Here is a 144,179-nt window from a genome sequence, read left to right as displayed (position 1 = left end):
TTATAGCTAAAGAATAGTTCCACCGCTTGCTAACGACACTGCTGAAGAACTTTTTGTGAGAGTTCTTTGTTAGGTAACTGAAATTGTGTCTATTTAAATGAAGTTCGTGTCTTTTATTTTTTATCTTTTGTAATTCTATGACATGGTAGTTAATAATGTGAAATACCTAGGACATCTTTCCTATTGGTTGTTAACAATGTGCATTTTTGCATCATGTATAAAAGTTTGTATCTTTTGCAGTCTTTCTCTCCATTTAAATTGATAGAGTTTGTTAAGGTTTGTAATAAAAATATGAACAGATGGACTAATGAAGGAAGAGAAGAAAAAGGTTTCTTAAAAGAAGTTACAAAATCATTAGAGGCGCATTTTTCAAACATTGGATTCTCGTAATCGCTCACACTTTTTTTAATTACAAAAACATAACTCTTAAAAAAAATTAAATGGAAAATAAATATATATAAAGATAATATTAAACATATATAAATTTTTAATAATATTTTTTTTTTTAAAACTTAGTTTTAACTTATGATCAGAAAACTTTCGTTAATAAAACTCAAAAACTAATAAAAATTCTCTTATAATTGATGCTTATTACGTAAACAAACTAAACTTCATATAGGTAAAAAAAACACAATAATTCTTCATAAAATGAAATTAAACCGTAAACGATATCAAAACCAAATATAAAACTAACCTGTTTCAGATATATGTGAATGTGAACGTATCGTGTCAACAAAAGCATAATACAACAAGCTCATACAAATATACAAGAAAACCACAAATTAAACTTCATTAAGGTAAAAACATATAATAACACTCCACAAGATGAAACGAAAACACATACGACAAGAAAACAAAATATTCGACTTGCTCGTTTGAGATAGATGTGAAGCCCAAAATTCAAATCTGATCAAGCCCAAAATTCAAATCTGAAACAACAAAATGTTGGGTCACAATAATTGGTAGACCCATGAGAGTTCATTTGACATCCATTAAACAACATATATGTTTTGCATCACCAAGCAACCCTAACAACTCTATACAAACGTAAATAAAACAAAACTAAATTTTAAGCATAACATACTTTATACATTCATGTAACATTTAATTTTAATGCCTAAAATCATCATACATGGAAAATATATATTCACAATAATTAAAAAAAAAACTAAAAGTAACCCGCTTATATATATTAAAGGTCGCTTCATATATATATATTGAAAGTGTTAGCCAAAAGTTGTGGGGCGTCTGTAACCACCCTCTATGTTGTTCGTTAAACTAAACTTATTAACTTGTTTTGTGTTTTATTTCTAAGTCTGTAACCATTGATGGTGGAAACAATTTTGTGTTTTTATTTTTTTTTCGTTTTTTATTAAATTTTGAATTATGATTTTTTTATTAATTTTTTTAAAGAGTTTTTTTTTATATGGCTAAAAAGTCCTAATTCTCCTCATTTTTATTTCTCAAAATAACTTGAACATATATCCATACACTATTTGTTATTTGAGCATAAATTGGAATAATAATTTATAGGTGGTTCTTTTATTCTTTTTCCCCTTTTACTCAAACTTATTTCCAATTTATTCACTTATGTCCATACTTTATTCGTATTTTGAGCGTAAATTGGAATCGAAATTTGCAAGTGGGTAATCTCCAGGTGGGTCACTTTAATAGCTATGTTCGTTAGGAAATGGGATTATGTATTAAATGATTGGATTATGATGAATTAGATCGCGAACTTAAACACTCGATGAATTAGTTGATTTAGGTTATTTGTAATTGATGAACAATTTTGTTTCATACACAACGAAATTTTGGAATAAATGGTCAGTCATACTTGATTACTCGCATCTGTTATTCCGATTTGTATCACGCCCGATGAGTTAAGTGATTGTAATTGCTTAATTAGAACGTGAATTTATATTCAAGTTATTTACAAATTTTTCACCGTGTGAAATTGAAATGGATGCCTAATACGCTCGTGTCCATTAATATACCATGAATCATTATTGTATAGTAACTCACCTTACATAATTACAATATTATTTAATAAAGCATGAAAATATTCATAAAATATATTTAAAACGACAAATTAAATTTATCTTGGTATTGGTGTTTTTTGGGTGTGTTATTTATAGGAATATTTGACAAATAATAAAAAGTGTGAAAGTATTATATGAACCTATGAATTTTGAGAAGACTTTTTGGTGACTTTTCAAAATTGGGGGATAATTATGAATTTAAAAACAAGTTATTAAATTTTTGGTGACTTTTCAGAGGCAGTAAGATCAAAGGCGGATACGCGGTGGCTGGAGTCTTCCGGAAGGGGTTTGAGCTTGAACCAACACCAGGCTCCATGACATGCACCATGTACCAGGACCAAGTGTTTTGTTGATCGTTGGCGAGTACCATGTTAATTAAATTTATCTTGGTATTGGTGTTTTTTGGGTGTGTTATTTATAGGAATATTTGACAAATAATAAAAAGTGTGAAAGTATTATATGAACCTATGAATTTTGAGAAGACTTTTTGGTGACTTTTCAAAATTGGGGGATAATTATGAATTTAAAAACAAGTTATTTAAGGATTTTCCCTTTTTAAATTCCCTCACTTTTCATAAAGATTATTTTGAATAAATTTACATGATAGATGGAGCATGTTTTGTTTTTACTTTTTAACTTATTCAATATGGTAATTTTATTCAATCTTTTTTAGATGATTCAGTTTTGTTTTGTTCCAAATTTAGAATACTCAACTTAATTTGTTAGATTCAATATACAAGAGATGACGAAGAAGTTGAAGATGGGAAGAAAAGAGATTTGTCTGTTTCATCGTCACTGGATAGCAATCGTTGGAGGTTTGTTACTGGTTATTTATATTAAATACCTATAAATTGATGTTGAATTAGCTTGATTTTGATTTTGAATGTTTGTAATTTGTTTGTTCTATAGCTTTGGGAACATAACATCAAATGGGCAGTGTAAGAACGTGCCCATTTGTTTTCATGAAATTACAATATGTTGCCAACGAATCATATAGCACATGGAATATTTTGCTAAGAACGTGCGGGCGGTGTGGTGCCTTACGTCTATTTTGTGACGTTAGATGCGGTGCACATGAGGTGTTCGATGAAATGTGCCTCTCTCTTCGTTTGGTTTTAAAACAGGCTGTCATGGTTTTCTGAGCGTAGGAACGCTGCACATAAGGTGTTTGACTTGATGCTACAAGACTTCAACCGCCACCGATTAGGCATCCAATAGGTGCTTTCCATGTGCATCTTCCTTTTGAGACATCTGCATATTTTCCACCGCTTTTCTTTCACAAAGAAATTTACAAAAACAGAAAGACGACGACGACGCAATTCAATCCACGAAGCAAGGCCGGCCAGAGACACAACGATTACTGGTATTGAAGAAACACTAAGTGACCCCGGGCAGATTACGGATAATCTGGGGGTTAAATAGATGTTTCCCACGAGGGTTAGGTCCGGCAAGATGGTTATTCTTCTGATGACCAGCAAAACAGACACCGTGAGCTCGTCACTGAGAAGGGGGGGGGGGGCACCTCCTTGTGACCACCCTCCGGCGTGAGAATCAGACTAGATTGCTCTTGAATATAAGTGTATATTAAGAGAAATGACTAGAGCAGATATCAGATGATATATGAAGATATAAGATGTGATAAGATGATCATACCATTCCAAGGTGTTGGAGTATTTATAGCCGAAGGTAGGTTTCCAAGCAGGTACAGCCAGCTGTATAATATTCCTGTTCAACCAACTGTGGGCTACGCACGTGCCATGCTGGTGGTTGGTGGGTAGGCAGCGGCTGATAGTGACATTGCCGGCTGTGTACTATTCCTTTTCCACCAACTGCAGGCTATGTACGTGCGACGACAAGGGTTGGTGAGTAGGCAGCGGCTGATAGTGACATTAAGTACTAGAGCGTGCTGCTCGTCGTACTGTTGTCAGTGAGCTGTCGCAGCTTTGGTCAGATCTTGTCTATTTTGTCCATACCTTGGCAGGTATAGTACAAAAGATCCTCAAGATCCTCCAGAAGCGTACGGACTGGCTCATTTGGGCGGGAGTATTCCCGGCTTGCTCATTCCTTCTTCAGGTGACATTACTGAATTATTGAGAGTTAGTGCCTTGTGCGTGTAGCCTTGCTATTAGTGCGGGTAGCCTTCCCTGATGGCTAGTATCCGCAGCTGCGGGAACAGGCGGGGTACGTCACCATTGGGAGGCTTTTCCTGCGGGAACAGCTAGCGTACTGCGCGTAAGGTCTTCATCTCTCTGAGCGTGGTGGGTCCTGCGGATCCAGTTGGTCTTTGCGCAGACGTCCCTCTTTAAGGTGAGTCTTGCGGGTCCAACTGCGCAGACGTCCCTCTTCGAGGTGAGTCTTGCGGGTCCAACTGGGCTCTGCTGGGACCTACCTCTTCAAGTCCCCCCAGTCCAATGTTCTTCTCATGAATTGTTAATAAGTGAGGTGAACTTTTGGACTTAAGCAAAGGGTTTTGAAAAGGGTTTAGTTTTAAGGTTTTCCGCGGGGATTCTTCCATCGGGTTTCCTAATGTCACGTGCAGAATTTCCCACTTTTCTGCTTGACCTTTGGGTATGATGCGGGTAGGTGTGTAACCTCCTTGCAAGTCAGGAGCGTTGAGTGTCACTTGTATAGATTCTCCACGAGGTTTTGGTAGTTTTAGACATAGTGATCAATTATGTTTAAACAACCAATTCCATCTTGGAGCTTCAAACAATCTAGTTCTCAACGTTCCCGCTATGCGGGGATGTTATATCCCTTTCCACAAGCATGGCCCAGAAGATCCTTCTTGGTTTCAATTCCCTGCAAGTGCTAAGTATGTGAAGGGTTTCGCCTTGACACTGTACCCGCACTCGTCTTATAGTTACTTTACTTCCAAGGTATTCTTGGCTTCAATTCCCTGCATGTGCTAGGTATGTGAAGGGTTTCGCCTTGACACTGTACCCGCACTTGCCTTACGGTTTCTTGGTTACCAAGGTATTCTTGGCTTCAATTCCCTGCAGGTGCTAGGTATGTGAAGGGTTTCGCCTTGACACTGTACCCGCACTCGTCTTACGGTTTCTTGGTTGCCAAGGTAAGGGGGTATGTTCCCTCTTATTTTTGAATCTTTTTGAATCTTTTTGAAATTCGAAGAGTTGGTGAAAGGATAAGAACAGTCCAAATTGTTGAAGGGACGTTAGCGTCGTCCGACGGTTTCTTCTGACAGTTTCAGGATGTGCAGGAAGTTATGGCGACGTGACAGTATATGGTCATTCCCGACGCTTTTTCAGGCGCGTGGGCGCGAGTTTTCGGGCCCGTGGGCGCGAAGTTTACGGCACGCGTCCTGTCAACAGTTGTTGCCAGCTTGCTTTTTCCACGTGTCATAGTTTCATTGCACATGCGCTTTCCTCTCTCCTCCGCATTAAATTCATCGCATTCATTGCGATGAGTATATAAAGGGGGAGATGGTGCATCTTAATCCACACTTTCACTTCTCTCTTCTTCTTCTAAACGATTTCCGGCGAATACTCTAACTTTTCCGTCGAGCATTCTCCTGAAATCGTTCTTTACATCCAAAGCATGTCTTCCATTCATGATCCTGAGGCTACTGCCGAGGAGTCTGACGTGTACCCCGAGAACCCGATGTCCGCGTCTGACAAGGACGATAAGAGTACTGCTGGCGAGTGCCAGTGTGCTCTTTCCGTCGAGGTTTATCAGTACATCGTCAGGAAGTTCATGCTCGAGCCTTTCGAGCCTGAGTTTCCTGAGCCTCACCAGAAGGTGTACGATGCCCCCAAGGGCAAGATAGGGGTGTATGCTGCATTCTTCATCTATGGGAATCTCAGGTTCCCATTGACGAAGTTTGTGTATCGTGTTTTGGAGAGACACGGTGTACACTTAACGGAGGTGCACCCGATGGCGATCGCAAAGGTTCGCCACTTTGAATGGGTGTGCCATATTCTGGGCGTTGATCCCCGCGTCGACCGCCTGATGACCTTCTACTCCTGGAGGTGCATCCAGGGCTGGTATACCTTGTGTTGGTGCATAGATGTCAGTAGTTCATATGTATAAAGTCTGTAATCGAGTCTGTAATATTGTTTATGTAATTGTTTGTGTAACAGCGAAGTTGTTGACAAGTTCGCTTAGGCGAACTTGTTAACCAAGCGAAGTTGTTGACAAGTTCGCCTAGGCGAACTTGTTCAACGAGCGAAGTTATTGACAACTTCGCCTGAGGCGAAGTTGTCGTGTATTTAAGTAACCTACAGGTTACTGTTTAGTGTTCGGTTTTTGAGAGTTGGTTTTAGAGTTCGTGATAGTTGTGATCATTTCACGTGTCAAGTGTCTGTAATAGACGTGGTTCTAGTTATAATATAACGTGGTTTCGTTTGTATCGTGTGTTCGTGTTTTACGTATTCTACGCTCGTATCTACCCACGCAGGGATTCCGCACCTGCGTAGATAGCGATATCCCGTGTACGATCCGTCCAGGAACCTACAATTGGTATCAGAGCATTGGCTCGATTGTGAGGTTCGGGATTTCACGCGGGTGTAGAAAACGTCTCGTTTGACCTATTCGCGGGACACGTTTTCGTTGATATTGTGTTATACTCACCTTATACAGTCATATTCAAGCCGTTACACCGACCGGAAACTGCTAAATCGTCGAAAACAGATCTGAATATTTTCAGTGTTCTTCGGGCGAAGTTGTCGTTCTTCAGGCGAAGTTGCCGTCACTGGAAGTAGGGTTTCGGCGAAGATATAAGGTTAAGCGAAGTTAACCACAACTTCGCCTACCTCATAAGTTCGCCTAAGCGAAGTTATCCTCAACTTCGCTTACCTCCTAAGTTCGCTTACCTTAAGCGAAGTTATTCTCAACTTCGCCAAGTCACGCGAATTTAAGGTTTTTCCAGCGAAGTTAACACTTAAGCGAAGTTATCCTTAACTTCGCCTATAGTACTGTTTGGAAGAATTTTTTGATTTTTCGGGTTTTTCGTGTTTTCGAGAAGATGTCGCCGATTAACATCTCAGAGTTAGTCAAAATGGAAGTCGAAGCGGGGTTGGCTACTAAGGCCCCAAGGTTGATGAAAGGAACAGACTTCGTAGCGTGGAAAGATAGATTCATTCAGTATATTAAATACCAGGATGCAAAGATGTGGGTGTGCATCCAGGATGGATATATCCCACCGACAATGGAGTACGAAGGTCGTGATGTGGTTAAGAAGTACAGCAAGATGGAGGAAGAAGAGAAGAAAATGTATGAGGCCGAGAGCAAGGCCCATGCTGCAATTACTATGGCTCTTCCTCAAGAGGTTCTCCATACATTCCGGAAGTACACTTCTGCACGAGAGCTTTGGGATGCTCTTGAGAATAGATTCGAAGGGAACGTGGGTATTCTTGCCTCGAAGATTAAGCTGTTAAAGACCCAGTTCTCTGTTTTCAAGTATTTGAAGAACGAATCGCTCGATGATATTATCACCCGATATTATCATCTAATGACAGAGCTGAACAACTATTCAATTGCTTACAGAGAGGAGGAAATAGTTGAGAAGCTTCTCGATGCTCTCCCACCGAAGTGGGAAATGTACACTGTTCTAATGAGGGAAGACAAAGACTTTCACAATTATGACTTGGAGACAGCAGTAAACAAGCTCAGAACCTTTGAGCTTAATATGGTTCGAAAAGAGACACCAACGGATCAGGTTCAAGACCCTGGTATGTATGGTGCCAAAGTTAACTCAGGCTCAAGTTCGAAGCCTGACTCTGCTGCTTACTACTCCAAAGGAGAGTCAGGTTCTGACTCTTCTCATGAAGGAAATGTGTCTGTAAACATGAACGGTGATGTTTGCTTCGTTGCAGGAGGATCAAGTGCTTCGAAACCTCAAGCATCCACAAGTAGTTTATCTCCCAGTGCTTTAAGCAATAACTATTCCAAGATGCCAATGAGTGTCAAATCTGCTGAAGAGCAGTTTGCAGTCTATGCATCTTTTATTGCTTCTTACGAGAACTACATACAAGGGAAGATTGTGGACCCTGCTGTTTTGGAAGAAGACTATGACCAGATCGATCCTGATGATCTGGAGGAGATGGATCTGCAGTGGCAGATGGCGATGATAGTCAGAAGAGTGAAGCGTTTCATGAAGAAGACTGGCAGAAAGTTCGTAGGTGGAAAGCCAGGATTTGACAAGTCAAGGGTGAGGTGTTACAATTGCCAACAGAATGGACACTTTGCAAAAGAGTGCACTAATGCACGGGTAGAACGTAGTCAGGGGAGGACTACACAGCAAAGTGGGAATAACAATGGGAATAGAGCCATGATGTCTGATGCTGGTGAATACAACTGGAATATGTTCTCTGGAGAACTCTTTGAGCAAGCTCACATGGCGAAGGTTGCAGCTGAAGAATGTGTGAAAGCTGCTGAAAATGAAAAAAGGCCTTCATGGCTGATGATCAGAACACCGAGGTATGTACTAAACCTATCTGTACTAAGTGTGAGAACTTGTCTGAACAGCTTGCAACAATTACTGATCAGTATGTTAAATTGGATGCCGAATTTAAAACCTTGAAAGAAGATCATCATTTTACAAAGACAAGAGAAAATAATTATAGAATAAAAATTAAAGCTTGTGAAAAAGACGTTAAAAGTTTAAAAACAAAATTAGCTGAGAAAATTGATGTGATCGATCTAAGCTACGAGGTTTTAGAAGAGAAAACCAAGTTAATCGCTGAAAAAGAAAAACAGATTGCTGATCACCAGGTAAAAGTGGTGGAACTAAATAGGAAACTGGAGCAATTCCGGAATTCTTCTGCTATTCTTGATCACCTCGTTAGTGATCAAGGTTCCTCACCTAAGAGGGGAGGAATTGGTTACCATGAGGTTCCACCACCTTATAACCATAATTATACTTTCAATCCTAGTGTTCATGAATCTGTTAATTTTGTAGCTGATCAGACAGGTACTGCTAAGGAAACTGGTAAAGTACCGGAAGTTAGTAAAGGCGAAACAAGTTCGCCTGTCTCAAAAATTAAAATTTCAAGTCCAGTCTCATCTGATTCGGATAAGTCATCCGAGTCGGGTAAGACAAAAGAGAAGGAAGTATTACCCACTAGTGGAGAAAAGGTTAAATCAACTCAAAAGAGTACTCCACTCAACCCATATGTCCCACCTTATGTGAGACGTACGGGTGGTAATACTGCCTCCACATCTAAAACATCTGCTGAAAAGAAAGCTGAATATAGATGTTGTTTTAGATGTAATCAAACAGGGCACCTTGTTGCTGATTGCCCTCTGAAGCAGCGTTTCAGAGAGGTGAGGCCCTCGAAAACTGAGACTAAGGTTTTTAGTAATCGTTTAAATGTTAAAAATGAAAACCATTCAAATTTGAGATATAATACCGGTTTTCAAAGAAACACATCTCGTTTTCACACTACTAATAACCAAACCAAATGCTATAATTCTTTTGATTCTCTCAATGTGCGTCGGTTTGGTTGGCCTCACTATCAGTCTCCAAGGAGGTATCCTGTTAGGACTTGTGGAAATTTTTCAAATGCTAACTTTGGTCAGCCAAGGAGTGTGAGTTCTGTTAAGAAGGTTAGTTGACCCAAGACCAAGAGGTCTTGGGTCCCCAAATTTTAATAATCTTTTTGTTTGTGCAGGAACAGTTGAACAGGGCGTCCAAGAATCTTTGGGTTGTGGACAGCGGCTGTTCCCGACACATGACTGGTAACAAGAATTTGTTACAAGATTTAAAACCTGTTCAGGGAGCAAGAGTCAGTTTTGCCGGTGAGAGTGGTGGCAGAATAACTGGAAGGGGTACAGTAACTAACGGGAAAATGACGTTAGAAAATGTAAATTTTGTTGAAGAACTTAAGCACAATCTGCTGAGTGTGTCGCAGATTTGTGATAAAGATTATACCGTACACTTCACGAAGACTGATGCGATTGTGTTAAAGCCTGGTTTTCAAATACCAGAGGAGTGGATAGTTATGAAGGCTCCACGTGATCGAAATACGTATATGATGGATCTAAGTTCAACTGAAATGCCTTTTATGGTCTGAATTTCTCACTCACTCCTATTTTAATTGATAACACTACTGCCATCTCAGTAATTAACAATCCCGTGAAACATAGTAAAACTAAACATATTGACATTCGTCATCATTTCATACGGGATTGTGCTGAGAAGAAACTGATTAAGGTCGAAAAGGTCGATACGCTAGAAAATTTCGCTGATTTATTTACAAAAGCGTTTGATAAATCCAGATTTCAAAACCTAATTGAGCTGAACGGGATGATCAATCCCGAGTAACCATGTTATTATTGTTAAAAAAAAAAAAAAAAAAAAAACGTCACTATTGCTTAAAATTAGTCGGTTACCTCAGTTTGATGGACATATCCTCGGATATGTTTTGGTCCTCGTTTCTACTTGTAGAGAATGAGGGTCGCCATTAACCAGACGACTGAAAGTGACCGGGGCGGTTATGATGTGTTTTCTTTCTGTCGCTGAAAATTAGTCGGTCATACTTAGTTAGAAGGACACATACTTGTATGTGGTCGGTCCAGTTGATCCAGTGGATCTTCAGGATTGCCGTTTACCTGAAGGCTTTGACGTGATCGGGGCGATTGAAGTCAAAAGTTTTTTAAAGGGAAATGAAATTACTTTTCAAGTCTACTACTTCGTATGAAGTATCTTTGATATGTTAAACGGAAAATTGATCCAACCATGGAAAATGATAGATATACTAACTTTGTGTGCTTAACTAGTGAAGTTATTAGGCTTAAAAGGCTTTAGGACAATCATTGTATGTCATGGTAACTTTTTATGGTGCGTAAAAGTAGATGTGATACAAACTAATTTTACTTGATTTTACGTGGAAACTCCTTAAGAGTTTTGCATGTCTTCATATATATCTTTTCGAATGATAGGCAGAAAAGCGATTACCCAGTCATACACGAGCCCATGTGTGTTCTGATTCCCGTAAAGAAAGCGTTTCAAGACACTGCAGTGATCCAGATTCGGGACTTGCAGTTAATTTCTACTTTGAAGTCTATGTTGTTAAAAAAAAAAAAAAAAAAAAATATTTGGAGTTATTGTAACATATTAGTGATCATAAAATCAAGACTTCTCTATCTTAGAGTAAGAAGAAGAACGGGAACCAGATGGAGAGTACATACAAATTAATCAGACACTATGGGTCGAAGTCAATTCGGGGTGACTTGGGGAAAGCCAAATACGGTTTGAGGATAGATAGGAGGCATCAATATTTCTGAGTTGTTGCCCACTTAAATTTTAAGGATTAATTGAACCTAACTCGTATCACAGAAACGATGAAAACAACTTTAAGTTATACCTGCTTACAACCTGTCTCTATATGTCATAATACAGCTAAACACGGATCTATGTGACAGTCACGTAGCTAGTATGATTCCTGTTCGGATCTTTTCTAAAACGTAGCAGTCCCTATCGAGACTGAAATTTGATCCCTTATACTTTAAAATTTTTAAGTTTTTGTACTTAGATAGTTTTATGATTGTTTATCTGGTTACTTAGAATTGATCATGTCGTTTATTTCTTAAAGGACAACTGTTAAAATCTAAAGGGTTAAATTTGAAATTTTAGGCGATGTTGTTGAATAGGCGAAGTTGTGAATAACTTCGCCTAGGCGAAGTTATCCGTAACTTCGCCTGTATAACTCCGCCTCTATATAAGGATGTTCAAAGGTCACACTGTTCACAGAAAATCAAGCGAACTTAATCCGAAATTTCCGGCGAAGATATATATATTCCGGCGAACTTAATCTATGCCTTGAAATCATAGATGCCTTGAAAGCGTTCTTGGCATCTCAGGGGGAGATGAGCTGTAGAGGTGATGAGTTGAGGACCAAGCGTCGAGAAGACCGAGACGATGATCCCAATGCACCAGAAAGTGCAGGTGGTGAGCTGCCAAGAACCTCTCAAGCTCTTGGGGCTTCCACAGCTGAGGGGGAGTCCACCGAAGCGGCTGGTGGTGATGATATAGTGATGGTGGAGGATGACGTGATCGATGCGCTGAAGGAACTTGATGATGACATGTTCAGCGACGATGTGTTATTTGATGAAGATGTTCTGCCAATCAGTGAGATTGAAAAGATTGGTGCAGAAATTATGGTTGAGAATGTGATAGAGGAAGGAGAGATTGTTGAAGAAAATGTCGAGCATGAGATCCCTGTGGTTGAACAGTCGACTATATGTGAAGCTGCTGAGGTTGACAACACTGAGTGGGAAGATTAGCCTAAATGGAAGGAAGGCTGCGCTCAGTGGTTTGTAAAGACGAAGAAGCCAGCAGTACCGACGATGTTCAAAAGTCGTACAATATAAAGGGATATGCAGAGTCGAAGAAAGGAATCATATGCTGGTTGTACGATGAAGAGTTGAGATTATTTGTGATCAAACGTTACGACGACATTCAGTACTTCAAGAGGATGTTAAGATCCCTGAATACCTTAACGGAGTGTGAGGTGAAAGACTTAGCGAGACTGGGGCTGATAAACAGAAGTAATGATAATATGGCGAGGATGATTGGGAAAATTGTTTGGAAGGAGGCCATCAAAGATAAAAAGTTTGAACTTCTGAAGCCTCAGAAAGGGAAGTTAGTAGAAGATAAAGAAAGAGGGATGAGGGCAGACGGCAAACCATGGATGGTTATGAAGTATAAACCAGTCCGTAATTTAAAAGAAGTGCCGATGAAGGTGATGTCCAAGAACGTCTTGAAAGATTTGAAATGGTGGTACGTGGACTGTGAGACTGCTGAAGCGGTCATGGAGGATGAAGATGAGCAAGAGATTATGAGGGTGTATGATCCTATGCACTTAGTCAATCTGTCTCAAGCTGACTTGCAGGTACTACATGCTAAGAAGATTTTCTACATTCCTGCTTGGAAAGAGGAAGCTAAGAAGTACCAGAAGTTGGTTTCTGTATGTGTCAGACAGGGAGTGCATGCTTGAAGAGGTGAAGAGAGAAGACAGGATTACAAGACAAGAGCTGAAAGATCAAGATATGAAGCTACTGCCAAGGGGGAGTCTGTTGGTGCATAGATGTCAGTAGTTCATATGTATAAAGTCTGTAATCGAGTCTGTAATATTGTTTATGTAATTGTTTGTGTAACAGCGAAGTTGTTGACAAGTTCGCTTAGGCGAACTTGTTAACCAAGCGAAGTTGTTGACAAGTTCGCCTAGGCGAACTTGTTCAACGAGCGAAGTTATTGACAACTTCGCCTGAGGCGAAGTTGTCGTGTATTTAAGTAACCTACAGGTTACTGTTTAGTGTTCGGTTTTTGAGAGTTGGTTTTAGAGTTCGTGATAGTTATGATCATTTCACGTGTCAAGTGTCTGTAATAGACGTGGTTCTAGTTATAATATAACGTGGTTTCGTTTGTATCGTGTGTTCGTGTTTTACGTATTCTACGCTCGTATCTATCCACGCAGGGATTCCGCACCTGCGTAGATAGCGATATCCCGTGTACGATCCGTCCAGGAACCTACACCTTGGTCACTCGGATCAAGGGTTTGAAGATCTGCGCTACCGAGCGCAGTCTTCGGTCTTGGAAGCGGGAGTTTTTCTATATCTCCGCTCGCGTCGTCCCCATTGCGATGACGTTCAAGAACGGGAGGGCGCTCCCTAGCCTTCACGCCTCCAATTACCAAGAGGCGGAATGGTTCGCCAAGATCTCCCAGATCCAGACTCCGGTTTACCGCTTTGCGGAGTCTGGGATGGTGATGCTTGGGATGAGCCGGGTGTGGAAAGATGCTGGGGCAGAGGCGCTACAGATTCCCATCGTCCTCGAATACGGTTTGAACTCTATCCCTTACGGTATGCTTCATATCTTTTTGCTGATTTAGGGTTTTTCTTCTAACTGTTTTTTTGTTTATTTTCAGAGGGGAACAATTTGCAGTCACTTCTGCACCCGCGTGAGAGTGGTGGTCCCGCTCGGCTGGGTACTCGTGCTCTCGACGAGAACGAGTTGCCCATCTTGGAGCAAACGGCGGATCGGTTTGTGGAGGTCTACCCGCCAGGCCACGAAATTCTGAGCGCCAGGCGGCCAGGTAAAGGACTCTTTAACCCTCGCCCTCTCAATGCTCAAACCTCTGCTGGAATTCCTCTAATTTTGTCATCTTCTGATGAGGAATCCGCAGATGGTCCATTCTTCGCGAGGAAGAAAAAGGCTGCTGGCGGGAAGGGCAAGGCGAAGGTTGCCTCCACTGCCGATCAGGGGAACCGGTCTGACTCAGAGACCGAAAGCGAGGAGGTGGCGGGGAACCCTGGTGGTGAGACCACTGTTCCGGAGGTTGAGACAGCTGTCACCTCCGAGCAGCCCCGTACGACGACGGTGACCGGCGTGAAGAGGCCGGCTCCATCGGGTTCGTCTCCGCCTGTCAGAACCTTCAAGCTCAAGAAAACTCGTAAGTGTAAATTAATCTTACCCGCAATTCTTTCCGCCATTGTTTTTAATATCTTGTCTTCATGCAGGCGTGGATGCTACCGCATTCCAGAGTGGAGCGGGGAGGAGCGTTTCTGGACCCATGACGGTAGGTTTGGTCAATCTACCCGAGGCGATGACCCAGGCGGCTGCGCCTGTATGCAGCGTTGGTTCAGTTGCTCATCCCGTTGAGGCAACTGTTCCAACTGTAACTTCCTCTCCGCCGGCTGTCAGTGCCATATTCACTGCATTCTTCACTGAGCCGGCGGTGATTGTTTCTGCGGGCTCCTCCGCAGCGGCGGCCACGGTTGTGAGTTCACCTCCAGTGAGTTCACCTCCGATGGTCTCTACCGCGACGGCTTCAACCGTACCTCCGGCATCGGCGACTACCTCGTCCCCGGCCGGTTCAGCAGGTATGTTCAGGGTTGGGGCTTCTAGCCAATCTCTGCCTCCTTCCCATCTGCCTGACCTCTTGGATGGATATCCCTTAGGTTCGGGTGATGGGTTTGGCGGCTACCGGCCTGTTGTCGACCCTACAGGTGCGTAGGGTTATTTTGGCCTATATTTTTTTTTATCATTTTTCCTAACCACTTTTTGCTTTTGCAGTTTCGGATTCAAATGAGGTGTATGATCCGCGGTGGAACATCCGCCGGGGAACAACCCTTCGAACGGCTCCGGACTGCGTCGATTGGGCACGTCACGCAGCCCCAAGTGGTGCGTTGGGGGAAGCCATGTCTAGCTACCAGGAGGGTAGGCTGACAAACGAGCTTCGGATTCTCCTTGCCCGGATGCAGCCGCGCGTCGAGTTGCTTTGTCGTGAAAACGACAAGTTAAAGCGGCGCGTATCCAGGAAGTGGCTCAGGCGCGGGCTATCCGGGAGGAGAACAGGAGACTTACCGCCATTGCTGCGGAGAAGGAAAAAGCGTTCAAGGCCCTCGAGGTTGAGGTTCAGGCCCGGCTCGAGGCCCGTTCCAAGGCTACCCAAGCTGTTAACGAACAACTTCGGTTGGCTAAGGAAACTGCACGGAACGCAACTGAGAGGGCCACCAAGGCTGAAGCCGTTGCTGAGCCTCTGCGCGCCGAGAATGAGGAGCTTAAACCCAAACTAGATAGGCTCCAGCAGGCTCATGATGCCTTGGCCATGGAAGACGCCAAGAAGCTTCAAGAGATCTTGGACCAGAGGGGTATGCTTGACCATACTGAGCGTAAGCTGAAGGGCGTTGAAGAGGCTGCAGCTAAAGATGTGTTGCTTGCCAACCTTACTAAGAACGAAGCCGAACGCGCCCGTGATGAAGCTCAAGCTGCCCTCCAGGAGGCTCTGGTCACCAAGGAATGGCTTCTTCGAGAAGCGTTGTCACAGGTATGCGCAGCTTCATACTTTCTTTACGCTTTCCCTTACACTTAGGAGAGTTTGATATATTTCTGTTTTGTAGGTTGTGCATCGGATCTTCACGGACACATCTTATGACGATGCCATGAGCACAGCCCTCAACGCTTCTCATGAGGATGGGGAAAAGGCTGGCTTCCTGCTTGGTCTAGGGTTTGTTGAGAAGGGCATCCCGCCTTCCAACTTCCCTCTATATGACGTGGACACTGAAGCTGCTTACGACCAAGCAGTGAACCAGTATGCTGCCTTCCCGCATCCGGTGGTGGAGAAGGTGAACGAAGTTGCTGCCGCTGATGATGGGCTAACTATCCTCAAGACTTTCTTTGAACCGCCACAGCCAACTGATGGTGCGGGTACAGTGGGTTTGGAGGGAGTGGTCCTGAAGTTTGAACCCTGAGATCCCTTCCCACCGTTAGGATAGATTTACATTTCTGTAAGCGGGTATATGCCCAGCAATTCTTGTAATATTTGAATTTTGATGGAATATAAATGTTTGTGCTGTTAGGACCGTCACTTTCACTTAATGACTTGCTTTATAAACGTTATATGACTTGCTCATGCATATTATAGTTTAATTTGGCACTTGTTTTACCTCATAAACAATATATGATTCGCTCATGCATACTTTAGTTTAACTTAGCAATTTTCCAAGTGTTTTGAATAAGTTAACCTTTCGACGCGTGGTTGTCAATAGGTTAGTTGTTCAGTTTTCTCTATCATGATTGTGCGGGTAGGACCGTCACTTTCATTTAGTGGGATAACCAAACTTCGCCTATGACTGACCTGCGTGAAGGTTTTCCTCATCTTTTTAGAAATTTTCCAAGTGTTTTGGATAAGTTAACTTTTCGACGCGTGGTTGTCAATAGGTTAGTTCAGTTTCCTCTATCATGATTGTGCGGGTAGGACCGTCACTTTCATTTAGTGGGATGACCAAACTTCACCTATAACTGACCTGCGTGAAGGTTTTCCTTAGAAATTTTTGTCGTTCCGTGTTTATGCGGGTTTTTCCGCCTTCCACATGCAACGACTTACTTCCCCACTTATTTATGCGGTGAATACCGGCATATCAGTGTTTCAAATAAGTTAACCTTTTGACGCGCGGTTGTCAATAGGCTAATGTTCAGTTTCCTCTATCATGATTGTGCGGGTAGGACCGTCACTTTCATTTAGTGGGATGACCAAACTTCACCTATAACTGACCTGTGTGAAGGTTTTCCTTAAAAATTTTTGTCGTTCTGTGTTTATGCGGGTTTTTCCGCCTTCCACACGCAACGACTTACTTCCCCACTTATTTATGCGGTGGATACCGGCATATCAGTGGTCAGATCATAAGTATAAATGCAAGACCATCAGCGTCAATGTGATAAGGAGAATCATTTCCATTAGAAGTGGCTCTAGGCCTTTCTTTACAAGTTTGGAATTGATCTACATGCAGCCTGTGTAATTGAGCTCCCTTCCATGTTCTTGGGATGGGAGTGTCATCGAGCCTTTCGAGCCGATATGCACCTGGTTCGGAATCTCGTTGTTTACGCAGTATGTAGTCTCCAACATTGAAGCTGTAGTTTCATTCGTGTTTTCCCCAACTGGGGTTCTACACGCATTAGTCTGCTTAGCATTCATTCCGCCACGAGGTGTGCGAGCTTCCCATCTCTGACAAATGCTTCGACGACGTCCTTCAAGTCTATGCATTCCTCCGTGGTGTGGCCTTTTGTCCTGTGGAAGTCACAGGATCTGATCAGCGTTGTGACGCTGTCGGATTATTGGAGCCTTTGGCCATGGGAGCCTCTCGGCGTCAAATATTTCGGTGACACTTTTGGTGAGTGGCGTCCATCTGGAGTTCCGGCTCGACGACTGCATGTTATCCTTTCCGCCCAACCGAGGGTGCGAGCCGGATGAGGAGTCAAAGTTTACCCTTGACTGCCAAATACCTAGCTTCCTCTTTTTGTTTAGTCGGGCGGTAAGGACGTTGTTTTCTCTTGTTTTCTGAGTGTAGAGGTTTGTGCTCTGGGGAAGATCTCTACCCAGTTGCTTTTCTGTTTCCGCGAAACGTTTAGCTGCTGTCATGATGGCATCCCATGTGGATGGCATGCCGTCTTTACCCGTCAATGTGCGGATAAGCTCTGGGTATTCGGCGCCTTGGATGAAAGCTGCGCGAACAAGATCTTCGCTTATGGTGCCCAGACTCAGTTTCTTTGAATTGAAGCGCGTGATGAAGTCTAGTAGAGACTCATCTTCCTCTCGGATGCAGTTGAGGATCGTCCATTGCTCTTCGGTATACTTTCTTTGTTGACTGAAGTGTTGGCTGAACTTTTGCTGGAAGTCAGCCCAATCGTAGATGTGGTGGACCGGTAGACGGTCGAACCACGCTCTGGCTGCCCCAACAAGCGTCATTTGGAACATATAACACCACGTGGGTTCCGTCCAGTTGCTGACGGTTGCCCCCGCTATGAATCTGTTCAAATGATCGTCTGGGTCGGATATACCATCATAAGTGCCGATGTTGGGCATCTGCTTGGCACTCTTCGGGGCGATTGCTTCCGCAATGTCCCTTGCAAACTTGGACGTTCCCGCATTTGCAACAGTTGGTCTAAAGGTTTTGGAGAAGTCACGTGGGTTTCCACCCGCGTTTTTTGGTTTGAAGGTTTTTCCAAAATTCCTTCTCGGTTGGAAGTCCGTTTCCTTACGCTTCCCTTTCGCCCTATGGCGAGGGTTTGCGTCGCTGTCGGATTCCTCCCGATCATCGTCCCAGTATTCGCACTCATTGCTCATGTTGAGCTGTTGTCGAGTGCTTCCGAATTCGTCAGCCTGTTGGAGTGAACGTAAGCGTTCATCCAACTCAGCTTGGAATTCCCTCTGACGTGCTTTCGCCCACGCTTTAACTTGATCAAGTGTTTGGCGGGGGAGCGTCGTCTGTTGTCTCTCCAACTGGGTATCGGTGAATCCCAGTGAAGGATTGTTTACTGCACTTGCCCCGGCTCGGGTAACCGGGGTAGTGTTCGTAAAATTTGTGTACTCGCCGGTGTTCCCCCCAGTAGCTGGGGTTGTGGTTACCGGGGTTTCTTGGTCACTCGCTGGCCTTGGCACCGGAGTAACCTTAACCATCTTTCCAGAAGTTTTGAAAAAACTGAAAAAGAATTAGTTCTAGCTTTTATGCACGAAGGGCGCCAATGAAGAAACACTAAGTGACCCCGGGCAGATTACGGATAATCTGGGGGTTAAATAGATGTTTCCCACGAGGGTTAGGTCCGGCAAGATGGTTATTCTTCTGATGACCTGCAAAACAGACACCGTGAGCTCGTCACTGAGAAGGGGGGGGTACCTCCTTGTGACCACCCTCCGGCGTGAGAATCAGACTAGATTGCTCTTGAATATAAGTGTATATTAAGAGAAATGACTAGAGCAGATATCAGATGATATATGAAGATATAAGATGTGATAAGATGATCATACCATTCCAATGTGTTGGAGTATTTATAGCCGAAGGTAGGTTTCCAAGCAGGTACAGCCAGCTGTATAATATTCCTGTTCAACCAACTGTGGGCTACGCACGTGCCATGCTGGTGGTTGGTGGGTAGGCAGCGGCTGATAGTGACATTGCCGGCTGTGTACTATTCCTTTTCCACCAACTGCAGGCTATGTACGTGCGACGACAAGGGTTGGTGAGTAGGCAGCGGCTGATAGTGACATTAAGTACTAGAGCGTGCTGCTCGTCGTACTGTTGTCAGTGAGCTGTCGCAGCTTTGGTCAGATCTTGTCTATTTTGTCCATACCTTGGCAGGTATAGTACAAAAGATCCTCAAGATCCTCCAGAAGCGTACGGACTGGCTCATTTGGGCGGGAGTATTCCCGGCTTGCTCATTCCTTCTTCAGGTGACATTACTGAATTATTGAGAGTTAGTGCCTTGTGCGTGTAGCCTTGCTATTAGTGCGGGTAGCCTTCCCTGATGGCTAGTATCCGCAGCTGCGGGAACAGGCGGGGTACGTCACCATTGGGAGGCTTTTCCTGCGGGAACAGCTAGCGTACTGCGCGTAAGGTCTTCATCTCTCTGAGCGTGGTGGGTCCTGCGGATCCAGTTGGTCTTTGCGCAGACGTCCCTCTTTAAGGTGAGTCTTGCGGGTCCAACTGCGCAGACGTCCCTCTTCGAGGTGAGTCTTGCGGGTCCAACTGGGCTCTGCTGGGACCTACCTCTTCAGGTATGTTTTTAATTTGTATACGTGTGTGTGAAATTGAAGTATGGAATCGACTTACTTTTCAAGTTAGGGTTTTTTGAATTGCGAACTAATCACGACCAGAACGTACTAACATCCTTAATCTTACATTCCCTCATTCATATCAGCTTACTCCAGGAAGACGTCATTGTCATGTCAGTGAATAATCAACCAGTTTCCGGAATGCCCGCCAGGAGTTTGCTAAAATGTTTCATGAATTTTGCCATTATAATTCTTTGTTATTTTGGGTGCTGGTAATTAAATACAACATGTTTCTTACATTAGCAGGTCCTCTATCTGGATGTCTTAAGCTATATAGATGAACAAGGTACCTGAGATTCTTGAACATGTTTTTTACATCCTTGGGTACTTTAATTCTTATTTTTCTCGTATGAATTAAACCACGCTTAATGTTATTTTTCACTTATTCTTATTACATTGTTACTTTAATTTTCCGTTGTTGCATACATGCATGTGTAACCCCTAATTTATGTAACTCTAGTTTGATGTGTAAATTTGACTTCATACCAGGTGTAATTAAGCTGGTTCTTGGTGTTTTCGGGTCAACTTATTGACACGCAAAGCTTAGTTTTTTTGGTGGATATGTGACTAACTACCTAATTATTTTCTAACTATGTGTATTATAATGTAAAGAGGTTAGGGATCTTGGTATATTTTTTTCACATTCTATGATCACTGGATTCATGGGTGGGACAGCAACAGTCATCTGCCATCAACTACTTAAAAGGTATTCTTCGTTTTAAGAATTTTACTACAAATACTGATGTTATTTATCTGTTACAAAGGCCATCGTTAAGTATAAACATGAGCTATAATACTACATATAGATATGCATATATAGTGTGTTATGCTACATATGTGTGAATGTTAAAAGTTAAAACTAAAAGGCGATGAAACGGACAGGTCAAGTGGAGCAACGGCTCAAATTAGATGGTTTTCCCATACGGATCGAATGTTAGAAGCTTTTTTGTTTCAGTTCCTTTAGCCCATAACATTATTGAAGTTATATATAGCTTCTAACATTTGTCCACTATTTATTTAACGAAACTTCAACTCTTTTGGCTAAAATGTTTTATTCTTAAATGAGTTGTAAGTGATTTAAAGTAGTTAAGAGAGGAATTGAAATGACTCTCACATGCTTTTTTTAGTCAAATAAAATGACCAGCAAGAAATTATAAATATGGTCAAGGGGTGTGAATTGTTTGATCATTGAAAGTTTTGTTTTAATTTGTTTTAACACATAATTAAATAATGGAAAATGTCTATTCATGTTTTCAGAAGTCTGAAGAAAGAAAGATGTGTGGTGCTGGAGATTTTGAGATTTAAATTGGTAAATTTGCATGAATGCATTGTGTTATACTGTTAGCAAAGGTTTGTTATTTTTTAACACTTCATCACTTGATCTTACAACAGAAAGACACTAAATGAATATATAAAGTAATAGGACACAACTTTTTTAGTTTTACCTAAAGTGTAATGATGCTTTAATTTTGTTTACATAAAAATTTCTTGAAGTTTCTTCTCATGCCATAAGTTAATTCCCAATTAAAACAAAAACAATTAAGCAAATGACTGCTACATGCTACACCTAGGCTTTTGCATTGACAACCGTTTCACCTCACTTACCAAATACATATCTTGATCATGGAATTGATATTGATTTCTAAGACGGTTGAATTGGTGAATCTGAATACGATTGGTATATTTGTTCCTGTCAGAGAACCTTTTTTGTATGCGAGTCTTTTTAGTTGTTTTTATTTCTTATCTTCATTCACAAAATTAGCTTCACTCCATGCGTTGTCATTATAACCCACTGAGCCGTTATGAAAACTAACAACCAATAGATTTTTTTTATTTCTATTTTTTTCCCTTTTATATAGTATGTATTTTTGTTTAATTGCATATGAACCACACTCAAGTAGTTTATTTGGGGGTTATAACCACAACCGAAAATACTTTAAGGTAACAATCTCATAATTCATATTCAATTGCCACTTATCTTACTTTTATCTCAATTACAAAAGTATTGTTGGTGTACGAAGTGATGGCATGCTTATGGTAGATTATGCAAAAAATTCCTAAAGACGATCTAGAATTGGGTCAGCTACGTGGATAGAGAGAGATGAAAAGTATTATTTTATAGAACGGTGGAATCGTAAAGAGACATCCGAGATGAAAAGTTAGATTGAAGAATTGATTGAAGCAACAATGAGCACCTTAAGCTAAGATAAGCAAGATCTCTATAATTGTTTCAAATTTGTATATAACTGTTTCAAAGTCGGATATTGTGTGTAACGTATAATTGTTTAGGCTCATAAACTTTGACTCAGATTGCTTTTATTCTTTGTGAATGTCAAAAAATTTGGGATTTTTTTGAGCAGTCTCAAATATATGTTTGTTAGTGGCTTGATTTTAAAACTTCTGTTACTGATTACATGTTGATGATTGATCAATCCAGTGTCTATTTTGATTTATGGATTTTCATATATATTGTTTAATTACCTGTTAATTGTCAACCCATTAAACATTAACAAACTGTAAAATAAACAAATCTATAATCATAATTTGCAGTTCTTTGAAGGGCCCCTTGACTACTTGGGTAGCCTAAAGCAGCTATACAGCCTTTCCAAATCAGCGAACACAAGGTCGTTTTGGTGATAGAGCCTTGAAAGGCGTTTCGTTATCGGGCCCTGTATCCTATGAACCAACTTCTGTGTTATATTTTTTATGGAAAATTGTCCTTTGTTGTCTTTGATAAGTGAACCTTCACTTTGTGTAACCTAATTTTTACTCTACTTATTATGTTTTTATGAGATGAGTTTCTGGAAGCAGACTCTCTATTCTCACGGATAGAGGAAAGACTTGCCTACATCCCACCCTCCCCTGACCCTACCGATAGCGTGCTATGCAGTGGGATATACAGGGCTTGATTGATTGATATGAGATGAGTTTAATTTTTATAATTTGTTTACTATTTTATGGCCACGACAACTCATGGTTTTCCATCACGATACTTCAACTCATGCAGCTATGAAGATTTGGCAGCACACGCTAACATGATCAACTACTAACAGGTACGTGAACATATTACAAGATAATCAGTATGTTCAATTGTCACTATGCTAACTTGGTATACCTAACAGATTATGCTGCATGTATTTAAATTCATCTCTCGCTTTTTCGTGAAGTTTACGTCGCTTGAGGTCTGCTCTGTTTATTTTGTTTTCGTACACATCATTAGGACTACACATTAGGTCATTTGCCTTATCTTTTGTTGTATTAATTTGTTATAATTAGTTTACTTTTAGTCCACATATTTAGGAGTGTGCCCAGTACCTTTCATGTTTATTTTTGTTGTTTGATGGGACATGTGGATTATGAGATAACAATAGAGACTCTTTCAGTAGGTAATCACCAACTATTACCTTTTTGAAGCTTTACTATTGAATCGAGAATTGGATTAGTTAGTAACAAATGTCAAACGTACATCAACTCATGACAGTGTTGCTTCATGGTGTTATGAAGCTCACACTCGGTGACAACAAGGGGGGTGGTAGCAATATTATAATCAATCAAAGCCTTAAGCGATTGCCGTCTACAGCAAGAGGAAAACATGGTAAGTTATATCACGTCTATAAATTTATTTATTGCATTGTAATATTACTGTATGAAGTAAATGTATTGTCTCTCCACAATATCGGCACTACCTTATGCTGACTCTTTTGGTGTTAAAACACAAAAGAGGTTTCAAGAGGTGTGTGTTGTTTTTGGCGACGCTCTCAACTGGATGCTTACTGGTCATGTTTGTTGTATTTTTATTTAAAATTTTGTCATGAATAACATTTTGAGCATTCAAACGTGTAATGTATTGAATACTATGTACATGTTGTTTTTTCATTGGATATCAACAATCATCGGCCCGCAGCAACGCGCGGGTACGATTTCTAGTTATTATTAATTTCTCTTCTAATTATTGCCATATCATTATTGTTATTATTAATAAGATCATTATCCTTTTGTTGACGAGATGTTGCAGCTCTCACGTTATTAGTAGTATTCTTATATCTAATGCTATCTATTATTATTACTTCATTTCTATTATCATATCCAACTAAGATCTAGCTCGTTTAGGATAAAGTTCAAACATTTATCAATTTTAAAACTCCATTGGGCTAGATCTAGAAACGTCAAACGAGTCGAACTTACTAATGAGTTGAATAAGTTCATATTTTAACGTCAAGTTTATGTTTTTATTAACCCTTAGATCTGGATCAAAGGTTCTACCAATTTTCATGGAAAACCAATATCAAATGAACGATCTTTAAAATGACGCGTACCTTAAACGAATTGAATCTCGGTTTAGATTTTGCTCGAGTTAAGCTTGATGATCATTTGTTATTGTAGATAATAAATAAACTTGATCTTTCTTTGATGTGGTCTGAAATTATGAAGATGGATGGTGGTGTAGAGAGTGTTTAGCTTCAGTGTGTATTTTGAAGGTGTAGGCTATGGTGTAGACATGGATGGAAATTGAAAGGATTAGGATTTAACGGGTATTTATACTTCCTTAAGCCCATTGACCTATTAATTGTCTTATCACATTTTCCATTAGGATTTTAAATTATTATCTAATTCGCCATCTCACTTGCTATAATGAATTAAGTCTAGTTCGTTATCAGATCACACTCTAATTCGTTATCCGCTTCGCTGTCCTGATTCGTTAGCTTAATTCGCTATCTTTCTGATTCCCTACAAACGAGTATTTCACAGAGAACCGACAAGGAATTCCATTAATCACCGGCCGTTTTGATTCTTTGGAACAACTCGATGAATTTAGTAGATCTTTTTAGGAGGCCTCAATGACCATAGATCGAACCTATCCAATTTTTACAGTGCGACTTGATTCGTTATCTAAACATAACGAATTGGGTGAGCTGATTTGTTATCTGGGCATAACGAATGGGTGAACTAATTCATTATCTGCCATAATGAATTGGTGAACTGATTCGTTATCTTGCCAGAACGAATTGGCTAATTAATTCGTTACTTTACCTTAACGAATCACACCAGTTTTATCCAGACTTTGTGTAAGGCCCCGTTACAGGTGCCTCACATTTGGACGTTGGATTTACTCATTAACATAGTTCTATTAATCATAGTTAATAAAAACATTCGCGGAATATTAAACTTTCAATAAAACATACATATTAATCCATAACTTGTCTTAATGAACATACTATCTTTAAAACATAACTAAATAACGTCTTGGGTCTTCTGATGCCAGCCTCTTATTCAATGCCAAGTGTTCCCCTCAAGTAAGCTGCCTCATTGTAACATCCTAAAAATTTTAATGATGAATAAAGGAAGTTATGTTTAGTGATTTCGCGTAATTAATTAATATCGGGTAGGGAGCGGGTCTTGAACGTGGATTAATTGAGATGGGTTAAATGAGAATGGGATTTCAGGGATATAAATACCCCCAAAATCCCAAAATATCTTCATTTTCACCAAACTCCCTAACACCCCAAAACACACACACACACACCACACGCATACCGCCGCCGGCCGGCCGAGCCAAGGGAAGAGTCGGGCAGGTCCGAGAGAGAGCGATTAGTGTACTAGCAAGTAAACGAGATCCAAACAAGCCCAAAAAGGTATGATTCTTGATCTTTGAAGTTTAAAGATCCAAGCTTTTTTAGTGTATAAGCGACCGAAAATGGTCGGGAAGCGTAGTGGGTGATATTGAACCATAGCAAGGGTGTTAAAATCGCTAAAAATGCTGGAAAGAAACCGAACAGCGGCTGTCTGGGCAACTTCGCCTGCATCTGGGCAACTTCGCCTTCAAAGCGATGAAGTTCGCCTGCAAGCTAAGTTCACCTGCAAGCTAAGTTCGCCTGATGACAACTTCGCTTGAGGCCAAGTTCGCCTGATGACAACTTCGCCTAAAGCCAAGTTCGCCTGATGACAACTTCGCCTAAAGCCAAGTTCGCCTGATGGCAACTTCGCCTAAAGCTAAGTTCGCCTAAGGTTTAACTTCGCCTAAAGCTAAGTTCGCCTAAGGTTTAACTTCGCCTAAAGCCAAGTTCGATTAGGAAGTAAACTAAAAATCTAATGAAAAATGTGTTAAGACAGTTAATGGAAATAAAATTTTTCCAAGCTGACCTGGCAGCTCGACCCCAGCCAGAGGCTCTGCCCCTTGGACCCTGCTAGGGGCTGCCGCCCCTAGACCCCGCTGCCAGGGGCGCTGCCCTCGGACCCCCGTTCGTTGTGGGTCATATAAAGATAGACATACATTATGAGAAGTGATAGTTAATTGATACGTATACTTGTTATACAGTCAGCCGTGCACAACTGAAGAAAGGAATTACGATTAACGGTGAACCTAACCGTGTTCAGGTGAGTTTCTAGCCCCATTCCTTGTTATGTTTTCGGGGCTTTGTGCATACTTGATGTGTTGTTAATACATTTATCCTATGTGATAAGTGTATGCCCTATGTGATATATGTGTCATGTAAGAATGATTGCTTGATGGTACGTGAACGATCTTCGGATATTGCACGTACTGTCAGGTTGTAATGCTATGTATAAGGTAAGTATAATATGAATGCTTATGCGTATGAACGTGATAGAGATAATAAAAGAAGGAAATAATGATGTATGGTTGTATGGTTACGAAAAGGGTACCGAGCCCTAATAATACTCGAGGTATGATGTATGGTTGTATGGTTACGAAAAGGGTACCGAGCCCTAAAAATACTCGGGGTATAATGTATGGTAACGAAGAGGGAATCGAACCCTACTAATATTCGAAAACTAGGGACCAGACCCTTATAATATCTGTGATGTTAGGGACCAGACCCTTATAATATCTGTGATGTTAGGGAATCGAACCCTTCTAATATTCGAAACTAGGGACCAGACCCTTATAATATCTGTGATGGTAGGGACCAGACCCTTATAATATCTGTGATGTTAGAGAATCGAACCCTTCTAATATTCGAAAACTAGGGACCAGACCCTTATAATATCTGTGAGGTTATAGGGCGAAAGGCTCTTTAAACGTATGATTATGTATGTAAAGAAAGTATGAAGGTGAAAATGAAAGTAATTGCACTTAAGTGTGTATGAAAGAAAGTTAGGAGGTTAAGTATGAAATGTAAAGAATGTATTGTATGATTATGTGATTAACTAGAACTCACTCAGCGTAGCTGACTTTTAGTATGCACGCAGGTGAGTAGGATGAGACAGCTGGCTTGAGCGGGGACACATGGCAGAAGAATAAGAGCCTGGCATCTGAAGACTTATGATGTTTTAATTTTAATGCTTTAATGTTGAAAGACAATGGATGTTTTGAGACAAGTTATGAATTATGTAATGTTTTATGAAAGTTTTATATTCCGCGTAAATGTTTTAATTAACTCTGATATTTAGAACTGTGTTTATGAGTAAATCCAACACGAAAGTAGGGTTACCGGTAACGTGGCCTTACACTCATCCTACTCACCTGCGTGCATACTAAAAGTCAGCTACGCTGAGTGAGTTCTAGTTAATCATACATCATACAATACATACATACTTATATACTTTCTTCCATACTTTCATACTTTCATATTTTCTTTCATACCTACTTACATTCATATCTTACGTTATAAAGAGCATTACGCCCTACATTCCTCGAGTATTATTTGGGCTCGGTACCCTCCTTCCTCGAGTATTATAAAAGTCAGCTACGCTGAGTGAGTTTTAGTTAATCATACATCATACAATACATACATACTTATATACTTTCGTCCATACTTTCATACTTTCATATTTTCTTTCATACCTACTTACATTCATATCTTACGTTAAGAGCATTACGCCCTACATTCCTCGAGTATTATTAGGGCTCGGTACCCTCCTTCCTCGAGTATTATTAGGGCTCGGTACCCTCTTTCCTCGAATATTAGTAAGGTTCGGTTCCCTAGTTCTCGAATATTAGTAGGGTTCGATTCCCTCTTCGTTACCATACAACCATACCTTTCATCGAATATTATTAGGGTTCGGTTCCCTCTTCGTTACCATATAACCATACCTTTCCTCGAATATTATTAGGGTTTGGTTCCCTCTTCGTTACCATACAACCATACCTTTCCTCTTTTATTAACTTTATCACATTCATATATATAAGCATCATATCATACTTACATTATACATAGCATTACAACCTGACAGTACCTGCAATATCCGAAGATCGTTCAAGTACCGACAAGCAATCATTCATACATTTCACATCATCACATAAGGCATACAATTATCACTTAGGATAGGTGTATTAACAAACACATTGAGTATGCACACAGCCCCGAAAACATAACAAGGAAAAGGGGCTAGAAACTCACATGAATCCTATTGCGTTCACCGTTAATTGTTATTCCCTTCCTTAATTGAGCACGGCTAACTGTTAAATATATTTTTTGTTAACTAATCTTTTACTTGATTAAGTTGGTATTTTAGCTAGCCAACATGTTCTCTAAGTTGGGCTTTAAGATAATGGGCTAGTTTTATTTTAATTTAGATAAAGGCCTAGTACTTGTGGACTAGCTAGATCAAGCCCATCTGTCCAGTAAAGCAACTGGGTCCAACTGGGTTAGGCCCAAACCAACCGGGTGGCCGAGAACCCCAAGCAGAGAACCCATGTTGACCGAGAACCCAAGTTTGACCGAAATCCATGTTTGACCGAGATCTCGTGTTGACCGAAAACATGAGCTGACCGAGAACCCTGTCATCGAGAACCCTCAGTCTCGGTCGAGAACCCTCAGTTTGGGCCGAGAACCCTCAGCTTGGACCGAGAACTCTCAGGTCAGGTGTGTTCAGCTTACCTTTCTATCTTTATCATTTTTACCCAGCTCAGTTAACTGTTTTAAGGTTCATATCATGATCTTAACCACTTTTCTCTATCATTCATACCCGTTTTACACCCATTATCATCACGACTTCAAGATCTAACCCATTCTAGTCATAAAGTGTAAACCTTTATAGTGCTAAAACGTTATAGGCTAGATCTTGGGTTCATCTATGAGCCGTATGTTGTCATAAGTCCATTAAGTTCATTTTAAATCATCAAGTTTATATTTTTATGAAACGTCTAGACCCGATTTACTCTAGGGTTAAGTTTCATGGCAAACCGTTCATAAAAACGTAACCTTTAAGGTTGAAGCACATACCTTTAAGCGTATTTAGGCTTCGGGTTAGCTTGTTTATGAACTATGATCTTGTATCTATCTTGTGTATGAAGATCTATCTATTATTGGCTTGATTTCGGTCTCGGGTCCCTTATTTCTCCCTTGCGGCCGTAAGTAGCAAGGTGTGTATGTTTTATGGTGGGTAGAGAGAACAAGATGGATAAGATGGATGGAAATGGAAAGATTTAGGGTTTATGGGGGTATTTATACTCCCTTAAGCCCATGGACTTAAAGCCCATCTTTCCTTTTTTAGTCCATGCTTAATTTCCTTTATTATTTTATTAGTTCTCTTGCCAATTCAAGTAACCTCGTTTATGAAAAATAAAAATAATAATATAAAATATTATTACTTGAAATTTTGGGATGTTACACTTTGACCCTGAGGTCAAAGTCAAAATCGATATGAACACAGAACATTCAACTCATACCAGATCTGCAATTAAACCTTCGTTTCTTAACGAAATATCATGATTTAGGTATCATTGGAATCGTCTATGCAGAGCCTACAAACCCTAACCCTTCATTCGTCCATATATTCGTGTTTATAGGGTGCGGTTTGTTCATACATACATACGGGTTCTTTATACACAATTAACCCATCAAATGTTAATCAGTTTCAGTGAGGTTTGTTTCGTTGGATTCGTTTTTACCTCATAAACTCAAATCTAGGATTATTAAACGAGTCCGAACCTAAATGAACAAGATCCCGTTATAAACGTACCTTAAACGAGTCGGTTTACGAACACGGTTAAGCCTTGATGGTGTCTTGGTTCGTCTCAACGCTCTAGCACCAATAAATCTCGGGTTTTCGCCTTCGGATCTTAACTCGGGTTAGAGAATAGTGTTTGTGTGTGCTTATCAAGGTGTAGGCTATGGTGTAGAGATATAAATGGAAAGGATTATGGGTTAAGGGGTATTTATACTCCCTTAAACCCATGGACCTAAGACTCATCTTTCTTTTTTGGTCCATAATTAACTCCATCTAAAGCCTACTTAATCTTTCATCTCCATTATTTTATTAAGTCTCTACTAAATTAAGTAACTTTTCCATCATAGATAAATAATATATAAAATATTATTCTTCGACATTTCGGGATGTTACAGAACTAGATATGCTTGGAGGGTATTTGGCCGTTTCTACAGTATTGTGTGAAACAATTATGGATTTACGGCTATATTATGAGTTTGTTAAATAACTGGATGTTTGATGTGTGCAGAAAATAAAGAAAGCGAGTTAGAAGGCGGGTTAGAAGCCACTCTTTGAAGTTTCTCAAAAGATTAGACGAGGTATATTCTTTATTCACTTTTCTTTTTCAGTTTTGATGTTTTATTTGATTAATAAAACAAAAGTTGTGAACTAAAACTAAAGTATGTATAAGTCTGATTCAGTTTCAACTGTTTGTTTAGCCTATTTTATGCTAGTATTGCCCACGTTTTGAGAGAACTCATTTGGATTGGAAGACACAAGTCAATGGGGAATCACTATACCAATGTGCACTTGAAGTTTATTGTTGAACAGTCACGTTATAAGTAAGGTTACATTTTATTGGTAACGGATAGGATTGAAATTTGTTTTTTTTTGTTAGTAATTGTGTTTTTTGTAAATAATGTGTCAAATTGAAAATGTACACGAACAAATTCTTCACCGCCTTTCTATCTAAAAATAATACACTTTGAATGAGTTTTAGACCGTTTTGACCTACTTGACCCATTCAATCGGTATTTATTTTTAAACAAAATCTTTTAATTAGTTTTAGTTTCGTTTCGATTAGATTTCTTTTGTTTTTTGGTTTCATTTTAATTTTTTGGTTTTCTAAGGTTTGTTTCAATTTATTTGGTTTATATAGCTTAATTATTTAAAAATTAAATTGTCATTCATCGAAAAAACCCGTGAAATATTGTAATACGTACTTGAGGTATGACGAATGGATGAACTAACATGCAAGTAAAAAATATAAACAAAAAATATACTAATTAAATAGAGTCAGATTATTAAACGTCTACTGCAAATGAAGGTCTCAAGTGTGCCACATTCTATCGTGTCAACAAAAGCATAATACAACAAGCACATACAAATATACAAGAAATTACAAATTAAAATTCATTAAGGTAAAAACATATAATAACACTCCACAAGATGAAATGAAAACACAAACGACAAAAAAACAAAATATTCGACTTGCTCGTTTGAGATAGAGGTGAAAGTGAAATTAGACTTTAGAAATTTAATCTATCGATTGAACAAAGCTCAATGCACTATCAAACCCAAAATTCAAATCTGAAACAACAAAATGTTGGGCCACAATAATTGGTAGACCCATGAGAGTTCATTTGGTGATCAATTAAACAACATATATGTTTTGCATCACCAATTAACCCTAACAACTCTATACAAACGTAAATAAAACAAAACTAAATTTTAAGCATAACATTACTTTATACATTCATGTAACATTAAATATTAATGCATAAAATCATCATACATGAAAAATAATTATTCACAATAATTAAAAAAACAAAAACTAAAAGTGACCCGCTTATATATATTAAAGGTCACTTCATATATATATATTAAAAGTGTTAGCTAAAAGTTGTGGGGCGTCTGTAACCACTTCTCTATGTTGTTCGTTAAATTAAACTTATTAACTTGTTTTGTGTTTTTTTCTAAGTCTGTAAGCATTAACGGTGGATAAAAGTTTGTGCTTTTACTTTTTTTCGTTAAATATTAAATTTTGAGTTGTGATTTTTTTAATAATTTTTCTTGAAGGATTTTTTTTTGTATGGCTAATAAAACCCCTCTAATTCTTCTCAACTTTGTTTCTCTGTATAAATTAACTTAACCATATGTCCGTACTCTATTTGTTATTTGAGCATAAATTGGAATCATAATTTATAAGTGGTTCCTTTATTCTTTTTCCCCTTTTACTTTCACTTATTTCCAATTTATTCAATTATGTCGATTATTCGTATTTTGAGCATAAATTGGAATCGAAATTTGCAAGTGGGTAATCTCCAGGTTATTCACTGCAATAGCTATGTTCGTTAGGAAATGGGATTACGTATTAAATTATTGGATTATGATGAATTAGATCGCGAAATTAAACACTCGATGAATTAGTTGATTTGGGTTATTTGTAATCGATGAATGAAGAGGTAGGTCCCCGCAAAGCCCAGTTGGACCCGCAAGACTCACCTTGATGAGGTACGTCTACGCAAAGACCAACTGGATCCGCAGAACCCATCATGCTCAGAGAGATGAAGACCTTACACGCAGTAAGCCAGCTGTCCCCGCAGGAAAGACTCCCTTGGTACAGTACCCTGCCTGTCCCCGCAGCTGTGGGTACAAGCCAAGAAGGAAGGCTACCCGCACTAACAGTAAGGCTACACGTATAAGGCACTAACTCTTATACTTCAGTAATGTCACCTGAAGAAGGAATGAGCAGGGCGGGAATATTCCCGCCCAAAAGAGCAAGTCCGTACGCTTCTAGAAGATCTTTTGTACTATACCTACCAAGGTATGGACAGACAAGATCTGACAAAAGCAACCCATAAACCAATCACAGGGTGACAGCTCACTGACAATAGTACGAGGAGGAGCACGCTCCAGTACAAAATGTCACTATCAGCCGCTGCCTACCCACCAACTCCCATCATGGCACGAACGTAGCCCATAGTTGGTGGAAAAGGAATATTATATACAGCTGGCCGTACCTGCTTGGAAACCTACCTTCGGCTATAAATACTCCAACACCTTGGAACGGTATCATCATCTTCACTCTAGCTATTTCTCTCTATATACACTTATATTCAGAGCAACCTAGTCTGAATCTCACGCCGAAGGGTGGTCACAAGGAGGAACCCCCCCCCCCCTTCTCAGTGACGAGCTTACGGTGTCTGTTTTGCAGGTTGAGAAGAATAGCCATCTTTGTCGGACATAACCCTCGTGGGAAACATCTACTTAACCTTAAGATTATCCTTAATCTGTCGGGGTCACTTAGTGTTTCTTCATTGGCGCCATCCGTGCATTAAGCTAGAACTTATTCTTCTTTTTCTCAGTTTTTTCAAACTTCTGGAAAGATGGTTAAGGTTATTCCGATGCCAAAGCCACCGGGTAACCAAGAAGCTCCGGTAACCACAACCCCAGCTACTGGGGGGAACACCGGTGAATACACGATTGTTACGAACACTACCCCGGTTACCCAAGCCGGGGCAAGTGCAGTAAACAATCCTCTCCTGGGATTTATTGATACCCAGTTGAGGAAACAACAGACGAGACTTCCCCGACAAACACTAGAACAAGTTAAAGCTTGGGCGGAAGCACGTCAGAAAGAATTCCAAGCCGAGTTGGACGAACGTTTACGTTCACTCCAACAGGCCAATGACGAATTCGGAAGCACTCGACAACAGCTTAACATGAGCAATGATTGCGAGTATGTGGATGATGAAGATTGGGAAGAATCTGACAGTGACGCAAACCACGTCATAAGGTGAAAGGGAAGCGTAAAGAAGCAGACTTCCACTCGAGAAGAAATTTCGAAGAAACTTTCAAACCAAAGAACACGGGGGGAAACCCATGGGACTTTTCCAAAACTTTCAGACCAACTGTTGCGAATGCGGGAACGTCCAAATTTGCAAGGGATATTGCGGAAGCAATCGCTCCAAAGAGTGCCAAACAGATGTCCAACATAGGCACTTACGATGGCATATCTGACCCGGACGATCACATGAACAGATTTATAGCGGGGGCAACCGTCAGTAATTGGACGGAACCCACATGGTGTTACATGTTCCAAATGACGCTCGTCAGGGCAGCCAGAGCGTGGTTTGATCGTCTACCGGTCCACCACATCTACGATTGGGCAGACTTCCAGCACAAATTCAGCCAGCACTTCAGTCAACAAAGAAAATATACTGAAGAGCAATGGACGATTCTCAACTGCATCCGAGAAGAAGACGAATCTTTGCTAGACTTCATCACTCGCTTCAACTCAAAGAAGCTAAGTCTGGGCACTATTAGCGAAGATCTTGTTCGCGCAGCTTTCATCCAGGGCGCTGAATACCCAGAGCTCATCCGCACGTTGACAGGTAAAGACGGCATGCCATCCACGTGGGATGCCATCATGACGGCAGCTAAATGCTTTGCCGAAACGGAGAAGCAACTGGGTATAAATCTTCCCCAGAGCACAAACCTCTATACCCAGAGAACAAGAGAAAATAACGTCTGTACCGCACGACAAAACAAAAAGAGGAAGCTTGGTATTTGGCAGTCAAAGGTACTCTTTGACACCTTATCCAGCTCTCGCCCTCTCTTAGGCGGAAGGGACAACGTGCAGTCGTCGAACCGGAATCCCAGATGGACGCCACTCACCAAAAGCGTCACCGAGATATTTGCCACCGAAAAGCTCCCATGGCCAAAGGCTCCAATAATCCGACAGCGTCAAAACGCTGATCAGAGCAAATCATGTGACTTCCACGGGACAAAAGGCCACACCACTGAGGAATGCACATCCTTGAAGGATGTCGTCGAAACATTCGTCAAAGATGGGAAACTCACACACCTCGTGGCGTCAATCATGAACGGAGGGAGGAAAGACAATCGGTACAAGGGCAATGGACGGAAGCCCATCGACATCAGCATTCACATGGTTCACAGTAACATCAGAGAAAGAAAACGACGAACAACAGAGCCAAGTGCGTGGAAGGAAGCAGAAGTGCGCTTCCCGCAGTGCCAGGGGGGCCCAAGAAAGAAGGCCCCATAGTCATCAAAAGCCAGCTGGGGCACTACATCACCTCCCGCACCCTTGCTGATAATGGCGCTTCATCAACGGTCATGTATAGGCAGTTCTTCGAAAAGCTAGACGACGAAGACAAAGAACGCCTAGAAACAGTTTACGCCTCGATGGAAGGGTTCGATGGCAGCACAAACACCCCCTTGGGAATCCTATCTTTCCCCGTCACTCTCACGGACGGGAAGTACTCCCGCACAGAAGACGTGGACTTCGTTGTAATGAGGAAGCCACACCACACATACGACATTCTCTTCGGGAGAGATGGGATGGCAAGATTTAATGTCGTGGTGTCTTCGGTCCATGGTATGATGGGATGGCCAACAGCTGAGGGCGTCGCTATGATCACGGGCATTCCCCAGGTATGCATCGCATCTGTCTCATCTAAACCCAAACCAAAAATGGCTAAACCAACCACCTCTGAGCCAGAAGAATGGGCCTTCAATGGCAAATACCCTGACCAGGCCGTTACCATTGGCCCAACGATCACTAATCCTTCACGCACCTTACTCAAACGCTTGTTGAAAAAAAATGCCGACATCTTCGCGTGGACACCAGCTGACATGACTGGTGTACCTCGAAGTAAGGCTGAGCATAAGCTCAAGTGTGACCCGGCGTTTGCGCCGGTCATACAAAAGCGTCGCGTAATGGGTGCTGAGCAGGCTAACGCGTGTAGAACCCAAGTCAAGGAACTCCTTGACGCAGGCATCGTACGCGTTAGTAAATATCAAACATGGGTTGCAAATCCCTTCATGGTACCAAAATCCAACAAACAATGGCGCATGTGCATAGATTTTAAAGACCTAAACAAAGCATGCCCCAAGGATTGTTACCCGTTACCCGAAATTGACCTTAAGGTAGATTCATTAGCACCGTTTTGCCTTAAATGCTTCCTTGATGCGTATAAAGTGTACCATCAAATCCACATGGCTGTTGACGATCAGGATAAAACCACATTTCGGACGCCCGATGGCACATTTTGTTACCAAATGATGCCGTTCGGACTAAAGAATGCCGGATCCACATACCAACGCCTGATGGACAAAGAGTTTCATGCCCAAATCGGGAGGAACTTGGAAGTTTACATGGATGACTTGGTCATCAAAAGCCTCAAGCCAGAGGCGATGTTGAAAGACATCGAAGAAACTTTCAACACGCTCAGAAAGATAAACATGAAGCTCAACCCGAGCAAGTGTTCCTTTGGGATGGAAAAGGGGAAGTTCTTAGGAGTCATCGTTACCAAAGATGGCTTCAGAGCGAACCCCGAAAAGGTTGAAGCCATTATGAAAATGGAATCACCAATTACCATCAAACAGGCTCAGACACTGAATGGACGACTAGTCGCACTTAACCGCTTTTTGGAAAACCATGCGGATAGGTCGTTCACATTCATGTCAACATTGAGAAATTGTTTGAAGAAAACGCACTTCCGCTGGACACCAGAAGCGGAAGCAGCCTTTCAAGAGATTCGGTCACGCTTGATTGAACTCCCAACACTCACAGCACCAGAAGTGGGGGAAGAATTAATTCTCTACCTCTTCGCCACAGACAGAGCAACTGGGGCAGTCTTACTAGTAGAACGAAAGGGCATCCAGATGCCCATCTACTATGTAAGCCGCGTCTTAACAGACGTGGAAACCCGGTACTCCACCCTGGAAAAATTAGTCTTAGCGCTTGTACAGGCTTCACGCAGGCTAAGACGATATTTCCAAGGACACCCAATCACCATTCCCACCAACTTCAAACTTGCAAACGTTCTAGGCAAACCCGAGTTGTCAGGGTGCCTAGCCAAATGGGCAATTGAGTTGGGAGAATACGCGATAAAGTACAAGCCAAGACCAGCCATAAAAGGCCAGGTCTTGGCCGACTTTATTGCAGAAGTCCCCGCTTCGCGGGAAAAAGAGTGCCAGGAAGAGGCTCAACCCTCTCCAGCACAAGACATTAACGATGTCTGGCGACTCTATACTGATGGAGCAACCAACAACGAAGGTTCAGGCGCAGGGTTGAAACTAACTAACCCAGCAGGCCAAGAATACACTTACGCCATTCGGCTGGATTTCCTAAGTACGAATAACGAAGCGGAGTACGAAGCATTCTTGGCCGGATTAAGAATTGCGCGTAAGATGGGGGTGAAAAACTTGGAAGCCCACGTGGATTCCATGCTAGTAGCCAACCAGATAAACGGGACGTACACGGCCGTGAACGACACAATGGCCCTGTACCTCGCACAAGCAAAAACCCTTATGCGCGATTTCAACGATTGCAAAGTTGTGAACATCAAGCGAAGCGAAAACAAATCTGAGGATGCACTAAGCAAGCTTGCATCGTTAGCCTTCACCCACTTGGGAAAGGACATCCATGTTGAACTTCTTGGAGCACCATCAGTCCCGCACAAGGAAATTTGTGTCATCCAAACCAGCACGGAAACATGGATGACGCCAATCATAAATTACCTTGCGACGGGTGTACTACCAGAGTCAAAGACACAGGCAAGAAAGATACGCTGTAAATCGCTGAACTATCAACTTGTTGATGACATACTTTACAGGCGTAATTTTCTTGGCCCACTCCTCAGATGCGTTGACGACCAAGATGCCGACTACCTCCTAAGGGAAGTACACGAAGGCATCTGTGGAGTACACGCAGGTCCATGCGCAGTTGTAGCTAAGCTAAACAACGCGGGATACTTTTGGCCGGGGATGCACACGGATGCGCTGGCCTACATCAGAAAATGTAGGTCCTGCCAGCTCTACGCACCCAACACGCATCGCCCAAAGAACGAACTTGTTCCAGTCACTTCTTCATGGCCATTCCAGAAGTGGGCCATCGATGTTACAGGCCCATTTCCCACAGCAGCAGGGAACGTTCAGTTCCTAGTGGTAGCCATCGACTACTTCACCAAGTGGATAGAAGCAAAACCCCTAGCCCAAACAACCGCAAAACATATCAAAAAATTTATTTGGGAATTTATTATTTGTCGTTTTGGACTTCCACAGAATTTGGTGAGCGATAACGGCACCAACTTTGCTAACAAGAAGCTACAAAAGTGGCTGAAAGAGCTTCAAATCACCCACACCTTTACCTCAGTGGCACACCCGCAGGGTAATGGTGAGGTGGAAAGAGCAAACAAGAGCATCGTCGACGGCATAAAGAAAAGACTCTTGGAGCATAGATCCGGCTGGGTGGACGAAGTTCCACATGTCCTTTGGGCAAACAGAACGCTGAAAAAAGCAAGCACGGGCGAAACCCCATTCAGCCTCACCTATGGCACTGAAGCCATGGTTCCAATCGAGATTGGTCTACCCTCACCAAGAGCCATAACTCAACCAGAAGACAATGATGTGGAAAGACGGTTAGACCTTATGCTGACTGAAGAGCGCAGAGACTTAGCCGCAGTGCGTGAAGAGAACTACAAGCGACAAATGCAAAAGTACTACAACACGCGGGTGAAACTCTGCAACTTCAATGTCGGAGACTACATACTGCGTAACAACGAGGCTTCGAACCAAGAGCGCCCAGGAAAGCTGGCCCCGGTCTGGGAAGGGCCATACATTATTAAAGAAGTTCTGGGAAAGGGCACATACCAGCTCGAAAGGCTCGATGGCACCCCCATCCCAAGAACATGGAATGGATCTCAATTACGCAGATGCTACATGTAGATCAATTCCAAACTTGTAATGAACAGGCCTAGAGCCACTTCTAATGGAAATGATTCTCCTTATCACATTGATGCTGATAGCCTTGCCTTTATACTTATGATCTGACCACACTGATATGCCGGTATTCACCGCATAAATAAGTGAGGGAGGAAGTAAGTCGTTGCGTGTAGAAAGCGGCACAACCCGTATAAACACAAATACAGTAAAAATTTCTAAGGAAAAGATGAGGAAAACCTTCACGCAGGTCAGATATAGATGAAGTTTGGTCATCCTACTAAGTGAAAGTGACGGTCCTACCCGCACAATCATGATAGAGGAAACAGAACATTAACCTATTATCTGACACGCGTCGAAAGGTTAACTTACTCAAAACACTTAGAAAATTGCTAAGATAAACTAAAATATGCATGAGCAAATCATATAATGTTTATAAGGCAAGGCATTAACAAAACATTTATATTCACGATAAAAGCTGTTCAAACATTACAAAATGGCTGGGTATCTACCCGCCTACAAAAAGTGCAAATCTATCATAACGGCTTGGAGGAATCTCAAGATTCAAGCTTCGGGACCACTCCCTCCAAACCCACTTGAACCCGCACCATCAGTTGGCTGCGGCTGTTCAAGGAAAGCTTTGAGAACAGCTAGCCCGTCATTAGCAGCAGCAACTTCATTCACCTTTTCCACGACCGGATGAGAGAAAGCAGCATATTGGTTCACAGCTTGGTCATAGGCAGCCTCAGTATCAACATCGTGTAGAGGAAATCTGGAAGGCGAGATGCCTTTCTCTGCAAATCCTAGGCCAAGTAAGAAACCAACTTTCTTTCCATCCTCATGAGAAGCGTTGAGGGCTGTGCTCATGGCATCATCATAGGATGTGTTCGCAAAAATCCGATGCACAACCTACAAAAAAAAAAAACTTTTCTAAGTATAAAAAGCAAAAAGCAAAGAATAATTGAGCTATGCGTACCTGCGGCAACGCTTCTCGTAGAAGTCAATCGTAATTGGACAAGGACTCTTGAAGGGTAGCTTGAGCTTGATCGCGTGCGCCTTCGGCCTCATTCTTATTAAGGTTGGCAAGCAACACCTCCTTGGCAGTAGCTTCCTCAACGCTTTTAAGCTTGCGCTCAGTGCGATCAAGCACACCCCTCTGATCCAAGAGCTCTTGTAGCTTCTTGGCATCTTCCAAAGCCAAAGCCTCATGAGCCTGCTGAAGCTTCTCCAGTTTAGCTTTCAGTTCTTCATTCTCAGTGCGTAGAGGCTCAGCAACAGCTTCAGCTTTTGTGGCCCTTTCAGTCGCATTACGCGCAGTTTCCTTGGCCAACCTAAGCTGTTCGTTAACAGCTTGAGAAGCCTTGGAACGGGCCTCATGCCTAGCTTGCATTTCGGCCTCAAGGTCCTTGAAGGCCTTTTCTCTCTCAGTGACGGTGGCGGCAAGCTTCTTGTTCTCTTCTCTCAGTGATCGCACCTGAGACCCCTCCAAGCTACGCGCAGTCCTTAACTTATCGTTTTCACGACAAAGTAATTTGACACGCGGCTGCATCCGGGCAAGTAGAATTCGGAGCTCGGTGGACAACCTGCCTTCCTGGTAGCTAACCATTGCCTCCCCCAATGCACCACTTGGAGCGGCATGGCGCGTCCAATCGACGCAGTCTGCAGCCGTCCTGAGAGTTGTTCCTCGGCGGATATTCCACCTTGGAGCATAAACCTCATTGGAATCCGAAACTGCAAAAACAGAAAACAGTTAAGAAAAAATGACAAGGATGGATAACAGGCAAAAGTAACCCCACGCACCTGTAGGGTCGATAACAGGCCGATAGCCGCTAAACCCATCACCCAAACCTAAAGGATATCCATCCAAGAGGTCAAGGAGATGGGAAGGAGGCAAAGATCGGACCCCCTCATCAACAGAGGTAAGTCTAGAGGTCCCAACTCTAAACATACCTGAAGAACCGGCCAAGGACGAAGTAGTCGTGGACGCCGAATGTGACACCGTAGAAGTCACAGAGGTAGAGACCATTGGAGATGAACTCATTCGAGATGAACTCATAACCGTTGCAGTCGCTGCAGATGAGCTCATCGCAGATGAGCTCATGGAAAAAGTCACCGCCGGTCCGGTGAATGACGTGGTAAATATGGCACTGACGGCTGGCGAAGAAGTTGAACTGCTCAACCGCAGCAACGAAAGTGGACGCCATCGTCGGCACAGCAGCCATGACAGACGACGTCATAACCGGAACAGACGCAGCCGCCTGGGTCATCGCCTCGGATAGGTTGACCAAACCTATCGTCGTGGGTCCTGAACCAACTCCTCCCGCACCACTCTCGAAAACAGATAAGTCTACTTCTGCATAAAGAAAAACCTTAAGATATCAAAAATGAAGGCGGAAGGAGATGCGGAAAAGGTACACAAAAAGTACACTTACTGGTTTTCTTGATCTTGAAAGTCCTGTTAGGCGGAGATAGACCCGATGAAAATGGCCTCTTCACGCCAGTTACCTTCGCAATGCTTGGCGGCTCGGAAATGACAGTTGTTGTCTCAACCTCTGAGACAATGGTCTCGTCACCACCACCAAGGTTCCTCGCTGCCTCCTCATTCCCAGTCTCGGAATCAGACTGATCCCCCAAGTCAACGAAGGTAGCAACCTTCGTTTTGCCCTTCACGCTAGCCGCCTTCTTTTTCCTTACAACAAAAGGCCCATCTGCGGATCCCTCATCAGAAGATGACAAGATCAGAGGAATTCCAGCAGAAGTGTGAGCATGAAGAGGACGAGGATTAAAGAACTCATTACCTGGCCGAGTGGCGCTTAAAATCTCATGGACTGGCAGATAGACCTCTACGAACCTATCCGCAGTTTTCTCCAAAACGGGCAACTCGTTCTCATCAAGATCACGAGTACCCAACCGCGTTGGACCACCAGTCTCCCGCGGGTGCAAAAGCGACTGTAAGTCGTTCCCTTCTGAAATAAAAATGATAGCAATGTTAGAAGGAAAACCCTAAACCAACACAAAAGACGGGGCGTACCACAAGGAATATAGTTCAAACCGTATTCAAGAACGATGGGTATTTGCGGCGTCCCAGACCCGGCGTCCTTCCACACGCGACTCATCCCAAGCATGACCATCCCAGATTCCGGGAAGCGATAAACAGGAGTCTGAATCTGGGAAATCTTGGTGAACCACTCCGTCTCCTGGTAATTGGAAGCCGGAAGATTAGGAAGTGACCTCCCATTCTTGAACGTCATCGCAATGGGAACGACACGAGCGGAAATATAGAAAAATTCGCGCTTCCAAGAACGAAGACTACGCTCAGTAGTACAGATCTTCAAACCCTTGATCCGAGTGACAAGGGTATACCAACCCTGGATGCACCTCCAAGTATAGAAGGTCATCAGGCGGTCGACTCGAGGCTCGATATCCAAAATACAGCACACCCATTCGAAATGGCGAACTTTAGCAATTGCCATTGGGTGCACCTCTGTCAAATGAACACCGTGTTTCTCCAAAACACGGTATACGAACTTCGTTAATGGGAATCTTAGATTCCATATAGGAAGAACGAAGCGTAAACCCCTATCTTGCCCTTAGGGGCGTCGTATACCGTCTGATTGTTCTCCGGCAACTCCGGCTCATGGGGCTCCAGCATGAATTTCTTGACAATGTAATTATATACATCGACAGAAAGAGTACACTGACACTCGCCAGCAGTACTCCTTATCGGACGTTGACGTCGGGTTCTCGGGGAAAACGTCGGACTCTTCGACGTTGACCTCTGGGTCATGAGGAGAAGAAGAAGACATTTTTTAATGTTAAGAATGAAAGAAAGCGGTTTCAGGAGAATGCTCGCCGGAAAAGATGAGAATTCGCCGGAAATCGCTTAAAAGAAAAATGAAGAGTGAAGTGAAGATAATGGACGAAATACACCCTCTCCACCTTATATACTCATCGCAATGAATGCGATGAATTTAATGCGGATGAGAGAGAGAGAGCATAGGAGCAATGACACAGCGACACGTGTGGATAAAGCAAGCTGGCAACAGATGTCAGAATGGCGCGTGCCATGAAACTCGCGCCCACGCGCCTGAAAAAGCGTTCAGATTGACCACATGCTGTCACGTCGTCATAACTTCCTGCGCATCCTGAAACCGTCAGAAGACGCCAACGTCCTTTCAACCATTTGGACTGTCCTTATCCTTTCACCAACTCTCCGAATTTCAAAAAGATTCAAAAAGATTCAAAAATAAGAGGGAATATACCCCCTTACCTTGGAAAGCAAGAAACCATAAGACAAGTGCGGGTACAGTCTCAAGGCGAAACCCTTCACATACTTAGCACTTGCAGGGAATTGAAGCCAAGAAGATCGATCTTATGGGCCGTGCTTGCGGAAAGAGAAATAACACCCCCGCATGGCGGGAACGTTGAGAACTAGATTGTTTGAAGCTTCAAGGTGGAATTGGTTGTTTAACATAACTGATCACTATGTCTAAAACTACCAAAACCTCGTGGAGAATCTACACAAGTGAAACTCAATGCTCCCGACTTGCGAGGAGGTTACACACCTACCCGCATCATACCCAAAGACCAGGCAGAAAAGTCGGGAATTTTCTACAAGTAACATTAGGAAAACTGCAGGAAGAATCACCACGGAGAACCTTAAAAAACGAAAACCCCTTTTAAAAGCCCCTTGCTTAAAGTCCAAAAGTTCCCCTCACTTATTAACAATTCATGAGAAGAACAATGGACTGGGGGACTTGAAGAGGTAGGTCCCCGCAAAGCCCAGTTGGACCCGCAAGACTCACCTTGATGAGGTACGTCTACGCAAAGACCAACTGTATCCGCAGGACCCATCATGCTCAGAGAGATGAAGACCTTACACGCAGTAAGCCAGCTGTCCCCGCAGGAAAGCCTCCCTTGGTACAGTACCCTGCCTGTCCCCGCAGCTGTGGGTACAAGCCAAGAAGGAAGGCTACCCGCACTAACGGTAAGGCTACACGTATAAGGCACTAACTCTTATACTTCAGTAATGTCACCTGAAGAAGGAATGAGCAGGGCGGGAATATTCCCGCCCAAAAGAGCAAGTCCGTACGCTTCTAGAAGATCTTTTGTACTATACCTACCAAGGTATGGACAAATAGACAAGATCTGACAAAAGCAACCCATGAACCAATCACAGGGTGACAGCTCACTGACAATAGTACGAGGAGGAGCACGCTCCAGTACAAAATGTCACTATCAGCAGCTGCCTACCCACCAACTCCCATCATGGCACGAACGTAGCCCATAGTTGGTGGAAAAGGAATATTATATACAGCTGGCCGTACCTGCTTGGAAACCTACCTTCGGCTATAAATACTCCAACACCTTGGAACGGTATCATCATCTTCACTCTAGCTATTTCTCTCTATATACACTTATATTCAGAGCAACCTAGTCTGATTCTCACGCCGGATGGTGGTCACAAGGAGGAAACCCCCCCCCCCCTTCTCAGTGACGAGCTTACGGTTTCTGTTTTGCAGGTTGAGAAGAATAGCCATCTTTGCCGGACCTAACCCTCGTGGGAAACATCTACTTAACCCTAAGATTATCCTTAATCTATCGGGGTTACTTAGTGTTTCTTCAATGAACAATGTTGTTTCATAAACAATGTAATTTTGGAATATATAAATGGTCAGTCATACTCGAGAACTCGCATCTGTTATTCCGATTTGTATCACGCCCGATGAGTTAATTGATGTAATTGCTTAATTAGAATGTTAATTTAGATTCAAGTTATTTACAAATTTTTCGCCATGTGAAATCGAAATCGATGCCTAATATGCTTGTGTCCATTAATATACCATGAATCATTATTGTATAGTAACTCACCCATACATAATTACAATATTATTTAATAACGCATGAAAAAATTCATAAGATATATTTAAAACGACAAATTATTTAGATACACCATAAAGTTCCGAAAATCATATTGGAAGAAGAAAGTCGAGAAACCACAACACTGAGTTGACTAAGCATAGTTATCGACAATATCAAGGAGACAAAGACTGAGTTGCTTTGGGTCACATAACATCGGCATATGATCAACATGTTTCAGTTCTTTCACCACCTCAGCTGGATTATTGTCGATCATCCATTGTTGAAACTCCTTCTTGATGGCATTATCTTCATCACAAACGACATATGCTCGTCTTACAGAACCGAACCCTTCTTTTGTTAATTGGTTTGCGTTCTTTAGATCTTTAATAAATAGTGAAGAAGGTCTGATCAATGTTTTCCCTAATTCACGATCCTGCATTTATATAGTATAATAATTAGTATGGACAATTTATTTGTACACGTACAATAAGTTTACATTTGTTCTTGTGGTTTCATGTAAATAATGATGACGATGATGATGATAACAACCTCATCAGAGCAAAGTTGATAGAGCTTGGAGGATAGAAACTCGGGGCCGAAAAACATCGATATTTCAGACTCAGTATCAGCGTTGTATGGCAAGAATTGTGTGTCCAACCATGCTTCTGCTGGAGTGAGTTCATTATACTTCAAAATCAAGAGAATAAAATTAAATTTTGAATTTATAAGAAATTCTAAAATATTGGTCTAGTGATATGGCGTCACTTCTCACAAATGTGAAGTGGTGGCTTCAAATTCTTGATAATGCAAGATTTGAAAGATTTTAGATGGAAAATTTTTCTGTATGAATAGAAAATTAATAATTAATTAATTTTTAAAATAATTAAATATTTTTTAAAAGAATCTACTAAATTTTTAGATAATTTAGAAAAAAAAAAACAATGCTTAATAATTTTTTAAACAAAATTGACAGCTAATAAGTTTTGAAATAATTGTTATAAGAAAAGTAATTATTAATTATTTCTAAAATCATTCTCAAAAGAAAAGTAATGATTGACTAATGGAGAAGTCTGCCCTCCCTTGTGGAGACACAGGCTCGCTTCTCGCTCGAGCTTGTTTGACAGACACCTGAATAAATGGATAAATCAGAGCTTTAAGTTTGGGGTTAAACCCGTCATGAAGCGAGGATTTACGTGTTTCATTCGGTTTTCAGGTATTAGGGAGGGTATAGTTTGACAGCGATCAAGGAGTCAAACTTGAAGATAGACTCGAATATGATCCTCAAATTGTCAATTAGTTTTGAAACAAAATTTATTGATAATAAATTTTGAAATAAATTTGATAAGAAAAGTAAACAAAATTTAATTTTGAAACAAAATTTGTAGTTAATAAATTTTGAAATAATTTGTTTTTTTTAATAATTGACAAGAAAATTAATGATTAATTATTACCTGGTCCAAAACGTAAGAAGGCTTATGAGCGGAATCCAGCATGAAAGTGGTGAGAATGACGGCCAGCGAGACTTTATTAGGGAACTTTTCCATGGCAAGGGCTATGTTCATGCCACCGAGGCTATGACCGACCAACACAACCTTCTCCTCGGGCGGAATGGTGGCCATGAATTCTAGTAATGGCAGTGTGTAATCAGAAAGTGTAGCCACTTGTTGTATTTCTTTAATGTTGGTGCCAGAGGCAGTAAAATCAAAGGCGAATACATGGTGGTTGGAGGCTTCAAGAAGGGATTTGAGCTTGAACCAGCACTAGGCTCCATGGCATGCACCATGTACCAGGACGAAGTGTTTTTGTTGATCGTTGGCGAGTACCATGTTAATTAGCTTGGTATTGGTGTCTTTTGGGTGTGTTATTTATAGGAATATTTGACCAATAATAAACGTCGAACCTATGAATTTTGAGAAGACTTTTTGGGAACTTTTCAAAATTGGGGGATAATTATGAATTTAAAAATAGTTATTTAGAAATTTCCTCTTTTTAAATTCCCTCACTTTTTTATAAAGATTATTTTGAATAAATTTACATGATTGATGGAGCATTTTTATATGTAACTAAGTTTTATCCCTTGTATTACAGGGTTGCTTTATATTATTCATTTTTATATTTATATACTCTTTTGGAGTTTAATTTTATTTAATTCAAGAAAATTAATAATATACTTAGAGTTTAATGATAAAAAGGTTTCACAAATAACTAAAATGTTATAACCCGGTTTAAAAGTTTTCTGGGTTTGGTGAGACCCAAAACCCGCTTATTTTTTTACTATAAAATTGTTTCTTAATTATAAATAATATCCTTTTTTAAAAGAAATCATATAATAATTTTTAATATATACTTATTTTTTAGGATTTTCACATTAATAATTTGGTGAGATTAATTTTTAATTTAATGAAATATTATAACTCGTTTAAGGAATATCTGGGTTTGGTAAGACCTATACCCATGAACTCGGATCAAATGCACAAGACACTTCATTTACAAATAATGCAATCTGGTAGCTTAAGAAAATGTAAGAAGCATCCAAACAGCTTTTAAAGCTTTCGTTTGTATATATATTATAGATCTGTCATAGAACTTACTAAAATAGTAACCTCCAAGATAAAGTAATAAGAAGTAGCATTCATAGCCCGTCCTCCATCCATTTCCCTATAATTACACAACAAAACACTATATTTCTCTTTTCTGTTTAATTAAATAATATTTTTTATACTTTTATCATTACAGTTTTCTTCTCCTCTACTCACAACCAATTCAACAAATATTAAAAAATAAATAAGGACAAACTTTGTCTTCCCAAATTTACAAAAAATCACTACATTTCTCTCTCAACCCTATAATTTATTCTCACAATCATTTAAAACTTCATCCTATCATTTATCAATTCTCCTCACATAGTTATGGGGGATGGGTTGGGAATGCTTTAAGCATCAAACTATGTTAAAGTAAGTATATATATTTAAGACAGAATAGAAATTGTCCTTTATGTTTGTACCAAATTTCACTCATTGTCCTTTATCTTCAAAAGTGATATATTTTATCCTTTACGTTTACAAATCCAACAACGTTTGTCCTTTAACCTTAACCCAGTTAATTTTTTCGTTAAGTCAAGACATGTGACTTGCACCTGAGGGCAAATTCGTCATTTTACCCCTTATTTAAAGAAATATAATAATTAATAAAAATCTTGAATGACCAATGATGTTAAAGAAAAAAAAATCATAAGGTCTAAGCGCTTGCAAGAAAAGTAATACCAAGCAGCCTTTGGGCTTTGATTCAATGACTAAAGCAACATTAGTAATGCATAAACATGTAGTTAGGCTGTGTTAGTTTATCGATTTAACCGTTGAATCAGTCTTGATAGTTGACCGGTTTAGCTGGTAATTTAATTAGTAGTTAATCAGTGTATTTATGTATACTTAAAAAAGTAATTTTTTTATGGGAGCAGATTAGTTACGTTTGCGGTTTGTCTGCGAACTTGGTTTAATCAACTATAATTGCTACTTAGAAGTTAGAACCATGGGTACAAATCTTATGTAATATTAATAATATTATAGTTTTAACTTATAGAAGTAAGTCAAGTAACAATAACTAAGTTTATTACAGAAAACTGAATGGTAGAGCACTTACTTTACTAGTGAGAGGTAGGGGGTTCAAACCTCACTACCACTAATTTATATAGGAGATATGAGGGATGACCCTGGCTTACCAGGGTTCGAGTCCTGATCTCACCCGGTTTTACCGGCTCCTCGCTGTCGTGCCATTTGGCGGGCGTGGGGGTCGGGTTTTATCCGGTGAATCTCTTAATAGGTGGACCGCTAGGGGCTCCGTCCGTCCGGACTAGTGGCCGGCTCAGGCTACCTTAAGCCAATGGGGGCCGTGTATGGAATACCCGGAGTTACTTAGTTGACTGTTCAAAAAAAAATTACAGAAAACTGAATCTTACATCACAATCAATAAAACTTATATTGATCCTAGGTTCTTCGAAGATCGGGTATACTAGGTTCATTTACTTCAATGAGCATAAAAAGAAGACCACCAACATATGATTACTTTCACACATGAAATAACATATATTACAGATTTCGAAACCAGAAATTATTAAGTTATTTAAACTTTGAATTAATATATTTTATAAGTAAAATATTGTCTAATAAAATTATCAAAATAAACATCATGGTTAAGAAGAAGGGTTATTTTCATTAGAACTAATAAATGTGACATAAGAACATCAATTGACGGCTCAACAAACTTAAAACGTGTTATTTGTATATTTTCGAAGATAAAATAGTAAATATGAATTGATATTTCATAAGTCAACAATATGTTTTTTTAGCATTTAGTTTTTTAATAAATTTATTTGATTGTTTTGTCAAAGGTGTTCCTTTTCAACTATGCATCATTTATTCTACTATTATTAGTAAGCAATAACCGAATAACTCTATTAAATAGAGGACAAATTTTGTATGAATATACGTAAGTCTTGTTTGGATTTGGAGTTATCATCTATACATATAAAAATATATAGTAGAGGAGAGGAGTAAAAACTAAATTTAGACAACTTATATTTGGTTATGCATCATTTTAGTGAGAGTTTGTTCGGCCTTTTGTGGTAAAATGATATTAAGTAGAAAAAAGAGTTGTTTTTAAACTTTGTTAAGGGGGTGTTTGGCCTAGCTTTTTTATCAAAGCTTATAGCTTTTTTAGCTTTTTTTATAAAATAAGCTTCATTTGATGTTTGGTTTAGCTTTTTTAGCTTAGGCTTATAAGCTTATATAAGCTAATTTGTAGAAGCTTATTTGAAGATGGTTATTTAGCTTATTTGAAGAAGCTTATTTGTTTAAGAGGGTAAATTACTCATTTGCCTTCAAATGATGATGGATTAATAATATTGAAATAACTTATTACTATAACAAAATAAAAATGATGGATTTAACAACTTATTAAGATGTATAATCAACTTGTAGAATATAAGCTAATCCAAACACTTAAAAAGGACTTATCAAATGATATAAAATAAGCTATAAACTTCAAAAAGATATAAGCATAAGCACAAAAATATAAGCTAGGCCAAACACCACCTAAATATAATCTTTAGGACTATCACACGGTAAGATAGTTGGTGGCTAGAAGTGAATCATTGGATCATAACAATAATAATTGAATAGTCAATAGTAATATGATCGGTAGATGTTATAACTTTGTTCCTTTTAGAATAAGAAAAGATTAATAGTTATACTTCTAACTTTTTTTCTTTAAACGGATAATTTAGATACTAGCGGGTGACTAGCCCAGTCGATCATTGCCATTTGTTGAGTACAGAACCTTGGGGTTCTAGGCTGGCACGTCCTCAAAGGGAAGCTCGATATCATTCTGCTCTATCATTCCCAACCCAAAGACCACTCTTAAAAGGAAACGAACGATACTTATAAAACCGTTGGCCCACCTGAAACCAAGACCTCCCCATTTTAGTGATGTTTTTGGATGTATCGCCTCAACTAGTTAACTCGCTTTTAGGCCTTTCTTGTATCTCCTAATCGCACTTTAAACAAATTTATCACAAACGTATGAAAAAATATATTAAAAGTTAGCACACTCGATTTGTATAGGAGAAAGAGACGTTGAATTCTTGATTAGGTCAAAATGTGGCTCTTAGTTAAAGTATTTAACATCAAATTTGAGGAAGATTCCCATGCATCAAATCCATACAACATTGACAGCTGCTAAATAAAAATATTAAAACATTAAAAACTTTTAACTCTACTTTTCTCACGTTTTTTATTAAACAACTAGCAGGACGCTATCATTAAATAAATAGCAAAACACTAAAGACCTAATAACCAACAACCAAATTACAACGAGTGCTCGTACCAATCAAGTCATAAAATACTTTTACAACACTAGTGATTTTCAAACCAAAGATAACTCAAAGATTTCCTAGTTAGTATTTAGAAATTCTTAATGTTTGGTCAGAAAGATGGTTTATTATATAGTGTGTTTGTTTGGTTAAATATTTAAATCAAGTCTTAATAAATATAAGCAAAAAAAACCTTCTATTATTATTTTGATCTAAAAAAGAGTAAATTAATACTAAAAAACCACCATAAAAACAATTAAGCAAAACAGCCTACAAAGATATGCATTTATAAAGCAAAAATACACAATACAAACCAATGTTGTAAAACTCGCTAGACGGTCCCTACGCGGCCGACCCCCTTATAGGGAGTACTCGGAGTACTCGGGCATGATAAATATAACATAAATTAATTATTGGATATTATATATATGTTAAGATAAACATAATTCATGTCAAAATAAGCATAATTCAAAAAATTCATGTTTTGTTGTTATTTTCAATTTTTTACTAAAAAAAGATAAAAATAAAATATTTAAATTGTAGCCGAGTTGACCTTGGAGGCCGAGTAATCCCGAGTACTCCGACTTTTGACCGAGTTGGACCTTGGCGAGTAATGGTGGCCGAGTTGGGAAAAAGCGGCAAGGTTAATGTCCGAGGACCTTGGAATCGCTGATTCCAAGGCCTTGGAATCCGACTTTTACAACACTATTACAAACAAATACAAATATATAACGAAAACAAAACATATGCTGAGAAAACTTAATCAAGTGATTACATTCCGATAAACAAACGGGTGATAAGAATCTAAATCACTAAATGTCAACAATGTGCTTGAGAGACCATATCCGATATCAAGAATAGCACACCAAAGGATAGAAGTACATATTGAAACGAATTATTCAAATTCTTTTGACACTAAACTCATTTTAAACATTATAAGTTTATAACCAAAAGAAAAACACTCCATTTGCACATTAACCAAAAGTGCTTGAAACTCAAGAAGTGGTCAACACTTACAACATATACCTAAAACATGTATAAGTAAGTACCTAAAACATGTACCTAAAAACATGTCTAACCCACCCCCCACTTGCAACATGACTTCAACTTTATTTTGTTACATAAATCATGACAAAACGGTACGGTAAGTCAAAGTGGTCAATATATAGAACCCCTGGACAGATCCACACTCATAAATAATATTTATTAAGATTGTATTTGTATCAGTTTTATCTCTCTATGGTAGCAACAATTATTGTAATCATGTGATTGCTGAACCACCACATACTTCCAAATAAATTGGGATCTTGGGGAGAAAGAAAAAGCATTGAATAATAGTGTAAACAAAAACTTTCTAGAAGAAAAAGAAATAAAAAAATAAAACAAAATGTTTATCATGCAATTTTGTTGAAATATGGGATTTCTTGCACATATTAATTACATATTCAAGATATTGAACCAACCACCAAAACAAACACAAAGATGGCAGCTTTATTAAGTATTGAATAGGATTTTGTATATATGATAGCACACCATTGTTGAATCTTTATCTTCTTCTTCATCTTTATCCAGTTGCCTCTCTTACAAGGTACTATCTCTTTCTCTCTCTCATGAGGTGTTCTTGTTGTCTCTTACTAGTCAGGTCAACATCTAAGCTTTGATTTGATATATCTTTTATATTGTTTCTTCATTATCTGCTTAAAATATGTATTTCTTCATTCAAGTAGGCATCTTTCTCTTATGAGTTGGTTTTAATTTGGCTTTCTTGAATGAATATATGTTTCCTATATCTATAAAGTTATAAACTTTGGTGAAATAGCCCCCTATTTCTTTCTCTTTATGGTTAGTCATGAAGGTTTGTACTTTGTAGTTTGTACATGGTGTTTGCTATGTTGGTTATTACCTAACTTGGACTTTATAAATAAAAAATCAAATGTGACTGAAAAAGTCATCAATCTCTACTTCTCTTGCTTAAGTTAATTTGTGCAGTTTTCTTAATAAAAAAGTAAACTTTTTGTTAGAAAGGCAAGAAAACTTTGAAGAACCAAACTTTTTATGTTTATTTATGATATTTGAATTCAACTCCTGTAACTATCATAAAAAAGCTACTTCAATTAGACAAACAACTCTAGAAACTAAGAAAATTTACCAACTTTCTTGAATCATTCATGCATATCTTGTGAGTTCCACCAGTTTTAAGTTTAACCATTTTCCCACCTTAAATTTTGCAGATTGCTTACATGGGCATCTTGATTCCAACCTAAATAACCTTTCTTTGAAACATTTTAAGTCACAGACCACCAATATTGCAGTGCATGTTCAAAGCTTTCAAGAACAAGATGAAGTGTTTTCATTACTTCAAAGATAAATCCAGAAGCAGGAGTCAAAGATCAGCACCGATACTAAAAGACGAAACGAATTCAAGAGTATCAGAGGATGTTTCGAGTAAAGATCGAGTCACCAAATCCTCGGGATCAGCTAACTCGCCACGTGGCATCCTAGAATTGTACGAAGAAAAGGCCGGGAAATTGAGGGTTTTTACTTATGCGGAACTTAGACAAGCGACTACTGATTTCACGAGGTTGAGAAAGATTGGAGAAGGTGGATTTGGATGCGTATATAAAGGCTCGATTAAGCCTGTTGATGGCAATGGTGAACCCATTGCAGTTGCTGTTAAGAAACTAAACAGAGATGGTTTTCAGGTATGAATATTATTTATGAACTTATTATAATTACTTTATTGCCCCTGTAGTAATTGACAAGTAATTTAATTTCATGTACAAAATGCAGGGTCACAAACAATGGGTAGCTGAAGTACAATTTCTTGGTGTAGTTGACCACCCGAATTTGGTCAAACTAATTGGATACTGCGCGATAGATGGCGAGCGAGGGATCCAACGGTTGTTAGTTTACGAGTTCGTGCCAAATAAAAGCTTGGAAGATCATCTTTTCAGGAACTCTAATGAAACTCTTCCATGGCAAAGAAGACTTCAAATCATGCTTGGAGCAGCACAAGGACTTGCATATCTGCATGAAGAATTAGAAGCTCAAGTATTATATCATTAACATTTAATTAATGAATAAAGAAATCAGCAATAAAGTAATAAACCTATGATATGTTTGTGAATGGTTTCAGGTCATATTTAGAGATTTTAAGACATCAAATATTCTATTGGATGAAGATTTCAACCCAAAGCTCTCGGATTTTGGGCTTGCTAGAGAGGGGCCCACAGAGGGCAACACGCATGTCTCAACCGCGGTATGTATTTTGTTAGTGTAACTATTATGTTCATGTTCGTTTGTTTAACTTTAACAGAACAAACGATCAAACACGAACAATTAGTAGAACAGAGTTTTCTTGTTCGTGTCCGTGTCCGTGTCCGTTTGTTCGCTAACAATGTAAACGGACAGTTCATGAATGTAAACGAACATGATTAAGCAAACATGAATTTGACGTAAACCTGAACATCCATCTGTAGTTACTAAAAGATAAAAAATAAAAAAATAAAAAAAACTAGACAACATTGTATTTGGTGACATTTTATTTTGACAAAACTAGACTTTTAGTGGACTTAAAAGATTTAGCTGAATATATAAACGAATTTGAATAAATGTAAACTAATGAACTAAACAAATGAATGTCCGCGAAAATAAATGAACGAACAAGACATCAGTACATGTGTTTAACTTTTCACTGAAGGGTTCACTAAACATTCATTTCTTTGGCTTGTGTTTCTAGGTTATGGGCACACACGGTTATGCAGCTCCAGACTATATCGAGACGGGTCATCTTACAGCTAAGAGCGACGTGTGGAGTTTCGGTATCGTTTTATATGAAATCTTAACGGGTCGAAAGTCCTTGGAAAAAAATCGACCTAAAGAAGACCAAAGGTTACTAGATTGGGTAAGACGGTATCCAATCAACAGTAAAAAATTCGGGCTCATTATCGACCCGAGACTAGAAGGCCAATACTCACTCACTGCTGCAAGGAAGATTGCCAAGCTGGCAGACAGTTGTTTGCTAAAAAGTGCAAAAGACCGACCGAAAATGAGTCAAGTTGTGGAATCGTTGAAGCAAATTCTAGAAGAAACTACAGAAGGAAGCCCATCAAATAAGAAGTTTGAAAGAGATGAAGATGAGTCAGAAGAGTTGACCGAAAAGTCAAAGTCAAAGGAAGCATCAGAGTCATCTAAGCGAAGGCTGGCTCAGTTGGCTAAGTTAAGTGAACATGTTGGGGGAGTTAGTAAAAAAGGGTTCATGATAATGCATAGAGCTAAAGTGTCTTGAATCACATGATCCATTTGGAAAATAATTAATATTGCCCAAATTTTGTATAATTTTATTTTTATTTTTTATTTACAGTCTAAATAGTCAGAATGAGGAAATATATGAGATGCAATGTTTAGATGTCAAGAACTGAAAATGTTTACTAGCTAGTAATTAGAGTGACTAATATTATAAAACCTATTCGTTCATTGATCTGGTTTATAATATCATTTCTGCTGTTGAGATACACGATGAATCAAATAATTTTGCATACAAAAGCAACATAGATACCAATGATACATCGATGTCAACTAAAAAAAGTTGCATAAAACATATACTTTCATTACTATTTCACAAGATCTAACAATCCCACAACCTTTTCAAATGCGCATGATAATTAAAAGTTCTAAAAGCAAAAACAGTGAAGCATACCTTAATTGCATCGAATAATTCGACCATATGATCCGTATGCATAGTTTGATTTTGACATGCAAATCTGGCTCATATTCTTGACCAACCTGCATATTTTACATAAATATCACAAAATGCAAACTAGATGAAAAAAAAAGGAAAAAAAAGAAAATCATTTCAAGATATGTCTATTATATTATATCTATAAAGACGCCCTTTACTTAACCGATACATCTATTTTTCGAGTACATGTGTGTAGACATAGAACTAGTATTCATAATGTACTTTATCAATGACAACGTAAAATAAACTACCAAATCTTTAACAACATTGAGGGTTGACATATACCAATATGAAGTTTCACGAAACTCAGCATCAACAAAGCCTTTTTGTGCATTTGAATCAGAATCTGAAACTTCCATAAAGATCACCGAGCAGCATTTAACATCTTCAAACCCTAGTTATAACCAACAATTTCACTTGTTGACTTCTAACATTGGCTGTTGATGAGCACGTGCAGATCCATTGTCGAGCATTCTTATAGCAGAAATATCAGTTTCACCGTAAACCTTATTTCTGTATAAATAGTCATAAGTAAGGTATATAAGGAAGTCTAGAAAAAGGCTCTTTCCCGACGCCCCTCTTAAATACACAACATCTTCTTTTATGTCACGGTCAGCGCGTTCCAAGATTTTATAAGTTATTTCATCAAATTCAACACATATTTGTTTCAAATGATGACCCCACATCAAAGTCCTTTCTGGCAATCCTTGCTTACGCAAATGAGACAATAACAAATTGGTAGTCACAATATTAGGAACAAAAGCCATTTTAAGCAATCTTGCAGTCAAAATCATAGCACGGTCCAGTATATCATTGCAAATTGCATTCAACATTGTGTTATAAGTTACTGTATTTGGAATAATTCCAGAAGAAAGAAGCTCATTAAACACCAAAACCGCTCGGTTCATCCTTCGACTGCCACATAAACCGTGCATTCGAATGTTATATGTAGTAACATCCGGGTCCCACCCGCTATTATACATTTTATAAACAAGATTATCAGCATTGACCATGTCAAACCCCTTGCAGTATCCACTTATTAACGTGTTGTAAGTAACAATATCTGGTACCAACCCGATATTATGCATGTCGATAAAAGTATTAATAGCAGATTTCATCCTACCTTGTTTACAGTACCCGTTAATGATAATATTATTAGTAAACAAATCAGGAAGAAGACCTGTTTTCCTCATCTCCTTTTCTAACTTCAACGCCTCGGTTAACTTCCTAGCGTTGCAAAATCCAGCAATTAAAGAATTGTAAGTAAAATTATTTGGGACAAGACCTTTATTTTTCATTTCTAAAAACACATTGTAAGCATCATCGACAAGACCAGCTTTAGATAATCCGTCAATAAACGCAGAAAACGCAACCGTGTCGGGGGCTGCGTTAACATTTTTCATAAAAAGCCATAATCTTTGAGCACCCGTCACATCCCCGGTTTTGAAATACCCGTCTATAAGCACGGTAAAAGCAACTCGATTAACTGAAAAGTCCTTATCTTTCATATACCACATTAACTCCTCTGCTTCTTGCAACTTACCGTTTCTTGACAAACACATAAGCAAAGAATTACATGTGGAAAACGAAGGGGCGAAACCGAACTTAATCAGTATATGATAAGTATCAAATGCTTTCTTTTCTAATCCTATTTTACTGTAAGCAGAAATAATAGAATTGAAAGCCGTTACTGTAATAGGTAAACCCTTTTTCACCATATCTTTTAGAAGCTCGGTGGCTTCATCGGGTCGACCCGCCCAGCATAATCTCGCTACTGATACATCCGGTAAAGAATAATCCGGAATCAAATCAGGCGTTGATAAATCTCTTAACAAATGGTCAACATTCTCATCTCTCCCGTACTTATAAAACCCTGCAACTAATATGTTAAACGTCACACCGTCCGCTTTAACATTATTATTTCTCATTTCCTCAAAAAGCATTGCCGCCTGATCAATTTCTCTAGCTTTAACAAAACCATCCATCAACGCATTGTAAACGATCGTATTTGGAGAGACGCACATATCTTTCATTTGATCAAAAACACTTCTTGCTTCCACGATGTTTCCCTCTTTGCTTAACGCGTTAATAATCGTACTAAACGTGGCAGTACTCGGAGTACAGCCACTCGCAACCATCAAATCAACCAAACTTAAAGCATCCAAAGTTCGTCCACGAATACAATACGTGTTAATCAAAATGTTATACGTATAAACATCCGGTTCACAAAGAAACTTACTCATCACATGTAACAAACTCTCACCAACTCGAATCTCACCTCTTTTACAGAACCCTAGAATCAACACATTGAACGTGATAGTCGTCGGCCGAGGCCCTACTTTAACCATATCTCTAAATAACTTCCAAACACTTCCGTAATCACCTACTCTAAGCAACAACCTAAAAAAAACCGAAAGCGCAGACAAACTCGGCTGCAATCCTAACACTCTCATCCTTTCCAAAACCTCTAACCCCCGTGAATGCATCTCAACTTTCACGAACGCACGCATAAGCGAATCAAGAACCGAAAAATCCGACTCGTACCCGAAATGTTTCTCCCACATAAACTCCACAACGTCCCGACTTCTCACCAATCCAACTCTCCATATTATCCACGCCAACACATCTTGCGCTACAACCCGAAGCCCCTGCATAGCCAAAACATGACACGACACGCAACACGCCTTAACCGCCCTATCCGACTCATCCCGGAACACGAATTTAAAAAACCCGAATGCGGCGTCTCGGTTTCTAAGCAGTTTCATGATCTTAACTAACAAAAAGGGGCAAAATTTGTTACTAGAAAAGGCTTTCAAGACAAACCCTTGATGGGTTTTGATTATTTTAACTAACCCTAACTGGATTACCCGTTTCTCATTTGGGTTCAAGATGGAATCTTGGATATGTGAGTAGTTGAAATGTGAGAAATCTTGAAGTGGGTCATGGGTTTTATAGGAGAATGGTGAGTGTTGGGTGATTTGGGGTATTGGGTTGAGGGTAGAATTGGAAATTAGAGAGTTACGGACCTTGATGAGAGTGGTTCGTGAGCGGTGGATTACGACAGCAGACATCCGGTGGTCGGCCGGGATGTGGTGGTTCCAGTGAGGTGCGCCGTCACCGGAGGTAGAGTAGAGTGGCGGAACGATAGAGAAGTGAATTTTCAAACTTAAACCTTATACTTTTGGAGTATGGTTAATTTATCGGGTCGGGTTTTTCGGGTTTTCAATGGTGGAAATATAACCCGATAACTGAACCGTTATAGATTCCGGTGTTATGGCTCTTGAGTAGGGGCTGTTCACGAATCGAGCCGAACCGAACGCATGCTTGTTCATACTTGGTTTTGGTTTGGTTTGAAAGCGAGAACCGAGCGGATTGGATTTTAAAAATGAACGATATTTTTATGTTTGAACTTGGTTTGGCTCGGTTTCGTACAAAGTTTTTAATTATAAATTTCTAAAAGTAAAAGGTACCATTAATTCAAGACTTTCAACTCCTAAATTTTTAGACTTCTAACCCTAAAATGTCTAAAACTTAAAGTAAGAAAACATATGCAAAACAAGCGGTTAGAGTTGAGTTTTAAATTGAATTTTAAAATCAACATAAAAGAGGAAAATTTCAAAAACTTAAAAAATAATTTATTTATATATATATATATATTAAAATAAAAAATAATTCAAGCAAAAACTAAATGAATTGAACCGACCGAGGCTTTGCTCGTGTTTGGTTTGTTTTCAAACCGAACCGAGCAGAACGGCTCATTTCCAAACCGAGCCGAAGTCGAACGAGCATTTTTTGAGCAACTTTCGAGTGAGCGGCGAACAGTTTAGACAGCCCTACTCTTGAATTTATTGAGCTGGGTTAAATCAAGTTTCAGGTTAAGTAAGAAGTTACGAAACAACTTCATACATTTGTAAGTTGGGAATTTTGAAGAACTGAAGGTTTTCAAGGAAAGAAGTTTTTGATGATCCTCAAGCTTATATTGAGTAGACTCGTTAATAATTGTAGAAATACGGTACTCTTGTTTAACATGCCACCAAAGGAAGGTTCATCATATTACGCGATGGCTTTGATACGAAATTTGTATTTGAATGCAAAATTTGATTATGTTATATTTCGGACAAGTCAATCGCCCACTGACTCAAATATGTTTAAACTCATATTCACAAACTGTCATAAATGCACAAGCCATCTCGACTCGATCAAGATTCATGTCATTCTTTGTTTGTGAAAATACCGTCATTAATCATCTCAACTTGCCATCAAAATAACTCCGAAAATACAACAAATGCCAGCCACTTGACATACAAGCTAATACTTTACACATCTTGACTGACACAATACAAAAAAAGTCACGTTTTGCATCAGTGTAAAAACTAGACAAGCCTATAACAACTCACCACTAATTTAACCCGCGCCTTAGTATAGGTTTGACCGTCTTATGTATCTACCTGTTTGACCGATGTTGACTCGTGTCCAAAACCATAGTTACAGTGTTGATAATCCATCAGATCTTTTACTATTCAGTCCCAACCTCATCATCAAAAACACCAAACACCTCCGAAAACGGTGGATATAGGCAGTCACTCGGTTACAAGCCACCCTGGTTTGAAAACAGGGTCGGTATTAAAGTCGCGACCTGTTACGGATGTTGACTCCCCCTGCTTTCGGAAACACTGCAACATGATATATAAATAAAAAAGTTAAAAGAGGTCAATGTTTGACTATATCACTGTATGTTTTTTATCACCACAAAAATAATAATAATAATAATAATAATAATACCTTGTAGCAAACTATAGTGTCATCAGGATACATTGCAAATAATTTTGTTCCAAGTCTCGCGTGACAAGAATCACATAGACTCTCATCATTAATTTGTACAAGTCGAGACCTTTCCTCCAATCTTGCTAATTTTGCATCAAGGTTGACCGCCCGAGATAAATTATGAACCACCTAAAAATCATCAACTTTCTAATTCAATGCTTTATTTTTCTAAAAATTACCAAAAAAATACTCTTTAAATCATATGAAGAACATACTTGTCCTTGATAATGATGATGAAGCCGCGCTCTTAGCATTCTTAATATTGTATCGGAAGCAAGATGTAAAGGCATGTTCGGGGATAATCTCTGCAAATAAAACCTAAAAACTTTAGCATGAATAACATTTTAAATATAAATTTTGTGTGACAAAGTTCAATGAAGTCGTGTTTTGTTGGGATTTAAATATAAAAAAAAATAAAGATTTGAAACCTCGAGAACTTGGAGAGGATCAAGTGATTCTCCATGATTATGAAGCAACCGAACAGCAGCTTTAAACATGGGCTTCTTGCCATCCGTTGGATTTAGATAAATATCAAGCAACCTGGAAATATAAATCCATGAAAGTATAAGTTTTCCACCACATTTTCAAGATACTTGTGTCGGTTATGAGATAGAGAGAGTAAAGAGAGAGAAAGAACCAACTGCATATAGGCGTCTGGTCTACCAATCTCCGCACAATAGTGTTCAGCAGCGTCACTATCCTCCAATTTCCTGAACATTTTACATTACACAAATTATGAACTTCAATAAAAATCTGTTTGGAAATATATTAACTGCTTATTTTGAAATAAATAACTTACACAGCCAAAATTTGAAGCACTAATGTTTCTTGCCCGAGTTTTCTATACAGAATAGCCTGCAAAAATAAACAGTAGAGCAGATTTTTCAATATAAATGTAATGTGTTTCAGTTCAACCCAATGTGACCTGTTGCAACCGACCTTTTCCAGCCATAATTCTGATTCTTCTATCATATTAAGAACCTCTTCACGATCATACAAGTCTGAAGACTGTAAGAAGACTTGCAATCTCTCTCTAACGGAACTTTGAAATATTGAGCGGTCTGAACCGTTAATATGCCCTGACGAACTTTCGGTCCCGTAAGTTTCAAGTGCTGATTTGGTAAGTAACAGTGCATATAATGTATGGAACTTAGGTTCATCCGAGCCTTGATCTTCAATCAACCATTGAAGATATCTGTAAACGTTATGAAAATTATAATATGCATAAATCATCATAAATACATGAACTAGAAGTTCAAGATGTACCTCTGAATAATTTCGGTTTTCTTTGGATCAATCGCAGCAATTACTTCATCTGCACAATAACATATTAGTTCGGGTCATAACATGTAAAATATAGCAAGGGGCAAAAAAATACATAATTACCCTTACCTGGAGGAAGTTGATGACTCCGTTTTTCAGACGTTAATACTCGAACAGCAAGCATATTGTTGATATCTGCAATCTAATTCAAAATACAAGTTTTCCATGAGCTACAAAAAAGTAACTGTCTGAAAAATAAACTAGTAATATAATAATAATAATAATAATAATAATAATAATAATAATAATAATAATAATAATTAACAATAAATAAGCAGGCATACCCATCCAAGATGTTGCAATATGAGATCCTGATCAGATAATTCCTCAAGAATCCGTGTAGCTTCAGTTGCCGCGTTTTCTTTGCCAGAAATAATATTTACACCTAAACCGTTTTCTTCATTTGTTTTTGTGGGGTCCACCCAGTAGCCCGAAGAATAGTTTCTTGCCAATATTCGCCAGATAGCAAGAGCCTTGGAGCTCATTCCTTTACTTTCGCACAGGAACGCAAGTGTCCTTAAATGACCTGAATTGTTCAGTAAAGTTTCCAACTCCTCCTACATAATATTTAAATATTTATTTATCCTATGCTTATATAATTTAAAGCATGATTATATTTTAAATAGCAAAATGAACCATTAAGTGGATGTGTGCAAGAAACCAAAATAACCGAACCCACCTAAAAATTGACGGTTTGTTTTTATGTGTTTTTCAAAAACAGATTTTTCAGTTCGGTTTTAGTTTTGCTATCAACCAAAACTAAAGAACCGAACTGAAAAAACCTAAAAGAAAACGATTTTAAGTAACTTATAAAAACTTAAAAAATGGTAGCCCAAATCAGGCAATCACTATTTAACACAAAAAATATTAGGCCCAAATTCATATACGGGGCCATTCATTTCGGCCCAAAATTTTCATGCTCAAATGATAAAACTGAAAAAATGGAAACTGAACAGTTTTCAAAAACCGAATTTTCGGTTTTTGGTTCGGTGTGAGCTCAAAGCTTGACTCATCTGACCCATTTGGCCCGTTTGAGATAAAAACACAACCCAAATCGACCCAATCATAAGTAAATGATAAAACTGGCATCTCTAGTTAATGACCAAAAGTTTAAGATAATAATACACGATCACAAAAGAATATAAGTAAAATGACCCGTACCACTATACACCAGTTTTCAGAAGATGCAAGATTCTCCATGTCATCAACTAAATTCAGAGCTCTATATAGATACATTAATAGTGTGTCAACTCCCTCTTTCACGGATGATGTTAGATCTTTCTCACGCGAAACTTTTAAATACCTACAAAAAAAATTTATATAAAATGGGGTGAAAGGAAATTTTGATAAGAGCATATGATATTAACATCACAAGAAATAATATAAACCTGATTAAGTTTTTTAACGCAGAGTCTAATAAATCATCTCTATTTGGAGGATTTAGAAGAAACTCATCATCCACAGCAGTTTCCAAACCGGCTTTCTTAAGAAAAACAGCTCGCTGAATTGCCATTAAACCATTGTCGATAACACTCTCCAAAGGGGCAGGTGGAGGGTGTAACCCCCAATAACGATTCTTAGGTACCTGAAAAACAATATGTTATAAAAATAATAATAATAATAACAGCCAACTGCATAGGAAGTTAACAAAAGTTTGTTTTTTCAAGAAAAAAAAATAGATCAAGGTGGTCTGATATGGTAACGGCTCAAAATGATTACGTGACGTTGACTTCTGAAAAAATTGACTTTGGTGCCTGAATTCATGAAAACCATCTAGGGTTGTTTTCTTGAATTAAAAGTTTAGAGCTTTGATGAATTTTAGAAAAGTTTGAACTTTTACTAACATGGCGCGCCTGAAACCATCTTAGGTAATTTTCTTGAATTAAAGATTTGGAACTTCGATGGCTTTCTAAAATATTTCCTGACATGGAACCTAGGCATTTAAATGAACCGAACGATCATGAACAGGGTGCTTGTTTGTGTTTGTTCGTTTAACTTAACCGGACGAACGAACTTGGACACTTAAACGAATGGAATTTCTTGTTCATGTTCGTTCATTAAGATTATAAGCAAAGGTTCACAGACACAAACGAGTATAAACAAACAATAAAGGACATAAACAAACAAAAATATGAACATAAATTTGAACTTAAACCAACACAAGTTATAAAGTAAACATGAATATCCAATTTAAAGTATCAAACATTTTAAAACTAAATGAATATATCTAAATTAAGGGTTTTAAAATATCAAAATAAAATTGATTTCAAACTAGTATTAGTATAAAATAAATTTGAATGATTATTTAAATAAACATTAACGAACGCACATTCACGAATGTGAAAAAACGAACGGGATTTTTTTCATATTTATTCGTTTAACTAAATGAACCAAAAACTGTGTTCATGTACGTTTATCTATTAAATGAATGAACATAAGTGAGCTTCCCACCGAACGGTTCATGAACAGTTCAATAAATGTTCAGTTCGTTTACAGGCCTAAATCAGCGCCTGAGATGCAATCTTTAGGCAATATTCTTGAGTAAAAAATTTTGGAACTTTGATGGTTTTTCTGGCCTGACATAAGTTGGTAACCACAACACAAATTAGACAAGAGTTGGCTGTCTAAATATGCGATTAGCCCTAAAAAAGCGACAAATGGATGATCAATGAAAGCATACCAGCAAAGACCAACGATTTGGATCCGGCATGATGAATGGAAATATTTCCGAAGGCTGCATTGTATCAGATTGTAGAAAATGGTTGATTGCTTCCTCAAAATGCAAGTCAAACATTAACAAGAATCCCACTTGAGCATGAACAAGTGAGAGGGTCTCTTTTGTAATTTCACCATCCTCGTGTAACTCCTCTGCTAACGAAATGGCCTCCTTGAAATCCTTCTTTCTTAATAAATCTTTTATTTGTTCTTCAAACGGTACTTTTAAGTAGCAAATAACCTATATTATAAAATGATCATTAATTACCGATTACAAAATTTCAGTTGACTATAGAGTTGACCATACCTTGGATGATGCTGCAACAATCACCACCTTCCCGGTTCCATCTTCATCATCCGTTACAGCATAATAACCACTCCCCTCACCAAACACAATCTTCTGAACACACTTCCCGGATTTCTTAACATACAACTCCATCATACCACCATGAGCCGCCACCACACAAGATCCCATCTCCCCAACACCATCCGGCGACCCATGAAACACCAAACTTCCACCCACCGGTTGCCCATGAGAATCAGCAATAATCCCAACATTATCAACCAACATAAGAATCTTATAATCCCGTTTCAAAACCTTAAGCCGCGGCACACTCGACACATCCGGAAACGAAAATATCAACCCACATTGACCCGTAACACACGAACACAAATAATAACCACTCGAACAACCCACAACGATCGAATCATCAACCCAAACGAAATCTCTAACCAAATCCACACACGGGATTTCTCTCAAAGTCACAAGTGAACCCGCAACACTATCATAACTCTCATTATCCCTACCAACAAGCCCCACCAATATCAACTTCTTCCCAACCGCAGCCGCAAAAACACAATCATCATCAATCGGCAAATCACTCCCACCGCCACCACCGTTCACCCTACCACCGCCACCACCTAACCTCTGCAAAAAACTTGACCCCCCAACCGCATCACCACCACCTCCCACCGTCAACTTCGAAAAACCCTCATTCAAATTATTACTCCTTAACCGTCTACCGACAACACTAACACCCTTTAAAGCACCAATCTTTTTCACCGATTTCACTAACTCCAAATCAAGAAAATGTATATACCCATCGGAAACCACTAAAAGCTTCTCAATTTCACCAAACACATGTATAGAGTCTACTGGACAATCACTAACCACAACATGCCTCACAAACTTAAGCTTCTCATGACCACCATTATCCCCATTATTATTACTATCATTACTATTATTATTATTACTATTACTAAAATCTGAAGTGGGTTGTTTAAGAGAGAGTAAAAGGAGTTTACCAGAACCAGTACCAACGTAAATTAGGGTTTCAAAACTGGTAGGTGAAAAGAGGGCTAAAGATCGAATTGAAGCTGAAGATGGGTTGAATTGGGCAAAGGGTTGGAGGATCGTGCGAGATTTGATGTGGGTTTTGGCCATAGATGAGGTTTTGGGTTTAAAGCTTCGAGCTTTACGCCATTGATGTGGAAAATGATGAAGAAGATGAAGAACTGGTTGTGGGTTTTGTCGATGTGAATCGGATTGCTGATGACTATTATGAGTAATATGAGTAAAGACAATAGATCATTGACTCCAATTGTTAGTTGATTTCAGAGTACGCACAAAAATTAAAAAAGATGATCTAAAGTTCTATGCTAAATTTTGATGAGCTTGATTATGTCTAATGAAGTTAATTGTCACATTTAATGTCTACTAATGATACTTAATCCAAAAGGTTGTATATCACTATATCTAATGTTTTGTGTGATATTTTTTTAGCTTTACTAGCTAGATGCCCGCAGCGATGCAGCGGTGTACGCGATTAATCTTAGTACACTCGTAACCTCGATACATGTGTTACCCGACGATGGTATGCGTTTAACGTGGCATCAGGCGTGTAACCGGTGTCAGTAAGTACATCACACAATGCCTAAATGTGAACAACCCGGTATGTATATACTATATCATCCGCGTAACGAATGCCTGAACATGCGTTATCGGTGACAAAAATTAAGAAGCAAAGATGAAATGTAAAGTAATTTCAAATAAACCGCTTTTTAACACAACCCGTTTTGACGTGAAACCCGTTCCGACAAAGTTTTAACCTGAAGCCCGTTTTTACCTGAACCCATCCCGACCTGACCCAAATTAACCATCAGCCGAACTCGCCCGACTCATTGTTGCCTTGCTGGTACAAACTGTTAATCACGTAATATGTTAGTTTTAGGACTTATAAACTATAGCAATATCATACTCAAATTAAAGATAATAAAATGCTCGTATTTATGGTGGGATTGTTTAAAAAAAATATTAACGTGTGAAAAAGTTATGATCGTTTAAAAGTCGTGGGGGTAGTTTGTTTAAAATAAGGAGAAAATATGTAAGTATTATTCAAATTAACAAAAGTTAACCAAAGTTAAAGGGTAAAAACTGTAACTATTTTAAATAAAACTAAAAGAATCGTGAGATTAAGAGTTAAAAAGATTATTTTGCCATTTTTTAAGGTAGTACCATATGCTTTGTGGGTTGTAAAACTCTTAAAATTTTGATTTTAATTTTGCCCATTGGATTCTCTTTATATATAGTATAGATAACTAACTTAGGAGTTAGGACGCGTTTGTTAATAAAAGTTAGATGCTAGTGAAAAGAATAATCTTATAAATTTTCGATAACAATTTGTTGATAGTACTTTATGTCTGCTTTTTGATCTGATCAAGTGTTTTACTAATTTGAAATTTTCTCTAAGATCATCATATGTTCTTTCTGTAGATATAATATACGTTGTTATAGCTAGAAGGGGACATCAAATTGGCAAAGTTTACGAAGTATTTAGTTTTGGATGACGGTTTGTGAGATTTTCTCTTTAGCTTTTGTTATTATCTTGTACGATGCTATGGAGATAGAAGATGGTTTGCATTGTAAAAGTAAGAATATATTCGGTATTTTTAAATTTGCATGTGGCGAGTCAAAGTGTTGGAATAAGATTTCTTCAATAGACAAGAGAGGAGAATGAAGATTTTAAGAAATCCTTAAAAATTAATACGTAAGAGGAGCGGTTGTGTTTGGCCCTAAAGCAAGCTTTAAGTGCCCTTATTTCATTTTGGGGTTATTCCGACCAAAACGTGTGTATTTGTAACTACACTTAGTTTTGGGTCGTGAATAAGTGGGTTAATGAAATACAATTGGAGTTAGGCAAGTGGCCCGTGAATCCGTGAAAATGTATAGCAATAAAGTAGGCGTTAGTATAGTTCTTATGAATGCAATTCACTATGAAATCTAGGTCACAATAAGTCTCATAACTTTGACTTAGGATGCGGTCTTTGTAATTGTAAAATGATTTTGAGGTATATCATTTGTAATAGTCATTAATTCTGTTTTTATGCAATAGCTTTTGTGTGCTTCGGATAGGTTATGCGTGCATTACATATGTTCAATTCAAAGGACGACGTATAGACTTGATGAACTACTTTAATGTGTTATTTGGCATAATTTGCGATGTCTTGTATTTTCTATTATGATGATGTACGTGTGATACATTCATCGATTTCAGTTAATAGATGTAGACATACAAAACCTTCTTAAAATGCATGGGAATCTCAAAGAACATCCTTCTCTTTTTATTTACTATGTACAAATGGAAGGTGGTCGTTTGCTTTCTCTTTTGTGGTGTGTGGTGCGTAGTGTGTGTTTTTTGTGAAGGAAGCAAATAAGTATCTTGCTCTAAAAGATGTAGGTGTTTGTTTCTCATGGTTTTTACTTTGTTTATATTGCTAGGTATAGGGTCAAAGGGTTTTGGATTAATGAAAATCTACACAAGTTCAACACGTTAACTTTTAGCCAATGGTCAAATTTTAAGACTAGAAAGAAATTTGGTTTGGTTAAAATAAGTGGGGTAAAACCAATTCATACTTATTTACTTAAGGACATTGTAAAACTCTTCACACTACTAAATACTACATTGATTAATAAATAGTTTTGATCAACCTTACATATAGGGCAGGGCCGGCCCAACAGTTAAGTTGGGCCAAGCAGGGACTTTAGGCCTCAACAAAAATGAGGCCTCATTTGTTAAGAAAATAATTTCGAATACACGTGCTAATAAAAGAGATTTTATTTATAACCCGGTTATACACATTGTCTCCTTGGTTAGCACACTTGCTTTTAGTGTTTATGATAACTTTTCTTTCCCACTCAAGTTTGATTCTCTTGTATATTACTTTCTTTTAATTTTTTTCATTTCTTTCCCACCTATTCAATTGTCTTATGAGGCCCCTGTTTTATTAGTATTAATTCTTTTTTGGTCAATTGTTTCTCATCAAACCTAATGCATTGCATTTTAATTTGTATATACATTGAATTTGTATTATAAATTAATTACTAGTTTTTTTAATAAAAAACTCATAATTTTCTAATTTTACGTACGAAATATATTTCGACAATCACATGATAAATAGAAAAATATATATATATTCTTTATAAATTTTATAATTTTATATATGAAACACGACAAAAAACAAATACTATTAAATTTTATCATTTCACATTTCTAACTCTCGGTAAGTAAACTGTTTTTAAGATCAATTTACGATCAACTTACTGTAATAAATCAATAGTTTCTCTAGTTTATCCTACAAATTTACAATTGTTTATCGGTATTTAGTGTTCACTCAAAATAGCCCTTTAGGCTGATTTGTTACTAAAACACATGATTTGTATCTTTTCTTTCTTTATTTTTTTTCTTTTTTTCTTTCTTTTTTTTTAGTTATATGACTTCACTAATTATTACGAGATATAATTTTATGAAGTTGATCGTTGTTGATACAAAACAGGAAGATGCTTTAGTAATGCAATATTACAATAGTACTATAAAAAGCTTATTATGATCCTTCCCAAACCCGACCACGTTATGTAACAATGGAAATTAAAAGAGGGCCTCGTTTTTTTACTCGATTTAGGCCTCTAAAATGGTTGGGCCGTCACTGATATAGGTTGCAAACGAGCCGAGTCGAGCTCGAGCTCGACTAGGCTCGAGATTGACTCGTTTAACTTACACAGAGCTCGAGCTCAAGCTCGGCTCATTTGAGCCCTATTTACAAAGCTCGAGCTCGGCTCGTGAATGGATTTTGAAGCTCGAGCTCGGCTCATTTACTATTTATCAATTATTTATATAATTATAATTATTTTATATATTTTTTATATTATAATTTTATTTAGAAAAGAATATATATTATTTAGTTATTATTTATTATTTTTTCATAGCATTATATTTATTAATTAATAACTATTAAATATATGTTTTAAAAAAAATTATATAAACGACAGGCTCGCGAGCCGGCTCGAGCTCGATAAGTAAAGCTCGGGCTCGTTAATTAAACGAGCTTATTTTTAGGCTCGAGCTTGGGCTCGGCTCGATCGAGCTTTTTAACGAGCCGATCTCGAGTAGCTCGCGAGCAGCTCGGCTCATTTGCACCCTAGTTACACATCTATAATAAACCAAAAGTCATAAAACAAAAACAACTGTAAACAAAAATTTGAAATAAATAAAAAACACTTATACCTCATGTCACACCCCGACCAAAGGTGGCGGAACATGCCGGGGTGCAACGGATCGCCCGTGAACACAAGACACTATTAAAGTGATAAAATTTAAATAACTCATTAATTTTATTCAATCACTAAAAGTACTGTGACAATCGTCAATTTCAGGTTAACTCCGTTAACTCAACTCCGTCAATTCAAACTTAAGATCACTAAATCTATAACGCACACTTCATTACATTTAAACTAGGGTTTAAATGACGCTTAACACTTACTACATGTGTAGTCTTTCGGGAATTGCACCGAAACGCAAACGAGTTGACGCAAACGATTGATAAATAAACGAAAAACGTCAAAACAGTAATTATGTGATAATTATGTGTTAGACTTATGTGTTATGTGATAACATGGTTATAAATGTTAACTCAAGATGAAAACAAGTTAGTTAGGCTAGAAAAGTAATACTTAGAAGTGGAGGGACTTGAGTGTAACTTGTTATGTTTATAAATATAACCTTAATCACTTAACCCTAACTTATTATTCTCTTTCTCTCCAAAACCGATCGGAAACCCCACCCTTTGCTCCCTTGGCTGCCGTCCATCAATACACACACATACAACATCAATTCAAGCCCTTGATTGAAGAACTAGGTGCTAGGAAGGTATATTTGATTATCCTATACATTCTTGTTGCTTGATTTTGATGTTTGTTGGGTTAATAACAAACCCTAGCAGCCGATTTTGTGAGTGTGTATAGCTAATATGATTGTGGTTGATTGAATGATGATTTGATAACTAGATTGAATCTTGTTGCATGTTGATTGTTGTGTCTTTGATTTGAGTTCAAACACAAACCCTAATCAAGTATGTAATATGTAATTGATGTGCATGGATGGTGTTTATGGAGTCTAGAGTGTTATATGAATGCATGATAGTTCATAGGTTGTTAATATATTGAGTTTGGATGCAAACAGTTTCTGGACATAATGTGTATTTGATGTTTAAGTGACTGAAACGAAGTGTAAACATGAAAATTGGTTGAGATTGTTGGTACTACAGTAAACTAGGCTGAGTCTAGTTTCTAAAGAATATAAACTTGTAATTTTTGGACAAGTAGAAGTTAACTTTTATGATTTTACAAAAACGTTGTGCAAAGCTGAGCTGTTAGACCTGCTGTTAGGTTATGTTGTAAATGTTATATCTCATGAACTACGAGACCAATTGGGTTGGTTCCACTTCTGAAAGTTGACTCATTGAGTTAGGAACCTAACCCAAGTGGTCTTGCATTTATTGGATTTTTCGTTTAACGGGAATTGCAAATAACATTCTGTTGTGCATGAATTTGACTGTTATGAGTTTGCTGTAATGATTTGATGATTGTGAGAAAACTATGAGGAATAAAAATGTAATAAAATATATTCTGGAAACCTAGACATATGTGCTTCTGTGATGATTTTTGGTAAATTAATTGAGATGCTATGATCGGTGAAATAGTACAATCTTTCTAGTAGGATCTCTGTCTCGGTGAAACTAGCTGCTGAGTTGTGTAAAAATGCATGAAACATGATACTTGTTATATAATTGTTATGTTTTGACCAAAATACCCTTGCGGGGAATAATTGCTAATTGATTGCCATGATTTGACCAAATTGCCCTCATGGGGAATAATGGCTAGTTAATTGTTATTTGTTGACCAAAATGCCCTTACGGGGAATAATTGCTAGTAACGTACGTTAGGAATACATGACACGTATATGATTGCTTACACATGTAATGTGTCACAAAAACACTTGTTTAAGTCACCCACGATTCACAAACGAAACACGAAACATGTTATGTGCATATGTATTATGTGCCGGGTCTAGAGACTCGATAATATTCCGACACTTAGAAAAATCTCTTTGTTGTTTTAGAACGTTAGAGAGAGTTTTTCGGTGACGCGCATCTTGGTGATTTATTTTGGGAAATTCTTCGCAAACAGTGAGTTTCACTTTCCCCTCTTTAAACTGTTTTCAAACGCTTTTCACTTGGGGGAGATAACATACTCCACAACGCATTTAAGATTTTGTTATAAATTATATATCACTTGTAAAGGCTAAGTGGCAAACGAAATATTTGAAGTCCTACACATCGAACCGGTTAATATTTAGAATAGCGAGTCACTGTTGAGTAGTACTACTGGGTTTAACAAACCCCACCCAACGCTAAACTCGACTGGAGGTCGAGCGGGTGTAATTTTGGCTAACACGTACCATGGTCTGGAGGACCTGGTGACAAGGCACTTAATAAACGAGTCAGCTTCGGTGTCGAACACTTAGTAATACTTGTTGTATAGACTAGCTACCTATCGATATATAATTTGACATAACACTATCTGGTAACGCAAAACGCTGTAACGCAAAACGCTGAACGCAAACGCTAAACGATTTATTTTTATATAACTTGTGAACTCACCAACCTTGTGTTGACACTTTTAGTATGTTATTCTCAGGTAGCCGAGGCGGGCGCGCGGTTTAGGAACATGCATTGCTTGACACATTCTAATTATGCAAAACTTATTTTTAACGGTTATCATTGGTTTTAAGTCGTCCTGCGTGACGCAACTTTTGATTAAAGGTTTTTACGCTTCCGCATTTATTTACTCGTAAACGTTTTCATGGTTTTGAAACTTTATTTTATGGTTTGATTATAACTGATGATTCCGATCTTGTTAGTTCACACCCTCTGACGGTAAAACTCCGTTAGTGGATTTTGAGGGTGTGACAGATTGGTATCAGATCCATTGGTTATAGCGAACTAGAAGCTGCATGCATACTAGACTATAACCGCGACGACCCATTAGTTATAATGATACGCACTACATAGATTTGTGTAGTCTTGTAATCTTATCTCTTTACCTCTTTCACTCATACGCGCGTGCATACACGGCTTACCTGAAGGAATGTCGACGCCGCCATCATCATCATCATCATCATCCGATCCGATGACTCTTGCTCACGGGAAAGAACCGTAGATACCTACCGCATCGCCGCCCCGAGTAGTCCCGGAACTCGAAGCCCCCGCACCGAAGAGGTACCGCCTATCCGGAGGCATTTACGAAAACGACGTTAGCTGGGATTGGTACCCTAACATGATCAGACGTATGGTCTATCGCGAACAAGTTCCCCCGTTACCTCACCCGAACCACCCTGCTTATCCCAACACCCTACCACCCATAACCGAACCTGTAGAGCGAGTTCTCGCAGCTGTTGTTTCATGCTTGGAACGTGACGTGGGTTACATGCGCTATACGAGAGCGAACGTTTCCGGACTGTTAAAAGACGGAACCGAGACTAAGGAGGAGATTTCCCGCATGGCAGCGGCAATGAAGGAAATGCAAGAGGCTAGTGATCAACAGATGAAGATTATGATGAAGATGCAAGCCGAGATGATAGACTTGCAAGAGCAACTCCAGGTAGCAAGGACCCGCACCGAGATAGCTCTAGAGCGTTGCGATGTCTTACAAATGCAACTTGCTCAGAACGCAGCCGAATCTGAGGCAGAGCCTGAGGCAGAGCCTGAGGCAGATCCCGAAGAGGAGCCTGAGGAGGAACCTGAGGAAGATCCCGAGGAGGAACCCGAAGAGGAACCGGAGGAAGAACCGGCTGAGCCAGAGGCACACTCAGAGGTGTCCCCAGACGATGTGCAGATGTACAAATTCTTGGATTGGAACTGGCTAACGCGATGAACTGGGAGGAGTTCAAGAACATGATGCGAGAGGAGTATTGTCCGAGAGAAGAGATTTCAAAGTTGGAGTCGGAGTTTTGGTCACTGAAGATGGTGGGTTCGGAAATCGAAGCCTACACTACTCGTTCTCACGAGTTGGCTGTGATGTGTCCGCGGATGGTGGATCCGCCGAGCAAGAGGATCGAAATGTACATTGATGGGTTAGCACCGCAGATTCAGGGCATGGTGACGTCTTCCAGACCAGCCGCGATTCAACAAGCGATCCGTTTAGCTCACAAACTGACGGATCAGGCTGTGACCCAAGGTGCGTTACCACCTAGGTGTGACATCTGCCCCGATCCGACCCGACCCAGGTACCCGTTTCTCTTACCCGATCTCTTTCTTTTATGATTTAATATTTATTTATACTTATATTTTACTTTTAATAATAATATATATTTTCCTTCCCGCCTCTTTCTCTCTCTTTCTTTCCGCCGTCCCGTCCCTCTCCTTCTCTCTTTCCGCCTTCTTTTCCTTCTTGTCGCCGTCCCGCCCTTACGCTTTGTTTCCCTCTTTTTCTTCTAACTCTTTGCTTGTCCTTTGTTCCTTCCCGCCTAAGGTTGTCTGCGCAGCTCCACGCGCCAGACCCCTTACAAGGAATCCTACGTGAAGACCACCTGTTTCAGCGATACGCGAGACGAACTCTTCCCGCAGCGCGCTAAGAATTGTAATTCTTCTCGCAGCGCGCTAAGAACGGTAGTTCTTCCCGCGACGCGCTAAGGATTTGTAGTTCTTCTCGCAGCGCGCTAAGAATCGTAGTTCATCCCTCGACGCGCGAAGAATTATAGTTCTTCCCGCGGCGCGCTAGGAATTTTAGTTCCTCCCGCGGCGCGCTAAGAAATGTGATTCTTCCCGCGGCGCGCTTAGAAATGTATTTCTTTCCGCGACGCGTTAAGGTTGGTTCTGTCTGCCTTCGCGCTCGCGCACTTTTGCCTTCGCGCTCGATGCCTTCTCGCGTTTAACCCTTGAGTCTTTTCTCCTGTTTAATCTAGCCGTTTGCTTTTGTGTTGTCTTATCTTTTGTGCTGTTGACCTAATCTGCTTTATGTCTGAAAAGCCACTTTTGGCGCAGCATGCGCACCAACCCCATTGGTTGGCTATTAAAGTGACTGACATAATCTTTTGAGATCTGCTTTTGCCATGCTTGACCTGTACCTTTATCTGAACCGCCCATGCTTTTTTTTACTGTTCCCTGACAGCTTTATCTTGCCTCTGCAGCTGCCATATCTTTCCATATCTTTTGCTTTTGGATCCTTATGCTTTTTGATATTTTTTGCTTGATCCTGTTAAAGATCTTTTCCCCTTTTCTAGGGATTATGTCTCCTAGGGTTTTCCTATAAATAATAATAATATTTCAACACTACACACACAAAACACTTAATCTCTCCTGTTTTCCTTGCTCTCTGCCGCCTCCCTCTCTTCCTCCGTCTTCCTCCCTGTTCTGCCCTGCTTTTCCGGTAATATATATATATATTATATATAATAATTTAATTATGCTAACTTATAATCAAGACTTAAAACAAATCATTAAAACAATAATCTTATTTATAGGTTAACTTGTGCTTGTTTAAAGTTGGTTCTTGCTTTATCTTACACCGCATCGTTTATCAAGTGAGTAATCTCGTACCTAATCCCTTTTTGCTTTTAATGTTTTGGGATGTTCATGTGTTCATACAAACTTAGAGTCTTAAACTTGTTTATGAACTTTAGTCGCGCAGTATCCCATGTGTTGAGGACGTAGACTTGGCTGTTTATTTGTATGTGTGGATCATTAACCGTCTTGTCGGTCTATTCCGCAGTTTTCATGGTACCATTAGATGAACACGGGAGAACTATCGTTTATGATTTTCTCTTTTGTTTACACATGCACAGTTAGTCCTGTTTGTGAGCTCAATTGTGAGCACTGGCAGTCTTATGAATCTTAGAGTTGGTCCCGATCAGATTACACCCTTGTTGAAAACCAGACATACACATGTTGCGCGCAGATTTATTGTTACCTATGTATTGTATTAAACTTGATTTCTCACCAACACGCAAGTGTTTGACGTTTATTTTAACACATGTTCAGGGTTGCAGTAGCTGTTTTGGAGCTTGTGGACACATAGGAAGTTTTCTTTATTTTGGACCTAGATTAAAATGTATCAAGACAAGTTATTTGTTGTTCTAATATTTTGCCTTATAATATATTGATTTATGTTATCTTGTGTTTACCCTGCGCGTGCGCGAATGAATGTATTTATTAAATATTGACACCCAATAGTGTCACGAGTAATGAAACAATATGTGGCGCCCCGATGTATAATCCGCCTTTGGTCGGGGTGTTACAGATTGGTATCAGAGCTCGTTGACTTTAGGATAGGTGGTTAGACGTAACGGCCTAGAATACCTAAGAGTCCCTTCTCGCGCATGAGAGAAATCTCATGTTTGCGCGCTTATTGTTAATTACTCGTTATTTATGAATATGCTCGCGCTTGCGCAGTATATGATTTTATGTTTTATTTCGCGATATTTCGATTTTTGTTGAATTTCGATTTTTATTGATTTTTCTTACATATTCGTTTGTTGGGTTTGAAAATCCGAAAAGTCATGGTGATACATGAATAGTTGATTTTCAATTTCCATTTACGATTATGTTCTGAGGTTGGAGACTTGAAAAGTCATGGTGATACATGAATTGTCAACCTCCAATACTCATTTTCTTGTGTATTTTATATTGAAGATTGAAAAGTCATGGTGATACATGAATCGTCAATCTCCAATACTCGTTTGCTCGTATATTTTAAATTGGGAATTCGGAAAGTCATGGTGATACATGAATTGTCGATTCTTGATTCGAATTTGTTACCTTTATTAAGTCTGCATTTAGGGTCATTTATTTTACTTTAACTCTTGATAGTATCTAACTCCGCGAAACCAAGCTTTATAAGATTAAAACTTTGCGATAAAACCAAGATATTAACTAAAATTAAAACTTTTATAGAATGCCTCCGCTATCTCGCCGATTTCAGAGAAGAGAAGCCTTGCGCATGCGTAGACAGCAACGTTCCCAGGAAATGGCCGCCGCGATAGCCCAAGCCTTGAGCCAAAACAATACCAACACCTCTGGTTACAACATTAAGTCCTTTAACGCGGGTAACCCTCCAAAGTTCACAGGACTTGAAGGAGCCACCGTGATGCTCCAATGGCTTGAGAAAATAGAAAACACTTTCCTCTACACCCAATGCCCCTCAGACAGACGAACCCTATATGCTTCCAGTGTCCTGGAATCTAGAGCGCTTACATGGTGGAATGGAGTAGCTCATGCGCGTGGCGCAGAAGCTGCTTCCAGCATGCTCTGGGAGGAATTTAAGGAAATTCTGACGCGAGAATTCTGCCCTCCCAACGAAGTTAAGCGCCTGGAGGAAGAATTCTGGAACTTGAAGCAATACAGCGGTGAAGCGCGCGAGTACGCGACGCGCTTCCATGAACTAAGCCTGCTTGTCCCTCACCTTGTTACCCCTTCCCGCCGAGCCATAGAGAAATTCCTTGGGGGTCTCCCCATGGAAATTCAAGATTCTGTATGGGCCAGAAACCCAGTAACCCTCTCTGACGCCATTGAGTTGGCCGCTGTGCTCAGCGACAACCATGTCAGAGCAGGAACCCTGTTCCTGCGGGGAGCTGAGAAGACCAAACTCACCAAGACTGCCCCTGAACCAACAGAAACCAAACCTGAACCCTCAAACCGTAACAACCTCAAGCGCAGGCGCAAGGCCTATGCGCTTACCAACCCGCCCATTGTCCAGCAACCCATCTACCAACCCCCAGTTTACGCGCCTAACCCACTGTCAACCTACCCAACACCTCCTGTAGCCCACAACTATGCCTTAACCAATCCAGCACTCCCTGCCCCGCCAACTAAGAAACCTTACACAGGAAACCATCCCTTTTTCCCAACCTGTAGATTTCACCACCCAACCCAAACCCCGTGTCGACTTTGTAACCGATGTGGCCGTACTGGTCACACTGCTGAGAACTGTAGAGTCCTTCCCGCCAATCCAATTGCGCCAACACCACCAGTCTACCCGCAGAACCCACAATCAATCTACCAAAACCCACGACCCAGATCGTGCTTTAACTGCGGCGATCCCAGTCATTTCCGGAACGCGTGCCCAAGGCTACAAGTGCAAATCACACAAGCGAATCCGGTGAACCAGATTTCAAACCAAGTAACGCGTGGACGAGCTTTTAATATAACCGCGCACCAAGCGCAAGCGAATAATGACGTAGTTAATGGTACATTTTTGCTTAACGGATTTTATGCTTCTATACTTTTTGATACTGGCGCCGATCGAAGTTTTATCTCTCGCGCCTTCGAGCAGAAGCTTGCGCGACCGCGCAACGATTTAAAAGAAGATTTTTCAGTTGAATTGGCTAATGGCGAAACTATTTTAATAAACTCAGTGATTAAAGATTGCACGCTTAACCTTAACGAAAACGATTTTCTGATCGACCTCATCCCCATGCCTCTTGGAAGCTTTGATGTTATTATTGGTATGGACTGGCTTACGCATAATCGCGCCGAAGTTATTTGCGCCAAGAAGATGGTTCGCATACCTCGAGAAAATGGTGATCTTCACATCTACGGCGAAAAACCCTCCCGCGGTCTTAAGCTTATGTCTTGCGCCGAAGCCCAAAGGCTTATGCGGAAGAAGTGTGTTGCATTCTTAGCCCATGTGGTCAAACCCGATGAAGGAAAGAAGCTTCGCGATATCCCTGTTGTGCGTGATTTCCCTGAAGTTTTTCCTGATGATCTTCCTGGTATCCCTCCCGCTCGTGAAGTCGAGTTTCGTGTTGATCTTGTCCCTGGTGCTTCCCCCGTAGCTAAATCTCCTTACCGTCTTGCACCCGCTGAGATGCAAGAATTGGCCAGCCAAATTCAAGAGTTGACTGCTAAAGGATTCATTCGCCCTAGCTCTTCGCCCTGGGGTGCTCCGGTGTTGTTCGTTAAAAAGAAAGATGGATCGTTTCGCATGTGTATTGATTACCGCGAGTTGAACAAACTCACCATTAAAAACCGGTATCCTTTACCGCGTATTGACGACCTCTTTGATCAACTCCAAGGTGCCTCTTGTTTTTCCAAGATTGATCTCCGCTCTGGTTATCACCAGTTGCGCATCCGCGATGAAGATGTTCCGAAGACTGCTTTTCGAACTCGTTATGGCCATTTTGAATTCTTGGTCATGTCCTTCGGTTTAACCAACGCACCCGCCGTTTTCATGGATCTAATGAATCGGGTGTGTAGGCCTTTCTTGGACCGTTTTGTGATCGTGTTTATCGATGATGTTCTGGTGTATTCTAAGACCAAGGCCGAGCATGAGCAACATCTCCGATTGGTATTGCAAAAGCTTAGAGCTGAGCAACTCTATGCTAAGCTTTCCAAGTGTGAATTCTGGTCTGATGAAGTACAGTTTCTTGGCCATGTTGTTAACAAGATGGGTATCCATGTCGACCCATCCAAAATTGAAGCAATCAAGAACTGGATTACGCCATCCTCTCCTTCTGAGATCCGTTCCTTTCTGGGCTTAGCTGGTTATTACCGGCGCTTTATTTCGAACTTCTCAAAGATCGCTTTGCCTTTAACAGCTCTGACGCACAAAGGTAAACCGTATATTTGGGGCTCGAAGCAAGAAGAAGCCTTTCTAACGCTCAAGCGTTTGTTGTGTGAAGCTCCTGTTCTTGCGCTACCTGAGGGTAATGATGATTTTGTCGTGTATTGCGATGCATCCAACCAAGGTCTCGGTTGTGTTCTTATGCAACGAGGCAAGGTTATCGCTTACGCATCAAGGCAACTTAAGGTTCATGAAAAGAATTATACAACTCACGACCTCGAACTTGGTGCAGTTGTTTTTGCCTTGAAGATCTGGAGACACTACCTTTATGGTACTAAGTGTATCCTCTACACTGACCATAAAAGCCTTCAGCATATCTTTGATCAAAAGGAACTTAACATGAGGCAACGCCGATGGAACGAACTCATCAGCGACTACGATTGTGAGATCCGGTATCATCCTGGTAAGGCTAATGTGGTAGCCGATGCGCTCAGCCGAAAACCCTGCCAGCTTAACTGTATCTTGCCGCGCACCCAGCTTCACTTCGCGCCGATTCAAAGCAACCTTGAATCGCGTATTCGTGACGCGCAGCGCGCATCCATCAGTAATGGTAACCTTCGCGCCGAGTTAGCGTGTGGCGCGGAAGCACTCTTTGTCCCTAATCTGAGTGGAATTCTCTGTTATCTTAATCGCATATGGATTCCCTTTGATGAGAATCTTCGCGCTGACATCCTGAGTGAAGCACACAAATCTCGATATTCTATTCATCCTGGCGCCGATAAGATGTACAAGGATTTGCGCATTACTTATTGGTGGCCCGGTATGAAGAAGGATATTGCTGTGTTCGTAGCTAAATGTCTGACTTGTTCTAAAGTGAAAGCTGAACACCAACGCCCATCTGGTTTGCTCAAACAACCAGAAATTCCTACGTGGAAATGGGAATGTGTAGCAATGGACTTTATTACCAAGTTACCTTTGACAGCAAGCAAACATGATAGCATTTGGGTAATAGTGGATCGATTGACTAAGTCTGCTCACTTCCTGCCCATTCGTGAAAACTACCGTGTTGAGCAACTCGCGCAGCTTTATGTCAAGGAAATTGTCTGCCGCCATGGTACTCCTTTGAGCATCATATCCGATCGCGATGGCCGTTTTATATCTCGCTTTTGGAAATCTCTCCAATCTGCGCTAGGAACTCGCTTGGACATGAGTACGGCATATCATCCTCAGACTGACGGTCAGTCTGAGCGAACTATTCAAACTCTTGAGGATATGCTCCGATCTTGTGTTCTTGATTTTGGAGGTAATTGGGATTCGCACCTGCCTTTGATCGAGTTCTCTTATAATAACAGCTATCATTCCAGTATTGGTATGGCCCCATTTGAAGCACTTTACGGTCGTAAGTGCCGCTCCCCGATTTGTTGGAGCGAAGTGGGAGAAGCTCAAATCACAGGACCCGAACTTGTTCAAGAGACAACCGATAAAATCGCCAAGATCCGTGATCATCTGCTGACTGCCAGAAGCCGACAGAAGAGTTGCGCAGATCGCAGACGAAAGCCTCTCGAATTTCAAGTTGGTGATCTTGTTCTCCTCAAAGTGTCGCCCTGGAAGGGTGTTGTCCGCTTTGGGAAGAAAGGTAAGCTTGCTCCTCGATATGTTGGACCATTCAAGATTCTCGCGCGTGTGGGAAAAGTTGCCTACAGACTTGACCTGCCGCCCGCGCTCAGTAATGTGCATCCAACGTTCCATGTATCCAATCTCAAGAAGTGTTTAGCTGACGAGAACCTTCACATTCCACTTGATGAAGTTCAAGTTGTTGAAACTATGCATTTCGTTGAGAAGCCTGTTGAGATTATGGATCGCGAGGTAAAGCAAACCAAGCGCAGTCATATCCCTATTGTTAAAGTTCGCTGGGAGTCCAAGCGCGGAGCCGAGTTTACATGGGAAAGGGAAGATCAAATAAAGATCAAGTACCCGCACCTGTTCTCTGCGCAACCTACTTCGAGATAAATTTCGGGACGAAATTTCTTAAAGTAGGGGAGACTGTGACATCTGCCCCGATCCGACCCGACCCAGGTACCCGTTTCTCTTACCCGATCTCTTTCTTTTATGATTTAATATTTATTTATACTTATATTTTACTTTTAATAATAATATATATTTTCCTTCCCGCCTCTTTCTCTCTCTTTCTTTCCGCCGTCCCGTCCCTCTCCTTCTCTCTTTCCGCCTTCTTTTCCTTCTTGTCGCCGTCCCGCCCTTACGCTTTGTTTCCCTCTTTTTCTTCTAACTCTTTGCTTGTCCTTTGTTCCTTCCCGCCTAAGGTTGTCTGCGCAGCTCCACGCGCCAGACCCCTTACAAGGAATCCTGCGTGAAGACCACCTGTTTCAGCGATACGCGAGACGAACTCTTCCCGCAGCGCGCTAAGAATTGTAATTCTTCTCGCAGCGCGCTAAGAACGGTAGTTCTTCCCGCGACGCGCTAAGGATTTGTAGTTCTTCTCGCAGCGCGCTAAGAATCGTAGTTCATCCCTCGACGCGCGAAGAATTATAGTTCTTCCCGCGGCGCGCTAGGAATTTTAGTTCCTCCCGCGGCGCGCTAAGAAATGTGATTCTTCCCGCGGCGCGCTTAGAAATGTATTTCTTTCCGCGACGCGTTAAGGTTGGTTCTGTCTGCCTTCGCGCTCGCGCACTTTTGCCTTCGCGCTCGATGCCTTCTCGCGTTTAACCCTTGAGTCTTTTCTCCTGTTTAATCTAGCCGTTTGCTTTTGTGTTGTCTTATCTTTTGTGCTGTTGACCTAATCTGCTTTATGTCTGAAAAGCCACTTTTGGCGCAGCATGCGCACCAACCCCATTGGTTGGCAGATAAAGTGACTGACATAATCTTTTGAGATCTGCTTTTGCCATGCTTGACCTGTACCTTTATCTGAACCGCCCATGCTTTTTTTTACTGTTCCCTGACAGCTTTATCTTGCCTCTGCAGCTGCCATATCTTTCCATATCTTTTGCTTTTGGATCCTTATGCTTTTTGATATCTTTTGCTTGATCCTGTTAAAGATCTTTTCCCCTTTTCTAGGGATTATGTCTCCTAGGGTTTTCCTATAAATAATAATAATATTTCAACACTACACACACAAAACACTTAATCTCTCCTGTTTTCCTTGCTCTCTGCCGCCTCCCTCTCTGCCTCCGTCTTCCTCCCTGTTCTGCCCTGCTTTTCCGGTAATATATATATATATTATATATAATAATTTAATTATGCTAACTTATAATCAAGACTTAAAACAAATCATTAAAACAATAATCTTATTTATAGGTTAACTTGTGCTTGTTTAAAGTTGGTTCTTGCTTTATCTTACACCGCATCGTTTATCAAGTGAGTAATCTCGTACCTAATCCCTTTTTGCTTTTAATGTTTTGGGATGTTCATGTGTTCATACAAACTTAGAGTCTTAAACTTGTTTATGAACTTTAGTCGCGCAGTATCCCATGTGTTGAGGACGTAGACTTGGCTGTTTATTTGTATGTGTGGATCATTAACCGTCTTGTCGGTCTATTCCGCAGTTTTCATGGTACCATTAGATGAACACGGGAGAACTATCGTTTATGATTTTCTCTTTTGTTTACACATGCACAGTTAGTCCTGTTTGTGAGCTCAATTGTGAGCACTGGCAGTCTTATGAATCTTAGAGTTGGTCCCGATCAGATTACACCCTTGTTGAAAACCAGACATACACATGTTGCGCGCAGATTTATTGTTACCTATGTATTGTATTAAACTTGATTTCTCACCAACACGCAAGTGTTTGACGTTTATTTTAACACATGTTCAGGGTTGCAGTAGCTGTTTTGGAGCTTGTGGACACATAGGAAGTTTTCTTTATTTTGGACCTAGATTAAAATGTATCAAGACAAGTTATTTGTTGTTCTAATATTTTGCCTTATAATATATTGATTTATGTTATCTTGTGTTTACCCTGCGCGTGCGCGAATGAATGTATTTATTAAATATTGACACCCAATAGTGTCACGAGTAATGAAACAATATGTGGCGCCCCGATGTATAATCCGCCTTTGGTCGGGGTGTTACACTAGGGGTTCAACCACTAAGGCCCGTGATAACCCGAGTAATGACAACAACAGCAACAGCAACCCGAGCAGCGGGAAGAGGAAGTTTGACAACACCAGATCTTCATCCTCGAACCTCCCACCGCAACAACACTACCGTAAGCCCGAATTCACTCGGAGCTTTAACACTCAGACTCACAACAACAACAACAACGGTAGCGGGCAGGTTTCGAGCGGATATACTGGGAAATATCCAAAGTGCAACAGGTGCAACTATCATCATGTTGGCCAGTGTGACCGTGCCAAGTGTCAGAGATGCGGAAAGATGGGTCACCAAGCGAAAGAATGTAGAGGAGACCTTGCGGCAAAGGGTGCTCCTAAGCCACCTATGACAATGAAGGGATGTTTTGAATGTGGGCAGGAAGGTCATTTCAGAAAAGATTGCCCCAAGCTGAAACAGAATGACAACAATGGGGGTAATGGAAGTGGCACTAATGGTGGAAGCAATGGCAAGGGAAGAGCGTTTGTAATTGGGTCGGGTCAAGCCCGCAATGATCCGCACGTGGTGACTGGTAAGTTCCCTGTAAACGATTGTTTTGCTTCTGTATTGTTTGACACTGGAGCTGATAGGAGTTTTGTGTCGAAAGCCTTTAGTCAACTCTTAGACTTAACTCCAATTCCGTTAGATGCTAAGTTTCCTGTTGAATTAGCTGACGGTAAGACTATAGTAACGACTCATGTACTTGCGGACTGCAAGTTAAAACTGTCAGGTCATGTCTTTGACATCGACCTTATTTATTTTACGCTTAGTAGTTTCGATGTCGTTGTCGGCATGGACTGGTTATCCGAGAATCGAGCGGAGATTATATGTCACGACAAGATAGTTCACATTTCTACCCCTTCCGGCGAGATCATTTCGGTCCGAGGTGAGAGAAGCGGCATGACCACCAGCGTCATTACCCTTATGAAGGCGCAGAAGTACCTGCGAAAGGGTCATCCGGCAATTTTGGCGCAGATGGTTGAGAAACCCGCGGAGGAGAAGCGAATTGAAGATATACCTGTTGTGCGAGACTTCCCAGAAGTTTTCCCGGAGGATTTGCCCGGACTCCCTCCTATTCGTCAAGTCGAATTCCAAATCGAGTTGACACCCGGTGCAGCACCCATAGCACGAGCCCCGTATCGGCTCGCACCGGCGGAGCTTCAGGAACTGTCCACTCAGTTGCAAGATTTGTTGGATAAGGGTTTTATCCGACCTAGCTCATCGCCATGGGGAGCCCCTGTCTTGTTTGTCCGAAAAAAGGACGAGACTTTCCGCATGTGCATCGACTACCGGGAGTTGAACAAGGTGACGGTCAAGAACCGTTATCCTTTACCCCGAATTGATAATTTGTTTGACCAGCTTCAAGGATCGAGTTACTACTCGAAGATCGATCTGCGATCTAGTTATCACCAATTAAGAGTGCGCGAAGAAGATATCTCAAAGACGGCTTTCAGAACACGATATGGTCACTACGAGTTTTCGGTTATGCCTTTTGGCCTAACCAACGCACCCGCCGTATTTATGGATCTCATGAATCGAGTGTGCAAGGCGTACCTCGACAAGTTTGTGATTGTTTTCATCGATGATATTCTCGTCTACTCCAAGAACGAGACTGACCACGAAGAGCACTTAAGGGTAAATTCTGGAACTATTAAAGAAGGATCAACTGTATGCTAAACTCTCGAAATGTGAATTTTGGCTTCGCGAGGTTTACTTTTTAGGACATGTGATCAACGAGAATGGTATCCATGTCGATCCCGGTAAGGTAGAGGCCATCAAAAACTGGGGAGCACCTAAGACTCCGACTGAGGTGCGGCAATTTTTAGGAGTGGCCGGCTACTACCGACGTTTCATCGAGGGATTTTCAAAGATTGCTCAACCCCTCACCGCTTTGACTCACAAAGGCACAAAGTACAACTGGGGTGACGCGCAAGAATCCGCCTTTCAACTATTGAAAACCAAACTCTGCAGCGCCCCTATTTTAGCCCTCCCCGAGGGAACGGAAAATTTTGAGGTACACTGTGACGCATCTATACAAGGTCTCGGTTGTGTGCTGATGCAACTCGAGAAGGTTATAGCCTACGCCTCTCGACAACTACGGGTTCACGAGAAGAACTACACGACCCATGATTTGGAACTCGGAGCTGTGGTGTTTGCTCTTAAGATATGGAGGCATTACTTGTACGGTACCAAGTTTACCATTTACACTGACCACAAGAGTCTCCAACATATCTACGATCAGAAGGAGCTGAACATGCGACAGCGTCGTTGGGTCGAGCTGCTCAAAGATTATGATTGTGCCATCAAGTACCACCCTGGCAAAGCCAATGTGGTGGCCGACGCCCTCAGCAGAAAAGAAACAGATAAACCCAGACGGGTGAGAGCATTGCAACTCACGATTTATGCCAGCTTACCCGATCAGATTCGCGATGCGCAACTTGAAGCTTTGAAAGATGACAATCTTCCATCGGAACTCATGCGGGGCATGAGTAAGCAACTTGAAACCAGATCGGACGGGGTCCGATATTTTGAGAACCGGATTTGGGTTCCACGGTTCGGAGAGTTGAGGACTCTAGTGATGGACGAAGCTCACAAGTCCCGATATTCTATCCACCCTGGCTCAGATAAAATGTATCATGATTTAAAGGCACTTTACTGGTGGCCGAACATGAAAGCCGACATTGCCACCTACGTGAGCAAATGCCTGACTTGTGCCAGAGTCAAGATAGAATACCAGAAACCATCTGGACTACTGCAACAACCGGAACTCCCTATGTGGAAATGGGAACACATCTCAATGGATTTTATTACGGGTTTACCTAAGACACCGACGGGATGCGATACCATCTGGGTGATGGTTGACCGGTTGACTAAATCGGCACACTTTCTAGCAATTAAAGAAACGGACAAAATGGAAAGACTGACTCGCGTCTACATGAAGGAAGTAGTGTCTAGACACGGAGTGCCTGTCTCAATCATTTCTGATCGAGATTCTTGTTTCACTTCGCACTTTTGGAAGTCGCTGCAAAGCGCACTAAGCACCCGTCTTGATATGAGCACAGCATACCATCCTCAAACGGATGGGCAAAGTGAATGAACTATTCAGACCCTGGAGGATATGTTGCGTGCCTGCGTATTGGATTTCGGAAAAAGTTGGGAACCCCACTTACCCTTGGTAGAGTTTTCGTACAATAACAGCTACCACGCAAGTATTAAGGCAGCGCCGTTTGAAGCGCTGTACGGACGGAAGCGTCGATCACCACTCTGCTGGGCAGAGGTGGGTGACAGCCAAATCACTGGTCCGGAACTGGTACTCGAAACTTCGGAAAAGATTGTTCAAATCCGAAATCGCATGGCAGCAGCACGAGATCGCCAAAAGAGTTACGCCGACAAGCGCCGAAAACCCCTCGAATTTCAAGTGAACGATCGAGTGTTACTCAAAGTATCACCTTGGAAAGGTGTGGTTCGCTTTGGGAAGCGAAACAAACTCAACCCACGGTATGTTGGTCCGTACCGGATAACTGAGCGCATTGGTCCGGTGGCGTACCGACTGGACCTACCAACAGAACTCAGTGGCGTACACGATGTATTCCACGTATCAAATTTGAAGAAATGCCTGTCCGATGAAACCCAAGTAGTTCCTTTGGAGGAACTGCAAGTTGATGAACAGTTACGTTTCATTGAGGAACCAGTCGAGGTTTTGAATTGGGAAACCAAAACGCTCAAGCACAGCAAAATTCCAATCGTTAAAGTTCGTTGGAACTCGAGACGTGGACCGGAGTTCACGTGGGAACGCGAGGATCAAATGATGAAAAAGTATCCTCACCTTTTTGAAGGGCTAACCAAACACAGAAAACCGCGAAACCCGGCAAACCGTCAGACATCACCGGAGGTATGAATTAAATTTCGGGACGAAATTTCTTTCTACTAGGGGATGATATGACAAACTGAAATTTTTTTTCTTACTCTTTCAGACACTCATCACGACTTGACTCAAATTTTCGGGACGAAAATTCTTTAACATGGGAATGATGTGACAATCGTCAATTTCAGGTTAACTCCGTTAACTCAACTCCGTCAATTCAAACTTAAGATCACTAAATCTATAACGCACACTTCATTACATTTAAACTAGGGTTTAAATGACGCTTAACACTTACTACATGTGTAGTCTTTCGGGAATTGCACCGAAACGCAAACGAGTTGACGCAAACGATTGATAAATAAACGAAAAACGTCAAAACAGTAATTATGTGATAATTATGTGTTAGACTTATGTGTTATGTGATAACATGGTTATAAACGTTAACTCAAGATGAAAACAAGTTAGTTAGGCTAGAAAAGTAATACTTAGTAGTGGAGGGACTTGAGTGTAACTTGTTATGTTTATAAATATAACCTTAATCACTTAACCCTAACTTATTATTCTCTTTCTCTCCAAAACCGATCGGAAACCCCACCCTTTGCTCCCTTGGCTGCCGTCCATCAATACACACACATACAACATCAATTCAAGCCCTTGATTGAAGAACTAGGTGCTAGGAATGTATATTTGATTATCCTATACATTCTTGTTGCTTGATTTTGATGTTTGTTGGGTTAATAACAAACCCTAGCAGCCGATTTTGTGAGTGTGTATAGCTAATATGATTGTGGTTGATTGAATGATGATTTGATAACTAAATTGAATCTTGTTGCATGTTGATTGTTGTGTCTTTGATTTGAGTTCAAACACAAACCCTAATCAAGTATGTAATATGTAATTGATGTGCATGGATGGTGTTTATGGAGTCTAGAGTGTTATATGAATGCATGATAGTTCATAGGTTGTTAATATATTGAGTTTGGATGCAAACAGTTTCTGGACAGAATGTGTATTTGATGTTTAAGTGACTGTAACGAAGTGTAAACATGAAAATTGGTTGAGATTGTTGGTACTACAGTAAACTAGGCTGAGTCTAGTTTCTAAAGAATATAAACTTGTAATTTTTGGACAAGTAGAAGTTAACTTTTATGATTTTACAAAAACGTTGTGTAAAGCTGAGCTGTTAGACCTGCTGTTAGGTTATGTTGTAAATGTTATATCTCATGAACTACGAGACCAATTGGGTTGGTTCCACTTCTGAAAGTTGACTCATTGAGTTAGGAACCTAACCCAAGTGGTCTTGCATTTATTGGATTTTTCGTTTAACGGGAATTGCAAATAACATTCTGTTGTGCATGAATTTGACTGTTATGAGTTTGCTGTAATGATTTGATGATTGTGAGAAAACTATGAGGAATAAAAATGTAATAAAATATGTTCTGGAAACCTAAGACATATGTGCTTCTGTGATGATTTTTGGTAAATTAATTGAGATGCTATGATCGGTGAAATAGTACAATCTTTCTAGTAGGATTTCTGTCTCGGTGAAACTAGCTGCTGAGTTGTGTAAAAATGCATGAAACATGATACTTGTTATATAATTGTTATGTTTTGACCAAAATACCCTTGCGGGGAATAATTGCTAATTGATTGCCATGATTTGACCAAATTGCCCTCATGGGGAATAATGGCTAGTTAATTGTTATTTGTTGACCAAAATGCCCTTACGGGGAATAATTGCTAGTAACGTACGTTAGGAATACATGACACGTATATGATTGCTTACACATGTAATGTGTCACAAAAACACTTGTTTAAGTCACCCACGATTCACAAACGAAACACGAAACATGTTATGTGCATAGGTATTATGTGCCGGGTCTAGATACTCGATAATATTCCGACACTTAGAAAAATCTCTTTGTTGTTTTAGAACGTTAGAGAGAGTTTTTCGGTGACGCGCATCTTGGTGATTTATTTTGGAAAATTCTTCGCAAACAGTGAGTTTCACTTTCCCCTCTTTAAACTGTTTTCAAACGCTTTTCACTTGGGGGAGATAACATACTCCACAACGCATTTAAGATTTTGTTATAAATTATATATCACTTGTAAAGGCTAAGTGGAAACGAAATATTTGAAGTCCTACACATCGAACCGGTTAATATTTAGAATAGCGAGTCACTGTTGAGTAGTACTACTGGGTTTGACAAACCCCACCCAACGCTAAACTCGACTGGAGGTCGAGCGGGTGTAATTTTGGCTAACACGTACCATGGTCTGGAGGACCTGGTGACAAGGCACTTAATAAACGAGTCAGCTTCGGTGTCGAACACTTAGTAATACTTGTTGTATAGACTAGCTACCTATCGATATATAATTTGACATAACACTATCTGGTAACGCAAAACGCTGTAACGCAAAACGCTGAACGCAAACGCTAAACGATTTATTTTTATATAACTTGTGAACTCACCAACATTGTGTTGACACTTTTAGTATGTTATTCTCAGGTAGCCGAAGCGGGCGCGCGGTTTAGGAACATGCATTGCTTGACACATTCTAACTATGCAAAACTTATTTTTAACGGTTATCATTGGTTTTAAGTCGTCCTGCGTGACGCAACTTTTGATTAAAGGTTTTTACGCTTCCGCATTTATTTACTCGTAAACGTTTTCATGGTTTTGAAACTTTATTTTATGGTTTGATTATAACTGATGATTCCGATCCTGTTAGTTCACACCCTCTGACGGTAAAACTCCGTTAGTGGATTTTGAGGGTGTGACAAGTACACATCTTGTTCATACAAATAACACCAAATATAAGAATTTAATTGTTCATTCTTATAATAACCTAAACGGCCTCAAATAAGGTAGCATCTTCAAGCTCCAATAAACCAATAATTAAACCTGTAACAATGCATAAAATAATATTTGTCAACATGAATGTTTGTGAGCAATTTCATAGTTTTGACTATATATAATATGAGGAGAAATCCACAAACGTTTATGAGACTATAAATAAAAGCAACAATTGCGGTATATAAATCATAAGTAAATGAGGATTCTTTCTAATCGCTAATCAGTAACAACCGACATACTCGGATAATGAGACCTTATTCTACTAACACAAGGCTAAAGTAGTTAGGGGTGCATATGATCATACTTATTGAGGCTCCACAACAACATAAAAATAAACACTTGTGCACGTAAAGCATATGAAACATATAATACAATAGAGCAAGTATTCTAAGTATCATACACCCTAGAGTTTGTGGTTTGAGGATAGAGTGTTATAAATCATTCTTGTTTTGAATAAGTATGCATGTTACCCCCAAAGTATAAAAAGAAAACGGGGGATGAAATGTACTCACGTGAAATAAGTAACTTGAAAGATAGTTTGCGATACAACGGGGAAGGGTAAGTTCAACGGGCAAGACCTAGATTAAAAAGGGTCTTGAGTTAGTAGATGGTTTTAAAAGCTTTAAAGTAAAATAACTTGACAAGTAACATAAATAATTAAAGTTTGAGAGTTAAAGTGTAAATACATAAGAATTAAGGTAATGGTTTTAGAAAAGCACGTTTACTCGAAATCGGGTCTCGGTATTCTATTCATTAGTTTTACTTAACCATTGTTAAGTAAATATTTGGGTAAGGTTGCAATATTGCAAGATCCTTTGTTAGATAGATACCAAAACGAGATTTTACGAGTGTTCGGATTTGTCGGCTCGAGTCTTGATAATTGGTCAAGCTCGAAGCCAAGATTCCAAAGTAATAAATGTTATGAGATAACTCAATAAAATCAAAAGAAAGTTAACCAAGCGTGTAGTTCTATTAAGGAGAACCTCGACGTCCGTTAAGCGAGTGTTTAGTTTTGTCGGTCCAAACTTGTTATGAGATCAAGTTGGATCCGACTTGCCAAGTATTTTGAGAAAATAATTAAAATTAGTTTATAATATAGTTTTAGAGAAATATACGAGATTTGGTGGCCCAAAACACAACTAGTGTGTCTTAAGCGAGTGAACTTGGTTTAGTTCGATATTGGTTCGGTCCTTGACTCGGAATAAGAACAAGATGGTTACCACATACCCAATACCATATAACTTATTAAAATGAACTTAGAGTTTATAATATACAAATCTTACATGTAACATATTATTAAATCATTTTAAATATAAAGCATCTAAACGAGAGTTCGGTCTTGGTTCGGTCCTTGACTCGGAATAAGACCGAGGATGGTTACCACATACCCAATACCATAGAACTCATTAGAACAAACTTAGAAATGATAATACTCAAGTCTTACATACAATATGTTAACAATAAAGTATTTAAACAAAAGTTTGGTTTTGGTTCGGCTCTTGACTCGGGATGAAACCGAGAATGGTTGTCACATACCCAATACCATAGAACTCATTAAAATGATTTGGAAACTAAAGTAATTAGAAACTAAACAACATTAGCAAGCTTGCATAAATTAAAGCATACATTAATGTGTTTAACAAGGACTATAATAGTCCTCCATGAAGCCTTGCATAGCAATACACCTAAACCGACATGGCCGGAGAAGGGAAAGCCAATGAAAAGGGGTGTATGTTTTAGATAAGTTATAATAAGAAGCTTTAATTAACAAGGATTAGTTAGAAACAAAGATTAGTATTAGTTTGACCTTGAAGAGCCAAACTATCAAGAACTTGAAGAATAGAATACTTGAATCTTAGATTGAGAGAGTTTGGAGAAGAAAGAGCAAACCAAAATGGGTGCATGAGTCTTGTTTTTATAGTGAAAAAAGTATAGTTAATCATAAGGGGTATATTTGCATTTCATTGGTTAAAAATGGTCAAACAATGCACAAAACAACAAGAGGTGTTTGACACAATTAGTCCTTTAAGTTTGTTTTAAGTCGTTTTTGTCCATAAAGAGGTGTTTTAACGTACCGAAAAGGATGTTTCTTGATCCGACATTTGTGTAACATCAACGAACATAAAACCCAACATTTTATTAATAACGAAGGATCCAAAAGACCAAAACGGGTTGGGTTTCAAATACAAAAGCAAATAAAAGTTAAACCGAAAAATGACGAATGTCACACCTCAATAGATAAGAAAACGAATAAAAAAATAAGCAATTGTAAACCAAAATTTTGGAATGTAAAAAACACTTATACCTCAATTGATTAATCCAACACTATAACACATTATTTAGTTATATTCATTTTAATTTTTATGATTAGTATCTAGTATTAAATGTTTAACTTTTAACGTAAAAAAATCTTTTAATCTTGCAATCATCATGTCGCCCACGTATTTGTTTCACGTGAAGTCGATGATTTCTTTGAAAGTTGTCTCTTTATTTTTATAGAAAGAGGTAATGTTTGCATACATAATACCATTCCCAAACCTACCAATAACTTTTTTTTTATAATTTATGAGATTTACTAGGTAAGTTGTTGTCTAACCTCTTAATATGACACTAATGACCTGATGGTCTTACCTAAGTTGGTTCAAGGCCAACAGGCCCAACACTGTAAGTCAGGTCCATTTGTTTGTCACAGTTTAAGACATACTACAGTAACTACACCATGGCTGATGGCTCTATGTTTTAAGTTAAAAAGATGAGCCGCCAATATGACAAATCGAAAAAATAATTAAATTATAAGTTATAACCATGGTAGATAATAACTTTCATTTGTTCCTACTGGAAAGATTAATTGAATAAAAAGATCACTTAACATTAAACACAAATAAATAATCACTTTTATATATACGAGGTCGAGATATATACTTGTAAAAAGGTTTTTAAGTCTAGAGTCTTTGCGGAAGCGGCCTCTCTATTCAATGGGGTAGAGAAAACGTTTGCTCTTATCACCTCCTCACTAACCCTACAAATAGAATGCTATGAGTTAGATATTACGGGGTATGTTTGTTTGCTATAGATACGAGATATGGTATATGATACGTACTAAAGTATTTCCAGCTCTTAAACTTCTAAAAATCCAAAATAAATACAATTACTTTAGTTATGAAAACACAAGTACCTAATCGATGTAGTATTGTAGTTAAGGCAAGGATGAATGAGTAATGTGGATTTTTGTTTGGGTCATTGGGTGTATAATTTCATCCATCTTGATCTAGGGCCATTGCAGAATACAAAGCCCACTTACACTATTAGCCCACTTGAAATAGTTATGCACTTATACAGCCCAAATTCAATCTAAAAATTATGGTATTATGTAACCAAATATAAAAAAAAATAAACATATATAATTAAAAAAATACACATATATAAACTTGTTTTTTTAAAAAAGAAAGCATATATATCAATAAACGTCTTTAAATAACAAAACATATATATAAAAAAAACTATTTAAAATAAATACCAACGATCGGATGCTCGGAGACGTCAACCCACGCCTGCGCCAAAGCAAGCTCTTCCTTCACCGACCACCTTTGTATCGATCGAGCCGCCTCGGTCATCGGCGTTTGCTTCTTGTGACTTTTCCGGCGTACGAATTTCTTGCGTTGGGCGGTTTCGGGTATTTCATTCTCAGCCACATGTGGTTGGGTTTCCGGAACCGAATCCGGGTCCCCCAAATTGACCGGCGGGGTTTGAGTTTGGGTTGGGATGTTTTGGAATTGAGGTGGTTGAGGAAAACCTTGTTGTTGTGTGTTAACGTTTGGTGCGGGAATATGACCGAAATATTGGGAGAACCACAACGCGTATTGCTCCGGAGTTAGACGAGGCATGTTGGGATCCATGATATTTTTTTTTATAAAAGTTGAGAAAGTTTATAAAAAGTAGAGAGAAAGGTGTGAGTTTTGTATGTTTTTTGTATAAAATAATGGGGTATTTATAGGTAAAAAAAAGTTTTTTTTTAATTTAAAGGCACCCAACGGCTGTATAGCCGTTTGAAATCGAGTGGGCCCACCAACTATGGCCGTGAAAAAAGTGGCGGTAGGTGTCTCACGGAGGAAGGGGGGGTATTTCACGCCCTTCACGGCGCCAAATGATGTCTCACGGAGGTCTCACGGCACCCATCTCCATTGCTCTAATAAGTTCATAACAACTTGATCTTCTAAAGTTGTCTTGATTTACTCCTTTGATTGGCCTCCTCCTATACTGAATTTTATGATTATTACATTTTATATTGTTTTGACCGGCCACAAAACCATTATATAGAAACCAACACTAGAAATGGCCCGGGCCTAACAAGAGACTAGACCACCAACAAAGGACATCACAACCGAGTACAAACACACTAGCTACACTTTCAACCTCCACCAATTTTCTCATAATGAGTGTGGCCCACCCAATCTACTTTCAACCCAAATAAAGCTAAGAGTTTTGATATCTTCGACCACACTTTCCATCGTAACCGTCAAGCCGTTAAAACAACATATCATTCCTCATCATCCATAAGCACCACAACGAAACAAGGTAGACCGAGTGAAACGACTTTGCCTTTCTCCTTGAGAACTTTGTAAAAGTTACTCATCTAATTTAACTTTACAAACTAAAGATAAAAACATTAATCGAGCCTAATTAAAACCTTTGCTATCAACCTAAATATATTAGGCTGAGGGGTGTGGGGCGCTAACCTGGGGGCGTGAGCCCCTCCGCTCGCGCCCCCAGGCGCTAACCCCACACCACCGGGGCGCGAACCGGGGCGCGAACGGGGCGCGAGCGCGAGCCCCCAGGCAGGCGTGAGTGTGGTCGCGGGAGAAGAGAGAGAAAAAGCCGGTGGGCCCGCCCAAAAGAGCCGTTGAAGCTCATTATTTTTAAAAAAAAAAACCTTAAAACCCTTATATAATATCCCAAACTCCTATATAATACCCCATTTCATCTATAAAATACCCCATTTCACCCATATCAATCACCACAACTTCAAAATAAAACCCAAAATCAACCCATCTTCCCAATTTTTTTTAAAAAAATAATGTCGTCATACTCGTCTGATTCCGACTCCTCCGAAGAGGATGATTTGCTTCTTCATGTAGGGGGAGTTTTGACCGCAACCGTGGTCGATCTCTTGCAAAATCAAGCCCATCAACCTCGACTCCCGAGGGTTAGAGCACCACCTCGTGATCGTGATCGATCGGGTGCTAACGATACTTTGTTTAGGCATTATTTTAGCCCTCAACCGGTATATGAGGAGTCGGATTTTCGAACTCGTTTCCGAATGAGCAGACAATTGTTCATGCGTATAGCAAGTGATTTAGAGGCACGGTATCCCTTTTTTCAACAAAGGGAGGATGCTAGGGGTCTCCCCGGTTTTACCCCTCTTCAAAAATGCACGGCTGCTATCCGTCAATTAGCGTACGGCATCTCGTCGGACGCTTTGGATGAGTATTTACAGATGTCGAAAAGGGTTGCACGTGAATCCCTTCATTTTTTCTGCCAAGGTAAAAACATTAATTTTACTTTTTATTAAATATTTATTACATTTTGTAATATATATTATACGTAGGAGTCATATCGACTTACGCTCGGAGATATATGCGTAAACCTACAATGTATGACATCCAACGCATATATGAGGTGCACGCAGAAAAACATGGATTTCCTGGGATGCTAGGTAGCATCGATTGTACGCATGTTGGATGGGCTATGTGTCCAACGGCCTGGCGAGGTCAGTTCCACCGTGGTGATCATGAAGGGCCGACCCTTATACTTGAGGCGGCGGTGTCACAGGATCTTTGGTTTTGGCATGCTTTTTTTGGTGTTGTTGGGTCAAATAACGACCTTAATGTTATCGATCAGTCAAATTTGATCAACGACCTTATCGACGGGGTTGAACCACCTCAATCTTTTGTTGCAAATGGAGAACTCTTCAAGTACGGGTACTATCTGGTCGATGGTATTTACAACGAATGGGCTTTGTTAGTTCAAGCTTTTACAGATCCAATCGCCGACAAACGGAAGTATTTTACGAAGAAGCAAGAGTCTGCTAGAAAAGATATTGAAAGAGCTTTTGGAGCTATAAAAAAACAATAATATGTTCTGGCGAACCCGATACGTTATTGGACTCGGGAGAGGATAACGGACGTCGTCTACACGTGTCTGATCCTACACAACATGACGTTAGAAGACGAGGGCAAAGCTATCTGCCAAAACTACCAAGGTGACATTCCGCCACAACCGTCCACAATCAGTGATCAACAAAAACTTCATAACATAGCAAATATCAAGAGCCGTGAGATACACGGGGATCTTCGACATGAGTTGGTTGAACATTTGTGGGCGAGGCGACCCGATGATCTTGTATTAGATTAGTGTTATTATTAAGTATTATTGTTTGTTTAATTTTTAGTATGTTTTTTTTGTAATTTGAATTTTAAAAAAATGTGTGTTTTTTTAAATAATTTATGAGTTTTTTTAATAATACGTTTTTTTAATACATTTATAAAAAAAAAAAAAAAAAAATCCGCTGGAGCCCCTCCACACCAGGGCCAGGGGCTCCAGCGGGGGCTCCAACACCCCCCTTATCCAGTTTCTCTCTCTGCCACACGTCACAATATTATTGGCTGGAGCCCCCACTCGCGCCCCCCGTTAGAGCCCCCCACACCCCTCAGCCTTAGGGTTGTGAATGGTATGTAATTTATGCATGTGTGTATACATATACACAGTCACACGCTAGTATTATAAAACTAATATACACTAAAACAGACTTTTGTGTGTACTTAGAAATCATTCACAATCTGAACCAATATACTAATAAGGCTGAGGGGTGTGGAGCGTGAGAAAGGGCGCGTGAGGCCAGCCGCTCGCGCCCCGGGGCGCGAGCACCACACCACCAAGGCGCGAGATGGGCGCGAGAGGGGCGCGAGCGCGGAAAAAGAGGCAGGCGCAAGAGGGGTAGCGCTCGTGAACGGCATGGGAATGCGTAAATAGAGCCGTTGGGCTCTTTGTTTATTAAAAAAAAAATTCCCCCAAATACACATTCCCAGGACCCGAATTCTCATACCCACTTTCTCTCTCCCTCTTCTCCCTCAACACCCGCAACAGATTCTTCAGCTCCAGCAGCTGAAGGGCAATTTCGTAATCTCGGGTTGAGAAATTGGATTCATTGGGTAATGGGTTTTGACCGGATTCATTTTTGAAGACCCAGTTGTCGCGTTGGTAGCGTTCGATTGAGTGTTTCTCGGTGAAGGGAGAGTGTGAAGATGATGTGAAATTGATGGAATTTGGGGGTTTTGAAATGGGTAACTGGATATGGAGATGGGTGGAGTTTAGATGTGAGAGCCATTGGGTTGAATTGATTTGAGAAGAAAGAAGACACATTGATGATTTAATATGTATGGTGGAAGAAGAGAAGAGAAGAGAAATTGTGATTGGGAAGCTTTTGAGAAATGTGAGAAGGCAAAGGAAGATGGGTGGAGTTTATTGTGTTTTTTTAAATAATTTATGAGTTTTTATAATAATTCGTTTTTTTAATACATTTATAAAAAAATAAAAAAAAAACCACTCGCGCCCCCTCTCGCGCCCCTCCACACCATGGCCCGGGGCGCGAGCACCACAACCAACACCCATCTTATCAAGTTTCTCTCTCTGCCACACGTCACAATATTATTGGCTGGAGCCCCCACTCACGCCCCCTCTCACGCCCCCCACACCCCTCAGCCTAAGAGTTGAGACTGTCATATCTTTATAAAATAATAAACTAACTAAATAAAAAATATTAGGTCGTTTTGAAGACGTAGGCAGCAATAATAATTAGGTAATAAAAAAGTCCTCATTATGTGGAAGTGAGTCATCCCAAACATCTACATCATATCATGTCATGTGACAGGTTGATGACTCATTCATCTAGGTTACCTAGGTTGATTAATACCTAACATTTTTTCAACTCAATAATATATCACACTATAAAAAAGCCTTCATTTTTTTTATTATTGTATTTTTTTTAATAATACATTTTTGTCCTTAACTTTATATTGACAGCCACCCCCAACATATTTAATGTGTTTTTTTAATCATAATGCTTTGATACATAATTTGTTTTTTTAACAGTGAAGTTACAATTTTCGAAATACTTTTAGATACAACGTTTGTCTAAGTTAAAAGTTAAAACTCAGAACCTCTTACTAAAAGTAATGAATCTCTACAAAGCGAACAAACCTCTACAAAGTAATTAGTAATAACATGATGATAGCCGACAAATGAGTGTTTACTTACTTTCCTCTCATATGTTAAAATGTATATACTATATAGTGTTCACTTAAGTATATGTATGCTCTAATGATTAATAATAGATCCATGATCTAATTATTGTTTTCATTCTAATTCCCATTACACTTATATTAGTAATTACTATCTTTACTAAGTGGTAAAAACTCTTGACTTTTGATAGAAAGCAGGGTTCAAAGCTTGATACGTTGTAGATTTCTAACAGGGTTTAAGAGCAAGATGTAGATGAGTGTGTGAGACGTCGTTCAATATAACTAACTTTACATTTGTATTAATCTCGGTATTTAAAGTAATACATCTTATAGTTAATGATCAAATCTAAAAAGTTTCTTAAAGATTGTAACCACCATTAAAATTCGTTTTTGTCCGAGAATGTAACATCTCAATATTTTGAACAAATTTTTCCCACAATGGTGGTTTACAAAAGCACCCGGATTTTTATATGGTTTCGTAAAGCTTTTGTGCATATAGGTATTAGGTAAGTTGTACCCCGGTACCACAACTTTAACTTGGATATATTATCTAAAGTCGTGATGAGGTTGCGACCCATCAGAAAAGCTAGGCTGAAGTTGTCATGGGCGTAGCGACCCATGTTTAAAATTCTTCAAAAGTGAATGTCACGGGTTGTTGTAGAGTTCAGATTCTCAGTTTCGTATAAATAGATAAGTCGTGCCGGGGTAACATGACTTTTACTCAAGTTAACTAAATTCATGTAGTGGCCCATATTTAAAATTAAAACTATGCAAAAAGGTAAGTCATGAATTGAGGCAGTGACCTATCTAGATGCCCAAATTGGAGTCAGATCATTGCTTTTTGCAATTTTATCAACTCAGTGTCCTTTTTCATCATCATGTCTGCAAAGTTAGAACAACTTGAACAAGCATTCCATTAAATTTTTTTACTTGTTTATTTAATATCGAATTTTACTATTTTATATTATGGCACTTTCATTGCATGTCATAGCAATTTTATGATAAGCATAACAACTAATCAAGCCATAATGAAAGATACATACCAAGAAAAGAAGTATCAAGAAAAGTATAAGTGTGACGCATTTTTATTATTATTCATTTTTCTACTATACATTCTTCACCTTTACCCTCAAAAACCATTAAAAAGCATCATTTATAAAAAGTTAAAAAAATAAATGGGTATCCCACAAATGGAATGATCACAAATGGTACACATGTTTAAGGGTAAACGCAAATTGAATTGGCAATGAGTGTTCTCTCACTTAAACTCATTGGTAATTCATTTGAAGATAAGTTCTCTCTCATTACCGATTCACCCACAACCACCCGGGAAGAATCAACCCAACTCCTCACCTACGATGACAAAACTTACCTCCAAACGGATTGGCGACGAGTTTAAGTGAAAGAAAACTCATTGCCAGTTAAATTGGTGAACGTCGTAGTCCCTAGCTGTGAGCATCCCATTGATGAGATATGCATCTCTAGAAGTATACCCCTATGTGATCCCATTGATGAGATACCCGTTTCTTAAAAAACTTCAAAACATCATGAGAAACATATCACAACGCATCATTAAAAATAGCTAATTACACAGATGTTTCATGAGTTTTATACCCATATTACAAGTTTGTTGATTTTTTTTATTAAGTATTATTCAATTAGTTTGTTACAGGTAACACTACTGATTCAACTAATTTAAGTTTATTCTTTAATATTTTTTCAGATAATTTCAATGAGAAAACATATATGCATAATATTTTGAGTAAAACATAGATACAAAGCTTATACTTTGTTTAGCCGATCAAAGATGCTATTTAATATTTGATCCTATATTAAATGTCACCAAATACAAGAGCATATAGTATTTATTCTTCCAAACCAAAAACCAAAATTAATAACATCAAATTTTATTATTTAACCTATACTCGTGCAGTCGGGTGTTTCCATTACAAAATAAAAACCCTAACACACAAAGGTTAAAAAAGAGGACAAAGCATCACCAAACACAAAATTAAAAAAAAAAAAAAAAGACAAAATTTTCTCAAAGGGCATCTTCGTCTTTTCCCCTTATGACCACCATCAAACCGTCGTGACACCCCACCATCAACTTCTATACAAAACCAAAGTTATATTATATAACCCCCTCCCATCATTTATTTTTATCAGAGAGGGTAATTAAGTAATTCGCATCATAATAATATTATTATTATTATTATTATTGTAAACTTTGCTAGTTTGAAGCAACAAGAGTTCCAGTTTGCACAGTTTCAAATTTCTTTGTCATCTCTTTGGATTTCTTTGATGACATCTTAAGTCTCCTCTCTTTTGCTTCATCACAATCAATCTGTTCTTGTCTGCATTCTTCACTACAGAATGGAGTGTCACCTCTGTAACAAATTACAAAAATACCCATCATAAGAACTTTTTTTTACATGGTACAAGTCTTTATGCATAAAGTACAAGTCTTGATGCATCTAGGTAAAGTGTTGTTTTGTTTTATTTTACCAAATACCCAATAAAAGTTGGTATTTTGTCTAGGTTCAATGATGGTACAAGTCTTTATGTATAAAGTACAAGTCAATGATGCACAAGTTGTGAAAAAATAAAAAGTTTTTTTATATTTATACCTGTACATGAATATGTCACTGTTGTGACCTAGAGGTTTAGAGCAAAGAGTACAAGCTTGAAGGAAATGGGGCTCTTCACTCCCGGCGTAATATAGATCATAACTCATAGTGTGTATAGTTTTAAAAGAGAAGTTAGGCTGTTGCTAAAATGAGCGTGGTGCTTAGGTTAAAGTTAAAGGGACAGTGGGAAGGAATAATTGCTGTGAAGAAATGATGATTTATAGAGTTTTGAAGAGAAGTGTTTGGGATTGGGTGTGTGATGGAGCATGGAGCTTGTGTGGTCTTAGGTTATGTGGTGGTGTTAGGTGGGGTCTACTGTGTTCTAGAATGGTCATCAAGCATGAGATTAATATTGTTTGAGAAACAACTTTTTTTTTCCCAAAATCCGAGGGTCCTGAATCTAGTGGCAAACCTGTTTTTTAATTGTTTTTTGAATATAGGCCGGTTACTCGACCTTATACGTCCATGATCATGATCGTAAATATTGCTGGATAGTCTAAACCCATGATCTTCTGTTTCGGTGAAAACCCATCGCTGAAGTCCCAATGCAGTAAAATATGGTTGAGATCAGATTCGAACTTGTGACTTTACGATCTTTTGCCTAAATCTTCATATCCTCTTCAATGTCGGTTGAACGAAAGCTTATTGGCAAGCATGTTTTTTTAATTATTTAAAGGAAGTGACATAATTTGTTTATGAACTTAGACCATGTGTAGTCAAAACTCTTCATTCTTAGGCGTTTTGTGACAATTAGCATTCGATAGTTTAGTAAAAAGTGGTGTAGTAGTAAAAAAAAAGCCCCCAACTCTCATGCAATCATGACACCCAAAATGCTTTCCAAAACTTAGAGGGTGCAGTGTACATGAAATTTTGGGAGACTTATACTAAAATGTCGGCCAAAACTCCTCAAATACAGATGGACTTACAAGTAACATAAATGATCATGTTATGTGTTCATTTTAAAGAAGCATAAATATTGTAATTAGTTATTGATTATGGTTACATATATTTCATGAAAATTTGAACCTTTTACTTTAAATAAGTCTTAATAACCAAGACATTATAGTTTTTATTGGTGGTGAATGTATTTTTCAATCTGCATCCTCATATTGACTATTGTACTTTTTATAATTGTGTAACATAACTTGTACAAACACTTTTGCACTTTACTACACGACCTCGATAGTCCACATATCTACAATGGCAATCTTGTAATTATCGTTGATGTAGGAGTGTTATAACTTATAAAGATGTTAATAGGTTCCAAACTGCGCCAATAGTAATAGGTGGAGCTGGAGTTGGATAACGAATAATCATCAAACATCTATTTATTCAATAATAGATGTTTTAACGTTTAATATAGTTAAATAATATCATTATTGTTGAGACTTATTTGGAATTGGAAGTCATGATTTAATGTTTAGCAAGAACCATTTACTTTTTCTAATGCTGTTTTGAAAACCGGATCAAGCTGATCAGTCTTACCGATAAAACTAAGAATCTTCGGTGTTATCAATTTGATTACACGTTAATTGATCGGACTTTAATCAATCAACAAACTTTGAACAAAATCAGATTAAACTAATGCATCATACAAAATGTTTAAAACCACAGGCGAACAAATTAACGTTTGCTTCCTTCACTATTTATATTTTGTTAAATACAATATATAAAAACTATGTTCGATAATTAAAATAATATATGGTCTAAAATCAGTTGAGAAAAAAAAACGAATAATGAATAATTAAAAAAGAAAAGGTCAAATGTCCACCCTGCCTTTTTCAATAATTATAAATTCTCCCACATAAGGAATGACGAGGCATGGGCCCCATGCCACCATTATAATAAAGAAGTGCAAAACATCCCCTTTGATTATTCATTTAGATTACTTATTATCCTTTTAGTCATTCTTTTTATAAATGAGACACTCAATAGTGTTTGGGAATTGATGCTAAGTGTCATGTTCCTCCTATTTACGTGTTTTTGGTTAGAGATTTGATTTCGATCCATAAACAGTTCCACTTCGTAGTTTGTAGTAAAAAGAAGAAAGTATTTCAAGGTATCATTATGACAGCATATTGGTGTATTTACAAGATGAGAAATGAGACGTATAATCTTCTTAACAAAACGATAGTGAAGTTGGTGAAAGACGTTAAGTCTTTGGCTTTTCTTTCAATTAAAAATAGATCAACGTTTAAGTCGCTACATTGGAATGTTGGATTAATTGGTTTAACTTTTCCTTTTAAGTTAGTTATTGTTTTGTTGTGGCTTCTAGTGGCTTGCTTTCCGCCAAAAAAAAAGAATGAAACATGGTCTTTGACAACGTGGAGAACAAGGATGACAAACATATCATGATGGTAAAACTCGATCTGAAAACTTCAGACAGGTAATGTGACAATTAATTGGGTATGGCATCAGATGATATGATTGACATCATAGTAAGGAGTGCATCTAAAAACTAAAATTGATAGTTTTTAACAAATTAATGGCATACTCGATGTCCACAGATACATCTGATACTCGACATATGCCGACATGTATTGGAATGGGTATGAGACATTCTTTTACATCCGTGTATAAAAATGGTAATACCAATGTTTGTTTCATTGTCATTCCTAACGGAGAAGTAAACAACCATTGTTAATATTAAAATTTTGTCAGTTGTGCAAATTAGTAAAAGTTAAGGGACATACTATAATACTTTAGAAAAACAAGTGTGGGGTTCACCAGCTACCTTTTTGAGACACTTTGTCCAGTGGGTCATCAACATTGGGCTCCGTCTTCATTGTCATTGTCTACCCTGCCCGTGACCTACCCATCTGCCCGAATTGGGTAAGAGTATTCAATTATTATTTGCTTTATTTATTTTGAGTATATATGTAATATTGAATAACGTACTCGTTTTAAATATGACTTTAATCACTATATAAATATTGAAGAAAAATTGTTTGGTGTCGTTTTGGGCCAAGTTTTAAATCTTGTTTATAATATACAGCCGTTCAAAGAAAAAAAATATTAAAGAAAATGAAATTAACAGTTTTTCTTCATATCATATACTTTATAGTAGTGTCACAATTACTTTGCTCATACAGTCATGATATACGTGACATATTTCTTATGTATTCACTTCTATTTGTATATAAGATTTTGCCTTATTAAAAGCACCAAAACATATAAAAAAATAAATGATAAGCCAAACATATAATTCTTGTTTATGATGTTAAATTGTTATCCACAACCACATCATAACATTAAAGCTAACTTATGATATCTATCGTGTTAAAAAGTAAATATAGAAAATCTACCCAGTTATGTTTTTATAAATGCATTTGCGTTAGCCGATATCAAACCCGATATCAAACTTATTTATTTACTCGAAATGGTTTATAAATTTGAATTTGAATGTGATTATACGATAGACTAAATTGCAATGTTGGCCAAGACAACATATATAGTCTGATTAAAGTGGGGTACGCGTCAACGAATCTGTGATGTGTGTTGATACTGTTTTGAACATTTGCATATTTATTTTTTTTAGATATAGTGTTGGTAATGTAACGAACCCAGCCGATATAGATTAATGCGTGCCGCATGTCATCGTAACGCGTCACATTTTGTTAACTAGTTCTATCGAATAGCAGATTTAAGATAATTAATAAAGGAAAATGAGTTTTAAGGTAATAATTGAGGAGGAACCTTCTGGGCTCTATTTACATTCCTGGAACGTTGTCGTTTGCATGACTCATCACCAGATTCAACGGTTGAGATCTCGCAAGTTCATAGTCGACGGCTGCTAAACACCACATAGATTCCATTGATTATTTAATATCTTTATAAATTATTAAGGCTCTTGATCCTATGTGTTTTATGGTATTCTTCAACTTTTACAAATGGGCACCTGCCACCTTAGTTTTTGTTTGTAGCTATAAGGCCTTCCTTTATGGTGAGGAGCTTCGAAGCCCCTCCCCAGTGTCACGTGGGCACTAGGGGCTTCAAAACCCACCTTAAAAATGGCCCTCTATGGTGCGGGGCTTCAAAACCCCTTAATTTTATTATTTTTTTTATAAATTAAGGAGTGGGGCCCACCAACATTCACCATTATCCAACACCCAACATATCTTCCTTCTTCAACACCCAAATAATCTTAATCCACCACCACCTTCAAATTGGTCGGAACATGGTTATTGCCGGAGCTCATGGTCGAAACACCCAAATAATCTTAATCCACCACCACCTTCAAATTGGTCGGAACATGGTTATCGCCGGAGCTCATGGTCGGAACACTCAAATAATCTTAATCCACCACCACCTTCAAATAATCTTAATCCACCACCAAATAAATTAAGGTGTGCCGGAGCTCATGGTTATCGCTGGCGTTGCCACCCTCGTGTTCGACCCAAAGGCCATGCCGGAAATTGGTCGGAACATGGTGGTTGGTGACTATTGAAGAAGAGGATGTAGCCGTTGAAAGGGGGGCCCACCAAAACAATCCCAAGCGCGCCGGCCGTTGCAATGCTGGGCACCATCGCGCCCACAACCAAACCGCGCCCCGCTATGGTGTTTTGCCCCACAGTAGCCCTCCATGGCGCCCCATAGCAGAGGGTCTAAGCTATGAATATAGTAACAACACTTTTATAAGCTTTTTTTTAATGATTAACAAAGCACGACCCCGGGTAAATCAGTAGCTGAAGACAATTAAAGGGGTCGGGGACTTTTGTGGGTAGGTTTTATGGGTTTCTTAACACAGGCTGTTCAAAAAGCTCGAAGCTCGGGCTCGTGGCTCGCTCGATAAAAGCTCGAATAAAACTAGCTAAAAAAACTTGATTTGAAACATTATGAGTTGAGTTGGCTCATTTTTGTAATCAAGCTCGGCTCGATTTAAATCTCGTTTAGCTTCAAAATAAGCTAGAGCCTTAGCTGAGATGCCTCATTTAATTTCAAGCCCGAGCTCGAAACCACCCTGGCTCGACTCGAGCTCGACTCGTGAACAGACTCACTCACTCACTGATGACAAACTCACATCTACCTATATGGGTAAATTGACAAATAAAAGGTTAAGGCAAAATTTTGTCATGAATATACTACTTTTGGAGACCTTTGAAAAATTAAAAACACTAATTAATAATCAATTTATTACATAAAGTTTTAGAGTACTTGTGGGTATGTGTTGTCAAGTATTTTGTGGTTTGTGGGTAATTGACAGTATATATAAAATGACGATGTAGGATTGATCGGTGCATGGGTAGTAACCATGAATGCTCCTTCCCCTCTCACGCACGTAATCGTAGATGGTATCGGTGACCCGACCCACCACCAATTTAGGAAAAACCTATAGTCTAAAGGGCCTTGCAGCAAAACCTATAACTCGTTAATGACATTTATGTCATGAACAAGACTCGAGCCCATAACCTCCCATAAAGAAAGCTATTGAGCTATTGTTGGACAAATTAACCTTAGGTTTGTGTAATTTTTTTAACGGCCAGATGAGATACCATAAAGCGAAAAGGATCCAATAAAATTACATAAAGGTTTTATACACATTAGTAAAATTAATTGTTTCTTTTCCTCCGTTGCCGTCATACTTTCATTTACAAGATAGGGCAGGCTTACAAAATATTTTATCTAAGATTTTACATCACTAGCTATAAACCTCAAACTTTTATCTTATAATACATACAACAATACACGTTTACAGGGTTTTTTACGACAAACGTCTGAGACACCTGCAATCCACTCCTAAAGTTACACCACTTTGTTCATAATAAGACTTGTATCGTTACTATTTGGAAGAGACTTCACATTATCTAACACTTTGGTGTCATTGGGCCCCTATGATGTATGTATGTAGTACTAACGTACATATGTAAGTGACGAGCTTCTCTTCTCTCCGCCTCTTTATCTTTCTTGAGAATTACTTTTTAGTGACACGCATATATATGTATGTCATATGTGAAGTTATCTATCATAATCGTATTTATGATGATGACATGCACATGTTTAAGTGTAATCTGTAAAGTTGGCTCAAATCTTAGCATGTACCTTTTTCAAAATTAAAATTGGACATGTTAATGGAATTCACTAATATAATATATTTGAACAATATATAATTACTAAACTAAATATTTACACATGTGTATATGATGCAAAACCACATGATGTGATGCGCATATTTGTAGGTGAAAAAAGAAAACATGGTATGCGCACGAGTAGGTAAAATAAATCTAATGATATTCATATATGGAAACTACCGGAGATATTGCCATCAATAGTTTCTATGGACTTTTTTATTTTTATATTTTTTACTAGATAGTGAAAAAATAAGACAATTTCATAAAATAATAACAAAATTTTAAAAATGTTTCAATTAAGTCATTCAACCTTAATAAGTGTTATAATTAAGTCACTCAACTTTCATATTTTATCAAAGTAAATGTTTTAACATTTATTTTTAGTCTTTTTATTTTTTATTTCACATTGGAAATTTTTTTATCTTTTTTTATGTTGACGTTGAGTGGTGACGTGGATTTTATTTTTGAATATTAATATAATTAACGCTTTTTAAAAATTTTAAAATTTAACTACATATATATTGCGAATTCCGATTCCAACATCTTATCCTCCATTTCTTTCTTGACGCATAAAAAAATCAGTGAAACTCAATTTGAAGATTTAATGACCCGATTTAAGAAAATATGCATAAGCCACATAATTGGAACAATTTTAAATCTTAATTACTATTCTACGAGATATTTCTATGAAAAAAATGCATACATGTATGCCAAAATCAGTGCCTTGTTACATGCCATTCCACCTCTATACAAAATCTTAAGATTTCTATTTGTAACAAGCAATAAATTTTGTTATAGTACTCGCTTAGAAGAATTTAGAGAGAGAGAGAGATGACTTTGGCTAAGAGCCCGGAAAAAAGTGGATCTAAGAATAATCATAGTTATAAAATATTGAGTGTAAGTTTTTTTTAAAGAGAGTAAGACCTAAACCCAAGACGACTTCATGTTATGGATTCGAAGTTAATTGATTAACGAGAACAAAAAAAAAAGAAAGGTTCGGATTGAAAGATGGATAATTAGGTTATTGAGTGATTCCAAAAAAAAATAATTGAAAGGCGCAAAATAGTATTTGAGAGGAATATACAAAATTAAAATATGAATGGTCTAGTGTGAAGACATCGTCCACATATGATTTAAGAGGGGAAGGAAAGGTTGTAGGCGACTAAGAACGCAAATTTTCTAGTTATGAAAGAATGATAAATTTCTAAGAGTTTGTGAACGATTAAGTAATATCCCTATCATATTTTAATTATGAAAGAGATTATGGAAAATTGAGGGTAAAATTACATAAAGATGAGTGTAAAGTTACCAATATTCTTATCATATTTAAATTATTTTGTTATCGAGAAGTAATTGATTCAACAATTGATCAACATATGATTCTATGCACTTTGATATATTTGTGATATATCGGTTATCGGTCACTTGGTAAAATATCGGTTAAAATAACGGTATTGATAATATCGGCGATATTGACTGATATTGGACTGATACTTGACCGATATATCATCGATATTCCCGATATAATTGTTTTAAGTCTTAATTATCAATTTTTAGTGTTCAATGCTAGTGTTTTAAGCTTTAATCAGTTCCCACTTCCTACGATTGTTAGTGTTTTGCAAGTTATAAAAGGTTAATTTGTTAGTGATAGGAGAGTTTACTGAATTATTAGTGTTAAATTGCTATATATATGAATTTTACATGATATTAAAATTACAGACACCTAACCGGTATCACTGTGATAACTGATATCTCATATTTCGGCCGTTGATCGATATTCGATATTTTTTTTCGCATTAATTGCTTAGCATATGAAACGACTCAAATGAGTTATTTGTATTGTTGCCTTATTTAAGGTGTTCTAAATAGATTCGTTATATGTACACATACACACCCACACAGGGATGGGCTCGGTACCGACTGCTTCATGGTAGCGAAAATTCCGATTTAAAAATCTCGGTTTGATACCGATACCGAAGGCTAAAATTTTGGAAATAATGATATCGAACCGAACTATACCGTAGTACCGGTACCGTACCGATCCCAAAATATCAACAAGTTGGTACAAAAGGGTACTGACAGTACCGAATTTTCGTTCATCCCTACACATACACACATAAAAAGATTTCTAACTTGGTGGTATTAAAGTGATAAAGTGTGTATATAGTAACGCTTCTTCCTATAAGGTTGAAGATTCGAGTTGAAAGTGAACAATGATATAGATTTACGAGTGAGACCAGTTTGGATGTTAATTAGTAGTTACTCACCTATACACATATTATATTTAAAAAATAATAATTATGTATTATTGATTATAAAAAATTGTTAGGTCATTTTAAAGATGCAGTTTGCAATAATAACCCGAGAAATAATAAATTCCTCATTATGTGAGAAGTGAGTCATCCCAAGCATCTACACATGTCACGTGACCGGTTGATGATTCATTCACTTATGTTGATTAGCACCTATCAAATTATTTTCTTCTCAATAATCACTCTTAGAAAAGACCCTTGAGTTTTTTTATTTATGAAAAGACCTAATTTTATTATTTTAATATTACATTATGTCTTCATCTTCGTGTTGATAGCCACCCCCCTTTAATATATTTTATGTCTTTTATAGAGTTCATATTATGGTCGGATTTTGTAATTTGTAGATATTGCATGTTTATCTAACTTAACTAATTACAAACTTAATCATAATAATTGTAAACTTATTATTACAGCGGTCAAGAGGTATACCTTGTGTAACTATAATGGTCATTACTAGCAAATGCTATTAAAATTTTCAGCTAATCGCTTAAGTCTGTTTAAAATAACTATTATACTCACAGTGCTAAAAAAACAAAATACTTGAAAAAAAAAGAACCACCTTGTAATAGCATACTCTTGTCCTGTGAAAGTCATCGTTCGAAAAAAATAGCATATTCTTGTTGTTAACCACCACGAATGAAACACTTTGAACCCAAGGAGTCTTGAAAGTTGGGTTTACACACACATCTAGTTCTTAAATTTTTAGTTTATTATGTAGCAACGGAAAAAAAACTTACAAATGATCCATCAATATCATAAACAATTATGTCAATAGTCAAAACATAACGAAAGTGATTTAGTGGTGGTCGTCAGCTGCTTGGATCTCCCGCAATAACCTGACGTGCATACAATAGTTAGCTTTTTGCTAAATGAGTTCTAGCTTAACATAACATCTATTATATATAATATCTGATGTGCCGAAGAACAAAACTTAATTTTTTTATACCGTTCCTATAACAAATCAATCTAGTCTTGTCAATCTAACTAACCTTCCTGATCATAACATCACTGAAGCCATCTATAAACGTAATTGCAATTACGTAACGACACAACCCACAAAGGCACTGCCTAACTTAAACCCGTACAAATTGTAAACTTTCCTTACGTTGTGAGCTACTAAAAGAGTTGATATTGGTTTACAACGGTACAATACAAAATTACCTTTTGAGGCAAAAGCTCAACTATGACAATAACTTTTAAGAAGATGATTATGATAAATGAATTATTAAAACACTTAGAACACTTATTTATGTTTGATTATTAATTCTTGTATTAATTCTTTCAATTTTGAGAACTTCTTCCTTCTTCTCTTCTTGTTTGCCAAAACTATTGGGGATTCAATTTTGATAATACTTGAATAATTTAAGATTCGTATAACACTTTTAGTTTAAAATTAGTTGGTGGTTCTTCAAATACTCTATCAGTCAGAACGACAAGACATCTATATGGAATTTGTGTAATAATTTCGAATTTGAGAGACCAAATGATCAATATGTCATATATGGATATTAGGGTTTGGAAACTGCCATAGCAGTTTTTTATACTGAATTCCCGAACCGTTTCCAAAATGCGGCCATTTATATTTTAAATTACCAGGGGCGTTGCCCGAGGCCTATGCTAATGGGGTGTTGCCTCCTTAGAACCCCCACTGGTTAGGGGCGAATATCATAATAAACTCAAACAGGCGTGCCCTTACGTCTCATGACTTGTTTGGTGCAAGTAATGATTTATATTAGTCAACATGTCATTCCAATTACACTAAAATATCTAACAAAACATACATACATTTCACTACTAACATATGTTTTTCTTCTGGTTGGTCAATACTCCAAATACCCCGCTATGTGATGTGAGATTTGACACCTATCAATTTCTTTATTTTTAATATTAGACATGTTTGTAATATATTCCATTCATTCAAAACAATATTAGTAGATGTAAAAATTTTTTTTTTGTTTTTTTTTATTTAATGTACTTTTATATATAACACAAACCAAACTACATCTGGATAATGGGTAAGCGAGCAACAAGCTGCGCCGCTATCCCCTTTTGAATCGCAAAGCCTATTCTACTAAATATAAATCCTTGGTTCCTCGGGCTCTGCGAGTCACTGTGGACCACCTTCTACACCCGCTCCAAGAAGCGAACCGCCTCGGGAGCTAGGGATCCAAAAGTGTCGAAGGCAAATGGAATGAACACGTGCTGATTCTCCAAACACAATGTCTCATGCTTAGCAACCTTCCTAGACTCCGCTCTCAAAACCGTCTGTCCCGGTACGAAACCACTGTCTCTCAGCCCCAACGCGGACACCTTCTTATTTTATTATTTCACAAAATAGTGTAGATTGGATTTTAAAGTTTACATTAGCTCAATTCATGCATTGTGTTATCCCTAATTGAACTCGTACATAATGCTTGGAAGTGAGAATTGCTTTTTGCAACATTATCAACTCAAATCTCCTTTTTCATCATCATGCTTACAAAGATTAGAACAAGCATTCCACTTAGATCTATTTACTCATTTATTAATATCTTATTATGTGGACTCAAGGTTTACAACGTACCCATCAAAACATCATTTAGTCCGTACGATTCACGGACATTAAAAATCAAGAATCAATTATATGTTACCCTAATAAAAAATGTTTTTCTTTGATTTATATGTAAAAGAAATAGACCATGTGAGCTTTTATATCCTTTATATTTATTTCTTATGCAAAAATTAACACACAAAGTTTAAGAATAATCACAAATCCACACTCTTTTGCGGCCAGCATATAAGACCACCACAACACCACTAATCAAACTCATGTTGATGGTGTTTTGGAAGATAACATTGGCGATGGTAGTCTATGGTAAGTTTGCATATGAATTGTGAAGACAGCCGATAGTAATATAAGAAAATGATGATAATGAATTAATAATCTGAGCACATTAATAATGTAATAAAAGTGAATTAAGAAAAGCAAAACCTAATGAACAAAGAGAACAAATATAAAACAATTCAAAAACACAAAACATGATATACATTTTTTCTTATAAGTTGATTAAAATTACCATATAATGCGGTATGCATAATTTACAAACAATGGCACATAGAAGTTGCTTGGATGCCATGTCAGCCAAATATTGTCAACATCAATGTCACGATTCATGATAGTAAAGTTGTTTAATAAAATGTCAAAATAAATTTGAGTGGTCTATATTAACACATAAGTCTATATTAATACATAATATTATCATGTGCATTTATATTTGTTTTAGGGCTGTTACATTTAACTCGATATCATTGACAAGTATAATATTGATTTACCGTATTAAAATTAAGTTGTTTCTAGATACTATCTTTTAATCAACCAATTCTGAAACCTTGATTATCAGTTTACTAAGATTGAAATTCATTAAAAAAAATACTTTAATAAAACCTAATAAGTGTGTGAAAATAGATCATCTGTCTCTTCTCTGTCATTTATATGCAAAAACAAAGAAAAATAATTATATTTGTGACTATTTACAAATAATTCTTCTTAGGGCGACTTCGATATTGGCTAATGGCTGTATATACTTTATTACATATTTGAAGTATTGGAGAACAAATTATATAGAAAATGTTATTCCAATTAGAGAATAACTAATTCATCATTTTAACTCTTTAGTGTATCATATGATCAAGATAGATTTAATTAGTATAAAAGTTTTTATTAAATAAAAGATCTAATTGGATTAAATTATTGTACAGAAATAAGTTAGCTTATTATAAAAGCTTGTGGAGGAGACCTTTAGAGTATACCATGGGAGATCAAAATATATAAACAAGCATTATTCTACAAAAACAAAAAAAATTGTTTTTCATTGCATATTTGAAATTAAAAAATCGAGTTAGTTGTAACTTGGAAGGGCCTCTTGTATATATGAAATTATGTTATGATTTGTGAAAGTAAGGTTCAATTTTTCGAGAGAATTCGAACAAACTTTCTGGTCAGGCTAAATGTATCCCCTCTTCTACTTGTCATACCTCCTCCCCTACACTTTCACTTCCTTTAACAATTTTATTTGACAAATTACACCATTCTAGCATTTTCTAATATTAAATCAAAAAATATAAAGTTTTTATTTTTAAGTAAAAGTATAAAAATGTTCTTAAAATTAAATAAAAAAAATTAAGTATAAGAAAAATGTTCTTTAAAAAAATTTAAAAAATAATATTAATTAAATTTCTCTAACTAGTTTCTTCATTTTTTATAAAATATATTGAAAGAATAATGGTATAATGTCTTTATAAAAACGATACAAAATGTATTGTATATTTTTATATTTTTCCTATCATATATGTCTTTCCCCACATACAAAAAAAAAAAATAAAAATTAAAACAATTTGAATTTTTTTACGTTAGGATCGTGACATGAGATTAATGACACTTGAGAATAGAATCAAATTTGTTGATCAAATCATATATTATTTAATTTTTTTTATTTATTAAGAACTAATACCAAACCGTTTTTATAATATATAAAAAAATTTCTAAACTTGTAAAAACGTTTTTTAAACTAATGATAGTAAAATATAACAAAGTGATAAAAAGTAGAACAAAGGATTCAAATCGTATTAATATGAAACTTGGAGGAGGGGTATATTTAGTAAAAATAAAGGGGAAGGGGGTACGTTTAGCAGCAGCTTAACTTTATGATGCTATTACGTTGTATTCATTTTATTAAAATTCATGATCCATTAGAAGTATCTAACGCATATTAGAGTCTAATGTAGAGGTCACAAATCGTCTTGACATCACCATTGCCTATTTTGGAGTTGTTTGAATTCCTTATTTAACTTAATCCATTGTCATCCCTAGTATTGATTAATGCTAACACCAATGTTGGTTTAGACCCTTGAAAAACAACATATGGTCAATAAACAGACAATTTTTATTATTATGAAATTTAAAACATTAAAGGGCTGTTTGATAACTCATTTTCATACCCAGTTGTAAAACTCTCTCATATCCATCACGTGCCCAATTATTCATTACCCATTGGCAGTGGCGAAGGGGGCCACCCCAAGCCCTCTTGTTTTTTTTGTACAGTAGTGTAAATTTACCTGTTTTCGTCTGAACGTTTTTATACGTAGTGTAAATTTAGCCCTTTTTAGCTGAAAATTTGAGCCTGGCCTCATTCGTATTGTTTTATACATTTTGAGTCCGCCCCGTTGAAGAAGGAAACCTTTAGAGTATATCATGTGTCATGTGTGATCAAAATATTTTAACAAGCACTACTCTATAGAATATTCTTCCTATATTCCAAATAAAAAGAAAGAGAGTTGGTTGGAACTTGGAAGGGGTTGTATAGTTGTGTATATGAATTACAAATCGACAAACAAATAGCCATTTTCATGTGATGATTTGAAAAAAGTTGCTTAATTTTGTGATGCGCATGTTTTTAGGATATAGTCATTTTATTAAAACTTCGTGATATTGGTATAAGTACCTAACACTTACTAGAATATCAAAAAACACCAAGGTCACAAACAGTCTAACGGACTAACTTCCCTATCTTCTTTCGCATCAACGCATGCCACTTCTCTCCTTAATCTCAATCTTTCCTCTTCCACATCGGAGTTCAGGAGGTCGACAAACTCCATTGTAGATGCTCTTAGTTAGTACATAAAGGGCTTTGTATAGGTGTATATCTGTGACAAAGAATGGACCATTTTTATCGTTATAATTTTAAGAAATTTGCTTTAACTTTGTTTTGATCAAGTTTTCATGTACGAGTTTAATAAAAATATGTAGAGTAAAGTATCATTTTCGTCCTTGCGGTTTGGCAAATAATGCGAACTTAGTCCAAAAAGTTTATTTTTTGCATGTGGATCCTCCACGTTTCCCAGTTCTTGCCAATTACATCCAAATCACTAACCCCGTTAAATATTATTGTTAAGTCAGGGGTAGACATGTCTTTTCACTATTTATTTATTATAATACTAATTTCAGTTAACTGCGATCTTGTGGTTTGTCCAAATCTGCGGCTTTAGACCAATAGCTTTAAGTTTGCAATTTTCTTCCCTATGGTTTCATTTCACTTGCAATTAAACTCGAATTCCCTAATGTCTTTAAGTTTGGTTGTTAAACCCATCAGTGTGCCCTTCACGTGATGGACATTTTTGTTCCTTTTTTTTTCCTTTTCTCCAAATACACCCCAGCCCCTCACTTGAGGGGGTTGCGAATTAGGACTTAGGTTTATTTGGAGAGAAAAATGACAAAATTGATCGTCACATGAAGGGCACGCAAATGGGTTAACGACAAGACTTAACGGGGTTAATAAAGTCAGGTTTAAATGCTAGTGGAATAAAACAATAGGGAAGAAAATTGCAAACTTAAAACTATTGGACTAAAACGCAGATTTGGACAAACCACAAGGATGAAAACCGCAGTTAACTGAAATAAGTATTATAATAAAGAAATAGTGAAAAGACATGTCTACCCCTGACTTAACGATAAAATTTAACAGGGTTAGTGATTTGGATATAATTGGCAATAACTGGGAAACGTGGAGGGTCCATATACAAAAAATAAACTTTTTATACTAAATTCGCATTATTTGTCAAACAACAAGGACAAAAATAACAATTTACTCAAATATGTAAATGAGTAACATTCGTGATATATCATAATGTTCTAATGTCTATTACATATAATCTTATTGTTATTGTAGAATCATAACACTATTAGATCCTATGTTGACTACTAGATCCTATGTTGTTGTTGCTGCTGATCTTTTATTATTATAATTAACTTTTTTAATCATAATATTAGTACTCTTATCAACCAACAGTGTTTGCTTTACAAGTTTTTTGAGTCTAAGACTACTATCATATGTAGTGTAATCTAAATTTCATACTATATAAAACACATACAGCCGGTGTTCCGATGATTGTGTGTTATGTGTCTTATGTCCAAGGCTTGATGCAAAACTACTATCGAGCCGGGGGTCTCACCGGAAACAGCCTCTCTATCCTTATGGGGTAGAGGTAAGGCTATCTACATCTTACCCTCCTCAGACCCTACCATAACTTTGCCATTAATAAGATATACTAAGTACGATGATGATGATAAAACACATGCTATATTATGTAACAAGGTGTTCCTTTAAAAGATTAAAGTAAGCCTGACCTAAAAGTTTGCACTCCTTTGTGGTTTGTGACATCTTCAAACTTTCAAAGATACCATTTAACAATGACAAATGATAACTCATGACTTCATGAGAACCAAAAGCAACAATCTTTATAAATTTAACCAAAAAAACAAGTGAAAAGAAAAAAAGGAATTACAAATATACAAATAAGATATTTTTTAGAAAAGCATTTTAACTTAATTAGAGGTATGGCCAAAAGAAAAAAAAAAGATAAAAAAGGGCATCCCACCCCACTATAACCAGCATCCAATAAGATATAATGTTTTTTACAATGACATGTTATTTCTTTTAAACAATCATAATTTCATCTGTATGTCATTCGCTTGACTTATTTACAAACTTATAATTAGAGTTATAAACATATATTCCCAGATTTAAAAACTTTTAACCAAAAACAATACTTAACAAGTTATGTATCATTACCTTTTGGATTCCAATACATCTAATGCTTCATCATGTATAAAAAAATAAACAATGAAATTCAATACAACTTTCGCATTAGAAATCCAGTCTAGCTACTCACCAAATAACACACATTCAGTCAATTTATGTTGATTATAAATCATAAAACCCACAAAACTACTTTATTAACAACCATTTCACATAAAACGATGTAATGCATAGTCAATATATAAGTGTGCTACCTCGCACAAAAAAAACATTCAACAAACCATATGCATATGCGACAGCTCGCTCACATTGATTACCCATTATACACCACACCAAACACTACAAACCAATATCGGGGGATAATTTACGCGAACCCGTAGCAACGCGCATGTACTTTTGCTAGTCTGTCTAAAACACATGTTATATTAAGCCACAAGGTGTTCCTTTAAAAGATTAAAGTCTTACCTAAAAGTTTGCACTCCTTTGTGGTTTGTGACATCTTCAAACTTGCAAAGATACCATTTAACAATGACAAATGAAAACTCATGGGAACCAAAAGCAACAATCTTTATAAATTTAACAAAAAAACAAGTAAAAAGAAACAAAGAATTACAAATAAGATATTTTTCAGAAAAGCATTTTAACTTAATTAGAGGTATGGCCAACAGAAAAAAAAAAAGATAAAAAAGGGCATCCCATCCCACTATAACCAGCATCCAATAAAAACATGGTTTTATGATTTTGGTGATCCAAGCAAAATCTTGATGAACATCTTAATCTCTTGAATCACAAATCACAAAAAAGACTTTAAATAAAAAATCTCAAAACGTTTATAACCAATATATTTCGTCTTCTTTGCAACATGTTGAATCACCAATGTAAACATGCCAAATATCCTACAATTAACAATTGAATTTCCTATTTCTAATACTTAAAAGAAATGAAGATCATCAAACTCCACAAGTTTCTTGTCAATTTATATGAACCTGTTAGGGTAAGTTAAGGAAGTTTTATTTTCTAAATATTCTAAGAAAACTAAACTTATAAGATTGACATCAAATATGAAACATGGACAGAACCTAGGGATGGCAATAAGATGAGTGTAAGACTGTAAGGTACCTTTAAATTTTATTTATATTACTAGAGAACATATGAAAACAAAACTGAAAATGAAATGTTTACATGTATCATGTATGTATGTTCCGGGTAACCGAATCAGGTATCGTTTAATTTAGTTCCTGTCCATACTAGTTTCCATGCCGGAATACCAATCTTAAATGTTTTGGCTTTACTTGCGGCTTTGGATTCATCTGCAATCCCTAAGGCTAACAAGACCCGAACACGCAAAAACATTCATCCCAAGTTTTCCCCCATTTGCATAAAAAAAGTTGAGAGCCTTTTTTTTGGTTAGATAGAAGCACAAACCAGCTTTATAACTTATCGTGTTACCGTTTGATAGCATTCAGTAGAATCAATACTCGACTCCTGTTTACGAACCATTTGATTTCCAAAACTCGTTGAGACTGTAATATGCATTTACAAGAGAACATGTTAAGTCGTCAATGTCGTCACCCATACCACTATTATCAACACCACAATTCAATAACTTTAACATACAACTCAAATGGATTGTTTTAACCATCAAAATCTTAGACATGTATGACAATTATACTTCATTTCATCATCATCAAAACCAAAAAAAATCATTTCTTGAATTTCTGTTCAAGTTTCAAGATAACCAAACTTGATATCAAATGTGATGCATTATAATCCCAAACTCCGCATGATCACACAATAACGGAAAAACATTCTACCAAAGTTTTCCCATTTGCATAAAGAAAGTTGAGAAAAAGACTCTTATTTTTAAGTTTTCTAAAAAAAGATCACAAAAGCGGTGACATCACCCGTCACCACACTTAACCAGTAAGAGCAGAGTTAAGAGCACTATGAACATCAACTCCAATTTGGGCTTCAGCTTTGTCCAAATCAGTTGATGCTGAGCTCAGCTTCTGAGTAAATTCACTTAAACCCTTTTGTACTTGTGCCGGGTCAATTCGGTCAAGAGGAACAGCCTCAACAGCCAATATGTCTGCATAGGAGTTTGAGTGCACAAAAGCAAACCCGCTGCTGATGAAGTATTTCTTCACATCGTTACCTTCGTGGACTGAAAGGAGGCCCGGTTTGAGCTCTGCAATTGTCGGGACGTGTCCAGGTAAAATACCCATTTGGCCTGTTGTTGCTGGAACAATCACCATATCAACCTGCAATACCATGAAAAACAAGATAAATACAATACGACCGCAATCAATCATCACATGTTGAATTGCAATTCCAGAAAGGTTCAATACATAGAAATCAACAAAAGGAGTTTTGAAAATATGTATGAATAAAATTAAAATTTCCATATCTCAAACTCTTATCAAAACTGGAAGGAGCTGGGAATCTATTTTAATAGACTATTTCGTCATACACATAAAAATAACCACACAATCAACAAAGAGCACAAACAAGAATTTTCATGTTTATTGCAGGAATTCACAAAGGACTTTGAATTTATAAAAACTAAAACACAGTCACCACATTATTCAACAGCAGGCACCTAACACATTAGAGATGACCGCAACAAAGCACCATTTTTAGTGCAATTCTTTTCAGAGAACTGTTAACTACCAATAGACCTCAAAAGTCAAAATATAAATATAAATAAAGTAGGGAAGCTAGATGAGATTAAGGTTTGTATTATGCATATAGCATAAGTAAAAAATGTTAAATATTACCAGCCACCACTGAAGCACCAACATATGAGTAGAATAGTTTCATACATATCTCAATGGGTACCCACTGCAAGCTGATGTGGTTGCACCCTTTTATTTCTAAGTTAAAACTATTATTTGACATGGGCTATTGGGTTTAAATACCTTCTTCACGGTCTTTAGTCAAATAATTTAACTTAATTTTGCTACTACTAAATACTATAAAACAAACACTCCAATAAAATCTTAAATGCAAAGGGATGGGTCAAAACAACCATCATTATCATCTTAAATATGTCACCAATCAAGTGCCTGTTTGCTACATAGACACTTGGCATAGATCTTAATAGAGACATTGTGCACAAGTTTGACGGAAATAACTGGCTAAATTCAGATGGTTACCAATTGATGAAAATTGGATGTTTCCGCTGGTAAAATGATGATCACGAGGAGTGCTGGCTGTTTGAATAGTTGCCATCTAGGCTATGTCATCCTTTTGAATTAATTAAAAAAAAATGAAGACAGTGATCCACCAAATGTTCTTAGGAATTCATTTTATCAGTTCCAAGATGATCAAGCCACAGCAAACCGTAATATTGAAAAACAAATAACCGATCTGTTGCTATTAGAAACTCAGGAAGTACTTTGAAAAAGTTGTATGCAGTGCTCATGAGATTTCCTAAATAAGAAGCACCCCATTTGAACCATGAAGAAGACATGAAGACCCAACTCCAAAGTGGGTGTATAAAAAAATGATTGGCATGATTGGGGCTCTAAAGAACTTGTTCGAGAGAAGTTTAAGGTTGCAAAGTCTCCACTAACTGAGTGTAAGTGTAAGTTTTGCACAAGAAGAAATGATTGTTCAAATAAAACAAACTAGGAAGTTAATGTGTTCTTTCTCTGTTTTCTTGCCTCAAAATTGAGCTCAAAGCAAGAGAACAGGTTTTCTGAAGAATCAGATATGTCAATAGAGATGATGTTGAAAGGGAAGCTGCTTGTGGAATCAGCAAAGTGAATGAATTGGTGTTATCAAAGTTCACATTTCACGGTGTTTTTAAAGACATCAAGATACAAAAATGTTTTCGTTTTTGATTTGTTGCTGTGGCCAGAGAAGCTTTAAAATGCTCAATTTAAACTATTAAGAAAAGGTTACCAGATTTTGACACGCTCATTTTAAACTATTAAAAAAAGTCAAATATGTCCGTCCAAGCGTCTATTTAGTTTCCCTTACTGTTAGGTTCGGAGTCACACACAAACACGAATACAATAGTAAAACCGAAAGAATAAACGAAAAAGACACAAGGATTTAAGTGGTTCGGTCACGGTGTATGACCTACGTCCACTGTCGATAACTGGGGTTTTCTTATTATTGAGTGATACAAACTTACAAGTACAGGAGAGAATATATAGACTAGACAATTAGGGTTTAACCCTTTAACTAAACTGGGCCTGATTAGAGCTTTTGGGCTTGGCCAAAACTCAAACAGCTTAATCTCCTAATTCTGTCTATTCGTCTAAACCGGACCCGACCCATGATGGATCGGAGACCACAACATAACAATCTCCCACTTGGGCTTCGAGACATCTTCTCTAAACCACCACTTGGATGCGTCAAACATTTCAACCTGCTCCCATTTGGAGACGTAAAATGTCTTCACCTGCATTACCTTGTACATGTAAAATAAAACCCATCTGGTTTTGCACCTCCTAGTTACCCTTCGCCTTCTCAACATTATTCCTGAAGGCCTGCTGAAGCTCTGCACAGCTTCAGCTTATCCAGTATCACCGGCTTGGTGAACATATCTGCTGGATTCTTAGCACCTGAGATATTTTTCAAACTGAAAACACCATCACTGATCAAATCTCTGACAAAGTGATATCTCCTCCCGATGTGCTTAGTCTTCGAATGATAGACTAGATTCTTCGCAAGTTTCACTGCACTCTCATTGTCACAATATAAGAAGAACTCTGCCTGTTTCTTTCCCAACTCTTCAAGAAAAGTTCTCAACCATACTAATTCTTTACTTGCTTCGGCTGCTGCCATATATTCTGCCTCAGTGGTTGATAAAGCAACACTTTTCTGAAGTCTGGACATCCAACGTACTGCTGTTCCCCCAACTGTGAAAACATAACCAGTAGTGCTTTTAAACGTCTTCTTACATCCACCCAGATCAGCATCTGAATAACCCCTGAGAATTGTATCCTTCCCCTTAAAACATAACCCCAAACTGAAAGTACCCTTTAAGTATCTGAGTAACCATTTCACCGCTTCCCAATGTTCCTTTCCCGGATCCGACATAAAACGACTAACTACCCCGACAGCATGAGCAATGTCTGGCCGTGTACAAACCATGGCGTACATGAGACTGCCAACAACAGATGCATACGGAACTTTAGCCATCTCTGTTCTTTCTTCCTCTGTTCTGGGAGACTGGTCTTTGGTAAGTTTGAAATGACTTCCCAAAGGTGTGTTTCTCGGTTTAGTCTTCTCATCATTCATCCTGAATCTTTCTAACACTTTCCCTATGTATTTCTCTTGGGATAGTGTTATGGAGCCATCTTTCTTTCTGGATATACTCATCCCCAAAATCTGTTTGGCTGGACCAAGATCTTTCATCTCAAATTCATCAGACAACTGTTTCTTCAACTTGCGAATCTCCTTCATATCAGATCCTGCAATTAACATATCATCTACATAAAGAAGTAGAATGATATATGAGCCTTTAAACTTCTTTAAGTAGCAGCAATGGTCGGCCTCGCATTTCTTGTACCCAGTTCTCACCATAAAATCATCAAACTTTAGGTACCATTGCCTAGGTGCCTGCTTCAGACCATACAAGCTTTTCTTCAATTTGCAGACCCATTTTTCTTTCCCGGCAACCTGAAATCCCTCAGGTTGTGCCATATAGATCTCCTCGTCAAGATCACCATGTAAAAATGTTGTCTTAACATCTAATTGCTCTAGATGTAAATTTTCTGCAGCAACAATACTTAAGATCAATCTGATGGTGGTCATCTTCACAACTGGAGAGAATATTTCATTATAATCAATTCCCTTCTTTTGCTGGAAACCCTTGACCACTAAATGAGCTTTGTATCGTTTAGACCCATCATGTTCTTCCTTGACTCTATAGACCCATTTATTCTGTAGAACTCTTTTATCGGGTGGAAACTTGGTTAAAACCCATGTTTGGTTTTTACTCAAAGAGTTCATCTCCTCCTTCATAGCATGCTCCCACTGGAGCGAATCTTTCAACTTAAGTACTTCATAATAACTCTCTGGCTCACCATTTTCAGTTAAAAGGAGATAATTAACTGAAGGTTTGTAACGTACCGGCTGTTTAGAAATTCTGGTGGACCTCCTAACCCAGTGCTGAGGCGGGTCAGGTTCTTGTGGAGACTGTTCATCCTCAGACTCTGAACTCCCACTGTCAGAGACTCCCTCTGACTCTTCATTTCCACCAATATCATCATCTTCAAATTCAGGAACTGTGGTTTCTTCAGTTTCTGTCTCGGGTTCGGTAGCTGACTCAACTGTCTTTTTCTGAGCATCAATTTCATATTCAACCTGCTCTTTCTGAACCCTTGATTTTGAAGTGTTTCTATCTTTGTATAACTCAGCCTCATTAAAAGTTGCATGCTTGCTTCTGACTACTTTTCTGCTTTCTAAATCCCAAAGCCTGTAGCCCATTTCGTTTGACCCATATCCAATGAAAACATATTTTTTAGCTTTAGCATCAAGCTTGTCATTTTTCACTAGATCATAAGCGCTACACCCAAAGACTTTCAAATGCTTATAATCTGCAGCTTTACCTTTCCACTCTTCTTCTGGTGTCTTGAAACCCAGCGGTACTGACAATCCCCGGTTAATTAAATAAGCTACAGTGTTAACTGCATCTGCCCAGAACGTCTTTGGAAGCCCGGCATTAAGTCTCATACTTCTTGCCCTTTCGTTTAACGTCATGTTCATTCGTTCTGCCACTCCATTTTGTTGAGGAGTGCCAGGGACTGTAAAGATCATCCGAATACCGTACTCTTCACAATAATCACGGAATTCTTTGCTAACGTATTCACCACCGTTATCCGACTTCAAGCATTTCACCTTCAAATCAGTTTCCAATTCAACAGCAGTTTTCCATTTCTTAAAAGTATCAAAAACATCAGATTTATTTTTAAGAAAGTAAACCCATACCTTGCGTGTCGAATCATCAATGAAGGTGACATAATAGTGCGATCCTCCCAAAGAAGAGACTGAAGTTGGTCCATAGACATCAGAGTGAATAAGCTCCAATTTTTGAGCTTTCGGTTGTTTTCCGGTCTTCACAAAAGATACTTTCTTCTTTTTACCGAAAACACATGGTTCACAAAATTCAGATTCAACCTTCTTCAGTTCTGGAATTTTTCCTCTAGCAACGAGCATTTTCATCCCTTTTTCACTCATGTGGCCGAGTCGTTGGTGCCACAAACTAGACTGACTCGGTCCACTGGTCACTGCATTTACCCCATCAGCTGGAATTTCAACCATGTATAAAGTGCCCTTCTTTTTACCTCTGGCGATCACAAGATTCCCTTTCACAACTTTCCATTGACCCCCACCAAACATAACATCATATCCTTGGTCATCTAACTGCCCAACAGAAATTAGCTTTCTTCTAAGGCTAGGAACGACCCGAACATCCTTTAGAGTCCATGAGGTGCCCAATGAAGTTTTTAGTTCAATATCCCCCATCCCCGTGATATCAACAGAATGATTATTAGCCAAACGAACTTTACCAAAATTACCTGTGTGGAGATTCTTCATCTTCTTCGTGCTATAAGTGGCATGAAAAGATGCACCAGAATCCATAATCCATGAATCTGTTGATTCTTCAACACAGCAGATAAGAGTCTCTTCTGAACCTTCTGAATCATCTGAACCGGTGGCCAGATTAACTTCCTTCTTAGATTCTTTCTTTTCTTTTGAAATTGAGGGGTTAGGGCATTGGTTTCTGAAATGCCCCATTTCTTTGCAATTCCAACACTCAATGTCTTTTCTGGGCTTTGACTGACTTCTTCTTCTAGACTTTGACCTACCCCTGCCATTACCTTTCTCTCTTCTCCTACCTCTCCCTTCGGTGCTCAATATAGAACTAGATGTCTCACCAGAATTCCTTCTTCTTATGTCCTCCCCTAAAATCAAATCCCGGACTCCTTCAAAAGTAAGCTTAGTATTCCCAGAAGAACTACTAACTGCAGTAACAGTCCCTGACCAACTTTCGGGTAACGAGGATAACAAGAGTAACGCTTGAACTTCATCATCAAACTTGATATCAACAGAAGACAAACGAGAAATAATAGTGTTGAAGTCATTAACATGAGAGGTAACAGATGCCCCTTCCTTCATTCTGGTGTTAACTAGCTGTCTAATCAGAAATACCTTGTTTGATGCAGAAGGCTTTTCATACATATTTGACAAGGCTTTCATAAGACCATACGTGGTAGTTTCATTTACAATATTGAATGCCACATTCTTAGCTAGTGAGAGTCTAATAACAGCTATGGCTTTTCTGTCAAGTACCTTCCACTCATCATCTTTCATACTTTCCGGTTTCCTCTCTTCTAGTGCTTCCATTAAGTCTTTCTGACATAGCAAATCCTCAATTTGCATTTTCCACCATCCAAAATCCTGACCATCAAACTTCTCAATCTTGATCTTTCCGTCCTCAGCCATTATCCAAACTGAGTTTTGATTACAGCAAACAACCAAACTACCCAAGGAATAAAAGGACTGGAAACTGATCAGAAAAAACGAACCAGCAGCTGCGGAACCCTAATCAGCGGCGGCGGAACTGTAGCAGCGGCGCGGTACTGTAGCGGAGGCGGCGGTACTGTAGCGGCGGCGGTACTGTAGCAGCGGCAGCGGTACTATAGCAGCGGCGGTGGAACTGTAGCAGCGGAGCAGCGGCGGCGGAACTGTGTGTATAATCGAGAACCAGGCTCTGTTGCCAATTGTTAGGTTCGGAGTCACACACAAACACGAATACAATAGTAAAACCGAAAGAATAAACGAAAAAGACACAAGGATTTAAGTGGTTCGGTCACGGTGTATGACCTACGTCCACTGTCGATAACTGGGGTTTTCTTATTATTGAGTGATACAAACTTACAAGTACAGGAGAGAATATATAGACTAGACAATTAGGGTTTAACCCTTTAACTAAACTGGGCCTGATTAGAGCTTTTGGGCTTGGCCAAAACTCAAACAGCTTAATCTCCTAATTCTGTCTATTCGTCTAAACCGGACCCGACCCATGATGGATCGGAGACCACAACATAACACTTACCAGTATCCTTTTTCTATTAGTGTAACACATTCTAAAATCAAAACTCACACTCTTCTGTTAAAGGGTATAGTGTTAAAGGGTATAAACTAAAATATGTCATCATGATGTTTGAACTCTCTCTTTTGTACTAAATGATAATTGTGATTTGCAACTATAATTAATTTGAATATTCTATGTGTAAATTGATGTCTAATTCAATATTGATCTTTTATCATATACCATGAACCATATGTAGTAAAAAACAAATTTACGAAAAACAAAATATTGCAGCAATAAAAAGTCCAAATGAAACACTTATTTAGAATGTAAAAACATAGGAACAGAGTTTGCAAACCACATTATTAAAATAGCATGAAACCAAGTTATCCAAAAAAATGTCAACTAGAATACAGGCAGATACCAGAAAAAATAAATATAAAAGCCCTCAAAATTATACAAGCAGTGTACCAAAAAATAGCCAGACAGAGTCAGTTACAGTAATTAATAATCAACATTTCAAAGATATCTTGAACCTACACAGATAATTTTTAGATCAAAATAATTTGGCCGCTGAATTACGAAGTTCAAAACAACACGACACCTTAAGGGCAAATATCACGAAGAACTATCCAACTGTATGGATTAAATACAACAACCTAAGCAAACTATCAGTTCTTATGAAAATAATAAAAATCCAGAAAGACTCAACTTACATGATTCTAATGAATGTCACAGAGGCATGATTGCTTAAATAACTATAAAGCTCAAAACAGCACAATCAATAAAAGAAACAAATGAAACTGAACACCTAAAGAGCGAATATCAGGAAGAACTGACCATTGACCTAAAGAACGAATTTCAATAATCAGATACATCAGTGGCCAACCTATGCAAATTATCAGTTTTTATGGAAAAAAAACACACAAACCGAGTCTAACTAATTATTAATGTGACAAAGACTTAAGGCTACGAAACCAAACCTTTATTAGGCAGAGCTGAATGAATAACTACATTAATTTGCAGCGAAAACCCAAAGTCCAGATCTATGCAGTTAATGCGGAAAAAATATGGTCAAGTATATATATTTGAGATATCAGCAATTTTAATATCAGGCAGAAATTATATATGTGGCAATTTGACACTAACAAATCAGTATACTATCCTACCATTAACAAATTAACCTTTTGCAACTTGCAAAACACTAACAATTATAGCAAGTAGGAACTTATTAAGACTTAAAATACTAACATTAAACACTAAAAATTAAGAACTAAGACTTAAAACACTGATATCAGAAATATCAGTGATATATCGGCAATATCAAGTGCATAGGTCCATATAACATTTAACATTACTATGCCTATTAAAACACTCCATCAGCTTGAACATCTGAAATGTAGCCACTTTAAGATATAATTCAAAACTACAAACTCAGCTTGATCGGGTGAGAAGGCGATGAGCTGCTTGACGGAACATGGTGCGAAATGGGGATGTGGAGACCCACAATGACAAAATGTGATCGGTGCTAGGTAGCCCATCAACTCATGTTCCATAAAAAACCGAAAGCCCATTACAAACACATCGAATTTGAACTTTCTGAAAATACGTCATGAGGTTGGTGGTTCAGTGTAAAACAAGTCTCCTAAACACCTAAAGGTCATAACTTCAAGTTCGAGTAAGTAAATGTCTTTTTAAAAAGAATCTATCTATAAATTATAAGAGGGTGCCCAATAAATATGACTTGCAACAATTTGTGAGTCGTGCGTAATCGTTTCACGTCAACGTCTACGACCCGGGCTAATCAATGTCTACGGCGGAAAACAAACAAATACACACTAGACCTTGTTCGACCCAATAAACTTAAATATAAATGATTGTTTTACCCAATAACTATTCGATTATAATAAGGGTCCAAACATGGATAAAAGGATTAACATTCAACATTATTTGAACCGTAGCCCAGGTGTCTGCCTTCTAATTTATTTTTTTTACTAATGTTCTTTATTAGGCGGTGTTTAGGATTGCTTATTTTTATCAACTTATAACTTATAAACTTTTTGAAAAATAATTAGGTGTTTGAGATTGCTTATATTGTGAAAGGAAAAGTTTCATATGTTGCACTTTTGTAACTTATTAACTTAATGGAAAGTTATAAGGAGGCAAAATAAGGAATCCCAAACACCTAAGGCTATGCGTAGTGGAGGGGCTACAAATTGAGACGAATTGCGACACGTGGCGCTCAGTCAGCAAATTGTGAGAATTTGTTTTGACCGTGTAATGATGTAGGGGCTACAAATAGTAATATATATATATATATAACACATACACTAGTAATATAATAATAATAAATTCCATCTCCTCCCGGCTACAAATACCGCACGCCCCCGTCCCATTTCGCCCCAATTTCGCCCAGGGGGCAGTGTTCCCCCACAATTTTGCCCAAAATTACCTTCCAATGTCTTAGCCTAATAGCCCAGGTGACATATTCAGGTTTTAATGTGTAGTAAACTTCTAATTTGGGTTTCTTGTAAGGTTTTAATGAGACGTTGAAGCCTAGAAATGATGGTCTCAAGGTAATTTTAAGTTCGTTCAATGTAAATTTCTTCATCATTACTTTCTTAGATCTATTATACTTACTTTTTACAAGATGATTGATGCAATCCTCTTATGTTAATAAGTTTATTATTATTGTTTAAGTTTATATTTTATTTAGTTTTTCTTATTATAGTCAAATTATGTTTTCTTATTTTTTTCTATTTCTATGTCTTTATTTTTCTATATATTGTAATCTCGTTTAAAAACAAAAGAATAAAAAATATTTATTATTTTGGGTCTATATTCTCTTCTTCTCTTGTGTTTCAAGGAGATTGATAGTTGTCTCGAATAAACCGTATCAATGATCATACATAAATTCTTGAGTTTAACCAAAACTTTAGCTATAAATCCAAACTTGAACCGGAAATTAGTGATGAGGTAATCCACGGTTTTATATCAATCACATAAGTACATTACACTAATTGTTTAATTTCGGTAGATTCATAAGTTTAAAATACAAATCAAGCCACCGATAGCTCTAGTACGATTGAATTACGAAGGGGTTATTCATGTTGACAACTTTGATCATGAAGTACCGAGTAGGCATATCAACTCTAGGATCAAGTTAAATGCTAATCAGTTGCGGAGATGGCGGGTATCTATGGTGGTTAAGAACAGTTACAAACTTGGCACCAATTAACCACAAGTTACGGTCATGCATTGGCCTTTCATTTTACCGTCCCTAATCACCAAATAATCGGACATAATCATAAGTTTAATTTTCTAAATTATTACATATGTTCATAGGATAAATAAATCTAAAAAAAATAAACCTAATCTAATATTTACAAATTCTAGTAGTCTTCCCTTTGAAAAAAAGGACAACACGGTGTGGTACTGGTACTACCTCATAACAAGTGACGTCTGCGCAAAGACCAACTGGATCCGCAGGACCAACCATGCTCAGAGACGTGACGTCCTTACGCGCAGTACGCAAGCTGTTCCCGCAGGAAATGCCTCCCATGGTGAAGGACTCCGCCTGTTCCCGCAGCCTCGGATACAAGCCATGAGGGAAGGCCACCCGCGCAGCATGGCTACACGCACTAGGTACTTAGCTCTCGATCATTCAGTGTCACCTGAAGGAATGAGCAAAGCCGGGAGCAATCCCGCACAGTGGCGGGAGGGGGAATACTCCCGCCCAAATAAGCCAGTCTGTATACTGAAGGACCTTTTACTGTACCTGACGAGGTATGGGCGAAAGATCTGATCAGAGATACGACAACTCACTGATACAGTATGGCGAGCAGCATGCTCCTGTACTGTATCACTATTAGCCGCTGCCTACTCACCAACTACTGTCATACCACGTGCGTAGCCGGCAGTTGGTGGAAAGGGAATAGTATACAGCAGGCCTGGTCACTATCAGCCGCTGCCTACTCACCAACTACCAGCAGGGCACGTGCGTAGGCTACTGTTGATGAACAGGAACACTGTTGCAGCCGGCCATACCTCCTTGGAAACCTACCTTCGGCTATAAATACCCCAAATGGTATGATCATCTCAACACATTACATTATCACATTATCATCATAATATACCTAATATCTGCTCTAGCAATCTCTTAATATACTTTTATATTTAAAGAGCAATCTAGTCTGATTCTCACGCCGGAGGGTGGTCACAAGGAGGAACCCCCCCCTTCTCAGTGACGAGCTCACGGTGTCTGTTTTGCAGGTTATCAGAAAAACCATCTTCCAAGGGTCTAACCCCTCGTGGGAAACAACTATCCAACCCCCAGGTTACCAGTAATCTGCCCGGGGTCTGGTTAGTGTTTCTTCATTGGCGCCATCCGTGCATAAAGCTAGAACTTTATTTTTCTCCAGTTTTTTCAAACTTCTACAAAGATGGTTAGAGAAATTCCGGTAACCACAACCCCAGCTACTGGGGGGAATACCGGCAACACAGTTTTTACGAACACTACCCCGGCTACCAAAGCCGGGGCAAGTGAAGTAAATTTTACGAACACTACCCCACTTACCAAAGCTGGGGCAAGTGCAGTAAATGATCGCCTACTGGGATCCACCGATACCCAGTTTGAGAAACGAAGACTCCCCCGCCAGACTCTCGATGAAGTTAAGGCATGGGCGGAGGCACGACAAAAGGAATTCCAGGCTGAGTTGGACGAACGCTTGCGTTCCGTGCAACAGGCCGACGAATTCGAATACTGGGAGGATGACTCGGAGGAATCCGACTCCGACGCGAACCCTCGCCATAGGGCAAAAGGGAAGCATAAGGAAACGGAATCCCAACCGAAAAGGCATTTTGGACAAGCCTTCAAACCAAAAACACAGGTGGAAGTCCACGAGACTTCTCTAAAACGTTCAGACCAAACGTTGCAAATGCAGGAACGTCCAAATTTGCAAGGGACATTGCCGAAGCAATCGCCCCAAAGAGTGCCAAACAAATGCCCAACATAGGCACATATGACGGTATATCCGATCCAGACGATCATTTGAACAGGTTCATAGCGGGGGCAACCGTCAGCAATTGGACGGAACCCACGTGGTGTTACATGTTCCAAATGACGCTGGTTGGGGCTGCTAGAGCATGGTTCGATCGTCTACCGGTCAACCACATCTACGACTGGGCAGACTTCCAACAGAAGTTTAGCCAACACTTCAGCCAGCAACGGAAGTATACCGAGGAGCAATGGACAATCCTCAAATGCATACGAGAGGAAGACGAATCTCTGCCAAACTTCATCACTCGCTTCAACTCAAAGAAGCTAAGTTTGGGCAATATCAGCGAAGATCTTGTTCGCGCTGCCTTCATCCAGGGCGCACATGACCCAGAGCTCATCCGCACCCTAACGGGTAAAGATGGCATGCCATCCACATGGGATGGCATCATGACAGCAGCAAAACGCTATGCGGAAACAGAGAAGCAACTGGGTAGAGATCTCCCACAGAGCACAAACCTCTACACCCAGAGGACGAGAGAAGACAACGTCCTCACCGCCCGACTAAATAAAAAACGAAAGCTAGGCATTTGGCAGTCAAGGGTAAACTTTGACACCTCATCCGGCTTGCAACATCGGTTGGGCGGAAGGGATAATGTACAGTCGCACCGGAACTCCAGATGGACGCCACTCACCAAAAGCGTCACTGAGATATTCGCCACTGAAGAGCTCCCATGGCCAAAGCCTCCAATAATCCGACATCGTCACGATGCTGATCGAAGCAAATACTGTGACTTTCACAAGACAAAGGGCCACAACACTGAAGAATGCATAGATGTAAAAGATATGGTCGAAGCATTTGTCAGAGATGGGACGCTCGCGCACCTCGTGGCGTAATAAGGGCTGAGCAGGCGAGTGCGTATAGAACCCCAGCTGGGGAAAACACGAATCAATTCCAGCTTTAAAATCGAGACTACATGCTGCGTAAAGAACGAGATCCCGAACCAGGTGCGTATCGGCTCGATAGCACTCCCATCCCAACATGGAAGGGAGCTCATTTACACAGTTTGCATGTAAATCAATTCCAATTTGTAAAGAAAAGGCCAAGAGCCACTTCTAATGGAAATGATTCTCTTTAAGAACATCGAAGCTGATGATTTTACATTTATACTTTTCTGAACACTAATATGCCGGTTGTCACCGCATAATTACGTGAAGTCATTGCATGGGAAGGCGGTCCTACCCGCACGAACCCAATAACGTGACAAACCTTCACGCAGGTCAGTTGAAGGGGAAAAAGTTCAGCACCCAAAAATGAAAGTGCCGGTCTATCCGCATGAATCATTAAGGAAACTGTAATAACCTATCAACAACCGCGCGTCGAACGGTTAAACTATCCAACACTGGTGACGGCATTCACATTACGTGAAGTCGTTGCGTGGGAAGGCGGTCTTACCCGCACGAACCCAATAACGTGGCAAACCTTCACGCAGGTCAGTTGAAGGAGGAGTTCAATTATCCCATTAAATGAAAGTGCCGGTCTATCCGCATGAATCATGAAAGGAAAATGAACACTAACCTATCGACAACCGCGCGTCGAACGGTTCAAAACAAAATTCTTAAAAAGGATAAGAAAAACCTAAACGCAGGTCAGGTATGGGTAAAGTTTTGCCATCCTACTAAGTGCAAGTGACGGTTCTACCCGCACAATCACGAAAGAGGAAGCAAAACTTCACACCTATTATCAACCACGTTCAAAGGTTAACTTATCCTCAAAAGGTAAGAAAAACCTACACGCAGGTCAGATAAGGGTAAAGTTTTGCCATCCTACTAAGTGCAAGTGACGGTTCTACCCGCACAATCACGAAAGAGGAAGCAAAACTTCACACCTATTATCAACCACGTTCAAAGGTTAACTTATCCTCAAAAGGTAAGAAAAACCTACACGCAGGTCAGATAAGGGTAAAGTTTTGCCATCCTACTAAGTGCAAGTGACGGTTCTACCCGCACAATCACGAAAGAGGAAGCAAAACTTCACACCTATTATCAACCACGTTCAAAGGTTAACTTATCCTCAAAAGGTAAGGAAAACCTACACGCAGGTCATATAAAAGTTAAAGTTTAGCCATCCTACCAAGTGCAAGTGACGGTTCTACCCGCACAATCACGAAGGAGGAAGCGAAACTTTAACCCACTATCAACCACGTTCAAAGGTTCTTATTCTAAACACTTGGAAAATTGCTAATTTAAACTAAGTATGCAAGTCATAAGTTTATAAAGCAAGGAACCCAAAGAAGGAAATAACAATCTTATACGCAAAAAGATTAATATTTCAAGAATATATTACAAGAATGGCCGGGTAACTACCCGCCTAAAAGAAAAAAAAAAACTATACAAGTCTATCTTAGCAATGGGAAGGGATCTTCAGGATCAAGCTTCAGGGCCGCTTCCACTTGGACCCGCTCCGTCAGAAGAACGGGGTGGTTCGAGGAACGCTTTGAGGACAGCTAACCCATCATCAGCAGCAGCTACTTCGTCCACCTTCTCCACCACTGGATGCGGGAAGGCGGCGTATTGGTTCAATGCTTGGTCATAAATGGCTTCGGTATCCACATTGAACAAAGGGAAGTTGGAAGGCGGGACGCCTTTCTCAACAAACCCTAGACCAAGCAAGAAGCCGGCCTTTTCCCCATCCTCATGAGAAGCGTTGAGGGCTGCGGTCATAGCATCATCGTAAGAGGTCTCTGAAAAGACCCGACGCACAACCTACAAAGAAAACACAAGTATTAGAACCTTTTCTTACAAAAGAAAAGCGTGAAGATAAATCTAAACATACCTGAGGCAACGCTTCTCGAAGAAGCCATTGGAGGGCAGCTTGAGCTTCGTTATGGGCGCGTTCGGCTTCGCTCTTGTTAAGGTTGGCAAGTAAAACTTCCTTTGCGGCAGCCTCTTCGATGCCCATAAGCTTCCGCTGGGTCTGATCAAGCACCCCCCTCTGGTCCAGGATTTCCTGGAGTTTCTTGGCATCTTCCATTGCCAAGGCATCATGAGCGCGTTGGAGAGCCTCTAATTTGGCCTTGAGCTCCTCATTCTCCACACGCAAAGGCTCAGCAACGGCTTCAGCCTTGGCAGCCCTCTCGGTTGCGTTTCGCGCAGTCTCCCTGGCCAGCCGAAGCTGTTCATTCACAGCTTGGGCAGCCTTGGAGCGGGCCTCGAGTCGCGCTTGAACTTCAACCTCGAGGGCCTTGAAGGCCTTCTCCTTGTCGGCGGCAGCTGCCGCCAGCTGTTGGTTCTCCTCCCGAAGAGTACGCGCCTCAGATATGTCCTTGGCGTGAGCTGCTTTCAACTTGTCGTTTTCACGACAAAGCAGCTCGACGCGCGGCTGCATCCGGGCCTGGAGAACCCGAAGCTCATTAGTTAGCCTACCCTCCTGGTAGCTAACCATGGCTTCCCCCAACGCACCCGGAGGAGCAGCGTGGCGAGCCCAGTCCACGCACTCCACAGGTGTGCGAAGGGTTGTTCCTCGGCGTATGTTCCATCGAGGAACATACACTTCATTGGAATCCGACACTGCAAAAGAAACAAAAGCAGTAAGGAAAAGATGATACAAAACATAAGGGAAAAAGAAAGGAACCCTACGCACCTGTAGGGTCAATGACAGGCCGATAGCCGCCAAACCCATCACCTGAACCTAAAGGAAATCCATCCAACAGGTCAGGCAGACGGGAAGGTGGCAAAGATCGGCGTGAAGCCCTGCGCGTACCTGATGGTCCGGCCATCGGTGCCGGTGGCGCGGGCATGGTGGCAGCCGCCGTGGTCGCCGTTGTGGTCGCCGCCGTGGTCGCCGCCTTGTAAGCAGCAGCAGTAACCTCCGGCTCTGTGAAGGATGCTGTAAAAATCGCACTCACAGCCGGCGGTGACGTCATCACTGCCGGAACAGTTGGCTCAAAGGAATGAGCAACTGGACCAGCGGATGCAGGCGCAGGCGCCTGGGTTGACGCCTCAGGAAGGCTGACCGAGCCTACCGTCATTGGCGGGGAGATACTCCCCTGCGGTTCACCCCGGAATGCGTCAACACCCACGCCTGCACAAAGAAGAAAGTGTTAAATTTATAGTGATAAATCTGCAAAGACATTATGATTGTACTTACGGGTTTTCTTGACCCTGAACGTACGGACGGGCGGGGAGGAACCCGATGGAGCCGGCCTCTTGGTACCGGTCACCGTCGTCTTCGTTGGTTCTCCGGAGGTAACGGTCGTAGCCTCCGGAGCAGTGCTCTTCTCACCACCGGGCTTCCCCGCCACCTCTTCACTATCTGACTCCGAGTCAGAGAGAACCACTGGATCAGCTGTGGAGGCCTTCTCCTTCCCCTTCACGCCGGCAGCAGCCTTCTTCTTCCGCACAAGGGGAGGACCATCTGCGGATTCCTCAGAAGACAGGATGTAAGGATTTCCAGCAACGGGTACAGCATTGAGGGGTTCAGGATAGAATATCTCCTTACCTGGCCGCCGGTGGCTCAGGATCTCTTGGCCCGGCGGATAGACCTCCACAAACCTATCCGCCGTTTGCTCCAGGATGGGCAACTCATTGTCGTCCAGAGCACGAGTGCCCACCCGCACGGGACTGTCAGCTTCCCGCGGGAACAGGAGCGACTCCAAATTATTCCCCTCTGAAAGAAAAAGAAACAGTTAGAAAATTAACTAATATCAGCAAGAAAGACAAGACATACCATAAGGAATAGAGTTCAAACCGTATTCAAGAAGGATGGGAAACCGGGACGCATCCTTCCATACCCGGCTCATCCCCAGCAGCACCATCCCGGACTCCGCAAACCGGTAAACCGGAGATTGGACCCGGGATATCTTCGCGAACCATTCCGCCTCCTGGTAACTGGAAGCATGAAGGCTCGGAAGCGCTTGACCCTTCTTGAACTTCATAGCAATGGGGATGGCGCGGGCAGAGATGTAGAAGAACTCCCGCTTCCACGATCGGAGACTGCGCTCGGTCACGCAGATCTTCAAACCCTTAATACGGGTTGTCAGGGTGTACCACCCCTGGACGCACCTCCAAGTATAGAAGGTCATCAGGCGGTCCACGTAGGGCTCAATACCCAGAATCCGGCACACCCACTCGAAGTGCCGAACCTTGGCAATCGCCATCGGATGCACCTCGGTCAGGTGCACACCGTGCCTCTCCAGGACACGGTACATAAACTTTGTCAATGGAAACCTAAGGTTCCCATAAACAAAGAATGCAGCATATACCCCGATCTTGCCACTGGGGGCATCGTACACAGTCTGGTGGGATTCAGGAAACTCAGGCTCGAGAGACTCGAGCATGAACTTCCTGACTATGTACTGGTACTGATCGACAGGTAGAGCACACTGGCACTCGCCAGCAGTACTCCTATCGTCGGCTACAGCTTCAGCATCATGAGAAGACATTTTTGCAGAAAGAAGTGATTTCGGGAAAATGCTTGCCTGAAAAAGGGGAGTATTTGCCGGAAATCACTAAGAAGAAGAAGAAGAGAGGTGAAAGTGTGGATTACAAAGAGGCCTCTCCCCCTTTATATACTAATCGCAATTAATGCGGTGAATTTAATGCGGAGGAGAGAGAAATCGAAGGTGCAATGAAACTATGACACGTGGCAAAAAGCAGGCTGGCAACAGCTGTTGACAGGACGTGTGCCAGTAATTTCGCGGCCACGCGCCCGAAAAATCGTGCCCACGCGCTAGGAAAAGCGTCTGGAATGACCATGTTCTGTCACGTCACCATAACTTCCTGCACGTCCTGACACAGTCAGAAGAAACCGTCGCACGACGTTTCAGAGGTTTGGACTGTTCTGATCTTTTCACCAACTCTTCGAATTTCAAAATTCAAAATTCGAAAATATTAAAAAGTAAGCGGGAAAATACCCCTTTACCCCTTGGCAAACAAGTAACCGTAAGACGGATGCGGGTACAGTGTAAAGGCAAAACCCTTCACATACCTAGCACCCGCAGGGAATCGAAGCCAAATAAACCTTGGCAAACAAGTAACCGTAAGACGGATGCGGGTACAGTGTAAAGGCAAAACCCTTCACATACCTAGCACCCGCAGGGAATTGAAGCCAAATAAACCTTGGCAAACAAGTAACCATAAGCCGGGTGCGGGTACAGTGTAAAGGCAAAACCCTTCACATACCTAGCACCCGCAGGGAATTGAAGCCAAGAAAATCTTGGCGAACAAGTAACCGTAAGACGGCCGCGGGTACAGTGTTAAGGCAAAACCCTTCACATACCTAGCACCCGCAGGGAATTGAAGCCAAGTATTCCTCGGCAACCAAGTAACTACAAGACGGGTGCGGGAACAGTGTAAAGGCAAAACCCTCACATACCTAGCACCCGCAGGGAATTGACGCCAGGAATACCTTGGAAGTAAAGTAACCGTAAGACAAGCGCAGGTACAGTGTTAAGGCAAAACCCTTCACATACCTAGCGCTCCGCTGGGAATTGAAACCAAGAAGGATCTTCTGGGCAATGCTTGCGGAAACGGAAATAACATCCCCGCATAGCGGGAACGTCGAGAACTACGTTGTTTGAAGCTCCAGGATGGAATTGGTGGTCTTAACATAATTGATCACTATGTTCAAAACTACCAAAACCTCATGGAAAATCCATACAACTGGGACTCAATGCTCCTGACTTGCGAGGAGGTTACAGACCTACCCGCATCATACCCAAAGACCAAGCAGGAAACTCGGGCATTTCTGCAAATGACAAGGACTTCCGCGGAAAGAATCCCCATGGAAAACCTTACAAAACCCTTTTCAAAACCCTTTGCTCAAGTCCAAAAGTTCACCTCACTTTATTAAACACTCATGAGAAGAACATTGGACTGGGGGGACTTGAAGAGGTAGGTCCCAGCAGAGCCCAGTTGGTCCCGCAAGACTCACCTTAAACAGGGACGTCTGCGCAAAGACCAACTGGATCCGCAGGACCAACCATGCTCAGAGACGTGACGTCCTTACGCGCAGTACGCAAGCTGTTCCCGCAGGAAATGCCTCCCATGGTGAAGGACTCCGCCTGTTCCCGCAGCCTCGGATACAAGCCATGAGGGAAGGCCACCCGCGCAGCATGGCTACACGCACTAGGTACTTAGCTCTCGATCATTCAGTGTCACCTGAAGGAATGAGCAAAGCCGGGAGCAATCCCGCACAGAGGCGGGAGGGGGAATACTCCCGCCCAAATAAGCCAGTCTGTATACTGAAGGACCTTTTACTGTACCTGACGAGGTATGGGCGAAAGATCTGATCAGAGATACGACAGCTCACTGATACAGTATGGCGAGCAGCATGCTCCTGTACTGTATCACTATTAGCCGCTGCCTACTCACCAACTACTGTCATACCACGTGCGTAGCCGGCAGTTGGTGGAAAGGGAATAGTATACAGCAGGCCTGGTCACTATCAGCCGCTGCCTACTCACCAACTACCAGCAGGGCACGTGCGTAGGCTACTGTTGATGAACAGGAACACTGTTGCAGCCGGCCATACCTCCTTGGAAACCTACCTTCGGCTATAAATACCCCAAATGGTATGATCATCTCAACACATTACATTATCACATTATCATCATAATATACCTAATATCTGCTCTAGCAATCTCTTAATATACTTTTATATTTAAAGAGCAATCTAGTCTGATTCTCACGCCGGAGGGTGGTCACAAGGAGGAACCCCCCCCTTCTCAGTGACGAGCTCACGGTGTCTGTTTTGCAGGTTATCAGAAGAACCATCTTCCAAGGGTCTAACCCCTCGTGGGAAACAGTTATCCAACCCCCAGGTTACCAGTAATCTGCCCGGGGTCCGGTTAGTGTTTCTTCAACAAGTAATTTCACAATGAGTTGGGTTGACTTTGTAATTACGTCAACGAATATCTTGCAGTTATAAGTCAAGACTTTGATAAAACGCGTAAAACGAACAATTATTTTGTAAATGATGTAAACGACTTATTGTTTTATTTTTAGCAAATTGTTATAGTAAAAAATATTCAGGTTGATGGAGTCTTTGTACACCGAGTCATTCAATAGTCTTATAGTATGGATTAAGATAGAATAAAAACAAACAAAATCGATCTTCTACCTCATGGCAGAGCAAAGAAGAGGAGAAGTGAGAGATGAAAAAAAGGATGATTTCAACCAGGATGTTGAAATTATAGACAACATCCAAGGTGATGGCATATTCAAGATGAACCGAAGACGAAGACGTAAAACCAGGAATGAGAAGTCAATTTTAAATAGGAGGAAAGCAGCCAAGTTACCTGAAGTTGAGGGAGTGGAACTTGAATACCACTTGGCTCTTCCTAATGAGAATATGGGAGACTTAGAGTTTGATGATCAGAAAACATATACATATAAATATTTCGCTGTGACTCCGTGGAATGTTAATACACACGAAGATTACTTTGGACTAGCTAGTAACGAGGGTGGTGGTGGTGGTGGTTCTGGGACTCAACAAGTACCCCTTGGGGTTGCTACTGACATCCAAACATTGAACCCGGAAATTGATAGTGGCGGTGGTTACGTTGTTGCTACTTCTGAAAATTCTATTGGTGGTGAAGGATCGGGTATTAACCCACCACGACAGGGAAGCCAACCAACTTCTTCTGAGCAATATCAGAGCATTCTTTGTACAAATAGGAGGCCTTGGAAGAGAGTGTTGCCCACGCCACCAACCAATCCCCAAGAGTACGCTACTCCAAATGCGGCTAGAGTGACACCGTGTTTTCTATGTTATCTTACTTGTTGTTTAATGTTAATCATTCTATTAACTACCACGGGTTTCCACTTTTGGATAACTCGTTAGAATATTTGTTTGACCCATGTAATGAATATTTCATTTACCACTGTTATTATGTTGTCGAAATTTCGATGAATTAGTGTAACATCCACATTTTGTTAACCACTTTATATTGTACTAATTTAGTAATTCGTGTGTTACAAGGGCTGAATTAATGTAACATCCCCTTTTAATGAGTTCTTTCATGTTGAGGTTACTAGCCTGGAAGTCTGGATTTGGAACGTTGAACATCTGTCATGACCAATCCTTGATTTACCTTAATTGTAGTTACAGTGATCTTTAGATACTGGTTTGTATTAATGTTTGTAGATTATATATGTTCTTCTTAATTATGGTAATTGGTATGAGATCCCTACTAATGCAATTCACATTTTGCTTTAAAAAGGACAACACAATGGGGGGTACGTGTGGATAGTTAACTAGTTCTTTCCAGTTAGTTGCAAGTTGGTTGTGACTTTTGTCTATTATCTAGAAGCGATGTTCTTTAAACAATATAGAGTTAACATGGATCCATTACAAACTAATTGTTTTTGCTCATATAAAATATGTCACACCCTCAAAATCCACTAACGGAGTTTTACCGTCAGAGGGTGTGAACTAACAGGATCGGAATCATCAGTTATAATCAAACCATAAAAACGTTTAAATGAAAATAAGTGCGGAAGCGTAAAACCATAGAGAACAATGCGACGTCACGCAGGACGATTTAAAACCAATGATAACAGTTAAAAGTAAGTTTGCATAGTTAAAAGTTGATCAAGCAATGCATGTTCCTAAACCGCGCGCCCGCCTCGGCTACCTGAGAATAACATACTAAAAGTGTCAACACAAGGTTGGTGAGTTCACAAGTTATATAAAAATAAATCGTTTAACGTTTGCGTTACAGCGTTTTGCGTTACAGATAGTGTTATGTCAATTATATATCGATAGGTAGCTAGTCTATACAACAAGTATTACTAAGTGTTTGACACCGAAGCTGACTCGTTTATTAAGTGCCTTGTCACCAGGTTATCCAGACCATGGTACGTGTTAGCCAAAATTACACCCGCTCGACCTCCAGTCGAGTTTAGCGTTGGGTGGGGTTTGTCAAACCCAGTAGTACTACTCAACAGTGACTCGCTATTCAAAATATTAACCGGTTCGATGTGTAGGACTTCAAATGTTTCGTTTGCCACTTAGCCTTTACAAGTGATATATAATTTATAACAAAATCTTAAATGCGTTGTGGAGTATGTTATCTCCCCCAAGTGAAAAGCGTTTGAAAACAGTTTAAAGAGGGGAAAGTGAAACTCACTGTTTGCGAAGAATTTCCCAAATTAAATCACCAAGATGCGCGTCACAGAAAAACTCTCTCTAACGTTCTAAAACAACAAAGAGATTTTTCTAAGTGTCGGAATATTATCGAGTCTCTAGACCCGGCACATAATACCTATGCACATAACATGTTTCGTGTTTCGTTTGTGAATCGTGGGTGACTTAAACAAGTGTTTTTGTGACACATTACATGTGTAAGCAATCATATACGTGTCATGTATTCCTATCGTACGTTACTAGCAATTATTCCCCGTAAGGGCATTTTGGTCAACAAATAACAATTAACTAGCCATTATTCCCCATGAGGGCAATTTGGTCAAATCATGGCAATCAATTAGCAATTATTCCCCGCAAGGGTATTTTGGTCAAAACATAACAATTATATAACAAGTATCATGTTTCATGCATTTTTACACAACTCAGCAGCTAGTTTCACCGAGACAGAAATCCTACTAGAAAGATTGTACTATTTCACCGATCATAGCATTTCAATTAATTTACCAAAAATCATCACAGAAGCACATATGTCTTAGGTTTCCAGAACATATTTTATTATATTTTTATTCCACATAGTTTTCTCACAATCATCAAATCATTACAGCAAACTCATAACAGTCAAATTCATGCGCAACAGAATGTTATTTGCAATTACCGTTAAACGAAAAATCCAATAAATGCAATACCACTTGGGTTAGGTTCCTAACTCAATAAGTCAACTTCCAGAAGTGGAACCAACCCAATTGGTCTCGTAGTTCATGAGATATAACATTTACAAAACAACCTAACAGCAGGTCTAACAGCTCAGCTTTGCACAACGTTTTTGTAAAATCATAAAAGTTAACTTCTACTTGTCCAAAAATTACAAATTTATACTCTATAGAAACTAGACTCAACCTAGTTTACTGTAGTACCAATAATCTCAACCAATTTTCACATTTACACTTCGTTACAGTCACTTAAACATCAAATACACATTCTGTCCAGAAACTGTTTGCATCCAAACTCAATATATTAACAACCTATGAACTATCATGCATTCATATAACACTCTAGACTCCATAAACACCATCCATGCACATCAATTACCCATTACAGACATGATTAGGGTTTTTGTTTGAACTCAAATCATAGACACAACAATCAACATGTAACAATATCAATTCTAGTTATCAAATAATCAACAATCATAATAACTATATATACATATAGAATCGGCAGCTAGGGTTTACAATTAACCCAACAAACATCAAAATCAAGTAATAAGAATGTATAGGATAATCAATTATATCTTCCTAGCACCTAATTCTTCAATCAAAAGCTTGAATTGGTGGTTGTATGTGTGTGTGAGGGTGACGGCAGCCAAGGAGAACCAAGAGGTGGCTGATCGGTTTTGAGTGGGGAGGAAAAGAAATAAGTTAGGGTTTAGTTTATTGTTATTATTTATAGAATACTATGTTACACTTTGGCCCCTCTGTAACACCCCGACCAAAGGCGGATTATACATCGGGGCGCCACATATTGTTTCATTACTCGTGACACTATTGGGTGTCAATATTTAATAAATATATTCATTCACGCATGCGCAACGTATACATAAGATATAAATAAACCAACATAAATCAATATATTATAAATCAAAATATTCGAACAGCAATAACTTGTCTTGATACATTTTAGTCTAGGTCCAAAATAAAGAAACTTCCTACGTGTCCTCGAACTCCAAAACAGCTACTGCAAACCTGAACATGTGTTAAAATAAACGTCAAACACTTGCGTGTTGGTGAGAAATCAAGTTTAATACAATACATAGATAACAATAAATCTGCGCGCAACATGTGTATGTCTGGTTTTCAACAAGGGTGTAATCTGATCGGGACCAACTCTAAGAGACAAGACTGCCAGTGCTCACAATTGAGCTCACAAACAAGACTAACTGTGCATGTGTAAACAAAAGAGAAATCATAAACGAATGTTCTCCCGTGTTCATCTAATGGTACCATGAAAACTGCGGAATAGACCGTCCATACGGTTAATGATCCACACATACAAATAAACAGCCAAGTCTACGTCCTCAACACATGGGATACTGCGCGACTAAAGTTCATAAACAAGTTTAAGACTCTAAGTTTGTATGAACACATGAACATCCCAAAACATTAAAAGCAAAAAGGGATTAGGTACGAGATTACTCACTTGATAAACGATGCGGTGTAAAATAAAGCAAGAACCAACTCTTAAACAAGCACAAGTTAACCTATAATTAAAGATTATTGTTTTAACGATCTGTTTTAAGTCTTGATTATAAGTTAGCATAATTAATAAGTAAATTATTATATATAATATATATTACCGGAAAAGCAGGAAGAACAAGGAGGAAGACGGAGGCAGAGAGGAGGCGGCAGAGAGAGCAAAGAGCAAGAGAACAGGAGAGATTAAGTGCTTTGTGTGTGTAGTGTTAAGAAAATAATACTATTATTTATAGGAAAACCCTAGGAGACATAAATCCAGAAAAGGTTCCAAGACAAACAGAACAAGACAAAACAAAAGATAACAAAAGATATCAAAAGATATGGCAGCTGCAGGGGGCAAGATAAAGCTGTCAGCGAACAGTAAAAAGGCATGGGCAGGTCAGATAAAGGTACTGGTCAAGCATGGCAAAAGCAGATCTCAAAAGATAATGTCAGTCACTTTTTCTACCAACCAATGGGGTTGGTACGCATGATGCGCCGAAATTAACTTTTCAGACATTAGATAGGTTAGGTCAACAGCTCCAAAAGATAAGACAACACAAAAGCAAACGGCTAGATTCAAAGGGTACAGCGCGAGAAGGCTAAGGCGCGAAGGCAGACACAGAAGGTCAAGAGAGCGCGAGCGCGAAGGTAGACTAAAACAACCTTAACGCGTCGCGGAAAGAACTTCATTTCCATGCGCACTGCGGGAAGAACCACATTTCTTAGCGCGCCGCGGGAGGAACTAAGATTCCTAGCGCGCCGCGGGAAGAACTATAATTCTTCGCGCGTCGAGGGAACTACAAATCCTTAGCGCGTCGCGGGAAGCGTTCGTCTCGCGTATCGCAGGAACAGATGGTCTTCACGCAGGATTCCTTGTAAGGGGTCTGGCGCGTCGAGCTGCGCAGACAACCTTAGGCGGGAAGGAACAAAGGACAAGCAAAGAGTTAGAAGAAAAAAAGAGGGAAACAAGGCTTAAGGGCGGGACGGCGACAAGAGGGAAAAGAAGGCGGAAAGAGAGAAGAGGGACGGGACGGCGGAAAGAAAGAGAGAGAAAGAGGCGGGAAGGAAA

The 144,179-nt window shown here is 39.1% G+C and overlaps 5 protein-coding genes and 1 pseudogene across 9 annotated transcripts; 1 reads left to right on the top strand and 5 right to left on the bottom strand.

The window, feature by feature from the left end:
- Window positions 1-44,757: 44,757 nt before the first annotated feature.
- On the bottom strand, window positions 44,758-46,538 carry LOC143544328 (salicylic acid-binding protein 2-like; annotated as a pseudogene). Its single transcript, XR_013137234.1, has 3 exons — window positions 46,063-46,538; window positions 45,161-45,298; window positions 44,758-45,044 (listed from the first exon to the last, which is right to left on the bottom strand). The product of XR_013137234.1 is annotated as a salicylic acid-binding protein 2-like (transcript).
- A 5,377-nt stretch (window positions 46,539-51,915) lies between these two features.
- LOC143544338 (putative serine/threonine-protein kinase PBL19) lies at window positions 51,916-55,007 on the top strand. 3 transcript variants are annotated; one of them, XM_077036459.1, is made up of 5 exons: window positions 51,916-52,065; window positions 52,709-53,179; window positions 53,268-53,528; window positions 53,614-53,736; window positions 54,217-55,004. In XM_077036459.1, the coding sequence occupies exons 2-5, from the start codon at window positions 52,793-52,795 to the stop codon at window positions 54,763-54,765; spliced, it is 1,320 nt and encodes a 439-aa protein (XP_076892574.1). In that variant the 5' UTR covers window positions 51,916-52,065; window positions 52,709-52,792; the 3' UTR covers window positions 54,766-55,004. The 3 variants fall into 3 exon arrangements, with proteins under 3 accessions (XP_076892574.1, XP_076892575.1, XP_076892573.1); XM_077036460.1 differs by having other exon boundaries at window positions 51,929-52,065; window positions 52,768-53,179; window positions 54,217-55,005; XM_077036458.1 differs by lacking the exon at window positions 51,916-52,065 and adding an exon at window positions 52,423-52,656 and having other exon boundaries at window positions 52,768-53,179; window positions 54,217-55,007.
- Window positions 55,008-55,608: 601 nt separating this feature from the next.
- LOC143544336 (uncharacterized) lies at window positions 55,609-58,336 on the bottom strand. Its single transcript, XM_077036455.1, has one exon. It carries the CDS (start codon window positions 58,287-58,289, stop codon window positions 55,632-55,634), a length of 2,658 nt encoding a protein of 885 aa, XP_076892570.1. The 5' UTR covers window positions 58,290-58,336; the 3' UTR covers window positions 55,609-55,631.
- Window positions 58,337-59,561: 1,225 nt separating this feature from the next.
- Window positions 59,562-65,634, bottom strand: LOC143544337 (vacuolar sorting protein 3-like). Of its 2 annotated transcripts, XM_077036456.1 has the most exons (14): window positions 64,388-65,631; window positions 64,046-64,321; window positions 62,754-62,950; window positions 62,527-62,668; window positions 61,650-61,922; window positions 61,435-61,507; window positions 61,309-61,357; window positions 60,982-61,237; window positions 60,842-60,897; window positions 60,684-60,752; window positions 60,471-60,582; window positions 60,258-60,347; window positions 60,001-60,171; window positions 59,562-59,891 (listed from the first exon to the last, which is right to left on the bottom strand). In XM_077036456.1, the coding sequence occupies exons 1-14, from the start codon at window positions 65,522-65,524 to the stop codon at window positions 59,799-59,801; spliced, it is 2,994 nt and encodes a 997-aa protein (XP_076892571.1). In that variant the 5' UTR covers window positions 65,525-65,631; the 3' UTR covers window positions 59,562-59,798. The 2 variants fall into 2 exon arrangements, 1 of the variants encoding a protein (XP_076892571.1); XR_013137236.1 differs by lacking the exons at window positions 59,562-59,891; window positions 60,001-60,171 and having other exon boundaries at window positions 60,262-60,347; window positions 60,680-60,752; window positions 64,388-65,634.
- A 34,552-nt stretch (window positions 65,635-100,186) lies between these two features.
- On the bottom strand, window positions 100,187-101,180 carry LOC143544327 (FCS-Like Zinc finger 3-like). The gene is made up of 2 exons (XM_077036446.1): window positions 100,725-101,180; window positions 100,187-100,484 (listed from the first exon to the last, which is right to left on the bottom strand). The coding sequence occupies exons 1-2, from the start codon at window positions 100,829-100,831 to the stop codon at window positions 100,328-100,330; spliced, it is 264 nt and encodes an 87-aa protein (XP_076892561.1). The 5' UTR covers window positions 100,832-101,180; the 3' UTR covers window positions 100,187-100,327.
- Window positions 101,181-118,344: 17,164 nt separating this feature from the next.
- LOC143544326 (ATP synthase subunit delta', mitochondrial-like) lies at window positions 118,345-118,951 on the bottom strand. The gene has a single exon (XM_077036445.1). The coding sequence runs from the start codon at window positions 118,949-118,951 to the stop codon at window positions 118,595-118,597; it is 357 nt and encodes a 118-aa protein (XP_076892560.1). The 3' UTR covers window positions 118,345-118,594.
- Window positions 118,952-144,179: the final 25,228 nt, after the last annotated feature.

The sequence above is a fragment of the Bidens hawaiensis genome, unplaced genomic scaffold (assembly GCF_021521415.1).
Source record: "Bidens hawaiensis isolate Kalapana, Puna unplaced genomic scaffold, B.hawaiensis_p1.1 tig00013528_1, whole genome shotgun sequence".
NCBI classification, from domain to species: domain Eukaryota; kingdom Viridiplantae; phylum Streptophyta; class Magnoliopsida; order Asterales; family Asteraceae; genus Bidens; species Bidens hawaiensis.
The sequence above is the reverse complement of the archived record's forward strand: the minus strand, read 5'-3'. Positions and strand labels throughout refer to the sequence as shown.

Coding starts and splice junctions, on each gene's coding strand:
- LOC143544338 (XM_077036458.1), top strand. Junction 53,180..53,267: donor TAAACAGAGATGGTTTTCAG/GTATGAATATTA, acceptor TACAAAATGCAG/GGTCACAAACAATGGGTAGC. Junction 53,529..53,613: donor ATGAAGAATTAGAAGCTCAA/GTATTATATCAT, acceptor GAATGGTTTCAG/GTCATATTTAGAGATTTTAA.
- LOC143544336 (XM_077036455.1), bottom strand. CDS start 58,289: ATGTCTGCTGTCGTAATCCACCGCTCACGAACCACTCTCATCAAGGTC.
- LOC143544337 (XM_077036456.1), bottom strand. CDS start 65,524: ATGGCCAAAACCCACATCAAATCTCGCACGATCCTCCAACCCTTTGCC. Junction 64,322..64,387: donor TTGTTGCAGCATCATCCAAG/GTATGGTCAACT, acceptor TTTATAATATAG/GTTATTTGCTACTTAAAAGT. Junction 59,892..60,000: donor ACACTATAGTTTGCTACAAG/GTATTATTATTA, acceptor ATCATGTTGCAG/TGTTTCCGAAAGCAGGGGGA.
- LOC143544327 (XM_077036446.1), bottom strand. CDS start 100,831: ATGAGTTATGATCTATATTACGCCGGGAGTGAAGAGCCCCATTTCCTT. Junction 100,485..100,724: donor AGTGACATATTCATGTACAG/GTATAAATATAA, acceptor AATTTGTTACAG/AGGTGACACTCCATTCTGTA.
- LOC143544326 (XM_077036445.1), bottom strand. CDS start 118,951: ATGGTATTGCAGGTTGATATGGTGATTGTTCCAGCAACAACAGGCCAA.